Raw genomic sequence first — 113,893 nt, forward strand, 5'->3', positions numbered from 1 at the left:
CTCACCCTTAGATCCTCTCCTGGGGTCTCATTGCCCGAACCTCCAGCTTCAGGATTGGGGGTGGTGGGTGCCGCATGCCACATTTCCCTGGAGGCAGGTACTAGATCATCTTCCTTGACCACTCCTCCCCCTCCTGGAGACCTGCGTTGAACCTGTGGGCCCGACGGGCATGAGCAGCCAGGGGCTTAGACAGAGCACAGTGCCCCTGTGGGTGGCGGGAGGAGGGTCCCCCGCCCAGGCCCTTTGATTAAGCTGGTTTGCCTGCCTCAGGGAGGAACAGAGAAGAACATGGCCTGCCCAGGAGGGACCACAGGTGGTTGGGGCTCCAGGGGGCCTTCAGGCAGTTCTGGGGAAGTGGTTTCAGGTGCCGAGGAGTCCAAGCCTAGGGAGTTGACAGGTGTGCAGAGGTGGGGGTTGCCAGCCCAGTGGTCCTCCCTTCTTCCCTCCGTTGACAAGCTGGGCAAGAAGCCCAGAGTAGTCGGAGGGTGGGCTTTCCCACCGAGTCACTGTAGAGAAGTGGGGGGAGGCTGAGGCCCAGAGAGATGGGGTCCTGGATGCCTCAGGACCTTAGCCCAGGGAAGCCTGGGAGCACTGATAACCTCCAGGCTGGCCTCGGGCGCCCCCTGCTGGCAGCCGGGAGAGCAGCATCCCGGCTCCTAGGGTCTGACCAGGGAGTTGCAACCCTGGCTGCTGGAGAGCTGCCCAGGGAGGCCCGCTTTGCTGGGCGGGGTGGGGGGTGGGCAGTAAAGGGGGGAGATTCCCTTTCTTCACAGACTGGTGGTTAAAACTGCAGGCGCCAGGCCTTGAGCCCCAGCTCTGGCACTCACTGGTTATGTGACCTTAGGGAAGGCACTTTCCCTCTCTGAGTCTCAGTTTCGGTGTCAGTGAAATGGGATGGTGAGAGCACCTGCCTCACACTGTCTGGGCCCGAGTGAGGTGCCGCAAGGCAAGCTCCAGGCACAGCCTGGGTTGGTGCCCGTTGGTGCTGGGCGCTCGGGCTGTTTCCACCGGTTCTGGTTCTCACCCCAGGCGAGGAAGGGCGGAGGGAGGGGCTGACCGAGGGCTGAAGCGCAGTTCCCCGTCTCCTTGTGATTGGCCGGCTGGGTTAACCCTCTGCTTGCGGCGCCCGTCTTGCTGGGCGCTGTCCAGGGCTGATCTTCTGGGCGCTGTCCCTGAGTACCAGGCTGAGTCTGCCAGTCGCTCTCGCTCTCGCAGCATTTGCGTGGGGACTCTGGGAGGTAGGGAAAGAGAGAAGGAGAATAGAGAGAACATAGCAAAAGACAGAGCTTTTTGCTGCTGCAGCCATAGATTTGCTATTCCTCTCCACTCCCCCCCATTTTCCTTTGAGGCCTTCCTCACCTATAGGCTGACCTTACAGTCTGCACACACCCCGTCCCCTCAGCCTTCAAATGCACTCCCAGGCTTGCAACTTACAAAAGGCTCCGTCTCAGCCAGGTTCATCCAGGGCAGCTTCTCGCCTCTTGTCCTGACTCAAGAGCCTGGGGGTGGCCCGGCCCTTTTCTCCCCACCCCTGCTTGCCTTCTTGCTCCACCCCCGCCGTGCAACCCCAGGCCTCCCCCTGCATCCCAATGTAAACTGGCCCTTGCCCCTTTTAGAGCTGGGGTCATCCTCGACTCCCCTGTTCACCAGGAGGGGCTACCAGGTCCCTGGACTCCAGCAACAGCCCCCGCTCTGGGCAGCATCCTGGCTTGAGCCCTGGCCTGTTGACGACTGGCTCTGCCTCTTGGGCCAGTGGCTTTCAACGCTCTTGCATGTTTCCTCACCTGTCAGGAGGGAGGGGAGGAGAGCCCCGCATCTCGAGGTCACAGCGCAGATGAGAAATGGGGTGCGTGTGCTCGCTGCAGCGTTACTTACAGTAGCCAGGGTTTGGAAGCAGCCCGCGTGGCCCTCAGTCGCTGAGTGGAGGAAAAAGCTGTGGTGCGTGTACACTACTTGCCTGTAAAAAAAAAAAAAAGGAAATCTCACCTTTTGCAACAGCATGGGTGGACCTGGAGAGCATTATGCGAAGTGACATAAGCCAGTCAGGGAAAGACAAGCACCATGTGATTCACTTATATGTGGAATCTAATGAGTAAAATTAACAAACAAAATAGAAACAGACTCATGGATACAGAGAACAGACTGACCGCTGTCAGAGGGGTGGGGAGTTGGGGGGCTGTGTGACACAGGTGAAGGGATTAAGCAAAAAAACAAAAACAAAAAAAAAAAAAAAACCCAAAATGCAGACAGACACAGACAATAGTATGGTGATTACCAGAGGGAAAGAGGGTGGGACCACTTGGGGTGGTGAAAACAATATAGCATACAGATGATGATTTTTAAAATAAAGTGAGAAAAGAAATGAGATTCAGCCTCACACTGGCCCCTACTAAGTGGCCCATACATCATGAGACTAGATGAAAAGAGTATTTAAGGAAAAATAAAGACATACCTCCTATTTATGTACCCTTAGTACTGTTAACCCCCCCGGGTCACATGTCACCTTCTCCGCAGGCTTCTCTGCCACAGTTGAGGACAGCAGGCTGACCCGCAGGTTGAGAACCGCTAGCAGGGTCGCCTAAGACCATCGGAAAACACAGATATTTACATTACGATTCATAACAGTAGCAAAATTACAGTTATGAAGTAGCAACGAAAATAATTGTATGGTTGGGGGTCACCACAACATGAGGAACTGTATTAAAGGGTCGCGGCGTTAGAAAGGTTGAGAACCACTGCTCTAGAAGTCCAGCTCTGGGGGAGCAAGGATTTTGTCTGTCTTGTTCACCGCTGTGTTGCCAGCACCTAGGACAATGCTGAGGAACTGTTTGTAAAATGACTGAGTCCTCATGATAGGCCCATGAGGCAGGTACTATGATGCCCATTATGCAGATGGGGACACTGAGGCTTAGAGAGCTGAAGTGCGTTGCTAAGGCCACATGGCTGGAGGCCTCTCCTCCAACTTGCCGGTGTTCGGAGGGGGCTCCGGGGGCTGGTTGGCCTTCCAGGCTGACTCACTGCTGTCTCCCTTTTCTCCGCAGGGCCAGCAGTCCTCGGGTGAGGACATGGAGATATCAGATGACGAGATGCCCTCAGCCCCTATCACCAGTGCCGACTGTCCCAAGCCCATGGTGGTGACCCCAGGGTCGGCGGCTGTGGGAGGCCCCTCTGTGCTGGCCCCGAACTTGCCGCTGCCCCCACCCCCTGGCTTCCCACCACTGCCCCCTCCCCCACCACCACCTCCACCACAGCCTGGCTTCCCCATGCCTCCACCTCTGCCGCCACCGCCGCCCCCACCACCCCCGGCCCACCCAGCTGTGTCGGTGCCCCCGCCACCTCTGCCAGCGCCACCCGGTGTCCCACCCCCACCCATCCTGCCACCTCTGCCACCCTTCCCGCCCGGGCTGTTCCCCGTGATGCAGGTGGACATGAGCCATGTGCTGGGCAGCCAGTGGGGCGGCATGCCCATGTCCTTCCAGATGCAAACACAGATGCTGAGCCGTCTGATGACTGGCCATGGCGCTTGCCCTTACCCCCCCTTCATGGCTGCTGCGGCCGGGCTGCAGTTTGTCAACCTGCCCCCCTACCGGAGCCCCTTCTCCCTGGGCAACACGGGCCCAGGGCGTGGGCAGCCCTGGCCACCCCTGCCCAAGTTCGACCCGTCAGTGCCGCCACCAGGCTACATGCCACGCCAGGAGGACCCCCACAAGGCCACCGTGGATGGCGTCCTGCTGGTGGTGCTCAAGGAGCTGAAGGCCATCATGAAGCGCGACCTGAACCGCAAGATGGTGGAGGTGGTCGCCTTCCGGGCCTTCGACGAGTGGTGGGACAAGAAGGAGCGGATGGCGAAGGTGGGTGGGCAGTTCAGGGCCCCAGGGTCGTGAGCGGGCAGGCCTAGCCAGCACCCTCTCTTCTCCCAAGACACACGACTGGGAACACTGCTGTACCCTCAAAATAGGCCAGCACGGATGTCGTTTGTGAAACGTGTGTGTCAGTAACACCGATGTTTTCGGTGAATTGAAATCTCCGGGGTGTCCCCAGTGGTGGCACGGAGGCAGGGAGCGGCCGATTACCCTGCGGCTGTCAACACTGGAAGAAGGCAGGCTGCTTGGAGGGCCACCCAGGGGAGTCGCCAGCAGCACCCTAATCACGGTGACTGTCCCCTCTCTCGCACCGCAGGCCTCGCTGACCCCGGTGAAGTCGGGCGAGCACAAGGACGAGGACCGGCCAAAGCCCAAGGACCGCATCACCTCGGGCCTGCTGGAGTCGTGGAGCAAGGGCGAGGGCCTGGGCTACGAGGGCCTGGGCCTGGGCATCGGGCTGCGCGGGGCCATCCGCCTGCCCTCCTTCAAGGTCAAGAGGAAGGAGCCGCCGGACACGGCCACATCCGGAGACCAGAAGCGGCTGCGGCCCTCGACCTCTGTGGACGAGGAAGACGAAGGTCTGTGTCCCCCCGTCTCCCAGCAGGTCCTGGGGTCTCCTCCGTCCCGGTCCTCCTCGCCCACCGACACCCTCCCTCCCCACAGAGTCGGAGCGCGAGCGGGACCGGGACATGGTAGACGCCCCCTGCGAGCTCGCCAAGCGGGACCCCAAGGGCGTGGGGGTGCGGCGACGGCCCGCCCGGCCCCTGGAGCTGGACAGCGGCGGGGAGGAGGACGAGAAGGAGTCGCTGTCCGTGTCCTCATCCTCATCGGCGTCCTCCTCCTCGGGGTCCTCGACGACCTCACCCTCATCCTCGGCCTCCGACAAGGAGGAGCAGGACAGCACGGAGGAGGAGGAGGAGGAGGGGGAGGAGGAGGAGGAAGCCCCTGGAAGTCAGATCTCCTCCTCCTCCACCTCCTCCACGTCAGATAAGGTGCCATTCAGGGTGGGGAGGCCTGGGGTGCCAGGCTGGGCGAGGGGGCCCTGCGCTCACCCCTCCACCTCTCTCCCCCAGGATGACGACAATGACGACAGCGACGGCCAGGAAGACTCTAAGAACGATGACGGAGACTTGGCCCTGTCGGAGGCGAGTGACAAGGAGGAAGGCGACTCGGACGGAGGTGAGCGGGGCAGGCTGTGGCCCCAGGCCCGGCCCAGGGTCCCTCTGCAGGGGCAGAGCCTGAGCATGAGTCACCAACCCTTTCTGGGCACAGTGTCTCGCCTTTGCAATGTGATCTCATTCAAGCGCACTCTTCACCTGTGGTCCTGTTTCTATGAAATGTCCTGAAAGGGCAGTCCCTGGGGCTGGGATGTAGACCAGTGGTTGCTGGGGCAACAGGTGGGGGACAGGGTAAGAGCTAAAGGAGGAGGAGGTAACTGCTCCGGCCCCTGGGTTTCTCCTCGAGCTCATGACAAGGTTTTGGAACTAAGGCGGTGGTTGCACACATTGTAAATGTGCCCGGTACCACGGAAGCCACTGCTTTGAAATGGTCACTCTTCTGTTATGTGGCTCTTACCTCAGTTTAAACAAATGATGACTAGTTCACACCCATTGCCCCCATGTTTCTGAGGGTCCCCCATTGGAGCCCTCTGCTGACGCCTGGCTGGGGCGCAGCAGGAATGACAGGCTCCCTGCCCGTGTCCCCTGCCCAGAGGAGACGGCGAGCATCGCCACCCGCAAGGCTGGAGCTGGATCCTCCAGCGAGAGTTCTGAGTCTTCGGAGTTTGAATCGAGTTCTGAGTCTTCGTCGTCATCCTCGGAGGATGAAGAAGAACTGGAGGCCGGGGAGGAGGAGGAGGAGGAGGAAGAGGAGGAGGAAGAGGAAGAGGAGGCAACCACAGATGAGAGCATGGCTCCCGCCATTCCCGATGAGAACTTTGAGGAGGATGTGGCCACGAGGGCCCTCGTGGTGGAGCCCCTGACGGAAGAGGAAGTGGACATCGAGGCTGAGGACGAAGTCCCTGAGGAGCGGACCCCCACGTTGGAAGAGCCGCCCCTGCCTGTGGGTGTGAAAGAGCCCCCCAAGGAGCCAGGTCTGAACCAGGAAGTGGCCAGGCCACTGTCTCCGGAACCTCCTGCAAAAGACATGGAGGTCCACCTCCCACCATCCCCGGAGCCCCCCCGAGGTAACTGTTCCGGCCCCAGGGGGGACTGTGGAGACGGAGGCAGGATGAGCCCAGACTCCTCTGGGTAAATCACAGAACTTTCCCCAGCCTCAGGTTCCTCATCTGCAAAATGGGATCGATGGATGATGCCCCCGCCAGGGGGTGGTGTGGGAGGGGAGAATGGGAGGGTGTGTAAGGTGCCGGCATAGAGTCTGGCACCTGCTAGCTCCTCAGAGGGGACAGTTGCTGTCACCATGCCTCAGTGCCAGTGTTTCCCACAGGTTAGCCCTTGGTCCGGTAGTCCCATGAGATGCTCCCCCAAAGAGGGCCAGGCGTGCATGGTTGCTTAGTGACAGGCAGGTCGGGGAGGCTTTGGGGCGCTGGGCCGGGTGAGAGTGCAGGGACACTGTGCTGACAGAGCTGCGCAGAGTGTGTTAACGCTGGCAGTGTGCTCCACCAGAACTTCCCACAGCAACAGAAATGTTTGCTCTCTGCCCTGTGCAATCCGGTAGCCACTCGACACAGTGTTATAAGAGCACTTAAAGTGTGGTGAGTAGCGCAGTGGAACTGAGTTTGTGCTGTTACTTAGTTTTAATTGATTTAAACTTAGCCGGTGGTTGGTGGTTAGTTCGTACCTCTAGTAAGTCCTTAGAGAAGAAGCCCGTTATATTGTGTTTGATTCTCTTATTTGGCTACAGAACCACAGGTCTTTATTGTCACAAGTATTTTATTAAGACTTTGTTGCGTCCCCAGTACTGTTCTAGGTGTTAACAGTGCAACAGTGGACCAGACAGACAAAAATACTTGCCCTCGTAGAGCTTTGATGCTAGGGCAAGGTGAAAGATATCAGCTGATACGTTAGAAAAGACTGTATATGAGAATGGAGATAAATGCTTGGAGAAAAGCTTAAAGGCTCTGACAGGTCCTGCACAAGAGAAACTTGACTTTTATTCGCTAGCAGAGCCCATTTTCTTGGTTCACAGGACATTCCCTGTTCACAGAACACTGTTCTAAAGACAGTGTCAAAGGCTTCCAACCATGTCTCCGCCTTTGATTTACTTTTAACACTTATCAAGCACCTACTGTGTACCTGACACTGGGCTGCAGGCTGAGAGTCCTTCAGGGTTTAGCTGGGGGCACAGTCTTTATCCTCAGGAGAGTCTTGGGGGACTCGGAGCTATGCGTTGGTCAGGTATCAAGTGCATAGTAGGGCAGAAGAAGCAGGGCACTCAGAGGTGTTTGAATCAACTAACAATGGCCTGGTTTTCACCCATCTCTGCAGGGGAGGACCTGGAAGCGAAGCCCGAGCCCCCTATGCTGCTCTCCTTACCTCTGCAGCCACCATTGCCACCCCCTCGACCGCCCCGGCCACCTAGCCCACCGCCTGAGCCCGAGACCCCAGAACCCCCACACCCACCCGTCCCTCTGGAGCCTCCCCCTGAAGACCAGCCCCCACGTACGCCAGGCATTTGTGGCGGCCTGGCCAAGTCGCAGAGCACAGAGACAGTGCCGGCCACCCCAAGCGGGGAGCCCCCGCTGTCAGGGGGCAGCAGCAACCTGTCCCTGAGCTCCCCGCAGGTGCCCGGCAGCCCCTTTTCCTACCCATCCCAGTCCCCCAGCTTGGGCAGCGGTGGCCTCCCGAGGACACCTGGCCGGGACTTTAGCTTCACGCCCACCTTCCCCGAGCCCGGTGGGCCCCTGCTCCTGCCCATCTGCCCCCTCCCCACCGGCCGACGCGATGACCGGCCTGGCCCTCTGCCGTCCCAGGTGCTCCTGGAGACGGGCCTGCCGCTCCCTCTGCCCCTGCCCCTGCCCCTGCCCTTGGCTTTGCCTGTACCTGTCCTGCGGCCCCAAACTCGGGCCCCTCCCCAACTGCCACCCCTGCTACCCACCCCTCTGGCCTCCTGCCCGCCCCCCATCAAGAGGAAGCCAGGCCGGCCCCGACGATCCCCACCGGCCTTGCTCTCCTTGGATGGGTCCTTGGTCCGGCCACCAGGGGCAGCTGCCCTGGGCAGGGACCTTCTGCTCTTGCCAGGCCAGCCACAGACCCCGGTCTTCCCCAGCACCCACGACCCCCGGGCTGTGACCCTGGACTTCCGGAACACGGGGATCCCAGCCCCCCCACCACCCCTACCTCCCCAGCCTCCCCCACCCCCACCCCCACCCCCGGTTGAGCCCACCAAGCTGCCCTTTAAGGAGCTAGAGAACCAGTGGCTCTCTGAGGCCATCCCTCCGGGGCCCCGCGGGCGTGACGATGTCACCGAGGAGTTCATGGACCTGGCCAAGGTGCGAGGCTCCTGGCGCCGGCCGCCCAAGAAGCGCCACGAGGACCTGGTGCCCTCGGCCTCGCCCGAGCTCTCCCCGCCGCAGCCCCTCTTCCGGCCCCGGACGGAGTTTGAGGAGATGACCATCCTGTATGACATCTGGAACGGTGGCATCGACGAGGAGGACATCCGCTTCTTGTGTGTCACCTACGAGCGGCTGCTGCAGCAGGACAACGGCATGGACTGGCTCAACGACACCCTCTGGGTCTACCATCCTTATATCCTGCCAGACGGGGCGGGGGGCCGGCCGCCCAGCGCCCGGGGTCCTCACCCACCTCCGAGGCGTCTCCCACGATACCCGTGAGGGCGGGAGCACAGCCACCGTCACCCGTGAGGCAGTGTCTGTGCCCATATGGAGTCGGCACTGGCGCCTTTAAACGCCCTCAGGCCAGGCCCAGCTCACCCCAGAGACGGCAGGTCTCACAGCCAACCAAATGGAGCAACGTGGCTGTACCACGTGACAGTGGCAGAAACGCACTGGGGCTCCCACCACCTAGTTTAATCGGGCAGCCCAGTGAGGTGGGGCTGTCAATCCCGTTATGTCTGTGTGGGAGCCGAGGCTCAGGAAGGTTACGCGACCTGCCCAAAGTCACGCAGCTACAAAGCGGCAGAGCTGGCTCCGGAACGTGGGCCGTCAGCCACACCGCTCCCCTGATAGTCGATGGTTACAACCGGGTCTTGAGGTTGGAACTCATCCCCCCAGTTCTAAACTGACTTACTGAGCATTTTCTTTGTGTCAGGAACTCTGCTAGGCACCTAAACCTCAGTCGTTCCCCAGAGAGGCACCGTTATGAACCCAATTTACAGATGGGGAAACTGAGGCAGAAAGTGGATAATTATAAAACACACCCAGGGCTATGCAACTAGGTACCCCTGGCAAGAGCTCTGGCCATCCGTGGCGTTGGCCGGCGGGCCGGGTGGTGTGGTGGGCAGTGAGGCTGGCTTCTGTAGCCTCCTGGAGGTTGGTCTGAGGGTGGAGCGGCTGGGCTGGTGGGGTAAGTTGCAGGAGGGGTTTGCCATCGGTGTCCACGTGGCCCTTGACCCACACCCACCCACCAGCCTCTCTTCAGCCAAGAAAAAGAAACGGGACGACGACATCCCCGAGCACGTGACAGGCTGTGCCCGCAGCGAGGGCTTCTACACCATCGACAAGAAGGACAAGATCAGATACCTCAACAACACCCGCGCCAGCACAGACGAGCCCCCCACAGACACCCAGGTACTGCCATCAGGTGCCCAGACACTCGAGCCTTCTGGCCTGGGCAGGGGTCCTCCTGGATGGGGTGCAGGCAGGTTGAGGGGTTGTGGCGCACGGAGGGTGTCACCTGGTGGCTCAGGTGTGAGTGGTGAGGTGAGGGTGGGCAGTGGAGAGCCTCTGAGAGCTTTAGTTAGGGATGTGAGCAGAGTTCAGTTGCATTTCCAGAAGGCTCACTCATTCCTTTTTTATTTTTTTTATTTTACTTTTTTATTTTTTAAATATATTTTTATTAATTTTCAGAAAGGAAGGGAGAGGGGGAGAGATAGAAACATCATTGATGAGAGAGAATCATCGATGGGCTGCCTCTTGCACGCCCCACAATGGGGACTGAGTCCGCAATCTGGGCATGTGCCCTGACCGGGAATCGAACCATGACCTCCTGGTTCATAGGTCGACGCTCAACCACTGAGCCACACCGGCCAGGCCATTCCTTTTTTAAATGAAGCAAATACCTGTGGAGCACTTGCTGTGTTCCAGGCACTGTCCTGGGCTACAGAACAGTGAACAAAACAAAATGCTCTTCCTCGTGGACCTTACATCCTAAGGGGGGATAGGAAATAAGTGACAGATGGGATGCCAGGTGGAGACCACAGGAGAGGAGGTTGGGGATTGGTGAGTCGGGGCTGGAGAAGGTGCCATTTGAGCCAGACCTGAATGAAGTAAAGAAACAAGCCGTGTGGGGAACTGGGAGACCACCGAGAGGCAGAGAAAAGCTTCCGTAAGGAGTTGAGCAGAGAGGTCCCCTGGGCCCGGCAGTGCCCCGTGGAGAGAACTGGCTGCGGCAGGGAGGAACTCGGCGGGAAGGAAAGGCCAGGCCAGGTGTCGCCAAAGAGACAGGGCCGCGGAGGCTGCGGGGACGAGGTTGGATTTGCATTCCGTATACGACAAGGCACAGGATGGGTTTGAGAGAGCGGGTCGGAGGAGACGGTTCAGCCTGTGATTTCCAAGCTCACACTGGCTGCTGGGGAGAGACTGATGCAGGTGCTGCCGTCTCCATTCCAGATGTGCGGGTAGTCGGGCTCGGGTGGCTGTGAGGGAACAAGTGGCTACCTGTTAAGGAATAGCAGGAATATTAGGATATTGGAAGTTGAATGGACAGGACGGGGCTGGATTGGGCATAAGAGACAAGGACATGGGGTGGGTCTGGCCTGCAGGCCTGGGGAGCTGGATGCCAAGCACTGAGGTGGGGAGGGAGGTGGCACCTGCACTTTGGGCATCACCACCGTGGAGATGCTAATCGCAGGGACCAGCGCACGCGTGTGGGGAGGGGTGCGGCTCCACGCGCTAAAAGGAGAAGGAAGGGATTCGAGGGTGTGGCGGCAGGAGCTATGATTTCCAGTTTTGGGGGAGCTGTGAGGGGCCGTGGTGAGGGCCACGGGGGTTGGAGGAAACGCACCCACCATCTTCCAGCGGAGAAGCGGGCATGTTCCCGGTCTCCCCGCTAAGCCAGGAAGGACAGAGGAGTGAAGGGAAAGCATGTCGTCATCTTGACTGGAGGGGCTTGAGCGTGCTCAGATTCTGTCAGGAAGGAGAGGGTCAGGACAGGCACAGAGAAGCCAGAGCAAGGAAGTTGGAGTGACAGGGACCCAGAATTAGGGTGGGGTCGTCAAGGACGTGATGGGGACACGGGTACCATGGTCAGTGGGGCCATGTTCCTGGGGTGTCGGCGCCCCTTTCCTGACCTGCCGCCCGCCTCTGACTCCTCGCAGGGCATGAGCATCCCGGCGCAGCCGCACGCCTCCACCCGGGCCGGCTCCGAGCGGCGTTCGGAGCAGCGCCGCCTGCTGTCCTCCTTCACTGGCAGCTGTGACAGCGACCTGCTCAAGTTTAACCAGCTCAAGGTGAGGCCCGGCGATCAGGGCAGCTGGGGTGGCACGGGACCTGAGACCAGAACTCTCACCCTCTCCTTCCCTCCCTCAGTTCCGGAAGAAAAAGCTCAAATTCTGCAAGAGCCACATTCACGACTGGGGCCTGTTCGCCATGGAGCCCATCGCGGCCGACGAGATGGTCATCGAGTACGTGGGCCAGAACATCCGCCAGGTAGGCGCTGCCCTGTGGCCTGGTGTCGGGGTGGGGACGGGAGCAGCCCAGCCCTACTGAGGCCATTTCCCTGCCAGGTGATCGCAGACATGCGGGAGAAACGCTACGAAGACGAGGGCATCGGGAGCAGCTACATGTTCCGGGTGGACCACGACACCATCATCGATGCCACCAAGTGCGGCAACTTTGCTCGCTTCATTAACCACAGCTGCAACGTGAGTGCCGCCAGGGCGGGGGCGGAGGGAGGCCTCAAGCAGGGAGCCTTTCTCCTCTGAGCTTCAGTCTTCCCATCTGTGCAATGGGTACAGGGTGCTGTGGGGCACGGTCTGGGCGGTGCTGGGAAAGCTCTGGGTCCATGCTGTCCACAGACACGGGCCCGCCCTGTGTCGTGTGGAGCACTGAACCGTGGTTGGAGTGACTGAGGAGCTGAGTTTTTAACTTCATTTTTACAAGTTCAGACTGAAACACCTCACCTGTGGCTGGTGACAACCCGGGTGGATCTCGCAGGTCTGGAGTGGGCAGGTGTCCTTGATAGCAAAGTGTTTCTCATTCTGAAAACAGGCACAGGCAGCCTGACTGGTGTGGGTCAGTGGTTGAGCGCCGACCTCTGAACCAGGAGGTCACTGTTTGATTCCCAGTCAGGGCACATGGCCTAGTTGCGGGCTCGATCCCCAGTGAGGGGTGTGCAGGAGGCAGCTGATCCATGATTCTCTCTCTCCCTCCCTCCCTCCCCCTTCCGCTCTGAAATCAATAAAAATAAGCGAATAAATAAATAAAAGCAAGCACAGGGAGCTTGGGACGGGAGGCAGGCCTGTTCCCGGAGAACACCCCTGACTCTGGTTTCAAGTCTTGATGTCACTGCTTAGCCAGTGACCATAAGCTACGTACTGAATGTCTCAGGGCCTTAGCTTCCTAACCTGTGAAACGGGAATGGGGCAGTTCCTCCGGTAGGTTGTTGGGAGGACCAAGTGTGTCCTGCTTGCAGGCCTTCTGAGTGTGCTGACACAGCGACTTCTCAGCCCTGCTGCCCTCAGGTTGTGACTTGAGCATTATCTGGGCTGGTAGGGACTTTCCTGTGATTCTCCTGTGAGGGCTGAGGGACAGGAGGGAATCACCCAGGTGAGGTAGTGCCTGGGGCAAGCGTTCCGTTCAAAGGCCCTGGGGCAGGGAGGGCGAACACCTGTGTGAGCGTCAGCTGCGGGGCAGGGGGGGTTGAGTAGGGTGAGAGCTAGGCTGGCGAGAGGGCAGGGTGAGAGCTGAGGTTGGCAGGTTGGGGTGGCTGTCACAGCCTCACAGGCAGAGCTGACGGGTGTCTCTCAAAGCTGAGGCAGGCCGCTGGAAGGTTTGGAGACACAGGGTGGAAGTATGTGCTGCCCTTTGGGAAGGTGTCCCTGGCTGCTGGCTCAGAGTAGACTTTCTCAGAGCCGAGAGGCAGTGGCAGTCCAGGGAGTGGTGATGGGCCCTGGACGGGGCTCCTGGCAGTGGGTGGAAAGCAGTCAACAGGAAGAGGCGGGCTTTTGGAGACAGAACCCAGCCAGGTGTGGGCCAGATCTGGCCTTGGTGGGGGGAATGCAGGAGGTGGAGGCTTGGGGGACCTGCGTGCATGGTGCAGCGCTCCCCAGAGATGTCTCCTGGAGCTGCCACAGGCAGACACCGGGCACTATTAGGGCTCTGGGTCTGGTGCAGGGGCCAGCAAACTTTTGCTGTCATTGGTAAATATATATATATATTTTAATATATTTTTTATTGATTTCAGAGAGGAAGGGAGAGGGAGAGATCAAAACATCAGTGATGAGAGAGAATCATTGATCAGCTGCCTCCTGCACGCCCCATGCTGGCGATTGAGCCCACAACCCGGGCATGTGCCCAGACTGGGAATTGAACTGTGACCTCCTGGTTCATAGGTTGACACTCAACCACTGAGCCAGGCCGGCCTGGCCGTAAATATTTTTGGCTTGGTGGCTCAGACCATTTCTTAGCAACTGCTTAACTGCCATTGTAACAAAAGGAGCTCAGACAGTATGTAAACGATGGGTGTGACTGTGTGCCAATAAAACTTTATTTGCTGAAATAGGCAGCTGGGGGCCGGAGTTTGCTGACCCCTTCTCTGGAGCACAGAAGTGAGGCCTGGGCTACAAATGCAAATTGGGAGTCACCTGCGTTGCAAATAGAAATGGAAGCCCTGGGGAATAACTGATGATTATTGCCATTGTTGTCATTATTTAGTAACAGAGGCAAGGGGGAGAGCTGAGGCCCAGAACAGGTGGCAGTGGGCATGGGGGCATAGGGCAAGCACGGGGCTCCGAGTGGGCCCCTGGTGGTAGAGGGCTACCCTGGGGGTCCTCTGCTCACTGTCCCCTCCCACCCGGCCCACAGCCCAACTGCTACGCCAAGGTGATCACGGTGGAGTCGCAGAAGAAGATCGTCATCTACTCCAAGCAGCACATCAACGTCAACGAGGAGATCACCTACGACTACAAGTTCCCCATCGAGGACGTCAAGATCCCCTGCCTCTGCAACTCCGAGAACTGCCGGGGGACCCTCAACTAGGCCCGGCGCCCAGCGAGGACCCGGGGCCCCGGGCCCGGCCCCACCTCCCCCCCATTTCAGGTGCTGTCCTCTACCCAGCGGCCACATCAGGGCCTGGCGCCCCAACACTACCCCCAGGACCCCGGCTCCAGCCCTCAGTGGGAAAGGGCTTCTCTGTCCGTCAGCCTGTGTCTTGTCCCTCGAGGATTTGTGTTCGACTCCACGTGAACTCCTCTGTTCCTGTGTCGCTTTCCCTGGCTCTCCATCTCTCTCTCTCTCCTGTCCCCTTCCCGTTTTTGTCATCAGCCTCTTTCCGTGAATGCTGCTACGTTGTTTTGTCTTCCCTTTATTTTCTTTCTTGTCAAAAGAAAAGACATTTTAACCATTGAAATGTGAAGGCAGAATCGGAGAGCGGGGACCCGGCAGGGGCTGCAGAGGCCTCTGTTGACGGTGTGTTGACCCACGTGCTGGAGACCCCGGTCCAGGGTGCTGCGCCAGGTGCTGCACAGAGGAGGGGGTCTACCGCGTGGCTTTGACCTCAGAACACTATGGAAGGCCCGCCCTCTCTACTAGTGGACTCATTGAGAAGAACCTTACAGGCCCCCACCCCCCGTCTGTCCTTCCCCCAGCAGCCTGGGGGGCCACGTCCCCTTGAAGACCCTGGTGGAGCCAAGCTGGTCCCAGGCAGGAATTTCCCCCCTAGGCTCTCTGCCACCCCCCAAATCTGGGTTCAATGTTTACTTTCTCATTCGAATGCCAGCAACAAGGGACCCTGCAGGAGACCCCGGTGTGGGCAGGTGGGGCACTGGGAAGGGTCTTGTCGACTCTCCCCTGTCCTCCCCTTCATGTGCGAGCGGAGGGCCTCCCAGGGCAGGCGGGGCCCCGGTCTCGCCACGACGGGTGTCTGACGGAGGATGCATGTGGACTTTTTCGTTTATAAGCGTCACCTGCTCGCTCCCAGCCCAACTCACCCTAAGACATCAAGCGCATATTTATTTTCAGAGTGAGACGATTTCTCCCAGAGAAAGGAAAATCTTGGAAAAGATTTCAAAATTCAGATCTAAACCTGACAAGGTTTTTTTTTTTTTTTAGCCCCTCCTTCCCCCCACCCCCATCATCCTCTTCAGGGTTCACGTCCATGGACTTTGTTCTCGTGCGTGTGTAAAATCCAGCAAAAGGGGAAGGAGGTGTTCGAAGTTCAGATCCCACTTCTGTATATAGGCTGCCGTAAAGGACTTTTTCTCGGGAACATTGTTTCTTGTAGAAACACGTGGGAAGACTTTTTTGCTCATTTCTTTGTACTTCCAAAAAAAAAAAAAAAAACCAACAAAAAAATCACACAAGTCCCCCCCGCACCCCAGGACGCAGAGCGTGTACATAATTTATGGAAAGTGACCAGGACTCAGCCTCACCGCGCCGGTGAGGCCGCCCACCTGCGAGGGGCCTCTGGTATCTCAGCTTGTGTCAAGCTTGTTATCATGTAAATTCTGTACAAAGAATTGTTATTTTTCTCTCTTTTTTTTTTGTCGTTGGTGATTTTGTTGTGTTCCTTTTTTCTTTCTTTCAATTTCTTCACCCCAAGCCCTCTCTGTTTGAGACTGTGCCCACCACTTCATCGAGGCCGATGAAATCGGGGGCGCTAAGACACAGAGGGGGAACCTGGGCATAGCGGCGACCTTCTCTCCCATTTGCGGTTTTCTGCCTAATTGTGCAACCGAGGAAATATTTATTTTTCACATGAGGAAATGTGTAGTTTGTAGAGACGGCTGATTTCAGTTACTTGTGCAGCCCCCAAGGGGCTGTCTTTGTTCTCCCCGCCCCCCCCCCCCATAAAGGAAGTGGAGGGGAATGTGGGGAGACTTGGCCTCACCGTGCCGTCCCCATGTCCCCAGGAACCCCTGCCCCAACCCTGGAGTGGTTTGTCATTTCCAGAAATGGATTGGCTCATTTTTTTTTCAATGCCTTCCTTCTCATTGAACAAATCTTTGCTTTGGAAGCGTTGGGGGTTTCTGATTTTCCCGCCCTCGCCCCTTCCAACCTACTTCCCTCCTCCTCCCCTTCCCCCTCCCGCAGAGAAAAGAACCCTCACCTTTTAGGGGTGTTTGTGCTTCTAGGCTCTATCATCCGTATGGAACTTGTTTTGAAGAGAAGTGTTTCCGTTGTGGGTGTGTCTTGCTGTAAATATTTGTTCATATTTTTGTGAATTCAATACTATGTACCATTGTATTATAGTAACTTTTATAAAGCAAACCATAAATATACTGACTTTTCTTACAGATACGCCATCTCTCTTGCTCTCCTCTCCCTCCTTTCTCTCCTTTCTGTTGGGGGCACACCCCGCTCCCATGGAGGGTGGGCTGGCTGTGCTGGGGGCAGAAGGAGGTCGGTGTGGTGTGGTCCACCCAGGCCAGCGGGTTTTAAACTGAGTCACAGCTTTTTAAAATTATATATGTGTGTGTATATATATATATATATATATATATATATATATATATGTTTATTGATTTCAGAGAGAAAAGAAGAGGGAAAGAGAGGAACATCAATGATGAGAATCATTGATCAGCTGCCTTCTGCATGCCCCATGCTGGAGATCGAGCCCACAACCCAGGCATGTGCCCCGACCAGGAATCGAACTGTGACCTGGTTCATAGGTCAACACTCAACCACTGAGTTATGCTAGCCGGGCAAGTCACAGCTTTTTATAGTTTTCCATCCAGAACCTTAAAACTTTGGGAATCTAACACTGCTGATAGTCTGCAATTAAGGAAACTAGATCCAATATCCTACTGCCATCACTAGAACTCAAAAATGTTGGACATTGAAGGAGTCAGTGCTCTTGTCTGCATTTGAGGAGGGAGGGCACTGATAAAACAGGTGGAGAAGAGTGAAATATATGTAGTGTTTGTGGTATTCCAGATAGGTCTCAACTCTGCCCGATCCAGTGGTGTGGTGACAGAGGGACCCACGGGATTTTTTTTTTTCTCCATTTAAATTATTGTTGAGCCCTGGCCAATTTGGCTCAGTGGATAGAGTGTCGGCCTGCGGACTGGAGGGTCCCGGGTTCGATTCCGGCCAAGGGCACATGCCTAGGTTGCAGGCTCGATCCCCAGTAGGGGTTGTGCAGGAGGCAGCCAATCAGTGATTCTCATCATTGATGTTTCTGTCTATTTCCCTTCCTCTCTAAAATCAATAAAAATATATTTTAAAAAATTATTGTTGAAAGTATTATATATATCTTCTTTCCCCCCCCCCCATTGACCTCTCCCTGGCTACTCACCTCCCACCCATTTTTTAAAAATTTACTTTAGAGCCTGGTCATTGTGGCTCAACGGGTTGAGTGTCTGATTTTGAAGAAAAATGTCCTTCCAAGAGTTTTAGGACTAGTAGCTCCTCTTCCAACTGCGTCATTCTTTTGCAAGGGTCCTTCACACTTGAGTGTGAACTAGCGAGGCTGTGGGTCTGGAGCTGCACTGAGTGAAGGGGCTCAAATCCCTCCCTGCCCGTTCTACCTCTCAGACCAGAAATCCCTCCCTGCCCGTTCTACCTCTCAGACCAGAAATCCCTCCCTGCCCATTCTACCTCCCAGACCAGAACCATGTCCCATGGTTGCAGAGCAAGAATGCTCCCCCAGCCCTGACCGGTTTGGCTCAGTGGATAGAGCGTCGGCCTGCGGACTCAAGGGTCCCAGGTTCGATTCCAGTCAAGGGCATGTACCTTGGTTGCGGGCACATCCCCAGTAGGGAATGTGCAGGAGGCAGCTGATCGATGTTTCTCTCTCATCGATGTTTCCATCTCTCTATCCCTCTCCCTTCCTCTCTGTAAAAAATCAATAAAATATATTTAAAAAAAAAAAAGGATGCTCCCCCCAAAGTCCCTTTGCTAACACCCTCCCCTCTCTGTGCCCAGAAGTTTGGGCTCATCTTTAGAGATCAGAAGCTGCCAGACAGGAGAAGGCTGCCAAGTGCGGTCCACCTTCAGACCTTTACTCTTCCTGGGATGCTGTTTTTCCAAATTTTCCCACGCTGGCCCCCAAATGTCACCCTTGATAGAAATTCATCCCCCCCTCCAGCTTCACCTCCTCACCTCCACACAGTCGCACCACCTGCTTTCTTTTTCTTTTTTAATATATTTTTATTGATTTCAGAGAGGAAGGGAGAGGGAGAGTTAGAAGCATCAATGATGATAATTATTGATCGGCTGCCTCCTGCACACCCCACACAGGGAATAGAACCCTCACCTCCTGGTTCATAAGTCAACATTCAACTACTGAGCCACGCCGGCCGGGCCCTGCTTTATTTATTTTTAAATATATTTTATTGATTTTCTACAGAGAGGAAGGGAGAGGGATAGAGAGAAACATCGATGAGAGAGAAACATTGATCAGCTGCCTCCTGCACACCTCCCACTGGGGACGTGTCCGCAACTAAGGTACATGCCCTTGACGGGAATCGAACCTGGGACCCTTCAGTCTGCAGGCCGACGCTCTATCCACTGAGCCAAACCGGTTAGGGCCTGCTTTATTTTCTTGATAGCATTTACCACTTCACAAAACGATACTGTCTTCCCTTCTAGAGTGTAAGCCCTCTGCTCCCCCGGGTTCCAGAATTACCCACGACTGCGCGGTCCTGTTAGCAAAGCGCTAGCACCTGGCGCCTCCGCTCCCGCGGGGCACCCTACCCCTAACACGGACGCCTCCTGCAGCGCTGCTGCCCCCTGGCGGCCAAACGGCGTCACTGCTCTAGCCTCCCACACAGACACCAAGACACCGCATTGGATCCCTGTCCGCTTTATTACCCTGGGCCGCAGACGAGGGCGTGGTCAGGAGGTGGGCGGAACGTTGGGGGGGGGTCCCAACGAGCTGGTGGGCGGGATCTAGAGGGAATGGCCAGTAAGAGAAGGGCTTGCTGTTCAGAGACTGGGGTGGGCGCGTTCCAGAGCTAGGGGGCGTGGCCCCCCGTGCGCTGGCCGGTGGGCGGGGCCTCGGCGGGTCAGGCGGCACTCGCGGGGTCTACATGCCCCGGACCACTCCGTTGGTCTCCAGGTCTGTGAGGTTGCCCCGCAAGTTCTGCTCCTCCTCGAAAGCCTTGAACAGTGCATTGAAGTTGCCGGCTCCAAAACCCTGCAGCAGGAGAGAGGAGGTGAGTTGCGAGTCCAGAAAGCCAACCAGGCTAACCTGCATGCCCCTCGGGCTTGCTGGGAACAGGCGCCACCTACCTGGTGGTTGTGGCGCTGAATGACTTCCAGGAAGAGTGTGGGCCGGTCCTGCATGGGCTTGGTGAAGATCTGTAAGAGGTAGCCGTTCTCGTCGTAGTCCACCAGGATTTTCAGCTCCTAAATTGGAGATAGAGGGCGGGATTACGGGGAGGCCCACCTGCTCCTCTAGCCTGGCATCCTGGAAATTCCTTAGAAAGTCCATATAGGAAGGGGCTCCTGCACCCCCTAAGCCAAGAAAAGACCTGTGTCTCCAACAGTTCCAGACAGCTCAAAATAGATCCTCTCAAAATAAATAAATAAGTAAAAGCTAAAGAGATCCCCAATTGCATCCTGGCTGGCCTGGACCACCTAGTAGCCTCCACAGAGTTCTCCCTGCTTCTGCTTTTGCCTCTGTACAATCCATCTTCCACACAGACAGGGAGTTAGACGTGCACTGACCACCAGGGGGCGGGGCAGAACATGGCCAGCGTCGGAGAGTGGCACTGGCAATGGGCGTTGCCGGCCGGGTGGGCCCCAACCAGAGAGGACCAACCAGAGCGGGACCGTGGCGGGATGGTGGAGCAGGTGAGCTGGCGGTACCAGGCCAAGGCGGGTGCGAAGGGAGGCCCCGGCCAGCAGCTGGCAGCTGCTAGGGATCCTACCCGTGCATGAATTTTGTGCACTGGGCCTCTAGTATATTACTAAAATGATTAGAAACCCCCCCAAAAAGCTACTATGATTTTAGGCCACAGAAGGACAAAATCCAAAGTCCTAAATAGCCTGCCCCTCTGACCTAGGCCGTTCGTCCTTTCATCACTCTAGTCTGTCTGTTCCTCAGGCACTCGGAGCTAGCTCCTGCCTCAGGACCTTTGCACTGCTGTTCCCTCTGCCAGGATGGCTCTCGCCCCGCCTTTCACATGGCCAACCCCTTCTCAGCACCTAGATTTCACGGAGATGGCACGTCCTCAGAGAAGCTTTCCCTGACTACCTCCTGACGTGGCCCCAGGTCACGCTCTGTCATAGGCTATTCTAACTTTCTGTACAGTCCCGACTCTCTCGCTCTCTGATGGTGTTCGTGCTATGTACTTGTCACCTGTTTCCCCACCAGAATGCGAGTCCCATGACAGCAGGGGCCTGGTCTGGCTTCCCCCTGTGTCTGGGTGCCTGGGGCAGGGGAGGGCTTTGGACAATATTTGTGAGGTGGGATGGAACTCGACGCGCTCTCCCAGCTGACGACTCCAGCCTCACCTCCAGGGCATCCAGGCTCTCCTTCACCCGGATCTTGGCCGACTTGAGCTTCTCCCGCAGTTGTTTGTAATACGTGGACGGAACATCCAGGAACTCCATGCCTCTCTCTCTCAAGTGGCGAATCTGTTTCGGAACAGGGTCAAGGTCAGCCTCCTCTGCCATGCTCAACATCCCTAGCCAGGTGGAGGTGCTGGCCAGGAGGAGGCAGGGTCCCTGTCCTAGCTCCCCCAAACGGCCCGGATGTGCTGTGACCCCGTCCCCTTCCTCCTCGGGGGCGTGTGGCTCCCCTTCGAAGAGCAGCAATCACGGTGTGCCAGCTCCAGCACTTCCTAAGCACTGCCTCGTTACGTCCTTACATGGTCTCCTGAGGCACTTGGAGGATATTGTCCCCATTTCATAGCTGGGGAAACCAAGGCATTGAGAGACTAAGTATCTATTCTCAACATCATCACCAGAGTGCCTTTATTAAAATGCCGGCCATGTCACTGCTCTGCGTACCCCACGGGGGTGTCCCATCTCAGAGTGGAAGTCCTCACCATCCGCCCCCCCTCCAGCGTGCTAACCTTGGCTCCTGCCCCTCTCTCCTTTGCTCATTCTGTTCCATCCACAGGATCTTGCTGTTCCTCCAGCCTTCCTCTGCCCTGGCTGTCCCTTCTGCCCGGGGTGCTTTCCCCCAGATAGTCACGTGCTTCTTCCCAATCTGGCCCTTCCAACTCTGCATTCTCAAATGTCTCCTTCTCAGGGAGGCCTTTCGTGACCACCCTGTTTAAATGGTGGTGCCCTACACCCTCCCTCTCCCACTGCCTTGCTGTATTTTCCTCCAGAGCGCTCACTGCCTTCTAACGCGTGCATTTGACTTGTTTTGTTTTCTGCCTCCATAGATGGGTCCCAAGTACCTAAAACAGCACCCGGCACATAGTCAGCCCTCAATAAACATTGAGTAAGTGAATGAATGAATGAATGAAGTTGCCAGGGTCACGCAGTGAATTCTTGGTTGGGCTGGGATTGAATGGGATGGGCCAGGCTCTTGACCACTCTGCCACATACAGCCATAGAAGGAATAGGGATAGAGACCAACCAAAGGACTTGTCTGCATGCATATAAGCCTAACCAGTGGACACAGACAACAGGTGGGTGAGGGCATGAGTGGGGAGGTGGGGGGGCAATGGGGGGATAAGGACACATATGTAACACCTTAATCAATAAAGAAATTTTTAAAAATAAAATAAAATAAAAAGAAGGAATAGGGAGGGCCCAGTCTCCCCAGCGGCTGGAGCCATAGACTCAGGACATTTAATTTGGCTCAAAGGACCTAATCCATCTGGACCTGATATCCTCATTTCCAAGGTGAGACAACGAAAGCTCAGAGAGGGAGGTTGAATCCCGCAGAGAAACACAGCAAGTCCCTGGCAGAACTGGGAAGAGAACGCAGGCTTCCTGTTAACTCCGGCACCTGCTGTTCCTGAAGCCCAGAATGTGGTTCTGAAGAGAGATGAACTCTGCGGATTGAGAATGTGCCTGCACACGAGGGGCAGGGACCAGCAGGGGCCCCGTCAGCCCTCGTGGCCGGTGAATTGGGGGCTGCACTGCCCGCCCCCCCACCCCGCTTTTCCTTTTTGCAGGGATTGGCCCTGGAGCTGAGTCGGAGGTGGATCAGGGCCAGGGATGGGCCTCTCACCGCTGTGATGATGTCTTGGGTCTTGAGAGCGATGTGCTGGACCCCCGCGCCCCCGTTGTAGTCCACGTATTCCTGCGGGAGGGCAACAAGGACACCCCTGTCATTGGCCCCGTCACCACCAGGGCCCTCACACCTCTCCCCTGCGTTCTTCTCCCCCAGTCTGGCCCCACCTGGATCTGGGACTTCTTCCTGCCCGGCGCTGGCTCGTTAATGGGCATCTTGATGGATTCCTCGTAATTGGCCACCACGATGGAGCGCAGAGAGCTGTACTCCGTGTGCACCTGCGTGTCGTCCACAGACCAGAAGCGGTGGAACTGCAGGTTATTCAGGTACCTGCGGGTGGCCGGGAGGGCACGTCGGCTCTGGGACGGGCCCCGGGCCCCTATCCCCGCTTCCAGAATCTGTTCCCTGAGCACACTCTGAGAAGGAGCGCCGTTCCCGTCACACACATCACAGATTTGCACCTTTATCCTGACCGTTTCCCGTCGGGCGGGAGTACAGTCTTGTAACCAGATCCTTATGGTAAAGCAGTGCCTCCACAGCAAGTGCTTTGAGCAGGGGCCCTTGCTCCTAATTTGCACAAGGGTGCTGCTTGGGTGGAGGCAGGCTTCCTCCCAGCCTCCACTTTGGGCCTTAAATCCTCTGGTCTCCATGGGACGGTTTTACAGGGAACAAGCCTCAAGCGAACTTCCTACCCCCTGGTGCTCTGGGGCCCACGCTGGTGTCCTGGGACAAGGACATGGGGGCATGGGTCTTTGTGGGGAGGGCCTGGGCCAGGGACTCACCAATCTGAGGCGGACAGCATCTCCTGATCGGGCTGGTTCCCTACGATGTGGTCGATGACCTGGAGGTTGCTCTGGGGCCTGGGAGAGGGACTTGGTTAAGGGCTGAAAGTCACTCCCTAAATCTGCTCTCTTTCCCTCTGGCTCCTCAGCGACTATAACAGCTCCCTGTTGCATGGCACCTACTACAGGCATCTTATTTGTGTCGGTTCACACGCCCTTACTAGCCCCATTTTACAGGTGAAGAAACTGAGGTGCAGAGAAGTAAAGTGACTTGCCAAAGTTAAGTAGCTGTGAAGTGACAGAGCTGGGATTTGAACCCAGGCAGGCTGGTTCCAGAGCCTGTGTTCTTAGGCTCTGTGCTGCCTCTCCAAGCCACACATGGGGGCCCTCAGGAGCTCCCCAGCGGGCTCGCAACGCTCCACCTCTGCAGAGAAGCCCAGAGGAGGGGAGCATTGTCTCTCTCCCCACCCCCTACCCCCCCCCCCCGCGCTGCGCCCCGCCCCACCCCAGGAGCACTCACAGCTTGGAGAGTGTGGGGTCCCTGTTTGTCGTGGGCTCGAACCCAGGCAGGAAGAAGCCGGTGTAGTTCATCTTCTCCACCAGGGTGTGTGTCGTGTCCCCATACTACGGGCGGAAAACAGGCTGGCTGGGCCCCTGCGCTCCCTTCCCCGCTGGGGCCAGGCCGAGTTTCATGGCGCCAACACAGCCCTGGGTCCCAGCCGGGACGGATCCTAACCTGCTGTGTGATCTTGGGCAAGTCAGGTCCCCTTTCTGAAATGACTTGCCATCTGTCATTTGGGAATTTCTTTGACTCTGTGTGTCCCACAGACCAGAGGTTCTGCGAGGGCAGGGACCCTTGCTCAACGCCGTGTCGTCAGCACCTAGGTCAGTGCCTGGTGCCATAAAAAGATGTGACTAAGTGAAGAATGACGAGGGCGTTGGATCAGACCACACCTAAGGCGCTGTCGATCGGAACCATCTTTAAGGTGTATTTAATCTTGAGAAGGTAGGGCTGTGGTTGTCTGTGTGACGATAACACAGGTGCGAAACACACTTGGTGATCTTTGCTTGAGTGTCTGTGCGAGCCACCGTTGTGCTAAGTGCTGTACACGTGTGACCTCATTTGACCTTGACCCTAGGAGGCTTACAGGTGAAGAAACTGAGGCACACACAGGTTAAGTAGTGCGTCTCAGATCACACAGAGTCCAACTCCAGTCCTTGCTCGTTTAAATGTGGTCACAGAGAGGTGAAGTGATTTGCCCAAAGTCACACAGCTAGCGCAGGGGTGTGGCTTCCCAGACCCTACCTGAAGCTCCCATCCCCATGATGTCACCCCCTGGAGAGGAAGGGAAGTGTGTGGGGGGATGGGGGAGGCAGGTAGCGCTCATCGGCCTCTGCACCTGGGCAGGCATTACAGGTGATCAGACTCCGGGGAGAAGGCTGTGCTTTGAAACGCTGGGGGCATGAGGAGTCTGGGCGGGGGCGGGGCATCCCGGCATCTTAGTGGGTGCGGATGGCCGGAGGGGGGCACCGAAGTTTACTCACCGTCTGCAGCACAGCAAACTTCACCTTCCCAAACTTGTCTTGCTCCACCCAGGGCTCCCGGATGATTTTGGCGCCCCGTTGCCGGGCTTTCTGCAGGGGAGATGGGCCGGGGGAGGTGGTGAGGGCTGGACCCTCCGGGAGCCCTTGCAGGCTGCTCCTGCTGGATTACCTCTGCGGGGTCCAGCCCCGGGCAAGAACCCTGGCCAGCTTCTGCACTTGGCCCTGGTACCCATGCCTCATGCCCATTTGGCAGATTGGGAAACAGAGGCCCAGGCCCAGAGTTGATTCTATGGGAGACAAACCCATTTGGGGGTGGGGGTCTGTCTGCCTCTCCTAACTCACTCGGTGGCCCTTTCCCCTCTCCAGTCCTCCCTTTCCCCATCTGTAAAAAGGGGGGTTCCATAAGAAGAATTTGAGCTGGCATTAACTGAGCACCGATGATGTGTCAGACCTCTGCCTTACACACATAATTCATATATGTATGTAGCAAAACCTACCTTACTACGTGTCTATGCTTGTCACATGTGAGGCACTGCTGTAGGTATTAACCCAGGGGTGGGCAAACTTTTTGACTCGAGGGCCACAATGGGTTCTTAAACTGGACCGGAGGGCCGAAACAAAAGCATGGATGGAGTGTTTGTGTGAACTAATAGAAATTCAAAGTAAAGGAGCGGAGGGGAGAGCAAGAGAACCCTCTGCTCTTTTGGCTCCGCGGGCCGGATAGAACAGCCGAACGGGCCGGATCCGGCCTGCGGGCCGTAGTTTGCCCACGGCTGTACTAACCTCTTTCATCCTCACAGTGACATTATATGAAAGATACTCTTATTGTCTCCATTTTATAGGTGAGGAAATTGAGGCACAGAGAAGTTAAGCCACTTGCCCGAGCTCACACAGCAAGTAAGATTCAGGCCCAGGCAGTCTGCCTCTGCGATCTGGGATCTGAACCTCTAAACTGTCTCTCGAGTGAAGGGTTTGGTCTAGAGTCGTACTCAAGAAATGGCCACTGTGCCTGGCCGGTGTGGCTCGACCTATGAACCAGAGGTCACGGTTCGATTCCCGGTCAGGCCACATGCCCAGGTTGCAGGCTCAGTCCTCAGTGTGGGGCGTGCAGGAGGCAGCCAATCAATGATTCTCTCTCATCATTGATGTTTCTATCTCTCTCCCTCTCCCTTCCTCTCTGGAATCGATTAAAAAAAAAGAAAGAAGGAAATGGTCACTGTGATCTCATTGCCCCTTTGAGAGCTCAGTGAGGTAGGGGTGCTGTGGTTACCCTCATTTTATGGTTGTGGAAACTGAGGCTCAGAGAGAGGACACGCGGTTGGGTCAGAGCGTCACTGGAAGTCAAGCGTGTGTCCCTCAACACAGCAGTGTCCTTCAGCCCTGACTGACCCTGACGGACGGGGTCCCTGTGGGGACAGCGGGCAGGCGAGCCTGATTGCTCCGTCTCCACACCAGCGGCCTGGCCTCACCTGCACTATGTAGTCACAGTCTTCCACCTCGAATGCGATGTCCTTCACTCCGTCCCCGTGTTTCACCAGGTGATCGCCCATCTCTGTGGCCGGCAGGGGTGGAGGTGGTGTTGGAGTCACGGCCCCCTCACCGGTACTCCCAGCCTGCTGGGCTCCATCTCCTTCTAGGCTGAGGCCCCCTCCCTGAACCCTGACCCCACCCATGATACCAGGTCTCCAGCCCCTGGCACCTCGAACCCCGGGGGTCCCCTCACCTTTGTTCCAGGGGTTGAGAGCGGAGGAGAAAACAAACACAATCTAGGACACAGAGGAGCAGGCGGGTGAGCTGTGGCCCTGGGGACCCCCACCCCTCCTCCCTGCTCGCCACTGACACCCTGGTGGGGGCAAAAGGAACCAGAGTGAGTAGCCCCCCAGCCAGGGCCCGGCCCTGGTTGCAGTCCCTGCTGCCTTAGTGTGTCCCTTGGTCCTGAAGGACTGGGGGCTTCCCGTGTGCCAGCCACCCCTGGGACAGCTGCTGAGGCCTCGTGGGCTCAGTCTTCTCGCTCTGATGCCTGAGGCCTCTGCCAGTTTTTCCTGAACATCCGTGAGGCCCGCATCGGAGAAGGAGGTGAAACTAAGAAGGTCCCTGTTGCGTGTGGTACCGAGGTGCCTGGTGGAGGGGTCAGGGCGGGGTGGGGGTGGGAGGCTGCACGCAGCTCATGCTCCCCTCGCCATGCCAGGCACCCAGGAAGAGGCCTGGGTCTGCTTGGAGAAAGGGCCTCGGTCTACCTCACCCAAAGGCGCGCGAGTCTCGGGGAGCTCAGAGAGCAGCAGGAAGAGGGGGTGGGTCTCCTGGTGAGTGGTGGTCCTGCGGGGGGACTCACCTGCCCTTGTTTGACCACGTGGCTGACCACCTCCCTGGACCCGGTCTCCAGGCCCTTGTAGGCGAGCGGCTTAAAGCCCATCTTGCTGCAGTAGAAGGACGCAGCCTGCATCACAGAGCAACTGTGAGGGCCCAGGGGCCACCTTGGGGGCCCACGAGAGCTCCATTCCCCTCCGCTGCTCGGCCCCCTGGCCCCAGGGCAGAGGCCCTCCTGGGGAGAAAGGCTGCCCTCTGACCCCTCCTGACCTCAGATAAGATTCCTGCTGGGGTCCGGCCCTGAACCCTGACTGTGTAAATAGGACCCAGAGTATCTGTCCTTCCAGCCAGTCCCAGCACTGGCCCTGATCCTCCCCTCCCGGGGCCAATCACAGGCTCAGCTGGAGTCCCCCCGGGTCCCCGAGGCCCTCCCGCCCGCCCTCTGCCCACTCCGGTACCTCGCCCAGGCCTCTACCTGCTTGGCATTGCCAACCCAGAAGGTCACAGAGTGGAAGTGGAGGAATCGGCCTCTCTCGGGCTGAGAAGGAGAGAGGGGGTGAGACTGAATGCCTGGAGGTGGGTCACCTCCCTGGTCCGACCCCTTGACCCCCACCCTTGCCAAGATGCAAAGCAGGTTTCTCATGCAGAACTTGGGCTCCTGGGGGGCCAGGATTGGGAAGCCCCTCAGGAGGCCTGCCCAGCTTTCACAGAGGGAAACAGCTGGATGCTACAGCAGCACAGATTTCAGTTGGACCTTAGGAAGAACTTCCAGGCAGGATTAAGAGATTGACAGGAACTTAAGAAGAGGCAGACATTTTTCTTAGGAAGAGTCTGTGGTTGAGTCCAGCACAGTCTGAGGGCCAGAGGTGACCTTGAGTGTGCATCCTGGGCATCACAAACCCGTCTACTTATTCCTCTTCTTTTTTTCAACCCTCACCCGAGGATATTTTTTCCATTGATTTTTATTTTTGTTATTTTTTTAAATATATTTTTTATTGATTTCAGAGAGAAAGGGAGAGGAATAGAGAGATAGAAACATCAGTGATAAGAGAGAATCATTGATTGGCTGCCTCCTGCACACCCCACACTGGGGATCGAGCCCGCAACCTGGGCATGTGCCCTGACCAGGAATCAAATCGTGACCCCCTGGTTCATAGGTCGATGCTCAATCACTGAGCCACGCCGGCCCTGGGCTCCATTGAGTTTTAGAGAAAGGGAGGGAAGAAGGTTGGTGGGGGAGAGAGAAAGAGAGAGAGAGAGAGAGAAGAACATCAATGTGTGAGAAACACATTGATTGGTTGCCTCCGCAAGCACCCTGACGGGGGCTGGGGATCTAACCTGCAACCCTTAGGTGCCTGGGCGGGTGCTCTAACCACTGAGCAACTAGCCAGGGCCTTATTCCTCTTCTGAGGTTTGCTGACACCCCAGTCTCCCCGGGCCCCGGTCCACATTTCCCCTTCTGCTTACCTTCTCTCCTTTGTTGGTGTAAGATGTCTAAGGAGAAAGAAAAGGACAGTAAGGCTCGGAAATTCAGCCACACAGTGTTTCTGGAAGTCTCCCTGCTGGTCGCGCCACCTGGGGAGGCTGCCATGGCCCTGGGCAGGCACTTACCATGATGGATCTTGGTCACGGCTTCCTGCTGGGAAGACTGGGACGAGAGGCCGGGAGGAGTGCTGGGCAGAGGTATTTAACACCCAGCAGGTCCCGCCTCTGGCCTCTTGGTCTTCCTGGGGGGCGAAGGGGAGGAGCTGATCCCAACCCTGGAAGCTCGTAGGCCTGGGAGCCTGCGATCCAGTGGCCTCCCTGGACAGGGCAGTGCAGTCAGGTCTGGAGAGGGGGAGTGACTGGCCCAGGGCCACTAGGCAGTGGCCAGGCAAGAAGCCAAGGGCACATTCTTTCTAGGACCACGGGCTTGGACTGTGATCTCTGCCCTCCAGAACCTAACGCTCAGAAGCCAAGGCCAGCTGGAGTGCAGTGCTGGCCCCAGAATTCTTGTTCAGGGAGAGTGGGAGGGGGGACCAGGAACTAGTCTTGAAGCCCCATTTGCATGACAAACGTGGGGTTCATATTCGGGTAAAAGGGTTACATCTATTGGATTCCATAGTGGTTAGAGGCCCGGGTGTGGGGTTCAAACCCTGGAGCTGCTGCATCCTGTGTGACTGACGGAAGACACCAAGCCCCCCTGAGCCTCAGTCTCCCCATCTGTAAAAGGAGAGCATTAACGGTGTGGTGGGGATGAAGTGCGATAGAGCCCACGTCTTTGGCAGGAGAACCTGGTGCACAGTAGGGGCTTTGTTAATGGTGGTTATGATTAGTTATGTTTCTTTGGAGTTTGGGGGCTGATGGAGAATGGGGTGGGGCCTTGGTGTGGCCACAGCCTGAGTCTGCGGATAGAGGTTATGGCTCTGCCCCTGGCGCAGGTTCTCAGTATCTCCAGGTGGTGGGGAGGCCTCGCTTTCCCGGAGGATGGAGTGTGAGTGGCTGAGCCCTCTCTGCAGGGAACCGACTTTATGAACTCTCTGGGGGACGTTTCCAAGGCGTTGCCTGGAAACGCTTTTTCCAGCCCTGACACCGACCGACTTTGTCCATGACTGGGCTACGACTCTTGCCTTTTGGCTTCCAAAAGGTCCTACATCAGTCTTCACAAAAACACTCAGAGAAACAGATCATCCTGGCTGGTAATGACCTCAAGGATCACCTGGCACAACGTTCCGATGTTCCAGATGAGAAAAACCGACAAATAGCGAGCAAGTGCTGGGCTCCTCCCCCGAGCTCCGGGCCTGGTGAGAACAGAGGTCCAAGGTCCAGCCTGTGTGCTCCTGATGTGGGAGCCCATCCCACCGCCAGACACCTCCTCCCTTCCTTTCTCGGTTTTCTTCTGTTGTTGTTATTTTTAAAATCTTCAGCCAAGGATATTTTTTTCCCCATCGATTTCTTTTTAGGGAGAGTGAAAGGGAAGGGGAGAGACAGAGAGAGAAACCTCAATGTGAGAGAGACACATCCATGGGTTGCCTCCCGCACGTTCCCAACTGATCAGCCCAATCGACCAGGGCCAGGGATTGAGCCTGCAACTGAGGAACGTGCCCTTGACCGGAATCGAACCCAAGACCCTTCAGTCCGTAGGCAGAAGCTCCAACCACTGAGCCAAATCGGCTAAGGCCCTTTCTCTGTTTGCTGGGCAGAGCTGGAAGCAGGCAAGGTGGTCCCTCCTCCTTACTCTGCCCCTCCTGGGGGACCTCACCAGCCTGCCCTCGGTCCATCTCACCCCCCTGCCCCGGGTCTAGGTTTGCAGCTGAGAAACCCAGAGAGAAAGGAGCCAGAGTGGAGCTCACAGGCCAGCAGTCTCCACCGAGGCGGCGGGCATCCCTGGGCCCAGGCCACTTGGACAAGCGGTGCGCTTTATGCTGAGCACCTGCGCCCCGCTGGGAGTCTGGGACTTGAGTACATGCTGTGCAGCGGGTGCCATGAGACCTGCATCCAGTGAGAACCCTGAGCTCTGGGGCTCAGGCACGGGTCCCTGGCAGAGGGCGTTTCACAAGCCCTTGCTGGAGGAATGCCGTGCATCCCGTGTGACCGCCTGGGAGGAGACCCTCGGCACTGGCCCCCGGTTTCCTCTGGACGTGCCCCCCTGCGCCTGTTGCCTGGGCCAGCTTTACTGGTTTTTATTTGTGTGTGTGTGTGTTTAAAATACATTTTTATTGATTTCAGAGAGGACGGGAGAGGGAGAAAGAGAGAGAAACATCAGTGATGAGAGAGAATCATTGATCGGCTGCCTCCTGCACGCCCCACACTGGGGATTAAGCCCTCAACCCAGGCATGTGCCCTGACCGGGAATCGAACCCTGACCTCCTGGTTCATAGGTCGAGGCTCAGGCGCTGAGCAATGCCGGCCAGGCGCTGTGGTGGTTTTTGTGTTTTGTCCTGTTCTGTTGTTGCTGTAATACACCTTAGCTAGAGGAGGACTGATGCTGGCTCCCTAGCACACCATCAAACCCGGGCCGTGCTCGGGAAGCCCGCGTGGTGGTAGCAGCAGTGGAATTGGGCCCTGGGCCCTGGGCCCTGGCTCCCTGAAAGATGGCAGGAGCACTGTTTGGGGAAGGAAAGGATGAAGGGGCAAGAGATGTCCTCCCGGAGGCATGGAGGCGCTATTCCCAGCTCTGTAAACACTGGCCTCTCTTCCTCAGACCTTGGCCCGGGTGGCCGGGGCCCTGAGCTCCGTTCTGAAGACCTTGCTGCGTGCTCGGCACCTGCCCAGGGGCCTTGGGGCGGCGTGCAGAGCCTCCTCGAATGGATGACACACCGCTGATGCCTGCGTGGCTGCAGAGTGACCGTGGGGAGACGGCAGCCTGAGCTGCGGCTAAATCTGTTGTGAGAGGTGAAAACTGCCTCTGGGTGTGACGATAGAGGGGGCCTCAGCCGAGTCCGCTAGCCAGGTCCCCTGGCCTATTCTGGCTAAGACCGGGGGAGCCAGTGTCCTGGTGCCTTTGCGTGTGGTTCTCTCCCCTGGGTGGGACGAGAAAGGGCCCAAACGTTCCCAAAGGTGGGCTTTGGGGGACCCAAATGTCAAAAGTTTGCATTATTCTCTCCTTCCAGTGCGAGGGGAAAAGGTTAAAGCCGTTTTCAGAGCTGGAGCAAGGCTTAGGAGAAATCAGAGGGGGCAAGAGGCAGCGGGGAAGGGTGGGTCCAGTTGTTGCGGCCCCCTCCCCCCATAAATGCTGAATTCACGGCTAGGGGTTCAAGTACATTTGCAATGAAAATAAAGGGGGTGCCCTGACCGGTTTGGCTCAGTGGATAGAGCGTCGGCCTGCGGACTGAGGGGTTCCGGGTTCGATTCCGGTCAAGGGCATGTACCTGGGTTGCGGGCACATCCCCAGTGGGAGGTGTGCAGGAGGCAGCTGATCGATGTTTCTCTCTCATCCATGTTTCTAACTCTCTATCCCTCTCCCTTCCTCTCTGTAAAAAAATCAATAAAAAAAAGGGGGGGGGGAGGGATTTGTTACAAAATGGCTTTGTGTTTTATAGCTACCACATCTGGGCACATGGTTAGAATTGACGTCAAATGTCATGGGCTTGTTATCTCATAAGTGCTAGAGGGCTCCTCACAGTCGGGAGCGCTGGAGGGAAAAATGTCACAGACACAACCCCCTGCATTTCGCCACGTGGGCATCTCGGAATTGACGCGTTCATGTCCTTCCAGGCTTTATCTTTGCAGCGATGGGGAGCTGTTGAGGCGTTTATAACAGAGTTGCAATATCATCAGGACTTTAAAAGCTTCTCCGATTAAGGTCAGTGTAGGGAGGAGAGCTGAGCAGGAAACCCAGCTGTGGGTGGTGCTGTGCTTGGACGGAGTGGCCCCGTGGCCTGCTTGTGATTCATATTCTGTTCGGGGGCCATAAATAAACCAAGAGGCTTCACTTCATCTGAAAATTGGACCTAAAAACAGTCCAACAGCCCTGGGCTCTGCTTCCCAGAATCTGTAACTACAGAACCTCCCCTCTCCCCCTTCCCCCACCCCCGCCCCCGCCCCCGAGACAGAACTAAGGAGGGTTCAGAGGCACAAGCCTATGACTAGAATGTCCCTGTCCCCTGCCAGGCCCCACAGCCCTCACACCCAGGACTGAGAAATTAGTTGGGGACCTGGAGGGGTGAGGGCTGGTCCGGGTGCCCAGCTGTTATCAGGGCTCATGCAGCGGGGCAGGGCCAGCTGGGTGAAGCTGAACTTTATCTCCCGGGGCACAGTGCCCAGGTGCCCGAGCTGGGGGGTGACAGGCAGCTGTATCAACAGACACAAGGGTCCAGAGAGTCGATGGCTCTTTCTCTCCCATCTGGCTTCCTCCTTCCTTTCATCGATGTGAATCCCTAAAAACATCTTGCACCCCAAGCTCTGTCCCAGCCTCTGCTTCCGGAGAACCCATTCCGTGACAACCCCTCATTACCTGGGGTGGACAGCCTCTCTCCCGCCCTGGCATGCCATTGCCCACTAGTAACTTTTATACTCTCAACTTACTGTCATTTCTCCAGTTTATAGATGAGGAAACTGAGACTGTGGTTAGAAAACGCTGAGCCAGCCCTGACCGGTTTGGCTCAGTGGATAGAGCCTCGGCCTGCGGACTGAAGGGTCCCAGGTTCGATTCCGGTCAAGGGCATGTACCTTGGTTATGGGCACATCCCCAGTGGGGGGTGTGCAGGAGGCAGCCGATCGATGTTTCTCTCTCATTGATGTTTCTAACTCTCTATCCCTCTCTCTTCCTCTCTGTAAAAAATCAATAAAATATATTTAAAAAAAAGAAAAGCAAATGCTGAGCCAGAACCTGGATCCAGACCATCTGTGTCACTGTTGGCGGCTGTCCCAACAGACCCGGCCCCATGGGGGAACATGTATATGAAGGTGTGATCCGAACTTTATCACCTTTTAAAGTCTAAAACAGGTAGTCATGGAGACGTCAAGTACAGCACAGGAAATATAGTCAGCAATATTGTAAAAACTACGTACGGTGCCAGGTGGGTGCTAGGATTATCACTTTGTAAAGTATATAAGTGTCTAACCACTGCTGTACACCTGAAACTAATCTATAACATAAAACCCTAATAGGCAAATAGACTGAACGGTGGAACAACTGAACAACCGGTCGCTATGACGTGCGCTGACCACCAGGGGGTGCGTGCAGAACATGGCAGGCAGCAGCAGGTGGTAGAGCACAGAACATGGCAGGCAGCAGCAGGTGGTAGAGTGCAGAACATGGCAGGCGTTGGCCGTGACGGGATGGTGGAGCAGGTGAGCGGGGGTGCCAGACCAAGGAGGGGTGCAGTCACTGTCATCGGGGTGAGCCTCTGGTGGTTACTCCCATGTGCCTGGTCCCGCCCAGCGCTTGCACCTGCTGCCAGCGCAGGCCCCGCTCACACCCGCTGCCAGCGCCGGCCCCAGTCACTCCACGCCATTAGTGGGTGTGAGCGGGGCTGGCACCACCAGCGTGTGGGAGCAGCAGCGGCGGGAGCAAGGCTGCCATCAGACAGGGGACGGGGGTCCGCGTCAGGAGGGGCCAGGTGGGGGTGCGGAGGATGGGCTGAGACCCACCCCTGTGCCCACCGTAATCTCGCGGCCCACAGTTCCTTTCAAGGTGCACGAATTCGTGCACTGGGCCCCTAGTATCAACTAATATTGAATGTCAATTGTAATTGAAAAATAAAAAGGATGGAGCAATTGGCTGTGGAAGTTGGTTTACCTGCCTGCTTTAAAAATAAAAAGTCTAGCCCTAGCCATTTTGGCTCAGTGGATAGCGTGTTGGCCTGCGGACCAAAGGGCCCTGGGTTCGAATCTAGTCAAGGGCACGGACCTCAATTGCAGGCTTGATCTCTGGCCCCAGTCAGGATGCATGTGGGAGGCAACCAATCCATGTGTCTCTTTCATGTCGATGTTTCTCTCTCTCTCTCCCCCTCCCTTACACTCTCTAAAAAAAAAAAAAAAAAAAAAATCAATGGAAAAAAGGTCCTTGGGTGAGGACTAACAAAAATAAAGTAAAAATAAAAAGTCTAGGACAGGTCCTGGCAAGCATTTTCTATAGCACAAAATAGCAAATACTTCAGGCTTTGAGGTCCATTCAGCCTCTACTGCTACTAACTATTCAACCCTGCTGTTGTTGTATGAAAATGAATTGGCATGTCTGTGAGCCAGTAAAACTTTATTTACCAAAACAGGGGGTGAAAAAAAGAGACAGTAGTCCACATTTGAACCAAAGGCCAATAGTCTGCCCACCCCTGCATAGACAAACAGTAAAACAAATGAACAAATGAAGCCTTGATTTGTAGCATTTGAATTCTGTGGTGTAAATACTCCCTATAGCCAAGTTCAGGCTACCAAGGTGAGGTCACTGAACTTGGGTTTGAGAATGGCATGTGCAGTAACATGGAACACCGATGGAAGACACAAGAGCACAGGTAATAGTAAACTGTAGTAAAACAACGAGGAAGGGAGGTGATTTGAGCACTTATTCCTTTGTTTTCAATACAGTTTAATTGTAAGCTTATATTATTTAATTTTTGTTTCTTTTTCATTTAATCTTTACTATTATTTAATTTTAAGTAATGCTAGTGTTTTTAAAAATATGGTTCTCCGACTTCCCGGGGAGGGAATTAATAATGGGCTCTTCTGAGCCAGTAGGAGGGGCTCCACTCTCTGGTTGCCTGAGGTTTAGGGGGTGGGAAGCCTCCATGATTGCTGTGGAGGCTGAGCAACTGCTATGACATCAAGGTCCAGAGCACATCAAAGGGTTTTTTTTCTGTCCTCCCGGCCCAACTACCATCACGTCAGTACCGTTATCACTTGCATAAGCCAGAGATGGAATTACTCAAGGTCAAGCATTGATCCCTTCCAGAAAGAACTTGTGTCCTCCCCACCCAAAGTCCCCAAGCTTTCAAACGTCTCCCACCCTTCACTGCGGAGCACTGACTTCCACTCGTCACAGGGTAACAGGGCAATTAGCTTTGGCCTCCGGTTTGCTGAGTTGCCTTCAATATATTGCTAACCTCTCTGAGCCTCCCTTCCCCACTTCTGAATATTAGGAGAGCTGTGGTAGCAGCGTCTGTCGTCTACAGGGATAGGAATGACTGTATCCAATGCTTTGCATTTAACATAACCCCAGGAGGTAGGTATTATTATGACGCCCATTTTACAGTTCAGAAAACTGAGGCTCAGAGAAGCGAGGTGGTTCATACCGGTAAGTGGTGGAATTGAGATTCATTCCCTCTTATTCCCCGTCCAAGTTTCTCTTATTTTTTCCTGGTGTGTCTCATGCCTCTGGAGACCCTCAGGATTTTAACAAATGAAAAGGGTCTGAGAGGCCCTTATCCAGGGACTTGAATCCCAAATGCTCCAGGAGCCCGGAGAGTGACATAGAAGAGCTAGAGCCAGGTGGGGTTGTGGAGTTTAGACTCACGCTTTGTCAATTAGGCCAGCGATGACTCAGCTTCAGCCAGTTGTTGTCTGTGGGGATATGGGCCAAGTTTGGTCAGATATTGATCAAAAGAAGCTGGAGCTTTGAATTTTTATATGAAATCCATTGACTGAAAAATTGTATTGTTTTAAATTCTGTTTATATGAAATATCCAGGATAGTCAAATCCATAGAGACAAAAATGTCGATTGGTGGTGGCCAGGGGCTGGGGGTGGGGGTGGGGATGGGGGAGGAATGGGGAGTGACTGCTCACTGGGCACAGGGTTCCTTTTTGGGGTGACGAAAATGTTTTGGAACTAGATAAAGGTGGTGGTTGCACAACATTGTAAATAAATTAAATGCCACTGAATTGTTCACTTTAAATAAATGGTTAATTTTATGTTGCCTGAATCTCATCTCCGTTTTAAAAGCTGGACTGGCTTTAAAATATTCTTGATGATTTTGTGTGTATTTTGAAGTTGGGTAGCAGTATTTCTACTCAAGATTAATATACACGAAAAAGTGCAGAAAGTACACAACTATGAGTTTTTCACAAAATGAACAAACCTTGTTTAACTAGCTCAGATTGGTGTTTTATTTTATTCTTTTTAAAAACATATTTTATTGATTTTTTTACAGAGAGGAAGGGAGAGGGATAGAGAGTTAGAAACATCGATGAGAGAGAAACATCAATCAGCTGCCTCCTGCACACCTCCTACTGGGGATGTGCCCGCAACCAAGGTACATGCTCTTGACTGGAATCGAACCTGGGACCTTTCAGTCCACAGGCCAAGGCTCTATCCATTGAGCTAAACTGGTCAGGGCTTATTTTATTCTTTATAACAGAATTAATACAAGTTAAGTTAGGGAGAAAAGAGAAAATACACATAATTTTAAAAAAATAGAGAGAGAGAAAGGGAAAAAGAAAATGCAGAAAACAAATCCACCCATAATCCTTCATTTGTCGGCAACCACCATGGACAGTTTGGCCATATCCACCCAGACTACCTTCTTTTTTAAAAGTTATTTATTCAATTTATTGGAGAGACATTGGTTAATAAAATTATATAGGTTTCAGGTGTACAATTCTGCAGACCACCTTCTAAAAACATATAAACATGTACAGATATGATACTTTTCGGCAACATGTTGTCATCACATATACTTGTAAGCACTTTCCACGGTGAGAAATACTACGTCCATCGTGTTTGCGCGTGTGTATCTCCTTGAAAGTACCGGCCACTGTGCTGGGTGTCCTGTTTGTCCCTCCATGTCCCTCCCCCCTGCCCCACTCTGTGCCCAAGCCCCTTTGCCCTCAGCCAGCCGGAGGCTCAGGCAGGAGTGAGAGGAGGTGAGAGGAGGGAGAAGAGGGCTATTCCCTGCCCAGCTCCCTCTCTGCCAGATGTTTGGGCCACAGTGTCCCTCTACTGAAGGCCACACTCCTGCTGGGTGGCTATACCCTCTCTAGGTTCTGACACTACTCCTGCCCCGGGGGTGGGGTCTGACCCCTAGGGTTGCCAGTCCCAGGTGGTTTTATATCCCTTATTTGCTCCCTTAAGCTTGCCCGTGACTGTGTAAATAGCCCTTACATTACCTGGCTGGTTTGATTCCAGGGCTCCATCCCCTGGTGGAGGCCATGCAGGAGGCAGCCGATCAATGTTTTGCGCTCACGTAGATGTTTCTCTCTCTCTCCCCGACCTTCCTTTCTCTCTTAAAAAAAAAATTAATAAAAAACATTTTTAAATAGCCTTCTGAGTGTGTCAGCTATTTTGTGATGGGCCCTTGAACTGATTCAGTAACTAATTTAAAATTCTAAAACAATTCTTAGTGAACCAACTGCCACAAACCTACCATCAATTTGGACCTTGAAGTCCAGCCCATTGAGTTATAGATGCAGGAACAGAGGATAATTGCCTTGCCAGTCTGCTGGCTCTGAGGCCAGGGTGGAGAGGGAATATGGAAAGTGTGCTGAGTCCTGAAGGCAGGCAGTATGAATTATGACTGACCAGGTCTCCCTGGGGTGGCTCTAGCTTCCTGACTCTATTTCCCAATTCTGGGTCTCTTAGCCTCTGTCTAGCTCTGAAATGGAAATGAGCAAGATATGGGTGTTTGGAAGAGGCAAACATCAGTTCTTTGAGATCTTGGCAGCTTAATGAAACAAAGGCTTGGTGGGTGGTCTGTACCCCACCCCCACGTCCCCACCCCCACAGGTAAGATGAACCCCAGAACACCTGGATTGTGGAAAGAGCAAGGATTGTTCTCTTAGCTTGTCCCTTAGAATCCTGTTAAACGCGGGCTCAGTCCAACATTTAAAAATAAGCCTCAGGGAGAAACCAAGATGGCGGCATAGGTAAGCACCTAAACTGCTGCCTTGCACAACAATTTCAAAACTACAACTAAAAGACAGAACGGACACCATCCAGAACCACAGGAAAGCTGGCTGAGTGAAAATTCTACAACTAGAAGGAAAGAGAAAAGCTCACAGAGAATTGGAGGTACGGCAAAGGGTCTTTGTGCGCGCAGAGAGGAAGGGCGGCTGAGAGCCTGGCTGACTTTCTCTGGCGGAAGGGGGAAGGAAGCCCCCGACCGCACTGAACCCCAGTTCTGACTGCACTGAACCCCAGTTCCGGGCGAGCCCCTGGGGACCCACGCTCTTACGGGGGGAGTCTGGACTCTCGGGCGGAGACTCGGGAGCCGGGGAAGGTGGAGGACTGAAAGCACGCATGTGTGCGCAAGGGTAAGGCTGACGGGAAGCCAAGACTGAGACTCCACCCCATCCAAGCTGAGCACAGAGGCTATTGCAATTTGGCAAGTCTAATCCTATAAGGCTGTCTCCAGCACCGAACTTCTCCCAGCATAGACACAGCTGATCCTTACAGCCAACTGGCCTGGAGGTAAATTCTTCCCAGTGATACCAACAACAATCAAGACTTAATTACAACAAGGCTGTACACACAGTCCACAAAGGGGTGCACCAAGAGTGTCCACCTCAGGTTAACTGGGGAGGCAGACCCACTGGGCCATATTGGAAACCTAGCACACAAATCTACCCTACCAACTCAGGGAAGCAGTGAAAATGCGGCGTCAAAGAATCAGATCACAAACAAAAGAAATGGAGGAAAACAAACGACTGGATATAGAATTCAAAACCACGGTTATAAGGCTTTTTAAGAATATCCTAGAAAAGGCCGATAAATATAACGAGACCCTCGAAGATATGAAAAAGGACCAACTAGAAATTAAACATACACTGACTGAAATAAAAAATATTATACAGAGACCCAAAAACAGACAAGAGGAACACAAAAATCAAGTCAAAGAATTGAAATACAAAGAAGCAAAAAACACTCAACCGAAAAAGCAAAAAGCAAAAAAAAAAAAAAAAAAATCCAAAAAGTTGAAGATAGTGTAAGAAGACTCTGGGACAACTTCAAGCGTACCAACATCAGAATTATGGGGGTGCCAGAAGAAGAGAGAGAGCAAGATACTGAAAACCTATTTGAAGAAATAATGACCGAAAACTTCCCCCAGCTGGTGAAAGAAATAGACTTACAAGTCCAGGAAGCGCACAGAACCCCAAACAAAAGGAATCCAAAGAGGACCACACCAAGACACATCATAATTAAAATGCCAAGAGCAAAAGACAAAGAGAGAATATTAAAAGCAGCAAGAGAAAAACAGTTAATTACCTACAAGGGAGCACCCATACGACTGTCAGCTGATTTCTCAACAGAAACTATGCAGGCCAGACGGGAGTGGCAAGAAATTTTCAATGTGATGAATAGCAAGAACCTACAACCAAGGTTACTCTACCCAGCAAAGCTATCATTCAGAATTGAAGGTCAGATAAAGAGCTTCACAGATAAGAAAAAGCTGAAGGAGTTCATCACCACCAAACCAGTATTATATGAAATGCTGAAAGGTATTCTTAAAGAAGAGGAAGAAGAAAAAAGTAAAGAGAAAAATTATGAACAACAAATATATATCTATCAACAAGTGAACCTAAAAATCAAGTGAATTAAAAACCTGAGGAACAGAATAATCTGGTGAATATAATAGAATCAGGGGCTTAGAAAGGGAGTGGACTGATAATTCTCAGGGGGAAAGGGGTGTGGGGGGTTCATGAAGTGACTGGACAAAAATCATACACCTATGGATGAGGACAGTGGGGGGAGGTAAGGGCAGAAGGTGGGGTGGGAACTGGGTGGAGGGGAGCTATGGGGGGAAAAGGAGAAATAATTGTAATAATCTGAATAAAGATTTATTAAAAAATAAAAAAAAAATAAGCCTCAGCCCTAACTGGTTTGGCTCAGTGGATAGAGCATCGGCCTGGAGACTCAAGGGTCCCAGGTTCGATTCCGGTCAAGGGCATGTATCTTGGTTGCGGGCACATCCTCAGTAGGGGGTGTGCAGGAGCAGCTGATTGATGTTTCTCTCTCATCGATGTTTCTGACTCTCTTTCCCTCTCCCTTCCTCTCTGTAAAAAAATCAATAAAATATATTAAAAATAAATAAATAAAGATAAGTGTCAGCCAGCATCCTTTGAGTCCTCCATGGGTAGACACACAGATAAACACATGCATTTACAATACCAGGTGGAAAGTGCAGCAGACAGCCCAGCTTTGGGCGGGTTGGGGAACGATTCCCAGGGAAGGTCATGTTCGTGCTGGATCTTGAAGGAGGAGCTGACATCAGCCCGGCCTGAGATGAGGCCCTAGAGAAGGGAGGAACAGGTGCTAAGACCCGGTGCTGAAAGAGACGAAGCAATAAATGTGCCTTCTAGTTGCTTCTAGAAACTTCTAGAAGCTCAGTGTGACTGGAACCTAAGTTGTGTGTATGTTGAAGGTGGTGTGTGGGTGGGTCCAAAAGGCAAGCAGGCATCAGGAAGGTCTTGGAAGACAGAAGGAGGGCGCTGGAAAGGCCTGGGAAGCGTTCACCCAGCAGAGTGACCATGTCTCTGTTTGGGTGGGTTATTCTGGCTGCTGTGTGGAGAATGGGTGAAAGGGGCTACCTAGAAGCTGAGCTCGCTGCAATCTGGGAGGTATTGGGGTGGTGGGATGAGAGGAGGGCTGGAGGCGATGGGTGGCTTTGAGAGCTGTAAAGGCAGGAGAAGGGACAGGATTAGGCTTATTATAATCTATACATATAAAAGGCTAATATGCAAAGTGTCCCCTCGGAAGTTCGATTGCACGCTATGACATGCACTGACCACCAGGGGGCGACATGGAATGAAGGAAGGCCCCCGACCAGCAGCCAGAACGCCCCGATCGGCCCTGATCGCCTGCCAGGCCTAGGGACCCTACCCATGCACAAATTTCATGCACCGGGCCTCTAGTCTAATACAAAGTCCATATTCAAATTTCCCCAATTGTCCCAAGAACATCCTTTATAGCTTCCATTATTGAGAAGAACAGGATCCAATCAAGTAATACAGGTTGCATTTCACTGTTGCATCTCTTTCATCTAGCAGATTGCCCAGCACACTGGTGTATTTCACAAGGCTGACCTTTTGGGAGAGTTCAGGCCGGTTGTTCTGAAGAATGTCCCTCGGTTAGGATTTGAGTGTTTGTTTGCCGTGACTGAATTTGGAGTAAACATGCTTGAATACTACATACGTGATGGTGTGTCCTTTTCAGTGTGGATGGGCTGTCCGGGGCTATGCTCCACCTTTCAGGACGAGGCTGGGCTCTTCACGACTGGCTTTGGCTATCGGGAAGTAGGTTGGGGTCTTAGGGGCCAGTCTCCGGTTTTAGGGACTAGTCTTGGCTCTTCATAACTACTGTCAACCCTAAGGGATTAGATTTAGCTCTTAGTTCTTGGCTGGGCTATTTGGGGTTAGGCTACACCTTTCAGGGCAAAACATTAGGGGGCACATGTTACGAAACTGAGTTCCGTCAGTTTGCTTGAGGCTGGGTTGAAATTTGGCCCAGCAAGTTGGTAATTGAGATGGTGTTGTCGGCTGTCAAGTGAGGGTGATAACAATCCTGGTTTCAAGAGGTTGTTTATATGTAAGGCACTTAAAACAGTGTCTGGCACATTGTAACTATTTGATAAATTATTAGTATTAATTTATTATCATCAATACTATAAAAATAGTAAAGCCCAAAATTTATAGAGATCTACTATCTGACAGGCACTGAGCCCAGCACTCAATTCTTTACCCACCCAGCACCCAGGACAAAGTATGACACAAAGGAGGCATTCAATAAATATTTGTTGGCAAAATGTCAGCTCTATGAGATGGATTTCTATTGATTCACAGATGAGAAAACTGAGGCTCAGAGAAGTGAAGTAATTTATTCAAGATCACTACCTTGCAGTAAGTAGCAAGAGCCCTGTGAACACAACCTTGTAGGCTTTGTAAAAAAAAATGAGGGATAGGAATAAGAATATGTTTTGTAAACCCTCCAGCACGCGTAGATGTGAAGAGCTGGATTTGAGCACCACGCACAGTGCTCTCACAATGCACACAGTAGGCGCTCAATAAATGTTAGTTGAATGAATGAGGACAGAAAATGAGTCAGCTAGCCCGGCAGGTGTGGCTCCTGGTTGAGTGTGGACCCAGGAACTAAGAGATCACGGTTGGATTCCTGGTCAGGGCACAAACCTGGGTGTGGGCTCGAACCCCAGTAGGGGGCGTCCAGGAGGCAACAGATTGATGATGTTTCTCTCTTATTGATGTTTCTATCTCTCTATTTGTCTCCCTTCCTCTCTCTCAAAAAATCAATTTTTAAAAAAGTCAGCTAGAGAGAGAGAGATAAACTAACTGGCCTTGTCCCTAGCTGTGGGGTACAGGGAACCATTCCTCCGCACAGTGCGCCAGGTGCAGGCACCACAAAACCGCTGGTTCCAGCAGGGTGTGGCTTCAGGTGACCTCGCCCACCGACGAAACCACGTCCCTTGCTCCTCCCATCGCTCGCGGACGGACCGACTGCGGTGTTTTGGCCCGCGGGCGGAGCCGTAGCCAAAGTCTTCTCGGGGGTCCGCAACCGGAAACCGGGTTTCCAGAATCCTGGCTGGAGGTCCAAGATGTCGGAGAAGGAAGGCGGGTCGAGCGGGGGCTCCACGCAGACCAGGGCGGTGACGGCCAGCGATGTCCAGGAGCTGATACGGCGCAAGGAGGAGATTGAAGCGCAGATCAAGGCCAATTATGGCGTACTGGAGAGCGTGAGTGTGGGCTCGGGGCTCCCGGGCGGCGTGGGGGCGCCCCGACGCCTCCGGACTCGGCCCCACCACCCGACCCGGGGGACTGGGAGGCCCTAGGCGCCGCAACTGCGGCCTCTGTCGGTGGCAGAGAGGCTCCTAACGTTGAGAACTAAACAGTGTGGGTATCCTAGCAAGCGTTTATGGAGCCCTTACTCTGTGCTGGGCGTGGTTTTACGTGCTTTCTTTCCACCGGTGAGCTCATTTCATCCTCGCAGCAACCCTTTGAGATGAGCTCTGTTATTTCGCCCATTTTAGGGATGAGGAAACTGAGGCGTTGCTTAACTTAGACCTGCCTCCCGTCACAGAGCTAATAAGTTTGCAGAGGCCGGGTGATTGACAGTCACCAGCATCACCAGGCTGTGTTGAACGTTTACCAGATGTTCCGGGTTTTGCTAACTCATCCTGATGGGGGGCAGAGCGCGCCGGAGCAGATGCTGCATTTCTGGCAAGTTATTAGCGATGCTGATGCTACTGGTCAAAGGACTGAACTTGGAGTGACAGTTAAGGCTCATTGTCCTTATTGCATAAAGAGGAAACTGAGGCCCAGAGTGGGGTGCACCCTTGCCTAGGATCTTGTAACTAAAAAGTGGCAGTGGTAGAGCTCGATCCTAGGTCTCTCTGGCTCCAAAACTGATAGTTTCCCTTAAGCCATCTGATAGTTTTTCTTTTTTTTTTAAAATATATTTTATTGATTTTTTACAGAGAGGAAGAGAGAGGGATAGAGAGTTAGAAACATCCATGAGAGAGAAACATCGATCAGCTGCCTCCTGCACACCCCCCACTGGGGATGTGCCCGCAACCAAGGTACATGCCCTTCACCGGAATGGAACCTGGGACCCTTCAGTCCGCAGGCCAACGCTCTATCCACTGAGCCAAACCGATTTCGGCTGATAGTTTTTCTTAAAACCACAAAGCAATTTATAGAGAAAGTAAGTTAATTACATCCTGCATAGGGCGGATGGGATGCATTTTAGGTAATGGGAGTAAGATGAAGTACTGGATGGAGGCCAGGGTACCATTTTACTGGGTGCTGACTGTATATGCCCGAAGGGTGGTGGATTATGAAGGGGAAGTCACTTGCTCAAAGTCACAAAGTGGGGTTTGGGCCTCAGGCCTGTTGAATCCAGAACCTGTGCTTTCAGGTGTTATGCCAGCAATTTCTTAAACTTAAATTACTGTCTACCATAAGCACGATCTGTATCCACATACTTCTTGTAGTGTTATCCCCTTGATGTTCTTTATTTTCATCCTCACCCGAGGACATGTTTTCACTGGTTTTTAGAGGGAGGAAGGGAGAGAAAAAGAGAAACATTGATGTGAGAGAGAACATTGATCGGCTGCCTCCCGCATTACCACGTGTGTCTGGACAAGGGTTGGAACCTGAAACCCAGGCATGTGCCCCGAATGGGAACTGAACTAGCAGCCTTTTGGTGTATGGGATGATGCTCCAACCAACTGAGCCACCCAGCCAGGGGCTCCTTGTATGTTTTACTTTAAGTTGACCCACTTTTTTTACTTAAATAAATTTATTTTAAAAGGAAATTTTACTATAGTTCTATAGCGTGTGAAAAAAATGAGAATCTCTTCCCTTAAATATAAGGTAAAAATGTACACATCAAGATGATCCATACAAATCTCCATTAACTGATGAGTGGATAATAAAATGTGGTCTCCATACAACAGATGTTATTTAATAAAAAGGGACAAAGCACTAACACACACCACAATGTGCATGAGCCTTGAAAGCAGGATGCTAAGTGAAAGAAGTTCATCAAAAAGGCCACATATCTTATAATTCTGTTTATACGAAATGTCTAGAATAGGCAACTCCGTAGAGACAGGAAGTAGCTTCGTGGTTGCTAGAGGCTGAGGGGAGGAGAGAATGGGAATGACTACTATTCGGTCCGGGATTTCTTTTTGGAGGGCGATGAAAATGTCCTAAAATTGATTGTGGCGATGATTGCACAACCCTGCAAATATTCTAAAAACCATTGAATTATACACTTTAAATGGATGGATTGTATGGTTTGTGAATTCTATCTCAGTAAAGCAGCTGTTAAAAACAAACTTGAGGCCCAGAGATAGCAGGTGATCTGTGGGTGATGTCACCAAATGGAGACTTTTTTCTTGACTATTGGAGGATCGGAGATCATTGGAAAGGGAGTTATTGAATGCCCTGTGTGTGAGGCGCCAGTGGTGTGGGTCCCCACTTTGGAAATCAGTATCTTATGTGGTATTGCTTCGGGAATGCCAGTCAACTCAGTCATTGTGGAAAGGCAGGCGGCTGATACAGGTGTGTAGCCGTGGGACATTCATGCAGCATCTGTAGAGAGTCCTGTCTTAAGGGACTATAGGGAACCCCCACCCCCCCGACTCCCTTGCCAACAGGAAACAGTCTGTGTAACCCAGTGGCTCCCAGAGAGAAAGGGAGAGAAGCAAATGCAATCCCTCCACCCGGTACCTGTGTGCGCTGGGCGCTGTCTCTGTGCTCTCTAGTAATTACCAGTACAGCCATTATTTACTACTGTGTGTATTCATTTCCTAGGGCCGCCACAACAAATGACCACAAACTGGGTGGCTTAAAACAAGATAAATTTACTCTCTCACAGTTGTGGAGGTTAGAAATGAAGTCCGAAGTCAAGGTGAAGGCAGGGTCTGAAGGGCAGTCCATTCGATGCCTCTCTCCTAGTTCCTGGTGGCTATCAGCCATCCTTGGATTGTAGCTGTTTTACTCCCATCTCTGCCCTCTACCTTCACATGGCCTTCTCTCTGTGTCCCAGATGTCTCTTTCCTTTCTCTTATACGGATACCCAGTACTGGATTTAGGGCCCACCCCAAATCTAGGGTGACCTCAGAGACCCTGAACTTAATTACATCTGCAAAGATCTTTTTTTCCAAATAAGGTCACATCCCCAGGTTCTGGGGTTAGGATTTGGACATATCTTTTGGGGGCCGCTGTTCAACCCACTTTGCATGTTCCTGACACTGTGCTAAGCACTCTACATAGGTCAACTCATCAATTCTTATCGTAAGTGGGCGGGGTGAGTACCTTTGTTCCCCTTTAATAACCGAGGAAGCTGAGGCTGAGGAGGGAAAGGTCTTAGCCAAGGCACCCAGATTGTTTGAGGCAGAATTGAGATCACATCAAAGGCTGTCCGACTGCAGAATCCCTCCCCTACGTCATCATCGGTGTATAACATGTTTCACTGCTTTTGTACATCATGCTCTGACTTACGTAGGAGAACACTAAAATGTTGAAAGAGATGTGTTGTTTCAAATAGGGAATACAGTCCCATGGTCAAAATTCAAAGGCTACTAAAGGAGGTAAAATGAAAAGTCTCTCTCCCTCGCCTGTCCCCCAGCCTCCCAGTTCCTGTTCCTCATGGGCCCTTGGTGATATCAGTGTGTCCTTCCAGGGGCGGGAGCCTCTTTGAAGGCCCCCTTAGGCCATCTTTTTTACATTCAGCAGAACCCAAGTTCGGCCACAGCTGGATGCGTTTGGGGCTTTCACTCCCTTCCAGCTTCCAAGGCTGTTGGCCAGATGTCAGCTGCCTGGAGGAGGAGGGTTTGGAGGAGCCAGAGGAGGCTGGCCTTGGGGCTCATGCTCAAAGGAGTCATTAGTTTTATCTGCACAGTTCTAACTTCAAAAAGGGAGAATGATTCACACAGTACTTGTATTTTTCAAAAAGTAATTAAAAAAACAGGGCCCACCGTAGAGGGTACTTGTGAGAGGATGTGGGTAACATACCGAGTCTGTGACACGTGGTCCACAGGTGGTCGCCTTCATTATGACTGCGAAGGAAAAGAGTCTGGGAAAGAGGACTTGAGGACTTCAGACCTGTGCGACTTTAAATTTTTTTTTTAATGTTTTTGTTGATTTTTCAGAGAGAGGAAGGGAGAGGGAGAGAGAGAGATACAAACATTAATGATGAGAGAGAATCACTGGTCAGCTGCCTTCTGCACATCCCCCACTGGGGATTGAGCTCCAAACCTGGGCATGTGCCCTGACCGGGAATGGAACCATGATCTTCCTGGTTCATGGGTCAGTGTTCAATCACTGAGCCACACCGGGCGGGCCTGTGCGATTTTTAAAAATCCACATTTCTTTCCTCCAGCTAAAAGGCGTTGGGATGAATGAGCCGCTGGTGGACTGCGAGGGCTACCCCCGCTCAGACGTGGACCTGTACCAAGTTCGAACTGCCAGGCACAACATCGTCTGTGAGTGACCCGTGGGGCCCCACCTTGCAGAGGGGGACATTAAAGGCACACAAATGAAATCACCAGTATCCCATGTTATCTGCTTCCCTCTCTTTTGCCGCGACAGGGTTATCTCATTGTCTCCACGGAGGAATGAGAGCTCAGGGAATGGGTTAAACTCAGGGTTCGGTATTTATAGCTTCCTTTTGTTTTTAAGAGCTTTACTTCATTCTGGAAACTTTATTGAAATAACAATAGAAACCCAGGTCAGATATTGCTGACGATCCTAATCACATCAATTATGTGTTAGGAATTATGTTTCGCTGTTGATGATAGTGACCCAGGAACAGGGAGAACAGAGGTGGGGCAGTGCATTAGTTTTCTGTTTCTCATATAACACATCACCTCATACTTAGTGGCCTAAAACATCACTGACTTGTTATCTCACAGCTCTGGAGGTGAGACCTTCAATGGGTCTCACTGGGCTAAGATCAAGGTGTTGGGCAGGGCGTGTTCCTTCCAGAGGGTCCGGGGCGAGCCCGGTTCCTTGTCTTTTCCAGCTCCTGGAGGCCGCCCCATCCCTTGTTTCGTGGCTCCTTCCATCTTCAAAGCTGACAGTTAAATCCCTCCAACTCCGAATCTGTCACATTGCTTTCTTTCATTTTGCCTCCCTCCTTCACTTAAAAAGACCCACGATGGCATCGGGCCAGTGATTCCCAGCCTTTTTTTGGCCATGCCCCACCTAAGTATCTCTAAAATCCTGATGCCCCCCTATGACATATAATTCTTCTTATTAAAAAAGTGAACTCCTATTCACATGAAGGAAGCCTAAAAGGCCATTAACTTGGTCTAAACAAGTTTCCAAAGAACATGGCATCCATGAAAGAGAAAAATGAAAGAAGAAAAGGACAGTTGAAGTACTGAGGAAGAAATTACTAAGAAATTGTTAAAAAATAATAATATGAAGTGGTATGAAAAAATAGCAAATAAAGTTTGAAAACATATAATAGAGAACTGAAATGCATAAATGTCACCATCATATGCATACATACTGTATCTGAAGCTCCTAGAACCATAATAAATGCAAAAATTCACTGTTAATAACTCATTCTCGAATTGCCCCCCTTAAAAATCAAATTGCCCCCCTGTGGGACGTGTGCCCCACATTGGGAACTACTGCATTGGGCCCACCCCCTCGATAATCCAGGATAACCTCATTCTCGGGGTCATAAACTTAATCACATCGACAAAGTCCCTGTTGCCATGTTTGTTTTTTGTTGTTTTTGGGGTTTTTTTGGATGCCCCCTGTTGCCATGTAAAGCAGCACAGTCACAGGTCCCGGGGGTTAGGACGTGGACATCTTTGCGGGGCCCTGTTCACACTGCCACAGGTGGGCAGCCAGTGGTCTACCACCAAGTCATATTAGAAGGGAATTATCTCCCTGACTGGTGTGGCTCGGTTGGCTGGGCATCATCCCTTGAACCGAGAGGTCGCCAGTTCGATTCCCGGTCAGGATGCATTTCCAGGTTGTGGGTTTGGTCCCTGGTTTTAGTGTGTACCTGAGGCACCTGATCGATGTTTCTCTCTCACATCAATGTTTCTCTCTCTCTCTCAAATTAATAAACAGCATTTTTTAAAAAGGAAGGGAATTATCGTCTACATTTTCTGCTTCCTGACTTCTGTTAACCTGTTTGAATCATGACTCCATTGAGTGTGTTTCAGTATAAGGCCGAGCATGTAGGAAGTGCTCATTGAATATTCAGTGAATGAATGAGGGAGTCTTGTGTCCTCGGCTGTCGTCCTTGGCCCCTGATCCGGTTTCCTCCTCCCAGGCTTGCAGAACGATCACAAGGCGGTGATGAAGCAGGTGGAGGAGGCCCTGCACCAGCTGCATGCTCGGGACAAGGAGAAGCAGGCCCGGGACATGGCCGAGGCCCAGGAAGAGGCCATGAGCCAAAGCCTGGGCCAGAGCGAGGGCCTCAGCCCCCCTCAGGCCTTTGCCAAAGTGAACAGCATCAGCCCCGGCTCCCCCGCGAGCATCGCGGTAAGCCAGGGTCTGTTACACAGCGGCTCTGTTCTGTTCACCACTGTATCCACGCATTCAGCTCAGGGCTGTCGTTGGCCCGTAGCAAACATATATTTTTAGAATATATTTTTATTCATTTCAGAGAGGAAGGGAGAGGGAGAGAGAGATAGAAACAATGATGAGAGAGAATCATTGATCGGCTGCCTCCTGCATGCCCCCCACTGGGGACCAGGCCTGCATCCCAGGCATATGCCCTTGACCGGACTTGAACCCAGGACCCTTCAGTCTGCAGGCCAGCACTCTAGCCACTGAGCCAAACTGGCTAGGACAACACAGCAAATACTTGTTGAAGGGATGAGTGCATCATCATCTGTATTCTTAGAATGAAAAGGTCACACTAGTGCCTGTGGTCAGCCTTGTGCCTATGGCTGCTCATTGGAGGGCAAACTTATTTAAGTTCTGACCCCTGAACAAAAGAGGTCCAGCCTGTCCTGTGTCTGTCTGCCCCTGAACCTGGGTCAGGACCCCAGAGAGCAGCAGTTGGCTTTCCCCCACATATCTCAAGGCCTCCACAACCACAGCTTTTATCAGACATTGGGCAGACCTGGCCACCTTCTACTAGATCTGCCCTAGAAGCAGCCCCCCCCCCCCCCCGGAGGAGGTGCCCAATTATCTGCCTTCTGCTTGACCTCTTCGCTTTGGGCCTGTCCTTATCCCTGTAGAAAACATGCTCTTGGCCTTGACATTCAGTTAGGTATGGAAGGGTAAAGAACACCAGAAGCACATCTAACCTCTAGCCTGGTTTTCCATCTCTTCTTTCTTTAGGGTCTGCAAGTGGATGATGAGATTGTGGAGTTCGGCTCCGTAAACACCCAAAACTTCCAGTCACTGCAAAACATTGGCACCGTGGTGCAGCACAGTGAGGGGGTGAGTTGGGGGTTACGTGGCATTTGGTCAGTAACCCTAGAATTGCCGGAATCATATAATATTTGTGCTTTTGTGACTGGTGTATTGCACTTAGCATAATGTCTTCGTGGTCCTTCAATGTTGTTATATATGTCAGAATTTTCTTCCTTTTTAAGAGTTGCTTTTTTCACTCTTTATTGATAGTATCCTTTGATGCACAAAAATTTTAAATTTTGATGCATCTTGTTTTAATTTTTATTAAAGTAGTACATACAGCCTGGCTGGTGTGTTTTATTAAAGTAGTACATACAGCCTGGCTGGTGTGTTTTATTAAAGTAGTACATACAGCCTGGCTGGTGTGGCTCAGTTGGTTGAGTGTTGTCACATGCACCAAGGGGCCGCCGGTTCAATTCCTGGTCAGGGCACATTCCTGGGTTATGGGCTCCATCCCTGATCAGGGGCATGTGGGAGGCAGCTGGTTGATGTTTCTCTCTCACATTGATGTTTCTCCCTCACATTGGTGTTTCTCTCTCCTCCTTTCCTCTCTTTCTAAAATTAATAAAAGCATATTTTAAAAAATACTAATACATACACATCGTTAAAAAGTGAATGGTATAGAAAGATATGGAAGTAAAGGTTGTTTTCTCTGACTCCTTTCTCCCTGGGAAGTAACCACTGTTCACAGTGTTTTGGTATACCTTCCAGACAACTCTGTGCACCAAGCAGTACATATGCTCTTTAGAAAATATATTCAAATGGGTTCATACTTAGTTGGTTTTGTTTTGTGTTCTAAAACTGCCTCATTCACTGTACTATATTTGAATCATACATGACTAAGGGATAGTTTGGGTGTTTCCAGTTTTTGAATTTATAAACAGTCCTGGGATGAACACTTGGTTCATATATCTTTCTGTATTTTTGCAAAATGTATTTTGTATGCACATTTTAATTTTAATATTTGTTAATCCTCACCTGATGCTCTTATCCACTGAGCCAAACCGGCTAGGGCTGTATGCACTTCTTAAAGAGTTTTTTTGGGGGGAGGGCGGGGAGATGTGTTTCTGCAAGAGGATGGTACCGATTTGCAGCCCCACTGACTGCTCTGAGAGTGCCACGTCACCCACCCACCAACTGCAGGCTAATGCTTAAAGTAAGCATCCTTGCTAACCTGATGGGCGAAAAGCCCGAATCGAACCTGGGACCCTTCAGTCTGCAGGCAGACACTCTGTTCACTGATGGAGCATCTCAGCATTTTAACCTGGATTTCTTTGAGTGCTAAGGAGGTTGAACATAAAACGAGCTCATTTTCCTTGCAGAAGCCCCTGAATGTGACAGTGATCCGCAGAGGGGAGAAACACCGGCTTAGACTTGTCCCAACACGCTGGGCGGGGAAAGGACTGCTGGGGTAAAGTACCTGTTTTGGTTCATTCACACGGCAGTGTCCATTGCATGTTTGTTAGACATAAAGCTGGGGGCGGGGTGGGGTTGGGAAATGATGGGAATCCCCAGGTGACCTGTAGAACTGATGATGAATACTTGTGGCAGGAATGAGACTATAGGTGCAGAGGTGGAGGGAGCCCTGGTCTCTTCGGGCATTTGCTCTACGGGACTAAAGAATGTAATTGAAAAGCTCAGGAGGGCTCACCTCCTGATCTCTCTGAATGGAGCCGTCTAACTTACGCTGTTTCTTTTCTTTTTTTCTTCCAGCTGCAACATTATTCCTTTGCAAAGTTGATTGTTCCTGAGAAACAGTATCAGGAAAGCATCTTCTGTGGCCCTAGACTTGTGTCTAGGGGGGATTTCTCCCTTCTCTTCTCTCCCTGGAGTTCTAGGATCTGGAAGCCTGAACTTCCTGGTGGTAGAAACGCCATGGCCTCCGAGTGCAATCTCTTGGGATTAAGGCATTGTTCAGAACTTGACATGTGCTTAGCATCTTTTCTGAATTAGACCATGGCCCCAAATGGGAATCTCTGATGGCAAGAGGGTGGGAGTTATTCCAACAGGTGCTGTCATGATTTATTCTTTTAGGAATTATTTTCTCCAAATAAACAGTTTTATAGTACTGATATGAGCATGTTGTCACCCCAGCTAAACTCCTTGTGGCCCTCTCAGACCAAAGCTTAGAACATCCTCACAGAAAGTTGGGCCCTGGCCGGTGGCTCAGTTGATTGGAGCGTTGAACTGATGTGCCAGCGTTGTGGGCTCGGTCCCCAGTCAGGGCCCATGCAGGGGTCATCCGATGAGTGCATGAATAAGTGGAACAACGGAACGATATTTCTCTCTCTCCTCTCTCTAAAATAATAAAAAAGAAAGAAAGAAAGAAAGTGGGATAGAATAGTAATTGTACCAAAGTCAAATTTGACCACAGTATTTCAGGAACATCCTTCTTTATGGCATGGGGTTTCCAGACACAGGCTGCCCTAGATACAGAAATCTTGTCTTCAGCACTTGGACCTCCAGAGCCACAGCTGCTCCCTTTAAGAATGTGACATGCAAATTCGTGAAGCATTTTATATTTTTATAACTTAAAAAAAAAAAAAGGGAAAAGAATAGATAAGCCAGGAGGCTCCCCAGGCAGCCCCGCAGGTGTCAGCTTTCTCATCCATAATCCACCAGAGGGCAGCAAGCTCCCTTCATTTCTAGAATAAAAATGTCTGCAGATTAGCTTCTAATTTGGCTTTTTATCGTTGAACCTCCTTGTCACGCCCTCAGCTCAGCACTATTTTATAAACTGCTAAAGTGGGCTTGACGCTGATGGGAACAGCAGTGTGTACGGATCTGACCGCTTGAAAATGCCGAGTCCTCCTTTTGTGTTCTCTCTAACACGGAAAAATGGATTTCAGGGATTCCTAGGGACTCTAGTCTTTCTCTCTTCACTGTATTCATTCCCACAGTTTGTGTAGACCCCTCTCTTTCAGAGATCTGGCACATTCTGCCAGGGCATCTGTGTCTCGAGACTGGATTTGCTTGGGTTGGATAAAGGTACCAGCTTGCCCTGATGGGAGTCAGTATTGGCCTGTGCTTCCTGCCATGGGTTCTCATGCTCAACTGGAAAGCCTTCCTGTGGAGGGTCTTCCCCAAACTGTTAACTCCAGCCCTACCTCCACGTGTATTCCCCTCCCATAGCCACAGTGTTGACCGAGCTTTGCTGTTTCAATTGGGTGTTCTAGTTCCAAGTGTTTTTCAATCTTTTTTTTTTATAAGCCCTAGACCAGTGGTCAGCAAACTCATTAGTCAACAGAGCCGCAGTTTGCCGACCACTGTCCTAAAATGGTAGCAGCAGTCTTCTGCATCGTGCCTTTGGCTGGTTTCCTGCAGGTCTTTGGGAACCTCGGGATGGCCAGGTGTGCCCTCTTCCATGAGATTCTAGGGGAGGGTCACTGGGAGGTAGAATGATCCTAATTTTTTAAAAATATATTTTTTATTAATTTGAGAGAGGGAGAGAGAGAGAAACATCAATGATGAGAGATAATCATTGCCTGCCTCCTGCATGCCCCACACTGGGGATCAAGCCTGCAACCCAGGCATGTGCCCTGACCCAGAATCCAACCGTGACCTGGTTCATAGGTCCAGGTTCAACCACTGAGCCACATTGGCCAGGCTATCCTAATAGATTTAACCAAACTGGATTTGCAGAAACGTTTTGTGATAAGAACAGCAAGATAATGTAACCTCTACTAAAATCTCCCGGCTAGCTAAAACGCGCTGAACACTTTGCTCCGGTGAGAAGGTGTGGAAGACATCTAGGTGCAGCATCCGCGAGACCGGGAAATTTAGTCTGCTTTTGGAAAAGAGAATTTTCTCAAAACATTTCATACTTCACTTAATCTTGTTAAACCTTCAGGAAGTCAAAACTGCTAGTGTTTGCCGCTGCAGTTTCTCAGGGGATGGCGCCATGGGAAAAGTGGATGGAAAGAAAGACCAGAAAAGCCAATTTCGCCGCCCCACTCGCGGTGGCGCCTCTCCGGGGAGACCGGCAGGGGGCGCGCGGGCCGGCTCGCGGCTGCTTTCTGGGCACGTGACCACCGTACAGCCCTTTCGCTTTACGGCACGTCGCCTGCCGCTGCGGCGATTACCATGGGGATGGGGCTTGGGTGGCAACCGTAACTAGGGAGCCGGTGTTGGAGAAAGTGGCTGCTGGGAAGTGGCTGAGGAGTCCAAGCGGCAGGACGACCCTGGCCTTTTGAGCACCTGGCTGGGCGCGCTCTGTGAGTCAGGGTCGCAGGCCACGCGGTCCGCGCAGGGGGTGCCCAGCAAAGCAGGACTTGGTGCCTCGCGGGGTGCTCACCCGAGTCGGGCAGGGCCGGGCCGGGGCGGCCCACAGATCACACACCTGCGCTTCACACTCCCCTCCTTTCTCTCCCCCTCGCCCTGGCATCCAGATTCACCCGCCAAGTTTGGCATTCGGAAGAGGCTCTGTGCCAAGGGCCCGAGACTTGACATCAGTAATTTTTCAGGTGGAGGAGCAGAGCGGGAGGAGGGTCTGCTGCTTACCAGCTGTGTGATCTTGAGTAAGTCACTTCAACTCCCAGAGCCGCAAATTCTCAAGTTTGTTGTAAGGAATAAATGAGAGGAAAAAAGGCTTTTAAACAGCTGCTACCATTTCTCAAGCACTGTGGGCCACAACTGTGTTGAGCATTTTATCTATATCATATAATCTTCACAATAACCCCAGAATCAGGAGTTATTATTATTATTTCTTTTAAATATATTTTATTGATTTTTTACAGAGAGGAAGGGAGAGGGATAGAGAGTTAGAAACATCGATGAGAGAGAAACATTGATCAGCTGCCTCCTGCACACCTCCCACTGGGGATGTGCCCGCAACCAAGGTACATGCCCTTGACCGTAATCGAACCTGGGACCTCTCAGTCCACAGGCTGACGCTCTATCCACTGAGCCAAACCGGTTTCGGCAGGAGTTATTATTTTTTTAAAATATATTTTTTTATTTATTTCAGAGAGGCGGGGAGAGGGAGAGACAAATATCAATGATCAGAAAGAATCATTGATCAGCTGCCTCCTGCACTCCCCCTACTGGGGATCGAGCCCACAACCTGGATATGTGTCCTTGACTGGAATTGAACCAGGGACCCTTCAGTCCGCATGCCGAGGCTCTATCCACTGAGCCAAACCGGCTAGGGCAGGAGTTATTTTTATTTTGCCTGTGAGCAAATGTAGGCCCTGAGGCATAAATTGACTTGCCCCAGGTCACAGAGCAAGTGAGCGGGCCTGGAGGAGGGAAGGGAACTGGGGTGCCAAGAGAGGCTGGCTGCAGAGCCTGTGCTATACATACATATTTCAGAGAGGAAGGAAGAAGGAGAGAGAGAAACATCAATGACGAGGGAGCATCATTGATTAGCTGCCTCTTGCACGCCCCACACTGGGGATAAAGCCCGCCACCCAGGCATGTGCCCTGACTGAAATTAAATCGTGACCTCCTGGTTCATAGGTCAACACTCAACCACTGAGCCATACAGGCTGGGCACAGAGCCTGTGCTTGCTTGCTTATTTATTTATTTATTTATTTATTTATTTATTTTTGAGCGAAAATGAAGGTTTATTACAGAAAAGCTCCCTGCTAAAGGGAGGAGGCCCAAGCGGGTTGCCCGAGCCTGTGCTTTTAACCACAAAGCTACACTGCTTCTTAGTCATTATTGGAATTGACAGCAATGCCTGGGTTACGCATGTTGCTGCCTGTTGGAATACGAATATCTTTAACATGAGTTAGAGAGCTCTGAAGTTATGCCTAGAAAGATGAGAGGCCCTGGAATCAATATTGTCAAGATTTGGGACAGGCTTTCCCAGGAATCTGACATTCTTTTTATTCCCGTGGGAAAGAGCCAGAGCTGGCATTGCACATTTTAACGGTAGATGAGGTCACCAAGGAATGAAAATGGGAAACAGGGGTCTTGCTGATTATTATGGTCAAATTTCTCTAGAGGAAACGCCAGAGAGAAGAATGTCCGATGCAGAGAGAAACCCACTACAAGAAGCGGAAGATGGAGAAGAAGAAATGAAAGAAGAAGAACATCCAGATTATTCTGAAGAGGAAGAAAATGTGCCACAGGAATCAGAAGATGACCTATTACCATGGAGAGACTCTCAGGAGGAGAAAGAGGCGGAGGATGAGGAAGGGGAAGGACAGCTGAAGGAGGAGGAAGGGGAAGGACAGCTGAAGGAAGAGGAAGGGGAAGGACAGCTGGAGGAAGAGGAAGGGGAAGGACAGCTGGAGGAGGAGGAAGAGAAAGGACAGCTGGAGGAAGAGGAAGGGGAAGGACAGCTGGAGGAGCAGGAAGAGGAAGGACAGCTGGAGGAGGAGGAAGAGAAAGGACAGCTGGAGGAAGAGGAAGGGGAAGGACAGCTGGAGGAGCAGGAAGAGGAAGGACAGCTGGAGGAGGAGGAAGGAGAAGAAACAGAGGAAAAGGCTGAAGCAGCACTGGACGAGGTGGTTGCACGATTCCAGGAAGAACTCACAGAGGAGCCCCAAGAAACGTCCATGATCAGTTTGGAGGGACGCCCATTGACTGATTCCCATTCAGTCATGTCAGAAAATTCTCCAGTAAGTAGTAATCGTCATCCATCCATCCATCCATCCATTCATTCATTCATTCATAACCATTCATTGAATGCTTACGATATACCAGGCTATGGGGATACAAAAACAAGTAAGACACAGTCCATTTCCCATTCTCTTGAGTTGTAGGGTGTGTAGGGAGGCAGACCCACAACCAAACATTATAAAACAGTATGCTAAGTGCCAAGATTGCGAGGTGTATAGGAGATATTTTTCAAACAAGGACAAATTAACACAGTTTGGAGGGTGGTCTGGGAGAGCTTCCTGGACAGGAGCTGACTTTAAAGGGCTGGTCGGGGTTAGCCGGTCGGTGTGCTGTCAGTGTGATAATAGTAACATAAACTTCCCAGAGACCCTCCCTGTAGGAGAAACTCGGCTCTGGTCCAGGGAGAACCGACTCTCTGACTAGTTGGCCATTTGGAGACCACCAGGAGAATGACTGTGCTGTTGTGGTCTGCTGGAAGGCCAGGGATAAACCAGTCGCACCCACGATCCATGTTATTTGAATACCAAGATGTCCAGGCTCCTTTTAAAAACACTTCCTAGTTCCAGTGCGAGGCTAACACTGAGCCTGGCTGACTTAGGAAAAGAAAGGGAAATAAGTGAGGATGTATCGTATTTGGAATCACAATCTCCTTTTATTTCTTTTTAAAGACAACGCGCAGGGAGTCAGAGCATTCATTGCAAGTGGGGAGTTCGAGCACCCTGAGCTCATCATACGACTATGACTTGGAGCTCACCAGTTCTGAGGAAAAACTGGTAACTTCCCTTCAAAAGAAAACGGTCCAAATGCCCCCGGAGGAACCGGGTCAAGGGAGAGTTTCAGAACCCGTAAAGGGGGCAAGGAAACAAGAAAAAAGAGTATCCTACTTCGACATGAGAAAAGAGAAAGAGGCGCAGCCCAAAGGCCACACCCCCACGGACTCACTGGTGTCCACCAGCAGTAAGGACATTTTGTTTCAAAAGGATGACAGGGCCAAGGTGTATCCCTTGGTAAGTGTAACGCGCTTCTGTGTCCCGGTACTTTGAGAGTATTGTGAAAGGGGCGGGGGGGGGGGACATATGCATGTGGAAAGAAATACCACCAGAAAGATCCTTTTAAAACTAATCACAGACTGTATTTTAAAGTCCAGTTCAGAGCTCTGGCTGGAGATGGGTGACAGCATGCGGACAGGAAGGAGCGCTGCATCTGGGGAACTGCCCGTGTCGCCTGTCTTTGCACAGGATGCTGTTTGTTTGTTTTTTGTGTGTGGGGAGGGAATTCAAAATCCATCTCTCCCTCTCCCCTCTCCTCCCCACTCCTTTCCTCCCTTTCTTCTTCCCCTCCCTCTCCCTCTCCCCTCCCTCTTCTCTTTATCTTTCTTCCTCCCTCCCTCCATCCCTCCCTCATGACACAACTCCTCCATTCCATCGATTCCTTCTTGTAAAATTTTTATTGATTTTCAGAGAGAGAGGAAGGGAGAGGGAGAGAGAAACATTGAATGTGAGAGTGAGATATTTATTGGCTGCCTCCTGCACACCCCTACTGAGGATCGAGCCTGAAACGCTGGCATGTGCCCTGGCCAGCAGTCTAACCAGCAACCTTCCGGTGTATGGGATGACGCCCAACCAGCCCAGCCACACCAGCCAGGGCATCGGTGCCTTCTTTTCCCTCCTCTCCTCGCCCCTCCTGCCTTCATTGGTTCCTGAAACGATCCGTTTGCAGACAGATCATCAAGTAAAAGGTATGGGGAACTAAAAGCCAGTGGGAAGGCACCAGGCAGCCCAGAGCGACCTGCCTTCGCGGCCGCTGACAGTGTTCCAGGAGGCGCCATCTGCCAGGAGTAAAAATGTTATCATTTACCAAGGGAAGGAAGAGAAGGGCTTTTTCCCCTTCTTTCTCCATCTGCTGTTTTCTGAAAATTGTTTCCTAGGATTCATCCCCCACCCCCCTTTCTCCTTTTCCCCTGTAGATTCATGGCTGTGGAAGATTTGTAAGTGATTGAGTGTATATGAAGTACTTAATGTCGTTCCTAACACACAGCAAGCACTTGACAGGTGTTAACAAGGAGAGGAGGAGGAGGGGGGGGGAGGAGGAGGAGGAGGGGGAAGGGGAGGGGAAGGAGGAGGAGGGGGAGGAGGGGGAGGAGGAGGAGGAGGAGATGCCTAGTGGGAAATGCAGACAACAGACAGCCTCCTTTCTGTTGGTTTGGCTACTCTGAGCAGTGGAGTTCAAGGTTAAACTTGCAGTTGCTCAGCCTGGAAGAAAGAATCCTTGGGTTTTAGAGCCAGTGAAGACTTTTGCCCTGATCAGCCAGCTACCAGGAAATCAGGGACCGTCACTCATGAGAGCAAGTGGTCTCTGCGTCGGGGCCTGTTCTCCGGACCTGACCAAAGCCGCTGCCCAGGTGTGGGTCCCCTGTCAGCCTCGGGCTCACTGCAGAACCAGAACTTTCCTGGACCCTTTTGCTTTGCAGATTTGCTTAGCGCTTTTTCCTTTTATCTTTCCCCTTTCCTTTTGCCTTTGTTGTTTCTTCTTTCTGTTAAATGAATAGATGCTCTTTATTGATTTATTTTTTTAAAGGCAGGATTCCACTTCTTGCACCCTCCCTGCCCCAGTCCCTTCTGCCTAAGGTGACTACTGTTACAGTTTGGTATAACTGTAACCATCTCCTGTCCCCTCTGTGCTGGTGGCATCCAGACCAGCTGTGGCTTTCCCCAGCTGCACCTCCTATGCATCACTTGATGCATTTCAACATTTATTTGGTTCCTACTGTTTACCTAGTGCTGGTCATGCTAGGAATAAAGGAGAAAGCCTTGCCCTAACCGGTTTGGCTCAGTGGATAGAGCGTCAGCCTGCGGACTGAAAGGTCGCAGGTTCGATTCCAGTCAAGGGCATGTACCTTGGTTGTGGGCACATCCCCAGTAGGGGGTGTGCAGGAGGCAGCTGATCGATGTTTCAAACTCTCTATCCCTCTCCCTTCCTCTCTGTAAAAAAAAATCAATAAAATATATTAAAAAAAAAAAAAAAAAGGAGAAAGCCTTGTTCCTCACGATAACCCTCGAGGGATCGACAGGCCATTGTCTGGATACCTGACTTACGTCCAGAACTATGATGAGGCTGCAAGGAGAAGAAGGGATGAGGGAAGTGCCTGGAGTCAAGGCCCGGGGCTGGGCACATCTAGCGTCTTGCCTTTGTCTTCCAGACCATGACCTGGAAGTTCGGATGGAACAGTTCTCTGCCCGTGTACTACATCCGAGACGAGAAGCAGAGGGTGCTCCTGTACGCCAGCGCCCACACCGCGGTCATCTTCAACGTTCTCAAGAACGATCAGCATCACCTTATGGTAGGCGGCTGTTCTGACTGCAGGCCCCAGAGGCCATCTTCAGCTGGGACGCCGCAGCTTTCGTTTTTTATCCCGAGGGCGGACTTCACTCTCTATCACCCTCATGCTTCCCCACCTCTCTTCTGAACTGTAGCAAACCGTGTTTAGGAACACAGTTTATGGTTCGTTGTCTCTCTGATTCTAATCAGAATCAGTTTACAAACAGCAACGGATTTTAATTTTAGAGTAACACGAATTTAAGATGTCTGCGTGTTTCACGTTTCTGTAAAAACATGGCCAGAATAGATTGTGTTGTCTCCGCCGAACTACGCGCAAAGGGCTTAACCGTATTCACACTTGGCTTCCCGTCCAGCTTTCAGAGGGCGCTGGGCCGCTTGCTCATGCTGAGAGGTGGGCATTAATCTCCCCATTTCAGGAGAAACCGAGGCTCAGAGTGATTTAACTAACTTGCTCAGGACGGCACTGGTACCTGGGGAAGCGGGTTGGAAACCGAGGTCTTCTGACTTGACAGTGTTCCGTAGATCAGTTTGTCCTGTCCCTCCCTCCCTCCACATCTTTCTTCATGTTCACCCTGCTCCATGCCTTCCCGAGTAACCTCCCTGCCTGCCCTCCCCCACCACTCTGATTCCTCTGCTCTGACATTTGTGGCCCGTTTCATAGCCATCATTTACCTGTCCAAGTGCCACGTTTCCTTGGTGTCTAACTTCCTAATAGTTAACCTGATAGACAGTTCTCTGTTCCCCTTTCTATGAACATGTATTTTAAATTTTTTATTTTGATTTTTAAGTATTTTTTATTGATTTCAGAGAGGAAGGGGGAGGGGGGAGAGAAAGAGAGAGAGAAAGAGAGAGAGAGAGAAACAGAAACATCAATGATGAGTGAGAATCATTGATCGGCAGCTTCCTGCACGCCCCCGACTGGGGATGGAGCCTCTAACCTGAGCTCGTGCCCTGGACTAGGAATCGAATTGTGATCTCTCGGTGCATGGCACAAAGCTCAACCAATTGAGCCACACCAGCCAGAGCAATTAGCATATATTTAAATAAGGACTTCCTTAGTCAATGCCTAGAACAAAACACCACGAAGTATTTTCCAAGAGGTCAGTTAATACTCGGCATTGTGCCAGGGGTCCCAGACATGTGGCTGCAACTTAAGGCATCTGCCTCCTAGAAGTAGAATTTCCAGCCCCATGCGCCCGGGAAGGGGCTCAGTTCTCTGTGGGGCCCCAGTCTTTCCTGATACCAGGGCTGGGCTGCATCCTCGATGTTTCAAAGCTTCTTCTCTCCGTTTCCGTTTCCGTAGGGTCACCCTAATGTGATCTCCTGCATGTGCGTCAGCGAGGACAGGCGGTGGATCGCCACGGCCGACAAAGGGCCCAACTGCCTGTTAATTATATGGGACTCCTTCACAGGGTAGGCTTGGCACAGTCTCTACCCCCCCGCCCACCGCCCCCCAATTTTCGTAGAATATCTGCCACTGTGACCAGCAAGCAATGAACAGAGCTGGTGTGGGGAGGCTGAAGCCAGGGATGGGGCACAGGTGAGTGAGAGGTTGCCAGGGAAGCCTGGCTGTCTTGTCGCCTCGAGGCCTGATGGACATCACCTTGGCGAATTTCCCATTTACGATTCTTGGTTCTTTCAGCCTGAAACTCAGTTTGTTTGTGCCCCAGAGTGGACTAGGCTGAGGGGAGCCAGGTCACACTAACCGGCTTGGAGGCCCAGAGAAGCGAGGACTGCACCCATCGAGTTATACCTGTCTTTTTCCTTTCCTGTGGCTGCTGCGAGAAAGGACCACCAACCGGGTGGCTTAAAATAACAGAGATTTCTCCGTTCATGAGTCCAGCAGTCGGAAGCCGGGTTGGTTCCGACTCTCCTGAGAGCACCTGTCCCATGTCCTCTCCCGGCTGCTGCTGGCGGCCGGCGAGCCCTAGTGCTCCCGGCTAGTAGACCAGTCCTCCAGGCTGTTTCCGTCTTCACACAGCATTTCCCCTACGCATCTCTCTGCCTTCTCTTCTGTGGGGACACCAGTCATTGGATTCAGGGCCCACCCTGTCCAGTGTCACCTCATCTTAACCGAATTAATTACATCTGCAAAGACCCTGTTTCTAAAGGAGATCACATTCCGAGGTTCTGGGTGGACAGGAGTTCCACTATCCAGACCACTGCACAACCTGCCAGGCTTGTTGGGGAGAGCGGCAGGCACCGTACCTGGCACCTCTTCTCGGAAGCTCCTCCTCCCCAGGCCTCGCGGCCCCTTGCAGTGGGTTATCCTTTGATTTTTTTCTTGTTTATAAAGCTGTCTCCTCCCCCACTAGATTGGGAGCAACGAGAGACAGTGATTTTTTTTTTAAATTACAAAGTAAAGCATATCTACCCCAGCCGGGTGGCTCAGTTGGAGCATCATCCTGAACACCAAAAAGTTTGCAGGTTTGATTCCTGGTCAGGGCACATACCTAGGTTGCAGTTCAATCCCCAGTCAGGCGCTTGTGGGAGCAACCGATGTTTCTCTCTCACATCAATGTCTCTCTCTCTCTCTCTCTCTCTCTCTCTCTCTCTCTCTCTCTCTTTCTCTCTCAAAAACATTACAATGTAAAGCTTATCTGTGGCTAACAATTCAAGCAATAGGTCGCTATGAGTTTTATGATTTGCAAATGACTTGGGGACGCAGAAAAGATTATTTGGTTTTGGAATTAATATTCATTTATTAAAGTGACAAATTGAAAACTATAGTTCTTCTTTAAGCTTTTTCTTCAACTTATAAATCTTATTTTATTTATGAACTTAGCATATTTTTGCAACCTCCTTTAAGGGGACTTTGATTAATGTTTGGCTCCACTTACAAATTTGATTATTTACTCCTTTTAAACATTTTAAACTGCATTTAAAAATTGAATATACTTGGTTTCATCTTTAGGTTCTGTAGTAGTCTCATTAACAACTAAATCCTTCACCCATGCTTAAGTGATTCTTGTAAATCTAACAAATTAGACATAAATATGGCAAATCGTAATTCTCTTAAGTGTCCTAATATTGTTTATAAACCTAATACGATTTGAATTTAAAATTATAAGTCAAAGTCAACTATGTACTTTGAATTAGAATCACAAATATAATGTTAGAGACTCTGATATGTTAAATTCTCTTAAACATCACCCATTCCTAATAAGAAGCAACTGATTCTCTGATCACAGATATGTTAAGAGTGTAGGTCTGGCCCTAGCTGGTTGGGCTCAGCGGATAGAGTGTCAACCTGCAGACCAAAGGGTCCTGGGTTCAATTCTGGTCAAGGGCATGTACCTTGGGTGCAGGCTCCTCCCTGGCCTGAGCCCTGGTCAGGGTGTGTACAGGAGGCAACCAATTGATGTGTTTCTCTTACATCGATGTTTCTCTCTAGCTCTCCCTCTCTTTTCCACTTTCTCTAAAATCAATGGAAAAATATCCTTGGGTGAGGATAAAAAAAAAAAGTGTAGGTCTCACTGATTTCATCTTCTCTATATTGAATTCTAAATCTCCCCGGGGGTAAGATATATCCTCCAACTAAGGACATCATTGTGCTATTCCCAACAATGTGAGGACCACCTTTCCACGTGAATGTTTGGGGCGGCTACACAGTGGGATGGAGTTTCCCAGAAGACAGAGAACCAGGCTGGCCCTCAGCCAGCACACAGACCTGGTTCTGGCCAAGCGGGACTCTGATCATATTCTCTGTACCAATGGCTCCATAATGAAAAAATAAATAAAAATGGGGGAGCCACTAGCCAGGTTCCTGGATCGAATCTTCTTACCACCACCCGCTCTTCATTTCTGACGGAAGTTGGGGACCCCAACGTGACAGCTTACTTCCATCATGGCTTCTGTTGTCCTTTGCATTCCTTTGGTTCTCGTAGATGTTTAAATGTCCTGATTAATCTCTGCATGTGTCGAGGCTCTGTCTGTATCTTACAGTTCTAAAATCTTGCCAGGTGACAGTACAGAAGTTTATAAAAAAGAAAGAAAGAAAGAAAGTCCTTCACACTCAAACCCCTTCCCCAAGTCACCATTGTTTAGTTGGGAATCTATTCTCATAAACACACACACACGCACACACGCACATATGATCAGGACATGCTGTGTATGCTGCTTTGCAATTTTTTTTTCCACAAAATTGTGGTGACTCCCCAATCTATCTTACTCTTTTTTAAAAATATCTTTTTATTAGCTGTGGTACATTTATGCCATGGAATACTATGCAGTGGTAAAAAAGAAGAATCTCTTACCCTTTGAGACAGCATGGAGGGACCTGGAGAGCATCATGCTAAGTGAAATAAGTCATTCAGAGAAAGACAAGAATCACCTGATCTCACTCATATGTGGAATCTAAGTAACAAAATAAACTGATGAATGGAGTGGATCCAGAGACAGGGAAGCATGGAACAGAGTGCAGAATATCAGAGGGAAGGTGGGGGAGGGGGGTAGGTGGGAGGTAATCAACTAAAGACCTTGTGTACATATATGCATGGCCCATGGACTCAGACAATGGGGTGGTGAGGGCCTGAGGCAGGGCGCGGGGGCGGGCTGAAGGGGGTCAATGGGGGGAAAAGAAGACATATGTAGTGCTTTCAACAATAAAGAATTATTTTAAAAATATCTTTTTATTGATTTCATAGAGAGGAAGGGAGAGGGATAGAAAGAAACATCAATGAGAGAGAATCATCGATTGGCTGCCCCTTACACGCCCCCTACTGGGGATTAAGCCTTCAAGCCAGGCATGTGCCCTGACCAGGAATCGAGCTGGTCAACACTCAACCATTGAGCCATGCCGGCCAGGCTCTGCATGACGTTTTCAAGGTTCATCCACGTTGCCGTGTGTGTCGGCGCTTCATTCCTTTCCATGGCTGAGTAATATTCCGCTGTGTGGAAATACCACATTTGTTTATCCACAGTGGTTATGCTTTTGAAGTGGGTCCCTGTGGGAACCAGGGCAGGCCCAGCAAATGCTTGTTCCCCCGTCCTGTCTTGCAGGATTCCCGTGCACACTGTATTCGACAGCTGCCCGGAAGGTGACGGCATCAGGGCCATAGCCATCACCCGCGATGCCAAGTATCTGGCAACCATCTCAGATGCTGAAATCCAGGTACAGGGACCTTCAGGGTGGCCTCCGTGGGCTGGCCGACGCATCCAGAGCGTCCCCAGGAGCCGCTCTGTTCAGGCCGCGTGGCATCTGCGATGCTCTTGCGAAGACTGAACTCCACGTTGTCAGGAGCTCTGTGCCTCGTGGCTTAGCTCGAGGGGCTGTGCTTAGTTAACAAGTTACAGGGTTAACCAGCGGTGTGGTGACTCCAGAGGCCCCCGGAAACCCCGTCCTGTCTGCTCTCACTTACAGAGAGTTTGCATCTGGAGGTGGACTTTAGCGGCTGAAACACCGGCATGCACGCTGGACCTTCCCAAAGAGTACGGTTTTCAGGTGAGTCCAGTCTGAGCCTGGAAGGATCTACCTAAAGTCACACTCAGGCCAGGCCAAAGCGACTTCTTGTTTTAGTGGAGTTTTGGTGCAGGAGATTTTAAAAACGTTTTCATAACCGAGATCTCATTTGATTTCTGGTAAGAAGTAACTTTTTTGAGTACTTCTTATGTGCCAGATTCTGCTATATTCTTTTTTTTAAAAAAATATATTGTTATTGATTTCAGAGAGGAAGGGAGAGGGAGAGAGCGATAGATTGATGGGCTGTATCCTGCTCACCCTTCACTGGGGGTTGAGCCTGAAACTCCAGGCATGTGCCCTGCCCGGGAATCAAGCTGTAACTTCCTGGTTCATAGGTTGACACTCAATTACTGAGCCATACCAGCCGGACTCCAACCTGCTGCTGCTGCCTTTTTTTTTTTTTTTTTAATAATGCTTTATTATTGAAAGTATTACATATGTCCCCTTTTTTCCTCCATTGACCCCCTCCAGCCCGCCCCCACCCTCCCTCCCCTCCCTAGGCCTCCCGCACCCTATTGTCGGTGCCCATGGGCTGTGTGTATGTGCATTCACCGTCTTCGTCCACCTTGCTTCTTGATGCCACATCTGTAACCCTGCACCTGGGGCTGTACCCATGCCGTCTTATGACGTACGTGGAAAGTCTCCCGGGATTTCTCGCTTTTTGTTGTGGGATTGTTTAATTTCTGCATTGCACGTTTCCCTCACTTCTGTAGTATCTGCGGGGTTGATTTTGGGGAAGGGAGCCAAGTACCCCTGCTATTCAGCATTTTTGGCAGGAAGCAGAATCCCCTTCCAATATTTTGTATTCATTCCAAGCTACCTGTGGCCCTGTCAGGTTCAGAAATGTGTACGCAGCGGCCTTTCTCCTAAAGAACACAGGATAAAGGTTGTTGGTGAATACTGGCTTACTTTTGCTTGTTCTAATTCCTAGATGATGAGTTATAATAAATAAGACTAAGAAAGGGAATACACTGAGACCATTAACTTTAATGACCGGTATTTAAATTATATTCCTAGTGCTTATAAAATGCCATGTCTGCTCTGTTTTATATTCCTATTCAGTTATGTATTTTAATAAAAATCTCACTTAATTTTAACATTTAGCTTAACCAGAGAGAAACAGAAAATTTATTGTTTATTGTAATACGTCTCCATACTTTATATTTCAGAACTATGTTATTTTTAATCCAACAAATAATAAAGAATTGGTGAGCAATAGTAAAATACAGGCCATATATTATTTGTGGGTAAGTACAAATATTTCGATTTGTTTTAAATGTATTAACAAACACATGTTCATCCTTTGAGGACAGATGTTTTGGTAATGTAACAATATTGTATCTACTTAGGAAGCAATAAATATATTGAAATGTTTTGATTTAATTACAGTATTTTAGTCACATTGGAAATTAGCATATCAATCTGAAGTAGATCATTTAAATTTTATTTAATTTTTAAGTAAAAAGGCAAATATATATATATGAATATATTTAACAGGTCTAAAGTATAGGGTGGTGTTTATTGTTTTGTTTTTGTTTTAGATCTTGGGCCTTTTAGAAAGGATTAGAAAACAGATCAGCAATATATATACTGACACAGGGCAAAATTATGACATTAAAACAAGATCAAAAGTCAAACATAGCCCAGCCGGTGTGGCTCAGTGGATTGAGCATCATCCCATGTACCAAGAGGTTGCTGGTTCGATTTCCCATCAGGGCATATGTTGGGGTTTCAGGCTCGATTCCCAGTAGGGGGTGTGCAGGAGGCAGCTCATCAATGTTTCTCTATCATGGATGTTTCTATCTTTTATCCCTCTCCCTCCCTCTCTCTCTCTCTCAAAAACCAGTAACAACGTATTTTTTTAAGAAGTTAAATGTAAAATTACCATATGAGTCAGCAATTCCTAGGTATAGCCTCAAAAGAATTGAAAACAGACAAAAAAATACACAGGTGTTCCAGCAGCAGCGGCATTTGCAATAACCAAACCGAATGTCCATCAACACATGAATGGATAAACAAAAGATGGTCCATCTATACGATGGAATATTAGTTAGCCATTAAAAGGAATGGAGAGCTGATTTCATCCTACAACATGGATGAACCTTGAAAATGTGACGCTGAGGGAGAGAAGCCAGACACAAAAAGTCACGTAGTGTAAATGGAATAATACTCCATTTATGTGAAATGTCCAGAATAGGTAAACCCACCTAGACAGGATCCAGAATAGTGGCTGTCGGGGGCGGGAGGAGGGGCTGGGGCAGGACCACTTAATGGGTAGGGGCTTCCCTTTGGGGAGAGGAATGATGGTTACACAGCATTGTTAACATACTAAGTATCTCTGAATTGTACACTTTAAAATGGCCGATGGCTAGTTTTATGTTTTGTCCCTTTCACCCCAATAAAATATGCCAGTGCATAACAAAAACATTGCTTGGCTGCTTTTCGGTGATAACCCTTACTTCCGGTGTTTGTGAGAGCTTGGAAGCCTCATACATGCAGAATCCACTCGCACCGGCCACCATTTCAGGCCACAGTCACTTGTGGTGACTGTTCACGTATTTGCTCTCCTGGCTGAATGTTTCTGGCCGTCCCTGGAGGCAGCAGGTCCTCTTACCTGGAGAAGCTGCGAAGCTCTGAGCCTGTTTAGACGAGCGTGTTTCGATTTTGTTGTTACGTGGTTAGTTCTTCTTTGGGAAACCAGGTCTTTGTTTTAGTAGTGATGGTTTGTTTTTTTCTGTGCTTACCAGAATGAAGAGAGAGAGATACTTATTCACAGTGCCCCACTTTTAACAGACAAGGTGAGTATGTCCGTCGCTTTTTTATTTATTTATATATTTTTTTTCCCATCGCTTTTTTATACATCTGACTTTGTGTAGAATAAACATGTATGTGTGAGCTTAGTCTTTTGGGGCTGCTCTTTGCATGTCTTAATATAGGGAAATAGGATATAAAAATACTTTTAGTTGGGTCCTTTACCATATTGAATTTGTCAGTTGAAAATAACAGATGTGCTGTTAAAAATAAAATGTTAGCCAAAACCGGTTTGGCTCAGTGGATAGAGCGTCAGCCTGCGGACTGAAAGGTCCCGGGTTCGATTCCGGTCAAGGGCATGTAACTTGGTTGCGGGCACATCCCCAGTAGGAGGTGTGCAAGAGGCAGCTGATCGATGTTTCTCTCTCATAGATGTTTCTGACTATCTATCCCTCTTCCTTCCTCTCTGTAAAAAATCAATAAAATATATTTAAAAAAATAAAAAATAAATAAAGCATTATAGAAAAGGAAGTTTACTTCCATGAGAAAATATCCCCCCCCCCCAGAAAGTGATGGCTTCAGTAGGCTATGTGTGCATATATGACAAAGGAGGGACGTTAATATGGAATCACATAAGTAGAGTGGTTGAACGTAGAGTAGCTAGCTGCTCAGTGTTCAGAGTAATAAAGATACTGAGCCTGGCTGGTGTGGCTCAGTGGTCGAGCATGGACCTATGAACCAGGAGGTCACAGTTCTATTCCTGGTCAGGTCACATGCCCATGTTGTGGGCTTGATCCCCAGTGTGGGGCATGCAGGAAGCAGCCGATCGATCATTCTCTCTCATCACTGATGTTTCTGTCTCTCCCTCTCCCTTCCTCTCTCTGAAATCTATAAAAGCACATTTTAAAAAAGATAGTGGGCATTTAGATTTTTAAGAGCCAGTAGAAGAGCGGTGAGCCAGGCCTTGGAGGAAGCACTGTCCTTGCCCGGTCACCCGAAGCGATCGCCTGTGCGCGGACTGAGTCCGGTCTCCTGCGCGTTTCCTGACCTGAGGCCCACGTAGTCTGTGCTCAGCGGGAACCACAGGATCGTTTTTCTGCTTTCCGTCTTCACTCCTGGTGTGACTCACAGAAATTCCATTTTGAAGAGGGCATGCCAAGAGGAAAGAAGAAGATGAGACGGATGGACATGGGAGAGATGATTCTGTCTGCAAACTCTTGTTTTTTGTAGATCAAATTATCAACAAATAAATACAGCCAGTTCCAGTTATTCGTGGCAGTTATGTTCCACGGAGTCTCTGCAGTTTGAAATAATAAAAATGCTTTGTATTAAAACGGGGCTGCTCTTAGAAAAAGCCCGGTGCCCTTGCTTGCTTAACCAGTTTTGTTTTGTTTTGACTGATTCTGTTGTGTTCCGGCCAGACGAGGTAAACCGTAGGATCTTAGACAATTGGGCAGCACACGTACTGCGTTGTATGCCAGACAGACTGCGAGTTTCTTTCATTTATTTCATTTGCTGATCCCTCACGGAGGGGCTTCACTCACTGCTTGGGTTCTCTCTACACTTCCCCTCTAAGACGTTGTCTAAGGCCACCTCGTGCCTTATTTTACGCAGCACAAACTTCACAGGGAGTCTGAGGGACACTTCCATGGACAGTGCTTCACTTCCCCTGAAGAGAAAATAATTGATGATCACAGGGAGCCTGGGAGGATTGTGCAGGGTGTCTCACGGCTGGGGCGTGCCTTTGCCCACCACAGACCTTGGTTTCTTTATCCGTCTCTGAAACCTCAGTGGGAAAAGTGGAACAGGTGGAAGCAGAGGTTGGCCACTCTGGCATTTGCTCTAAGCAAACAGTTTAATGGACAGAGTACACAACCCTTCACTCAGTCTTAGCACGTGAACTTCAGAGCTGCCTGGAGCAGGGCAATCCACAGGGGAGCCTTTTTTTTAAGGGATTGATTTGTGCTTTTTTAACTTTTGTATCTCTTTCTACTATATTTCAGGGCAGTATTATAAAACGCCGTGTGTTGGTAAACAGTTTGTTTTATACGTATCACCAACGATAACTCATAATCTGCCTTTTGAAATGCAGACATTCAACAAGCACGTGGGGAAGTTCAGCCAGTCCATCTTTCATCTGAATCTAACACAAGTCCTCTCGGCGACCCTGGAAGGGAAGCTGGTGGTCTGGGATGTGTACCGTCCGCCGCTATCTGCCTCCGCCTCTCCGGCCCTTCCCTACATCAAGCCTTGTAAACTGGTTCATTTGCAGAAAGAGGGTATCACTGTGCTTACTACAGTTGACAGGTAATTAACGGAACTAAAAAGTAGCTGTAGATGATTATAGAAATACTAGAGGCCCAGTGCATGGATTCGTGCACATTGAAAGGAAATTAATCAGAAGGTGGCCAGCGGGTGAGACTGGGCGAGGTGGGCTGGCCACACCCTGGAGCCAACCTCCCGAGTCCCTCCCCTACTGGCCATACCTGGGGTGGCGCCGGGGCTCAAAGGGCATCTGCGGAGTGAGCGGGGTCCCTCCGGCAGGTGGGGTCCCTCAGCTTGGCCTGCAGGGATTGGGCTGAAACTGGCAGTCCAACATCCCCCGAGGGGTCCCAGAGTGCGAGAGGGCACTCTGCAGAGTTGCTGTCACTTGGCAGCTTCTGCGTTGAGCGTCTGCCCCTTGGTGGTCAGTGTACATCGTACCTACTGGCCGGTTGGCCGGTTGGCTGGTTGGCCGGTCACTTAGCCTTTTATATATATAGATTTCATTTCTTAAAAAGACCATCGAAGTCTTTTATAAAATTTTATTTTATAGATTTTTAGAGAGAGAGGAAGGGAGGGAGAGAGAGAAACGTTGATTTGTTATCCCACTTATTCATGCATTCATTGGTTGATTCTTTTTTTTTTTTTAAATATATTTTATTGATTTTTTACAGAGAGGAAGGAAGAGGGATAGAGAGTTAGAAACATCGATGAGAGAGAAACATCGATCAGCTGCCTCTTGCACACCTCCTACTGGGGATGTGCCCGCAACCAAGTTACGTGCCCTTGACCGGAATCGAACCTGGGACCTTTCAGTCCGCAGGCTGACACTCTATCCACTGAGCCAAACCGGTTTTGGCCATTGGTTGATTCTTGTATGTGCCCTGACTGGGGATTGAACCCACAATCTTGGCATATTGGATTGATGCTCTAACCAACAGAGCTACCTGGCTAGGGCCTATAAAGGTATTAAAAACCCCTTTGAATGTATACCTGTATTTTGAATATGCATAGAATATATCCAGGGAAATTAGTTGGGCTCAGTGGATAGAGTGTTGGCCTGGGGACTGAAGGGTCCCAGGTTCGATTCCGGTCAAGGGCACATGCCTGGGTTGCAGGCTCGATCCGCAGTAGGAGGCGTGCAGGAGGCAGCCAATCAATGATTCTATCATTGATGTTTCTATCTATCTCTCCCTCTCCCTTCCTCTCTGAAATCACTAAAAATATATATTTTTTAAAAAGCCTTCACCTCATAGAGAGAGGGGTTCCCATTCCAGACACATCCCTATCTTGCTGAGTGGGCAAAGAACTGAACTTTGTCAAGCTTCCATTTTTCCATCTGTAAGATGGACACAACAACAGTATCCAACTCCGAGTGATTTCATGAGGATTTAGGGAGACAAGGCATGGAAACCTCTTAGCTCACTGTCTGGCACAGGGGAGCTCTAAGCCAAATAGTCCTCATTAGTGTGATAGAGAAGTTCCCAAAAGGATGGAGAAAATTCCCTAAAGACCAGAACCCTGCCCGTATGGTCGGAGTCCCCGTGCCACCGGCTTTCTGAAAGCTGCTTTGCCTTCCCTTTCCTTTCCTTTTTTTAAAAATCCTCATCGGAGGATATTCTTTCCATTGATTTTTAGAGAGTGGAAGGGAGGGGGAGAGACAGAGAGAGAGAGAAACACCGATGTGAGAGACACATCGATTGCTTGCCTCCTGCACACGCCCCAACCAGCGCTGGGGATCGACCCTGCAACCCAGTGACGGGCCCTTGAGCAGAGATTCACTGAGCCAAACCGGCCAGGGCCCTTTCCTTTCTTTTGTACAGCAGACACTGAGGTGCAGGTTTACAGAGAAATGCAAATTGTCATCCTCACTCAGCGGTGCGAAGAGATCAGTAGTGGAAATGCAGTTCACGATGCCATCAACCTTGAATTAGTCGGGGGTTAGGGCCCAGGAAAGACCAGGCCTTGCTTCCCCCCATGTTAAATGAAACCCAGCCAGGAAAGCTCTCTGAAAACGCGTGGCCTGTTTTGCCGTTTCTGTCCAGCAGAGGGCAGAGAAAGACGTTTTCGCCAATTACACAGCCCACCTGCCTTGCTTATTAATCAGAAACCTCACTTAATCACTTTGGGTATGTAAGAGGAAACAACCCCCACACACACACTTCCCCCGTGATTAGAATTATGTCAGAGGCTTAACAAAAGCAAGTCCTTGCCCTTGCTGGTTTGGCTCAGTGGATGGAGCGTCGGCCTGCAGACTGAAGGGTCCCAGGTTTGATTCCAGTCAAGGACACATACCTGGGTTGCAGGCTCGATCCCCAGTAGGAGGCGTGCAGGAGAATCAATGATTCTCTTGCATCATTGATGTTTCTATCTCTCCCTTTCCCTTCTTCTCTGAAATGAATTAAAAATATAGAGAGAGCAAGCCCATTTGGGATGGATCTGAGGACTGGAAATAAAAGCATCTTTGCCTTTGGCTGTGGTGATTGGACAGGGTTTTACAATTCCTCTAAGAGCAGTGCCTTCTCGTTTTTAAAAAATATGTTTTAATTGTATTTTAGATAGAGAAAAGGAGAGGGATATAGAGAGAGAAACATCGACGAGAGAAACATCATTGATCGGCTGCCTCCTGCATGCCCCCTACTGGGAATGGAGCCCGAAACTCAGCCATGTGCCCTGACCGGGAATCGAACCGTGATCTCTTGGTACCTGGGTCGACGATGCACCACTGAGCCACACTGGCCGGGCAGCAGTGCCTTCTTATAAAGTGGCTGGTATCCCATTTGCAGCTTGTGAGATTTTGCAAGGCCGGTAGATAGACTCTGTTGTCATCTGCAGTTGCAAGGCGGAGAATGTAAGTCACTGTGGCAGGTCTTGGAGAGCAGGGGATCATAGAGCAGAGAGCAGCGACTTTGTGTTGGACACACCTGGACCCCTGCATGGTCTTACCCCATGAGCCTGAAAGGGTTGCCAGGCATAAGTATGTCCCATACAATATTGGGGACGAACTTACACTCAAAAATTACTCATTGTTTGTCTGAAATTCACATTTAACTGGGCTTCCTGCATTTTTATTTGCTAAATCTGGCAACCCAGGCCTTGAGCAGGTTTTTTTCTTTTTTTTTTTAAGGAGCAAATTTTTTCTTTTTCTTTTTTTAAATATAGAGAGGAAGGGAGAGTGATAGAGAGCTAGAAACATCGATGAGAGAGAAACATCGATCAGCTGCCTCCTGCACACCTCTCACTGGGGATGTGCCCGCAACCAAGGTACATGCCCTTGACCGGAATCGAACCCGGGACCCTTCAGTCCGCAGGCCGACGCTCTATCCACTGAGCCAAACTGGTTTCGGCATTGAGCAGGTTTCTTAACTTCTCTGAGCCTTAGTGCCATAGATGTAAAGGCAATAAGAGCAAAACCAGCCTCACAGGGAAGAGCATTAAGGGAAGTTTTTACAATGCCCAGAAGGAATCCAGAGCCTGACATACAATTAAGTGCTCAATACATGGTACTGAGGCCCTGGCTGGGTAGCTCAGTCGGCTGGAGCATCATTCCGATATGCCAAGGTTGCAGGTTCAATCCCTAGTCAGGGGACATGCAGGAAGCAACCAGTAAATGCATAAATAAGTGAAACAAATCAACATCTCTCTCTCCAACCAACAACAAAATTTTTTTTTTAATTTGAAAAAATGTTTAAAAATATAGACGATACTTATTCTTTAACAAACTGATGTTATTCTCCATTTCAGCTATATTGTCACAGGTGACGTTAAGGGTAACATTAAGTTCTACGATTGCACCCTGTCCATCATTAACTGGTTCAGCAACTTCAAACTGAGCTCCATAAGAACGCTGTCCTTTTCAAAGACCCCGGCAACGCCTCCCACCGAGAAATCAAACTACCCTTCAGACTGCACTTTAAAAGGTGACCTTTTTGTCGTAAGGTACGTTGTTTATGAATCTAGTCATTTGAATGGTCAGAAAGGATTGGCCTGGAGTGTCCACCTCGTTCCTGGGATGGGAAGTGAGGGAACCAGCCATCCTGGTCAGTCCTGGACCTGGCTGGTAGATGGGTCTCTCTGGCTGATTATAATCCCTACTCATTTTTTTAAAAAAATGTATTTTATTGATTTTTTACAGAGAGGAGGGAGAGGGATAGAGTGTTAGAAACATGGATGAGAGAGAAACATTGATCAGCTGCCTCCTGCACACCCCCTACTGGGGATGTGCCGCAACCAAAGTACATGCCCTTAACTGGAATCGAACCTGGGACCCTTCAGTCCACAGGCCGACGTTCTATCCACTGAGCCAAACCGGTTAGGGCCCTACTCATTTTTAGAAATGAAACATGAATTTCATTTGAAGAATTTTTCGTGACTGGAAGCTGAAAGGGCTTATCCCTGAGCTCTGGTCTCTGCTCCGCCTGGAGTCCTTTGCTTGCAGGCTGGTCTCTTCTGGAAGCCGAGTTTGTCCTCGCGGCGCAGTTAAAGGCCTTTGATAATTAATAGCCATAACATTTCAAGACGGAATTATCTGTGAGCCTGCTCAATTACCCTGGCGGTATCTGCAGGCGCGGCTGTATGTGTGCGCCCAGCTCCATATTTGCATACACAAATGAATATTTGCATGTGCAGATTAGCTAATTGTACAACCGACTGTCCATCTGCATGCCTAATGACTCAATTTCCATGGAGAAATGTGGGCTTTTTTACTTGCAAATGGAGGCTGTTGGGGGTGCGTGGTATATTTTTGGAGGCGTTGGGTTAATAATGTCACTAAATTACAGACGACAGAGGCGTTTCATGGGCAATTAGAAGCAGCGTGGCTGGCGCACCCGCTCCCTGCAAACGCTGATGCTGTTCGGTCTCTGCTTGGCGAACAGGAATTTTATTATCGGAACATCTGATGCGATCGTGTACCACTTAAAGGCAGATGAGACCAAGCTGGAGAAGTTACTCATAGAGCCCAAGGAAGCCATTTGTGCTATCGCCTGCCACCCCTATCAGCCTCTCATCGCCATCGGGAGTTTCTGTGGGATGATCAAAGTGTGGGATTACAGGAAGAAAAAATACCTTTTCAGCAGAGTCTTCGAGAAGGGGCTTGGAATCCAGAGTCTGACCTACAACCCCGAAGGTATTTTCATTTTATCAGTCTCTTGGGTTCCAGAGCGAAGCAGACACAAATGGCTGCGGCCTTGGCCGTCACGGCTGCTGGAAGTTCGCCTTGACCCGACTCCCTCCGCCTGGCCGGACAAGACACCTTCCCCTCTGTGCTTGGGGGTCTCTGAGCGTTCATCCCAGGCTGTCATGCTTTTCAGGGTTTTTTTCTCCTACAAGGGACCTTGTCTGTCACAGACAAGAACTGGCACAGAGTCTGTGTTTCTTAAAAAATTTAAAAATTTTTATTGATTTCAGAGAGGAAGGGAGAGGGAGAGAGAGATAAACATCAATGATGAGAGAGAATCATTGACCGGTTGCCTCCTGCACGCCCCACACTGGGGATCAAGCCTGCAATATCTGGGCATGTACCCTGTACTGGAATTGAACTGTGACCTCCTGGTTCATAGGTTGACGCTCAACATTGAGCCACACCAGCCAGGCAAAAATCCCTTTTCGACCACTGTTCTCTGGCTTGTGATTTCAGGAGACCTTCTTGGAGCTGGCTTCACAGAGGGGACAGTTTACATTCTTGATGCAATGTCCTTGGAAAATGGAATTCCAGAGCCTTTCAAATATTCCAGGACCAGTGTGACTCACATAAGCTTCTCCCATAACTCCCAGTACATGGCAACCGCGGTGAGTGTTTTCGCTGAGAACTGTCCTGTGTGGTTCAGCAACCTTATTTAAAACCAAAGGAGGCACTGGACCCAGTAGCTCAGTTGGTTAGACCAGTGGTCGGCAAACTCATTAGTCAACAGAGCCAAGTATCAACAGTACAACAATTGAAATTTCTTTTGAGAGCCCATTTTTTTAAACTTAAACTTCTTCTAACGCCACTTCTTCAAAATAGACTCGCCCAGGCCGTGGTATTTTGTGGAAGAGCCACACTCAAGGGGTCAAAGAGCCGCATGTGGCTCGCGAGCCGCGGTTTGCCGACCACTGGGTTAGAGTGTCATCCTGATTCACAGAGATTGTGGGTTTGATCTCTGGTCACTCTGGTCAGGGCACATACAAGAATCAACCCATAAATGCATAAATAAGTGGGACAACAAATCAGTCGCTCTCTCTCTCTCTTCCCCCCTTCTTCCCCCCTTCCTCTCTCTCTAAAAAAAATTTTTTTAAAAGAGAGGGGGGCCTGGCTAGTGTAGCTCAGTGGTTGAGCATTGACCCATGAACCAGGAGGTCAGGGTTTGATTCCTGGTCAGGGTTCATGCCTGGGTTTAGGGCTCAGTCCCCAGTAGGGGGCATGCGGGAGGCAGCCATTTGAAAATTCTCATCATTGATGTTTCTCTCTCTCTCTCTCCCCCCCTTCTTCTCTGAAATAAATTAAAAAACATTAAAAAATTGGGGGATTGGGAGGGATGGAGAATAGCTGCTAAAGGATACAGGGGTTCTTTTGGGGGTGCTGAAAATGCTCTAAAATTTTGATGATGGATGTACAGCTCGGAATATACTAAAACCCATTGAACCATACACTTTAAATGAAGTGTAACTGTATGTAAACTATAGCTCAATAAAGCTGTTATCAAAAGAGAAAGGGGTGGGGTGAGGAGACTTTTGCCTGAAAATAAGCCAGGGCCTCAGAACTTCCAAGCTTGGACCCTGACACCCTGACAACTCACTGTGGTTTGTTAGTTTTGGGGGCCCTTCTCTGCATCCATCCTCTCATCTGTCCCTTTCATTTTTGTGACAAGATGACATTCTCCTTTATCTCAAAGCCAAGTCTTCCACCCGTGCTTTGGATTCTGTCCTCCCCTCTATGAATAGGGTTCCTAAATCCAGTGAAGACTTCCTCCGACCTCCGCCCTCTCCCTTCCTGCCAGTTCACTTAGTCGGCACTGTTCTCATCCCGCCTGGATGTTTGTGGGAAGAGACAAAGCAACAGTCTTCACTCGACAAAACTGCTGTCCATCCCTTCCGGTGCTTCCCCATCGCCTCCGGCCTCGGCCTGACCTGCCTTCCGGTCCGATCACAGCACTGCCGAAGGCCAGAAGCCACCCCTCTCGCCTCCCGCCACACACCCACTGAGTGTCCCTTCAGGCCACTCTCACCCACTCTCTGACTGTGTCACTCTCAGCCATGATACTTTAAAAAAAATATTTTTTTGTAGTGAGCATGTGTCATTTTAGGAGAACAATAAAGTCATTTTTTTGTTTTGTTAATCCTCACACAAGGATATTTTTTCAATTTATTTTTTAGAGAGAGTAGAAGGGAGGGAAGGAGAGGGAGAGAAAGAGAGAAACATCAATGTGAAAGAGACACATCGATTGGTTGCCTCCCAAATGCACCCCTGACCGGGGCTAGGGATTGAGCCTGCAACCCAGGTACATGCCCTTGACTAGGAATCGAACCCACCACCCTTTGGTTCAAGGGATGAAACTCTACCCACTTAACCACACTGGCCAGGGCTCAGCCATCATACTTTTTAGAAAAAAAGTCTACCTTTTCATTTGTGTAGCTGGATATAGAGATGGGAGACAAAGGCAAAATGAGTCCAGGCTTCCACAGAGAATGAGGTGGGGACGAGGTGGTGTCATAGACACACCTGCTCCCCCACTACCTTTGTGAGTTACCTACTTTCAACCTCAATTTTCTCATCTGTAAAATGGGCATCATTTTACCACTTGCTCCGATAGACAAAGATTTATTTTCAGACAAAATATCCTAACAGCAAAATTGGTACGAAAAACATAATGATGACTTTTTAAATTGCTTTTTAGAGAGAGAGAGAGAGATTGATTTGTTGTTCCACTTGTTTATGCATTCATTGGTTGCTTCCTGTATGTGCCCTCACCGAGATCGAACCCATAACCGTGGCATATTAGGACAACGCTCTAACCAACTGAGCTATCCAGCCAGGGCAATAAGGATGATTTTTAAGTTAAAAACTGTAAAATGGAATAACTTCTGTTCTTTTGCTCTTAGGATGCAAATTTTACTGTGGCCGTTTACATGGTCAAGGTGAGAAATAGTCAGAGGGTCTGGGAATACCTGGCAAGACTGCGTTCCCATCGCCAGAGCATCCGAAGTCTCCTGTTCGGCGTTCACCTGGATAGCAATGAGCCTAGACTGCTGAGCCTCGGGAGAGACAGGCTCCTGGTGAGCTGGGTCGTTTCTTTCACCGGGCCACCAGTGTGTCTCATTGGTGTTCCATCCCTGGTGTCCGGCTCAGACCCGGGCCCACATGTCTGTGTCTCTTGGAGACAATGAATGTACCAAGAAGTAGTGTAAACCTCTTCGAGTTGGTACTTGGTCTTAACACGGTTCCGACTCGTGTCCGGAGTGAGGAGGCTTCTGGGAAGCAGCGCGGCGGGCGGCAGGGAGATGGTATTCCCACAGCGTAGAAAACCTAGCCGCCCTCACCTCTCAGTGTAATTTGGAAAGCCGACACTCACTGACACTTCTTCGTATCCAGGGGTTGGGGGCAGGCTGTTACCTAAATGTGACAACTAACAGAGAATGTGAGATAAGAGGGAAAGGCAGGGGTAGCGTCAAATGTAATGTTACATGATCAAGCCAAAAGCATTTGAAATCAATCAGTCTATCTGTCCATCATCTTAATTTCCCTCCCCTCCCTTCTTTTATTCTCCCTTCACCCATCCACCCATCCATTCATCCACCCATCCATCCATCCATCCATCCTTCCATCCTGGTTTGGCCACCAAAACCTACCTGTGGGTGAAATTCAGCAGGCCGCTAATTTATGACTATCAAGTGCTGAGACTTAGGTATGAATGAGTTCCTACCCCCAAAATAATGGGAAAGGAAGCAGTATAACATAACTGTAAGAGTTCAGGTTTTAGAGTCAGTTGGACCTAAATTTGAATCCTCACCCTACCACTTCTTAACCGTGTGACCTTGGACAAGCCCCTGAACCTCTCTGAACATCGGTTTTCTCATCTGTAAAATGGGCACAGCAGTACTACTCGGCCGGGGAGTGGTGAGCATTAAATGGCATCATGCTTCAGAGCGCTTACTCCTCATTTTGCTCGTAATGAATACTCCCTCATGGTAGCTTTTTAGGTTAAGGGTCTAGTCCAGTCTTCTCTTAGAATAGGACTTTGGGCTGACTTCATCCAGCTCAGTCTTCATGTTTGTCCGTCTGGGCTCCTCTGCAGATCGAGTATAATCTTCTCCAGAGCTACAAAAACCACCTGGAAGTGCTGGACATTCACCAAACTGACCAGGGCAACTACCCCACCTGTATGATCTGGTACCCACCACTCACCAAGGAACTCTTCCTGCTCATCTCCAACAGCGGCTACAAAGTGAAACTTTTCAATTCTACCACCAAAATGTGCAGGTACGCCCGGGGGTTCCCACTGACATGGCACGTATTCAATTTCTCAGCCCGGGCCCATTTCAAGTCCCAGCTTAAGGACCTGTGAGCAGCATGGCTATCACTGGTTTTGCAGAGGAGGAAACTGAGGCACACATAAGATCACAGGGCTGGGAAGTGCCAGAGGCAAGATTCCAGCCCAGAGCCCTTGCTTCTGAGCCCCGCCCTGCACAGAGATAAGGCACCCAGAACTCAGTGCCTGAGGCGCAATGAAGGAGCCAGAAAAGTCACCGAAGCTCAAAAAAACCTTCCATTCTGCTCTGGCCAGTGTTACTCAGTCCTTAGAGTGTTGGCCCACAAACCAAATGGTCACAGGTTCAATTCCTGGTCAAGGGCACATACCTCGGTTGCAGGATTGATCCCCGGCCCAGGGTGCATGTGGGAGGCAACTAATGGATGTCTCTCTCATATCAATGCTTCTCTCTCCCTCTGTCTCTCTCTCTCTATCTCTCTCTCCTTCTACTCCTTCCTCCCTCCCTTCCACTTTCTCTAAAAAAATCAATGGAAAAAATATCCTGGAGTCAGGATTTAAAAAAAAAACTCCCACTATTCCCTAGTGGAGGAAAACAGATATAGCCAACCCAATACCACCAGATGTTTGATTGTTCTTACTCTTGGTTTGCAAGGAGTTTTTCAGGTCATGGGAGTGCCTTGCTGTGTTTACCCAGTACTTCCTGAGCCCCTACCTGAGCCAGGTGCTGTTCTAGGTGCTGAAGGTGAGGACGCAAACAAAACCGTCTTTCATCGTGGAGTTTGCATTTTAATGGGAGGAGTGGAGTTCATGGGCAAGGCTGGGTTGGAGATCCGAGGGCAAGAGCACATGGTGCTTTAAAGCCATGAGCCAAGAGAAGGTTCCAGAAGGGAAGGGTGGCTGGAGAAGAGGTCCACGGACCAAGCCCAGTGCACCTGAAGCTTGGCATCTGAGAGCAGCAGCTCCTCTGCCCCGAAGCAGCTCTGCGTTTGTGGCCGGCCTCTGGTGCTGCCTCCGGTGCTGCCTCTGGTGCTGCTTGCCCTGGGCGTCCGGGGTCAGCTCCTCGTGAAAATACTGACTGCTGTGCACCATCCCTGCGGGGGCCCTGGCTCTGGCCTTGTCATCTCATTTCATCCAAACCGCCCTGCAGAGTATGATCCCACCCAGGACCAGAGAGGCGACCAAGCAAGGCCAAGCAGCAGGGCTGGGCCCTTGAGCCTGGCTCTGGCTCTGTTGTCCGCTTGGCACAAGTGGGCCCCGATGCAGGCCTGGCTTTGGGATCCTACCTACTCAGCCCTGCGGGGCAGCCTCTTTCTGCCTGCGGCCTGGCTGCTGCGTGGGCGTGGCTGGGGAGAGCAGGGGCACTGAGGCAGGAGAGACAGAGTGAGAATGCTCTCATGACCCTGCCCAGAGAAGGGGGTCAGGAAAGTGGTCAACAGCAGCTGACCCCAGGCTTGAGAAGGTCATTTAAAAAAATGTATCTCAATGAGATGGGTCCCCCAAAGGCCACAATCACCCGAACGGCACAAGGAGAAATGACTGAGAAGTGCCCTGTCGTGTGGCGGAACCAGAGAGAAATCCAGCACAATTAAAAGAAAAAAACCAACAACTATGAAAACACGGGGAGGAGGCATTTGAAGGAAATGTGTAAAAAGGAGTTTTAGGAAGATTGCAGAGTCTTCGTACGTCACCGTTAATGGACACAAACTTATTGGACAGAGAATATCCTGTAGACGTGCCCAGTCCTGAGAAGATGGAGCTTGCTGAGCACGTGGACAGGGGAAGGCTCCAGGCCTGAAGCTCCGCCGGCAGTCACCGACCAGGACTTGGAGCCACACACTCAGGAGTTTCTTCCTTCCTCCCTCCCTCCCTTCCCTCCCTCCCTCTCTCCTCCCTCTCCCCTCCCTCCCTCTCCCCTCCCTCCCTCCCTCCCTCCCTCTCTCCTCCCTCTCCCCTCCCTCCCTCCCTCCCTCCCTCCCTCCTTTCTTTCTTCTTTCTTTCTTTCTTTTTTTCTTTCTTTCTTTCATTCTCACCAGACGATATTTTTTCCCATCGACTTTTTAGAGAGAGTGGAAGCGGCGGGGGGGGGGGGGGGAGAGAGAGAGAGAGAACATTGATGTGAGAGAGACACATTGACTGGTTGCCTCCCACAGGTGCCCTTGACCAGGAATCGAACCTGCAACCCTTAGATGCACAGGTCGACACTGTAACCACTGAGCACACTGGCCAGGGCAGTATCTTTCTTTCTTTTTTTTTTTTTTTAAATATATTTTATTGATATTTTTACAGAGAGGAAGGGAGAGGGATAGAGAGCTAGAAACATCGATGAGAGAGAAACATCGATCAGCTGCCTCCTGCACACCTCCCACTGGGGATGTGCCCGCAACCAAGGTACATGCCCTTGACCGGAATCGAACCCGGGACCCTTCAGTCTGCAGGCCGACGCTCTATCCACTGAGCCAAACCGGTTTCGGCAGGGCAGTATCTTTCTTAAGAAATAAATGTATTGAGATAAAACTAACCATTTTATAGGACAGGTCTGGGGCACTGAGTGTATTTATTCACAATGTTCAACCACCACCTCTGGTTCAAACATTTCATCCTTCCAAGTAAAACCCCTCACGAAAAGCCTGGAAGTGGCAGGAATAATAAAGCCTTGTAACCACACCTTAGTTGGGAAGGAACTGTCTTTTCATGATAAATCTGAAAACAGGTTTCAAATGCATTTAAAAATATTTGAAAGGACACGGAAAGGCAGTTCACAGGGAAAGGCCAATAAACCTGAGCAGATGCTCACTGGAATCGCAAAAATGCAAATGAGAGCAAGACACCGTTTCCACAAATCAGATTAGCAAAGATAAAAATGATCGATGGCGCCTGGTGTCGGCGAGGGGCCAAGGGGAAGGGCACTTCTCCCCAGCCGCTGCTGCGGGGCTGGAATCGGGCGACCTTTGGGAGCGCAATCCGTTACCCTCGATTAAATTTGATGGTATCTCTGACTTCCAGGAACTCGGCCCCAGAAGGGCTCACAGTATGCCAAGACATAAGTCAAAGGGTGTCTTGTTTGAAAATATTTTTAAAAATGGAAACAATCCAAATGTCTATTAATAGGGGATTAGTTAGATGGTTGCTTGTCAGTGCACTGAAACATGATGCTTTTATTTTTCAAGTTTTATTTTTTTAATTGAGAGAGAGAGAGAGAGAGAGAGAGAGAGAGAGAGAGAGAGAGAGAGAGAGAGATCTGTTTGTTGTTTCACTTATTTATGCATTCTGGGTATTTCTTATAAATGCCCTCACTGGGATTGAACCTGCAACCTTGGCGTATCCGGATGGTGCTCCAACCAATTGAGCTCCCTTGGCCTGGGCCAACATGATGCTGTTTTTAGAAAAGAAAAAAGAAGCCCCAAGTGGTTTGGCTCAGTGGATAAGCCTGCAGTCCCGGGTTCGACTCCTGGTCAAGGGCACATGCCCAGGTTTTGGGCTCTATCCCCAGTAGTGGGCGTGCAGGAGGCAGCCAATCCATGATTCTCTCTTATTATAGATGTTTCTCTCTCTCCCTTCTCCCTTCCTCCCTGAAAACAATAAAAATATATTTTAAAAAAAGAAAAGAAAAAGATAAGCTGTCTGCAGAGAATCATGGAAAAATCTCCCAAGATATAACATGAGATGAAGCAAATTGCCAAATAAGCATGAATATATTTTCATACAAAATCGTACTTATTTAATTTATAGATTTTCATATAAAATTATAATTATGTAGGTTAGAATATATATAAAACAACTACCGAGTTATACATACCAAACTATTCCCATGATTCTCTTGGGATAAAGGTTACAGCAATGTACTTATGGCTAGATTTTCTGCTTTACGCCAACATGTTTGAAAATTTTCACAATCAATATGTGATACTTTTTTTAATCAGAAGAAAAATGTTAATTTTATGAACTTGTTAGATTTTTTAAAAAATTTAATTGATTTTTAGAGAAAGAGGAAGGGAGAAAGAGAAACATTGATGTGAGAGTGAAACATGGATCAGCTATCTCCTGCATGCCTCCTACTAGGGGTTGAGCTCACAACCCAGGCATGTGCTCTGACCAAAAATCAAACTGGCAACCTTTCATTGCACGGGACAACGCCCAACCAGCTGAGCCACACTGGCCAGGGCTAGGTATTTTAACAATACCAGGTAATAGTTATACAGCTCCTACTATGTGCTTTATATATATTAACTTATTTAATGCTCACCACAGTCTCAGGGTGTAAATACTATCATTTTCTCTATCTGATATAATAAAAGGCTAATATGCAAATCGACCGAACGGAGGAACTACCAGTTGCTATGATGCGCACTGACCACCAGGGTGGCAGACACTCAATGCAGGAGCTGCCCCCTGGTGGTCAGTGCATTCCCACAGGGGGAGCGCTGCTCTGTCAGAAGCCCTGAGCCGGGCTCATGGCTGGTGAGCACAGCGGTGGTGGCGGGAGCCTTTTCCACCTCCTGGCGGCAGCACTAAGGATGTCTGGGGAGTGGGCCTAAGCGGTCAGTCAGACATCCCCTGAGGGCTCCTGGACTGCGAGAGGGCGCAGGCTGGGCTTAGGAATGCCTCCAAGTGCACAAATGTCATGCACCGGGCCTGTAGTTTTACCAGAAGAGCATGAGGCACAGGTTGAATCTCTTGGCCTTAATGTTCATTTGTTTATAATTTAAATTTACATATAATTCACATGCCATAAAATTTACTTTTTCCCCCAGTAGTTTTTACTGTATTCACCAAGTTGTGCAACCATCACCACCATGTAATTCAACCAACTCTCACTCATTTCTGTGTCCTAAGCACCTAACATGGTGCTAAAATGGTTGTCGAATGGATTTGCTCTTCATTCATTCAGCACATATACCTGGAGAGTGTCTGCTGTGCCCGCCAGACACAGGAACAAAACACCTGAACAGTGAGGGGCTCGTAGTACAATAAGATGAGATAGCCACCAGCCTTACACAGCACACATCCCGGTGTAGTGGGGTGTGAAGTGTATTAGATTTTGTGGAGCCTCTTTTTTTAAAAAGGTACATAATTAAGAATAAAATATGGCTAGATCCCTGGCCAGTATGGCTCAGTTGATTGAAGCATCATCCCGTGCAGTGAAGGGTCGCAGGTTCGGTTCTGGTCAGGGCACATACCTGGGTGGTGGGTGCAGTCCACGGGCAGGACACATACAGGAGGCAACTGATCCATGTTTCTCTCTCTCTCTCTCTCTCCCTTCCTCTCTCTCTAAAATCACTGAGGGCATGTCCTCAGGTGAGGATCTATAATAATAAAAGTGTAATATGCTAATTAGACCAAACATCCTTCCAGATGACCTTCTGGATGAAGCTGGGGCTGCCCGGGTCCCGGGTGCCTGCTGGTGGCCAGAGGGAAGCCCAGGTCACAGATGCCGGAGGGAAGCCCGGGTCCTGGGTGCCAGAGGGAAGCCAGTGACGGCTGCTGGGGGAAGGAAGACCTACATTTGCACGAATTTCATGCATCAGGACTCTAATTAAAACATCTTACCTAATAATAGACAAACGTGTAAATTGACCATACCTCCGCTACACCCACAGCCAATCAGGAATGATTATGCAAATTAACCTGACAAAGATGGCAGATCGGCTGGGAGGGGCGGGATGCCTGCTATGAGGTGGGGGGCAGTGGAGGGAGCTACAGGAGCGGTGTTCCAGCTGGGAGCAAGGACTTGCAGGCTCCTGGGAGGCCGGGAGTGAGGACTTGCAGGCCCCTGGGCGGCCAGAAGCGAAGCCAGGGGAAGGAAGGCCTATTCTTGCATGAATATTGTGCAACAGGCCTCTAGTAAATAAATAAAGGCTAGGGCCTTCCAGAGCCTCAGAAGGCGTGAGCAAGGGGTCCCGAGTCTCAGGTTTTGCTAGCTCAGGGGAAATCCAGCGCTGGGCTTAAGGTCCTGTCTGGGAACCTCACCTCAGATCCAGTTAGTGTAAGAATCTGAATTAAAGAAGCCTGCCCGCTGTGGGGGACGATTCATTATCACTTGATTCGCAGCTAGGTGTTTTGGAAATCTGTGTGATGTGCCGAGGCCGGGTGTCAGGTGCCTGGAACAACCGGCACATCTCCCTCTAATCTCCTGGCCTGCCACCGGGAAGGGGCGCTGCACGCCTCCTGCCAGCGTGTGTCACTTCCTCGCCGCGGCCTTTTTCCCATCCCTTGTCCCTCGTTCATGTACACGTTCTCAAGGCATAATGTTCCCTTCACTCAGCTGTCAGGAGGCCAGTCAGAGGCTCCCCGCTAAAAGCGCCTTCACAGTCAGCTCCCCCGGAGCCCTCGCTGTTTGGAGCTGTTGCCCTTATTTACAGCAGCTGGAGCAGCAGGGAGAGCGTGTCTTATGGACGGGCTCTGCTGAGTGACAAGGCAGGAAACACACAGGGGGAAATGTGCAGGGGATCACGAAAGGCAGCTAGTCATAAAGCCCGTGTTCCGATTTGTGTGATTGGAAACGGCTCTCTTCCTCCTGCAGAAAGACACTTCTGGGGCCGGTCTACGGGTCTCCCATGGAGCAGATTCAGGTCCTCCCCGTGAAAACCGCCATCGAGCTGCAGAGGCGCTACTTGGTGTTCATCAACAGAGACAAGGTACGCTCTGCTCTGCCTGCCTCTGGGAGGCAACTGTGTGTTTTGAGTGGCGGTCGGTCCCAAGGATTCTATCAAGGATGCTTGGTTTCCTAGCCAAGTCCAACTCCCTCCACCAGGGTCCACGGTGATACTGACAACTGCCACGGACAAGTGAGGGTGACTCTGAGAAGGCATTTCCAAGCAAACACATGGTCCCCCAAAGGATTTTATTCTTCCCAACTTATTTACATGGGGAAAAAAATCTTGCTCACCCAGTGTGACTCATGGTTGAGCATCAACCTGTGAACCAGGAGGTCACAGTTTGATTCCCTGATAGGGCACATGCCTGGGTTGCAGGCTAGGGGGTGTGCAGGAGGCGGCCGGTCAGTGATTCTCTCTCATCATTGATGTTTCTATCTCTCTCTCCCTCTCCCTTCCTCTCTCTGAAATCAATCTATCTATATACATAAAGTCTAAGTGACCGAACGACTGGTCCACTGGTCACTATGATGCGCACTGACCACCAGGGGGCAGACGCTCCTAACACCAACCTTCCACAGCCAGCCGGCCCCGATTGGCCCCACCAACCTCCTGTGCCCCCTCACCCCAGCCAGCCAGCCCTGATTGGCCCTGAGCCCCAATCAGGGCAGGAGACAGCCCCAATCAGCTGTGGGACAGCCCGAATCCGTGCACTGGGCCTCTAGTGTATATATAAAAGGCTAATATGCTAAGTGTCCGACCATCTGATCAGTCACTATGATGCACACTGACCACCAGGGGGCAGACGCTCAATGCAGGAGCTGCTGTGATGCACACTGGCCATTTACAGAGAAATAGCACTGTGGACCTGGTGCCCACAAAGCAACACTCGGCTTCCCCCAAGTGGGACACAGGCCCCGCCACCAGCCTGGAGCGACAGCCCACCAAATTGCAGCTGATGCTGCTGGGACCCCATGGTGCAAAATGCGGACCACAGCCCAGCCCAGCCCAGAAACAGTGGCTGTGGGCACCGGGTAATGACGTCAGGTAGCAATGTCAGGCTTCCTCCCCCTAGCAACTAGCCTCCTTAGAGTTTCTTCAGCCCAGGAACATGACTTGCTTTATAGCCAGGTGGAAACATTTTACACTTTAACCAAATGTCTGAAAAGCGTTTTCCCGTGCCTCATCTCATTTGATCCTCACAGAAGTCCTAGAGTAGGAGACTCGGTGGAATCCTATTTTCTTTTCATTAGCCAGGAAACGGAGATTTAAAAAGCTTAGAAACTTGACCTGACTGAAAAGTAAGAAATGGTGGACCTAGAAAATGACTTCAGGTTTTCTCACTGCGCAGAATATAGTCAAAACTCTGCTGCAGTTAAATATTTTACCCTTTGCTCTCCCTGCGTGATCTACAATAATAATCTGCTTCATGTTGATATTTACTGCTGTGTTGCTGACAATTACCTGAAAGAGAAGGTGGGGTGCTTCCCTCGGCTGTTAAAAGTTTAGCTAAATCAGAAAGCAGGTCTAATTAAGCAAGTTTATTTTATATATAGAAAAGGCTAAGTTGATTTGCACATGTGTGATACATATAAAACTCTCGCTGGTGCCAATTGCACGTGTGTGTTTTGATCTGTCATTGTCGATCGTGAATTTGGTTGACACTTTATTATAGAGAAAGGGCGAATAGCGATATTAAAATATTTCTTCTAATTAATTTTCTTTCAATGTGCACAAATTTGTGCACCGGGCCACTAGTAAACATATTTTTAAAAATCTTATAAAAGCATACAAATTAGTTACACTTAGTTGTGCATTTAATGAATGACCTATACGGGAAAGCATAACATCGTAGAACGTTTATTCTGGAAAACTTGGACATCCGCCTATGAAGATGGGAGGAAAGCTCCCCTCTGTGTCCTTGCTAGAACCTGGCGTCTCTCTCCTAAGGGGCCACCCTGCAGGGGTCCATGCATGCGAACCCTCTGCCACCTGAAACGCGGCTCACACACCCTGAGCCGGTTCCTGACACAGGGGTCTTCCCAGGACAGACCTGAAGGTCACTGTGAAGGTGCCGGGCCCAGCCTGAGACCTGCTCATCCGAGCCTGAGTATCCGATTGCCTATTCCTTTCCAGGTCGGACTCCAGATCTTACCGATAGATGGCAATCCCCATAAGACCTGTGCTATCGTCTGCCACCCAAACGGGACGGCCGGGATGGCCCTCTCCCATAATGGCCACTACATCTTCACGGCCGGAGGACAGGACCTATCTGTGGTGCAGTGGGAGGTCAACCTCAGGTACGTGTTGGGTGAGCAGCTTGTCCCTGAGAGGAAGGGGTCCAGTGCAGAACCCCTTCTTAATACTCAGCAACAGCAGACAGGTGTTACACCCGACCAATGCCGGGCACTGTGCCAGGGCCGTGGTTACAAAGGTGACCAAGGACTCAGGCATTGCCAGGCCGGTGTGGCTCAGCGGTTGAGCGTGGAACTATGAACCAGGAGGTCACGGTTCTATTCCCGGTCAGGGTATGTGCTCAGGTTGTGGGCTCGGTCCCCGATGGGGGTATGTGCAGGAGTCAGCCAATTGGTGATTCTCTCTCATCATTGATGATTCTGTCTCTCCTTCTCCCTTCCTCTCTGAAATCAATAAAACTATTTTTTTTAAGAATGTAAAAACAAAAGGACTCAGGCCTTGCCCTAGGTCGCCCCTGTGGTGACGAAAGCTTGCTACTCTGCCTGCTGGGGACATGGTATAATTGGGACCACCCGAGGCTGCTCACAGAGGACGAGGCTCCTGTGAGCCTGTCCCCTTGGGCATTCCTGGTGTTGGCAGGCTCCTCTGTGTTACTTCTGGCCTTTACCCGGCGCTCCTCCAGAGCCACATGGCCAAAGTGGCCTCCCTGCCCACAGAGCCTGTTGGGACTGGGCTTGGGCCCAGCCTGGAGGCCACAGCGACGGAGCCCTCCCAGCTGGGCACCTGCCTCGATGGCTAACATCAGAGCCAAGAGCTGCGTGAAGACTGGCTAGGAACCCAGGTCCACCTGGCGAACACGCCGGCTCCACAGACCTTGTGCAGGGCCCGTGCAGAGCCCCAGCGAGAGGTCTGGGGACAGTTTTGTGGGAGGTGGAGGTGCATGTCCGTTCCCAGTCAACGGCAGTAGTAATTTTAACTACTCGTACCAAGTCTGTTCCGGGCCAGGCCCTGTCCAGGTGCTTTCCATATACTGTCCGATTCCATCTTCACAGCTGCCCGGGAGGGAGGCGCTGTTGCTGTCCCCACTGTACAGGCCTGGAAACTAGCTCCCAGGGGTTACGTGACCTGCATAGCGGTGATGGAGTAGTGGTGGGGTGGGGGTTCTCACCGTCTTTCTGATTCAAGCCCACACCTCATCATAGCACAAAAATTTCTTGCCCTGGCCAGTTTGGCTCACTGGATAGAGCGTCAGCTTGTGGACTGAAGGGTCCCAGGTTCGATTCCTGGTTGAGGGCACATGCCCAGGTTGCGGACTCATCCCCACTGGGGGGGCGTGCGGGAGGTGGCCAATCAGTGATTCTCATCATTGATGTTTCTATCTCTCTCTCCCCCTCCCTTCCTCTCTGAAATCAATAAAAATATATTAAAAAAATAAAGGACTTCTTGTCACATCCTTTATTGCATCCATTTAATTCTCACAACAACCTGTGAGGCAGACCCTGCACTTATCCCCACTTTACAGAAGAGGAAACTGAGGCCCAGGAAGGTGAAGTTACCTGCAAGGGCAGAACCGGGAGCCCAGAGTCTCTAGATACTAAACCACTTCCCTGCTGTGGTCTACACAGCAGTGTGTTGTGGTTTTTTAAAAAATATATTTTTATTGATTTCAGAGAGGAAGGAAGAGGGAGAGAGAGAGAAACATCAATGATGAGAGAGAATCATGGATTGGCTCCTGCACACCCCACACTGGTGATCAAGCCCGCAACCTGGGCATGTGCCCCGACCGGGAATGGAACCCTGACCTCCTGGTTCATAGGTCGATGCTCAACCACCGAGCCACACTGGCCGGCTGCAGTGTGTTTTAATAACCCACAAGGAGGCTAATGGCCTGGTTAGCAGAGATCCAGTTAGTGGGTTATTATAATGATTTCATATTATTATTAGCATTCTATGTGAGGCAAAGGCGGTCTCATACAAAAGTAGGTTTTCTTACGTTACGGGCCTATTTTTGGAAAACCTGACCCGGTGTTAGAGAGCAGAGGGTTATTTTTATCCGACTGGCACGGGTCCCCTGTGGCCTCCCGAGTTTTCATGGAAGCAATTAGCGTTGGCAATTCACCTCTTCCACCCGGTGCTGCCACCCGGTGCCCTCGGCCCTGGCCGCGAGCAGGTCCCCAGTCACGGGCAGAGGTGCCGTGCAGGGAGGACGGCGGCTTCCACACGCAGGAGCCCTCCCTCTGGAGAGGCGTGGTCCCCGAAGATCGCAGACACCTTGCCAAGCGCCTGCTCTGCCATCTGCGAGCGGGGATCACCATCATTGAGGCGTTTGACCTGTACCACTGGGTGCTGCGCTTGGAATTGTATTTTTCATTTTTGGCTTCATCATGGAGGGCGTTTTCTTAACAGGTTTACAGAGACCCTAACTGTAGCTGCGCCCCGAAATAGCCTTCGGAGGCCCGCAGTGCCCGGCGGCCCCGGCCCAGGCTGCTGGCGCTCCAGAGCTTCCTAACAGTCCGTTTCTGCTCCCGTTCTAGCGCCCTGGAGGCAGCAGTTTCTCTTGGGGGCGAAGACTTGATCCCGTTCTATGGCCTGGTGTCTGGTGGCAGGGAAGGAAAATTCTACAGGGTAATCGTCCTCCGAGTAAACACTGCCTGGTAACATCTAGTTAGGAGTTTGCAAACACACGTGTCCGGGGGTTAGCCCTCTTGCTTTCCCACCCCCCCAAAGCTCTTTTTCTCTCCCCCCTCCGCCCCCCCCCCCACTGAGCTCAAAATGTACTTTCTAGAAAATGTCCTTGAAGTCTTAATGGATGCTTCCCACTTAAGCCACAATGCACGCTGTGTTTCCATTTTATCTCCACGCAGGAGCTGGAAGACTATTTTTACTACTCTCAGCTCCGTAGTCAAGGTATCGACACAATGGAGGCCAGGAAGGTGTCGGAACACATTTGTCTGTCGGAGGTGCCTTTTGTCATGAGAGCGATCGGCTTTTACCCATCGGAAGAGAAGGTAGGCAGAAGGAGAGCAAGGACAGCGGTGGGATGTGCTCTTAGGAAGATGGTCCCGGAGAACAGCGAGCTCGGGTCAGCGTGAAGCACTGAATACTGTTCTTGCGTAAGTGGCTCAGGAGGAAGGTTCTGGGACGAGCAGACGAGCTCCTTGGGAACAGACTCCCTGCGGATATTCCTAAGAGACAGGTTCCTCACCAAGGGCGGACGTTGGTCAGAGCGTGGTCTGGGAGCTAGCGGGACAGGCCCGGGCTGGGGGGACCCAGGGAGGCGATGCCTGAGAAGCACTCGGCGCAGCAAGAGCTTAGTGACCGTTATTCCCTTTCTGGTTGCTGCTAACCTGGCCCGTGGGGATGGGGTGCCTCTGGGGGATGGGGCTCAGACAATGTCATCTCTGCATGACCTCACTGAGCACCCCCAGCTGTGGGGTGGCGGTGGGGTCCACAGGGGCACCAGCGACACTCCCAGGAGAATGTTCCACAGAGAAACTGTGGTTTCAAATGCAATTGAGCCCAGCCGGTGTGGCTCAGTGGTTGAGCATTGACCTGTGAACCAGGAGGTCACTGTTTGATTCCCGGTCAGGGCCAGGCCCGGGTTGCCGTCCCAATCCCCAGTGGGGGGCGTGCAGGAGGCAGAACATCGATGATTCTCTCTCATCATGGATGTTTCTCTCCCTCTCTCCCTTTCCCTTCCTCTCTGAAATCAATAAGAACATGTTTTTTAAAAATGCAATTGATGGGGTTTCTTCCTGACTTTAAATGCTAACACATCGGAAAAGATTTATAAGTGGAATAAAGAAAACAATTATAGTCCCTCTGCACAGGCTTAATGGTTATTAGTATTTTAAATCACACACACACATATTTATTTTAATTTTTTAAATCCTTACCCCAAGATATGTTTTTATTGATTTTTAGAGAGAGGAAGGGGGGAGGGGAGAGAGAGAGAGAGAGAGAGAGAGAGAGAGAGAAACATTGATTGTTTGCCTTTCATATGCTCACTGCGGATCAAACCTTCAATCTAGGTGTGTGCCCTGACTGGGAATCGAACCCACAACCTTTTGGTATACAGAATGACGTTCCAACCAACTGAACCGCCCGGCCAGGGCTTCTCACTGTGTTTTCAAGGTGCCCCCACTTGTAGCGTGAATCAGTCCTGCATTCCTTTTTGTGGCTGAATCTTATTCTACTCATTCACATGGGCAGGGCACATCTTACTTCTTTCCCTTCATCAACTGGTGGACACCTGGGTGTTCCCACCTTTTGGCTGTTAGGAGTAATACTGTCTTGAGTATTTGCCTACACATCTTTGTGTACTAGTAGAGGCGCGTTTTGACTTCTCTTGCATGCCTACCTGGGAGGGATTTGGCTGTGTCAATGGTGACTCCATGGTGAACTGTTTGAGGAACTGCCAGTGTTTGTTTATCTATCTATCTATCTATCTATCTATCTATCTATCTATCATCTATCTATCACCTATCTCTCTATTTATTTAAATTGATTGGGATGACCTTGGTTAATAGGATCATACAGGTTTCAGGTGTGGATTTCTGTGTTATAAGATCTGAATGCCAGTGTCCTTTTTCCACACTATTTCTGGGTGCAGCTGGAAGGCAGGATCGAGTTTTCAGAGCTGTGGGCCGTTCGCTGACCCTTGATTGTGGGTTTGGAACAAGATGAAGGACTCGTCATTCTGATTTGGAAACCTTAAAAACCTTCATGTGAGGCAGGGAAGCGTCCCGGAGGTGTTTGAGACCCTGGCTCTGATGAGCAGCTGGGAGAAGGTCACCAGGAAGGGTCCTGTGATTGGGTGGTGGCCTCATTTCTGAGTCACCCACCACAGATGACAGGGAGACACCACTCTGGCCGGGCACTAAAGGTGACTGCGTCCAGTGGGCAGGACTTGGCGCTCCATGGCCTGTCCCTGGACAGAGAGGCAGCTGTCATCCAGATGTGGTTACTGGCGGAAGCAGAGGGCAGCTGTGAGTCACACAATGATGCAGAAATGGCAGAGGTGTCTCCAGATGTGACTGTGTCATGCCCCTGCCCAGCCCTGACACCTGCCCCTCAGCCCCTCCTCGCCTGCCCCAGGTCAGCGCAGAAGCGCTGGGGCGGCAACACGAAGGTGATACTGTGACAAAAGACTGTCTCCTTGTTGCGGAGCACGTCCCAGAGAGCTCTGTGCGCCGGAAGTGGGCGGAAGGAGGAGGAGAGCCCTCCCAGAGTCTATGGAACTGTCACAGAAGAACCCGGCTCACACCAGGCGCCATTACAAAGGCGAGAGATGGCCTCCATTCAGATGCATGGTGTTCCCCTCCTGTTAACAGGGAGGCTATAAAGCTTAATTGGGAAACATAATTCTGAGGACGTCAATGGCTTCCTGCGGTCGATGGCAGGATCACCAGCCCGAAGGCCTGTGGGGTGGATGTCAGAGGCGGCCGTGAATCATCCTGGGCCTGGGGCTCCGGCCACCAGGCTCAGGCTGCCCTCGTGTCCCGGGCCAAGCAGCAGTGCCCCGGAGGGCCAGGTGCTGTGTGTCTAAAGGTTTAAAAGCTGTTGAATAAAATGCCTGCCCTGACTGTTCTCCCCTTTAGCACGGGCTGGTTCTAATGGAGGGTTCTGAACTTCTCAGAGTTTCCCACTTGGGTAGGCAGCATGGGGGGAGCCAGCCAGCAACCTGCTTGCCTTTTCACCCCTGGCACCTTCCTTGGCCACCCTTCAAGCCCTTCCCTGCCCTCCCTTGCTTCCACTCTCTAAAAATCAAGGAGTCTGGCCCCTGTGGCTCAGTGGTTGAGTGTCGACCTATGAACCAGGAGGTCACAGTTCAATTCCCAGTCAGGACACATGCCCTGGTTTCGGGCTCAATCCCCAGTAGGGAGTGTGCAGGAGGAAGGCAGTCAATGATTCTCTTTCATCATTGATGTTTCTTTCTCTCTTTCTCTCTCTCTCTCTCTCTCTCTTCCTCTCTGAAATTAATAAAATCAATGGAAAATCTCTCTATATAAAAGGCTAATATGCTATGTGTCTGTCCGGGTAATGATGTCACATAGTAACACCCGGCTTCCTCTCCCTAGCAACTAGCCTCTTTGGAGTTTCTTCAGCCCAGGAACACGATTTGCTTTATAGCCAGGTGGAAACATTTTGTACTTTAACCAAATGTCTGTGAAGCATTTTCCCATGCCTCATCTCATTTGATCCTCACAGAAGTCCTGGAGTAGGTAGATAGGAGACTCAGTGGAATCCTATTTTCTTTTCATTAGCCAGGAAACGGAGATTTAGAAAGCTTAGAAACTTGACCCAACTGAAAAGTAAGAAATGGTGGACCTTGAAAATGACTTCAGGTTTTCTCACTGTGCAGAATATAATCAAACACTGCTGCAGTGAAATATTTTACCCTTTGCTCTCCCTGCATGATCTACAATAATCTGGTTTGTGTTAAATTTACTGCTGTGTTGCTGACAGTTACCTGAAAGAGAAGTTGGGGTGCTTCCCTGGGCTGGAAAAAGTTTAGCTAAATCAGAAAGCAGGTCTAATTAAGCAAGTTTATTCTATATATAGAAAAGGCTAAGTTGACTCGCATGTGTGATACATATAAAAGCTCTCACTGGTGCCAATTGCATGCATGTTTTTTGATCTGTCATTGTCGATTGTGAATTTGGTTGATGCTTCTATTATAGAGAAAGGGCGAATAGCGATATTAAAATATTTCTTCTAATTAATTTCCTTTCAATGTGCATGAATTTGTGCACCGGGCCACTGGTAAATAAATAAAAATGAATGGAAAGAATATCCTCGGTGAGGATTAACAACAACAACAAAATACAAATTAAAAATAAAATAAAACCATAACACCACCCCATGCCCATTAAATCAGCATCTCTGGGGATGGGACTTGGGCATCAGGACGTTTTAGCTTTCTGGGTGAATCAGAGGAACCACTGCCTTAGCAGAGGGTGGCCTGTGAGAGAATGCCAGCACAACCAGCCGAGTGCCCGGGCCAGGCAGCGTCACGCTGGGGCATCGGGAAGGCACTCGGTTTCGTCTCTGAGGTTCCTCTCCAAGCATGAACTCTGTTTCGACACACAGCAGAACCTGCCTTCTCACCTACCACTTGCAGAGTAGGCTCGGGAAAGAGATGTCAGTGGCGCCAAAACTGCCAGCTCTGCCCACTGAGCAGTGGTTCTTGATCAGTCACACAGGGAGGAGTAAGAGGTGAATCCCCATGCAGTGGATCGCTGAGGACACACGCCGGGATCTATGCACTGCTCTGGGCACGAGTGACTTCAGGCACCTTTAGGTTCCTTTGGGTTATCTTTGGGTTAGACTCCTACTTCTGAATTGAGTCAGATCATATATCACATTTATACTTTACATGTATCACTTATATTATTTATGTACTTACAAAGTGTAATTTATATTATACGTATTCATGCACCAGTGGAGTCCCTTGGCGTGGTCTGCACCCTCTCGCAATCCAGGACCCCTCGGGGGATGTCAGACTGCTGGTTTCGGCCTGGTCCACACAGGCCAGGCCGAGGGACCCCACCAGTGCACGGGCCTCTAGTATGCATATAAGATCTTTGGTTAATCTCTTCCCACCCTCCCTCCTCCCCATTCCCTCTGAGATTCATCAGTCTGTTCCATGTTTCCATGCCTGTGCATTGAGCATCTGCCCCCCTGGTGGTCAGTACGTGTCATAGCTACCTGTTGAACGGTCAAATGGTTGAACGGTCACTTAGGCTTTTATATATATAGATTATAATTACATATAAGTGGCAAGGACATACAAAGCATAACCACAGGCCCTAGCTGGTTCGACTCAGTGGAAAGAGCATCGGCCTACAGACCTAAGGATCCCAGATTCGATTCCAGTCAAGGGCACATACCTCTGTTGCAGACTCCTCCCCGTCCTGGGCCCTGGTCGGGCTTATGCAGGAGGCAACTAATCGATGTGTTTCTCTCACATCGATATTTCTCTCTGTCTTTCCTTCTCTCTTCCACTCTCTCTAAAAATCAGTGGAGCCCTAACTGGTTTGGCTCAGTGGATAGAGCATTGGCCTGCGGACTGAAAGGTCCCAGGATCGATTCCGGTCAAGGGCATGTACCTTGGTTGTGGGCACATCCCCAGTAGGAGGTGTGCAAGAGGCAGCTGATTGATGTTTCTCTCCCATCAATGTTTCTAACTCTCTATCCCTCTCCCTTCCTCTCTGTAAAAAAAATCAATAAAAAATATATATATATTTTTAAATATATTTTATTGATATTTTACAGAGAGGAAGGGAGAGGGATAGAGAGTTAGAAACATCGATGAGAGAGAAACATCGATCAGCTGCCTCCTGCACACCTCCCAAGGGGGATGTGCCCGCAACCAAGGTACATGCCCTTGACCGGAATCGAACCCTGGACCCTTCAGTCCGCAGGCCGACACTCTATCCACTGAGCCAAACCGGTTTCGGCAATAAAATATATTTAAAAAAAATAAAAATAAAAATCAGTGGAAAAATATCCTTGGGTGATGATTAACAACAAAAACAAAGCATAACCACAGGAGTAGTTACTGCTTGCTGAGTACTTGTTATGTGCTAGGCATTACGTTTAGCACTTTACACACATGGTCGCAGTTAGGTTTAAAACAGTCCAAAGCAAGTGTTTTACCATATTACACCCTTTTTCAAGATGAGAAAACCAAGGATGAGGAATGTTAAGTTACTCCCCCAGGTCACGTAGAAAGTGGCAGACCCAAGGTTTGAACCTAGGTCTGTCATCAAAGATCATACTTACAGCCCCAGTCTCCACTGCCTCAGTGAGTATAAGCATCTACACTAATAAAAGAGAAGCATGCAAATTGACCATACCTCTGCAACGCCCACTAGCCAACCAGGAGTGAGTATGCAAATTAACCCAACAAAGATGGAAGGTTAATTTGCATACGCAGGCGCAGAGCAGCCGGGTGGGGCAGGAAGCCTGCTATAAGGGAGAGGGCGGGGGGCAGAGGGAGCTACAGGAGCGGCGCTCTGGCCGGAGCGGAGAAGACTAAAGGCTCAGGCTGGAGTGAAGATGGAAGGTGGCAGTCAGAGCAAAGGCCTGGGTCCTGGGTGCAGGAGGAAAACCGGTGCAGGCAGCCAGGGGAAGGAAGGCCTATTGCACAAATCTTCGTGCAATGGGCCTCTACTGTGTATATAATAACACTTAAAATTACATAGTACAATATGTAAAGAATGTGCTCCAGGATAGTGTTTTATTTATAGATAAAATTATACGTAATCTAACATGCAAATCTAACATGCAATTGTGTATAATATAAGCTCACTAAATGCTATATATAAAAGTGTTACCATTTAAAGCTACTTTTATACTATCAATTATAGTTCATTGGTATCCTAACCAATGATGTAACATTTTTAAAAGATCATTCACAAAATGTTGTATTGAGAATATGTGGTTTCTTTGAAAATATTGGGTACCAAGACAGTGTTAAAGGAAGAAAGGGTATATATATATATATATATATATATATAGTATCAAATTTGCAAAAAATCAACCCCATAACAGACATGTTCTAAACTAACTGTAAACATTTGTCTGTTGTCAACCAGTGTCACCTCAATAAATTGAATAAAAAATGAAAAGTAAAACCCCCCACAAAACACACATTTGTCTGTTACCCTCCGATTTTTAGAATATATCAAAAGTGCCAGCCCGGCCAGCATGGTTCAGTAGTTGAGCGTCGACCTATGAACCAGGAGGTCACGGTTCAGTTCCCAGTCAGGGCACATGTCAGGGTTGCAGGCTTGATTCCCAATGTGGGGTGTGCAAGAGGCAGCTGATCAATGATTCTCTTTCATCATTGATGTTTGTATCTCTCTCTCCCTCTCCCTTCCTCTCTGAAATCAATATATATATATATGTGTGTGTGTGTATATATATATATATATATTTTTTTTTTTTAAAGGTGCCTTTCTGCTTACCATAGTTTTTTTCTGTTTTGTTTACCTCTTCCCTAGATCGATGATATGTTTAATGAAATCAAATTTAGTGAGTATGTGGACACTGGAGAGGTAATTGACAAAATCACCTTACCGGATTTCCTGAAAGTTTACCTCAACCACCGGCCACCTTTTGGTAACACCATGAGTGCCATCCAGGAGAGCTTTGACATTCTGGGCTATACCAACTCGGAAGGAAAGAAAGCTATTCGAAGAGAGGATTTCCTGAAACTGCTTCTAACTAAAGGTGAACACACAAATCGGGTTATCTCACTAGGTCCTTGGGCCGTTCCTCCTGGAGAGAGGTGAGCTGGGGAGACAGGACTCCCCGCCCCCCCCCCCCGCCCCTCCAGCTTCTTTAATTTGACAGGATGTGCTTAGTGACCCACATGGCCAGCAAACGTGAGGTAGCGGGAAGGATGCTGACCTGGAGGCCAGAAGAATGCCAGTCATGCCCCCACTTCCTGGCACCTCGAGGCTCCCTGTCCCCACTTGTCAAGTGGGAATAAAAGTGCCAGCCATCAATCCCACGGGACGATGATGAGGCGCAGTTGTGAAATAAATGTTTTTCCTTTTCCCCTGCTATTTTCCTCGTTATTTTATGTGAGGAAGTCAAGTGAGCTCTCTCTGTGGGTGGTCCTTTTATCTTAGTCAAACCTGGGGATCGAGGGTTGTGAGGGAGTTTGAAGTAAAGCCGAGGTCAGTCTTGATCAGAAAGTTGTCTAATGTCTCCATATCAGCCCCAAAGAATGTCCCCTGTGGGAGTCCCATTTTTAACCCCATATAAGGACTTATATGTGACAACAACATGGGACTCTCTAGATATATTTTTAAAAGATTTTAAAATTGATTTTTAGAGACAGAGGGAGAGAGAAACATCAGTGTGAGAGTGTAACATTGATCGGTTGCCTCCTGCACGCCCCCTACTAGGGACAGAGCCCAAAACCTGGGCATGTGCCTTGACTGGGAATGGAACTAGCAACTTTCAATGCACGGGACGATGCCCAGCCAACTGAGCCAGGGCTCTAGAAAAGGAAATCATGCCTGGCCGTTGTGGCTCAGTGGTTGAGCATCGACCTATGAACCAGGAGGTCATGGTTTGATTCCGGGTCAAGGCACATTCCCAGATTGTGGGCTCAGTCCCCAGTGGGGGTGGGGGGTTGCAGGAAGCAGCCAATCAATGATTTTCTCTCATCATTGATGTTTCTATCTCTCCCTTCCTCTCTGAAATCAATATATATATATATATATATATATATATATATATATATATATATTTTTTTTTTTTTTTTCTTTTCTTTTTTAAAAGAGAAGGAAATCATGGAGTAATTCTCTTTCAGACCTCACGGTGTTGATGCTAAGCTCTGACAGCTGGCTTAGTCCCGGGAGCTGACCAGCCACCTTTTTCCTTCCCGATGCCCAGGGGAGCACATGACAGAGGAGGAGCTGTCCGACTGCTTTGCCACGCTGCTGGGCCTGAATCCCGAGGGCTGGAAATCCGAGCCGGCCGCCTCCTCCCTCAAAGGTACTGGGCCGCTCTGTGCTGTTCTGTCCGGGCAGGCCGCTGCGCTCACTCTTCCCTGTACCTGTGCGAGCCGCCCTCCTTCATACCCTGCCCACGACACAGCAAGTCTACGGGAACCCACCGTGAACACTTCTGTGGGTGTTCCTGCGAGGGCCAGGGAGCGGCGGCCATGTCTGGGCCCTGGTCCCGGTGTCTGTCCCTCCTCTGTGCCGCTGGCCGGGCGGCTTCCTTTACACCACCGCCCCCTCTTCACCTTCCCGGCTCGGGTGGGTGATGATGGGCCGCAGGGGGAGAATACAGTTGGGAAGCTGTTTGAGAAGAGGAGGAATTGTCCAGAGGGACTTGATTAGAAGGACAAGGACTTGGTAGGCGGCCCAAGCCCAACTTCAAGCTGCCAGACTTGAAAGGTTTCTTTGTTGTTGATCCTCACTGAGGCTTTCTCCATTGGTTTTTGGAGAGAGTGGAAGGGAGAGGCAGAGTCAGAGAGAAACATCGATGTGTGAGAGAATCATCCATTGGTCGCCTCCCGCATGCACCCCCCACCCACACCCCAACTGGGCCGGGGATCAAGCCTGCAACCTAGGTATGTGCCCTTGACCTGAATCAAACCGGGACCCTTCAGTCCGAGGACCAATGCTCTATCCACTGAGCCAAGCTGGCTAGGGCGACTTCAAAGTTTTTAATGATCATCCCTCTCTCCTTTCCTGAGGATTTCCTGCCTCCCTCTACTCCACCGGAGGGAGGAAAATGGCCCTGAAGTTTGGGTTGCAAAGTTAAGCTCAGGAGGAACCCATCCAGACCCCTCTCCTGGGCCTGCCTGTGTGCACATGACTCCCGTGAAGCCCCGGACGCTGGGCCGGTGACCCCGCCATGGTCAGAGCCACCCCTGTTACTGCGACTGGAGTCAGGAGCAAGGATTTCTCACCAGCCTGCCTTCTCCCTCTTGTATTGTCTGTACCCAATATCATTTTATTTTATTTTATTAAGTTTCTATTGATTTCAGAGAGGAAGGGAGAGGGAGAGAGAGAGAAACATCCATGATGAGAGAATCATTGATGGGCTGCCTCCTGCACGCCCCCTACTGGGGATCAAGCCTGCAACCCAGGCATGTGCCCTGACCAGGAATCAAACTGTGACCTCCTGGTTGGTCGACACTCAACCACTGAGCCACACAATTTCAAGTGAGACAGCGCTCCTGAACTTAGTTTTAGACCCCAGGATCTGATGGGTCACCACCAACCTGCACCCCGTCCCACCCCGTTCCTTGTGATCTTGGCAGCGGGGGGAGGTTTCAGAATGTAACTTTCCCAATTGTTATGTATTTAGTGTTCCTAAGAGTCTCGAAACAGTGAAATCGGCAATGCCACGTGGTTAAGGCTTTCCAGTGAGGTTTGCAGAGATTCAGGACACCAGTGGCCCAAACCATAAAGGAAGGCTGTAACCAGTTCCCACCCACCCCCACCCCCACCCTCCGGGGGTTTTCAAGGAATCAAAGCCAAACCACAGCACAAAGCACCTCTCCCTTATGAGTATCGCTTCCTTGTGTTTCTGGGAAAACGTGTGTGTATTAGAAACCCAATCATTAGGAAGACATTTGCGTTCTCTTGTCTGTCAGGGTCCGAAGTGCGCTGGGAAGAGGAACTCCCAGACGAGATCACCGCGGAAATATTCGTCACAGACATTCTGGGCCTGACCATCTCACCCGGTTTCGGACAAGATGCTGAGGTCAGCGAGGGGGCAAGGGATGTCTAAAGGACAAAGGACTGTGTGTGTGTGTGTGGGGGGGGGGGGTTTCCCTCCAAGAGGCAGTACTTGCCCCGTGTTTCCCTACCCCCATGACAGCCTTTAAAACATGTAGGCATTAAAAGCAAATTGCTCTTAAGCAGTGGGATTCACCAAGTTGGACGTTCCACTGTTTCTGACACAGACAAGCAAGGCAAGGCTGCCGGAGAGGGTTCTGAGGGGGAGCGGGCGGTGGTGTGGTCCCCAGGAGCCTCAGCCCGCAGCAGGCCTTCCTAGGGACACGGGTGACCTATTCCCTTCCCTGAGAATGCCCCTGGGCCCTGGCCTACAGTGGCCCAGTGTGGATGGGACCGCCCCTGCCTGCTCTCAGGCTGGGGTGGGGGTGCTCCGGGCCCCTGGGAGCCTCTTGCTCATGGCTTCTCATCAGCAAAACACCCAAGCAGCTGTGCGTGGCGGTTATGAAGAGCACCACTGGCCATGCTTAACGCCGGTGACAACTGTCAGAGACAATGTAAAAGGCACCCTGTGTGCGCTGCACCTGGGCCCGCAACCACAGGCCACCCTGCCCCCCACACAGCAGACACCGGCCTGGTGGGTCCGCTGCCTCACCCTCCGTGGGCTTCAAAACATGCAGAAGGCAAGAAATGGGCCAGCCCCCCCAGCTCAGGGGATGTTTAGGGAACACACTATGGTGTTTCGACCTTAAAAAGGAGGTGCCATTGTTGCGTAAACAGGTGGAAGTTATGGTCTGATTTTAGTTCCGTCCTCAGTTACCAGGTCTCCTTTTTCAGGCAGATGTGCGCGACGTTATCCCCCACACATGCTCAGTCCAGCACGCCCCCCGCCCAAACCAGGTCCTTCCAGAGGAGCTAGCCTTCGGGCAGCGTTTCTGAGCCCTGCCACGGTGCTCTGTACGGAGGCGCCGGGCCTGTGAAGCAGCAGCCGGGTCCGGGCACAGAGCCTTCCCCGCTGCCTGGCGCCCACCTGGACCGCAGACTGGAACCGTTCGCCCCGGACCAGCTGGTGTCACTGCGACCTTGGGACAGACAGCGTCTCGTTGTGTCACCAGGGCTAGCTTACATTTTGTTCTTAAAACAAAAAACAAGCTCTGTGAATCAGTTTTGCAGCTGCTAAGGGCTTCAGAGACATATTACCAAACAGCAAGCCAGTTAGAACGTTCTCAGGGACATTTTAGGCAACAGGAAACCCCAAATGACTTGTTCTCTTAAAACAACAACTCAGAGTTGGATGCAGTCTAGACACCAGAGGCTTCTTTCTCTTTCTTTTTTTTTTTAATTTATTTCAGAGAGGAAGGGAGAGGGGGATAGAGAGGGAGAGAGAAACATCAATGATGAGAGAGAATCATGGATCGGCTGCCTCCTGCACACCCCCCACTGGGGATGGAGCCCGCAACCTGGCATGTGCCCTGACCGGGAACCGAACTGTGACCTCCTGACGCTCAACCACTGAGCCACATCAGACACGCCAGAGGCCTCTTTCATCGAGCCCGCACACTTTGATTTTGTTCTTATCGACTGCACATATTGGGGCAATTGTCTTCAGCAGAACTGACCAAAACCACTTGGACCCACTGTGGCTGGACCACTATCACACCCAGGCTGAGCCACGCCCCCTGCGCTGAGCCAGCTTCCTGTGTCTCAAAGTCAGCGTGCGGTCCTTGCCAAAATATCAAGGACAGCAAGATCCCTGCCGATGACTTCCCACTCCGCTCCCAGCCCAGCCCGGCCTGTGGGGCCCTTTCTCACCTTGGGACTCCTTTCTGCAGGCCCTTTGGTTCTGCTGTCTCTCAACTCATCTGACCAGCGCGGAGAGCAGCCCAGGAGGGCCTCTCCCCGTCCCGTGCCGGGCCGGGCCGCACAGGTAGTGGGGAGGAAGGACATCCATCCAAGGGCATCCTCCCTCCAAGTGAGCAGAGAGCTCAGACTCGCCAACGGTGTGGGTGGCAGAGCAGCGATGCCAGAAAGGGAGGAGGAGATTGGAGACAGGACTGTTGGGCTCGTACATCAAGCCTTAGGGACAAAACACTGAGCACCAGAAAGCACGTGGTGATGTCCCTTTGAAAACAGAATACTATTCAGATGGGGCCCCTGGCCACTGACCGACCATCCCGGTTAATCGCTGCAGAGTTCAGGGGCATGTAGAATAGCAGTGGTCTTCCCAGCACCACCATGAGCCGCCCCCACAGATCCCACCGCAGACGCCCAGCCCCCTCCCACGCAGGCTTCAGTGCTGGGGGTGGGTTTTCTGCTTCTCCTACGTCCTCGTTCCTGGGTACCCTTGGGTGCAGCTCATCTCTTAAACCTCAGTTTCCTCCCGGAACGCCGGACTCCCAGGGTGGTGGTGTGGATGAAAGGCGATAGTGCAATTGAAGAGCTGGCTACTGGCAGGAAGGAGGCAGAGCTTAAAATAGGACAGCAGCTATTATTATTACAGGCAGACACAGTGCCTGAGACTTGGGGGAGACTTGGAGAGAACGAACCTCTCCTAATCCCAGAGTTTTTGACGACAGGCCCTCAATAAACACTTGTGGGCTGACCAAATGAATGAACTTGAAGCTCCGGTGCCCTCCTAGGAGCAGACTTGGCTTTTCAACAGCAGCGCACGCCAGTCCTCACTGGCCCTCTCCATCGGGATCGGCAGACGGTCCTGCAAAGGGCGGGGAATACATGCTGCGGCTCTGTCAGCAGATGGGCTGCGTCTCAGCTCCTGAGCCGGGCCAGCGGCGAAGCAGCCACGGGCAATTCGGGAAAGAAGGACCGCGGCCTCGTTCCGATCAGATGGAGGTGTGGACCTGGACATGTGGATTTCATGAGAATTCCCACACAGCACAAAGCCATCTCCTTTTTATTATTTCAACCATTTAAAGGTGCAGAAACTGTATTTCTAGCTCATGGGCCACCCAGAAACAGCATCCCCCGATTGGCTCCACAGGCCGGGGCCTGCTGTGCCTCGCAGGCCAGGACCCACTCCTCCCACAGATGTTTGCAAACTCAGTGAATCTGCGTAGTCCTCGGCCGGTTCTCTTCAAAACGGTCTCGAGCAACAAGAAAAGACTGGGAAACGGTCACCGATGGGAGGAGACGGAGGGGACACAGCGGTGAAACGCCAAGTGGGAACAGGATTTGTGGAGAAACTGGTGACGTGACGTGAAGTCTGTAGTGTAGGGTGTAGTTCAGTTAATTTCTTAGTTTCCATCACTGTGTCCTGGTTACGTAAGACGTGCGCCCATGGGAAGCTAGGTGACAGGTCTGTAGGGACTCTCTCGGTTCTGCCTCTGCAGCTCTCCCGTAAATCTAAAATTATATCAAGATTTAAAAAAAGAAAGAAAAATCTGGCTCTGGCTAGGTAGCTCAGTTGGTTAGAGCATCATCTGGATACGCCAAGGTTGTGGATTCGATCCCCGGTCAGGGCACATACAAAAATCCACCAGTGAATGCATCAATACGTGGAAAAACAAATCAATGTTTCTCTCTCTGTCTCTCTAAAATCAATTTTAAAATATATATTTTTATTGATTTCAGAGAGGAAGGAAGAGGGAGAGAGAGATAGAAACATCAATGATGAGAAAGAATCTTTGATCAGCTGCCTCCTGCACACCCCCTACTGGGGATGGAGCCCGCAACCCAGGCTTGTGCCCTGACCAGGAATCAAACCCTGATGCTCAACGACTGAGCCACACTGGTCAGGCCAATAAATCAACTTTAAAAAGAACGAAATCTGTGCCCTAGCCGGTTTGGCTCAGTGGATAGAGTGTCGGCCTGCAGACCAAGGGGTTCCAGGGTCGATTCCAGTCAAGGGCATGTACCATGGTTGCAGGCTCCTCCCCAGCCTGGGCCCTGGTCGGGGCTCGTGCAGGAGGCAAAACCCATCGATGTGTTTCTCTCACATCGATCTTTCTCTCTCTCTTCCATGCTCCCTAAAAATCAATGGAAAAATATCCCCGGGTGAGGATTAACAACAACAACAGAAAGAACGCAACCTGTACCGCCTTTCTGACGCAGTGACCCCTGTATCATTTCCATGGTCTGCCCTACGTCAAGCAAATGCTCCTGGGGCCAGTCAGGCCACTGCTCCCAGGTCACCTCACTTGCTGTCTGTCCTCTGCAAACACCTCGAGGCAATGCAGGTGGGTCTTATTTTAAAGATCCGTGTCCTTAAGCCACGGCCACCCTAGACACTGGTGTTTTCAGCCTGAGCACGTTCTTCAGGGATTTGGCTGGCGTTTCCCTACAGGCAGCTGCTTCAAAACTGACAGTAATAAATAGATCCGGGCACTGGGGATCTGCAGCAAATTGCCACCCGACTCATAGGTATAACTACCCTCTGCTAGCTTAGCTTAAAGGAATATTACAAAAAAAAAAAGAAAAAAAGAAAAGAAAAAGAAAGAAAGAAAAGAAGAAAGGAAAAGAAAACAGCCCAGGGTGATGCAATGTTCTTTAACAGCAGTGCAATACGGAGTGTAGGGACCGACCTGAGGGGACAGTTACTAGAGGGGCCCCTGTACCCTTGAGCTTTGTTTTCCTGAGCTGCTGAAAGGCCTCCTGCCTTTCCAGGTCACAGCGGGTACTTATGCCCAGGTGAGAGGCATCAGGCCCAGGGAGATCGCTGCCCACCGGGGCTCCCCTGCCTCTCGAGAGCCTGAAGTCACTAATGCTGCAGTGGGGACCTTCAACACCCAAGTCGCCATGGAAAGGGCCTGGGCCAGCGTGTCCTGCCCGCGCCCTCCTGTTCTGTTGGACTGATTGGAAGTCACAGGCCACAGTGATAGTATTTACGTGTGGATCCCGTTCTCTTTAAAGCAAGCAGGGCTGCTTCCTTTGGGAGAGGGACGAGATTGGTTACAACTAGTACCTGCTCCTCACCAGCAGGTCAAACAATACAGAAGCGTGTGCTGTGGCGTGTCCCTGGGCCGGCGTGTCCCTGGGCCAGCGTGTCCGTCCTGGTGAAGGGAGCAGCGGGTGGGGTGGTGAACCTCGGGCCCCAAGTGCAGAGAAGCTGACAGCCACTTGTGGCAAGCGAGCGGGGAGAACATTGCAGACAGGGCACAGTGTGCATCAGAGCCAGAAGCCATACCCACGTCCCGTCAGATGTGGAGCCAGCCCTGAAGTGGCCACAGCACAAGGTGGAAACGCTCACTGCGGGTGTCAGCCCTGAGTCCACATGTCTTCTTAATTTTTAGGAATTCCAATGTTTTTTAAACATGTGAGCACAGTTTTCTCCATGATCTCGTAGTCCCTTCATGCACGATCACGTTTATGCATTTGCCCGTGTCCCCTGGTGATCACCAGAAGGCAGCCTTGCTGCAATAAAGCTCCAGCAAATGCTTGCCACCCACCCCTCCTCAGCACAGCCTACAGATCCTCTGATAGTGACCTCAGTGTCAACACAGTGTGCTAAGCTGAGACACAATGTGGCAGGAAGCATGGTTCTTGCACTTAAGGCTACATTGTAGCAAGGGAAGCGTCAATAATTATACATCTTGTGACATGATATAGGGGCATCCAGAGCAGATGGGTGGGAAGGAGGGGGAGATCAGAGAAGGCAGAGGAGAAATTACATAAGCGAGGCACTCTAAGCCAATCTGAGGGGTGCCTGGGGGCGATGGCCAGAGAAGGCAGTGGTCACATTATGGATGGCCTTGTGTGCTGAATCAAGGAGGTTAAACTTGACTATTTAAATGAAGGCGAAATGGAATAAATTTGTATCTTAGAGGCATAGAACTGGGTGATGGGCAGGAGGGTGTGTCTGGGGAAAGGGACAAGAGTGAGGAGACTTTTCTGGGAGAAGTGAAGGGTTACAGCAAGAGACAAGGCATTCAGGATGTATAATGACTAAGGGGCTTGAATATGATATCAGTCATGATCTCTGGTTTGTGGCCATAAGAATTGGTTCTGGTTAGCTTACGTGGAAAGGGACTTTATTTGAAGACTGTCGGGTAAGTCACAGAATCAATGAAGAGACCATGTATCCTCTGAGAATGAGCAGGGACCAAGGCAGCCGATGCCAGGGCACTGCCACCCATGGGAGCTCAGTGCTCCAGTCCTCTTAGGTGCTCCAAGGGCCACTCTGTTATGAGTCAGTTCTCTCCTGCCCCCCATCCTCTCCCCCGCCCCTCTCAAAATCAAAGCCACAATGAGATACCACTTCACTTCCACCAGGATGGCTGAAATAAAAAAGACAAATAATAACGTGTTGGCGAGGATGTGGAGAAGTTGGAAACTTCATTTGATGCTGGTGGAAATATACAATGGTGCAGCCACACTGGAAAACAGCCTGGCACTTCCTAAAAATATTAAACATAGTATTACCATGTGGCCCAGCAATTCCACTCCTAGGTATATAGGTAAGAGAAATGAAATACACATCTGAAATAAACAAATGGGACTACATCAAAATAAAAAGCTTTTGCACAGCAAAAGAAACTATCAACAAAACAAGAAAGCCCACTGTATGGGAGAACATATTTGCAAATGTTATCACTGATAAAGGTTTAATCTCCAACATCTACAGGCAGCTTATACAACTTAATAAAAGGAAGATAAATGATCCAATAAAAAAATGGGCAATGGACCTAAATAGAATCTTTTCGAAAGAAGACAGAAGGAAGGCCAAGAGACACATGAAAACATGCTCAAAGTCACTAATTATCCGAGAGATGCAAATCAAAACGACAATGTGATACCATCTCACTCCTGTCAGAATGGCTATCATCAACAAATCAACAAACAAGTGTTGGTGAGGAGCAGAGAAAAAGGAACCCTCGTGCACTGCTGGTGGGAATGCAGACTGGTGCAGCCACTATGGAGAACAGTATGGAGTTTCCTCAAAAAACTGAAAATGGAACTCCCATTTGACCCAGTAATCCCACTCCTAGGAATATATCCTAAGAAACTAGAAACGCCAATCAGAAAGGATATATGCACCCCTATGTTCATAGCAGCACAATTTACAATAGCTAAGATTTGGAAACAGCCTAGGTGCCCGTCAGCAGATGACTGGATCAGAAAACTATGGTACATCTACACAATGGAATACTATGCTGCCATACAAAAGAAGGAATTATTACCATTTGTAGGCACCTGGATGGAATTAGAGAACATTATGCTAAGTGAAATAAGCCAGTCAATGAAAGAAAAATACCACATGATCTCACTCATTTGTGGATAATAAAAAACATTATAAACTGATGAACAAAAAGATAGATACAGAGGCAGTAAAGCATCAAACAGACAGTCAAATTACAGTGGGAAGGTTAGGGAGAGGTGGGGGAAATAAGAGATCAACCGAAGGACTTATATGCATGCATATAAGAGTAACCAACGGATGCAAAACATTGGGGGGTGAGGGCATGTATGGGAGTGGGGTGGGGGGGGCAATGGTAAGATATGTACACATATAATACCTTAATAAAAATATACATAAAAGAAAAAAATAAATGAATAGGTCTCAAATAAATAAATAAAATACACATCTGCACGCACACCTGCATATTAATGTTCATAGCAACATTATTCATAATAGCCAAAAAGTGGAGACAACCCAATGTCCACCAATGGATGAATGGATAAACAAAATGTGAGAAATCCACACAGTGGAATCTCATTCAGTCATAAAAAGGAATGAAGTATTAATACATGCTACAACATGGATGAACCTTGTAAACACGCCAAGTAAAAAGAAGCCAGATGCAAAATGACACATATTATATAATTTCTTTTTTTTTTAATATATTTTATTGATATTTTACAGAGAGAGGAAGGGAGAGGGATAGAGAGCTAGAAACATCGATGAGAGAGAAACATCGATCAGCTGCCTCCTGCACACCTCCCACTGGGGATGTGCCCGCAACCAAGGTACATGCCCTTGACCGGAATCGAACCTGGGACCCTCCAGTCCGCAGGCCGACGCTCTATCCACTGAGCCAAACCGGTTTCGGCATATAATTTCTTTTATGTGAAATGTCCAGAACAGGCAAATCCATAGAGACAGAAAATAGATTCCTGGTGGCTAGGGCTGGGGGAGGGGAGAGGAAGACTGACTGCTAATGTAAGTGCTAGTAGAGGGTTTCTTTTTGGGGATGACAAAAATATTCTAAAATTGATTGTGGTGATGGTTTCACAACTCAATGAACATAGTAAAAACCACTTTAAAAGGGTGTGTTTTATGGTATGTTAATTATATTTCAACAATACTATTTATTATTTTAAATATATGTGTTTTTACTAATTTCAGAGAGGGTGGGAGAGGGAGAGAGGGAAACATCTATGATGAGAATCATTGATCAGCTGCCTCCTGCATGCCCCCTACTGGGGATTGAGTCCGAAATCCAGACATAAGCCCTGACTGGGAATTGAATGCTCAACCACTGAGCCGCACTGGCCAGGCAACAATGCTATTATTTTTTAAAAATCAGCTGGCTAGCCCTAGCTGGTTTGGCTCGGTGGATGGAGCGTCAGCCTGCAGACTGAAGGGTCCCAGGTTCGATTCCGGTCAAGGGCACATGCCTGGTTGCGGGCTCGATCCCCAGTGGGGTGCTTGCAGGAGGCAGCCGATCAATGATTCTCATCATTGAAGTTTCTCTCTCTCTTCTCCCTCTTCCTTCTTCTCTTGAAATCAATAAAAATATATTTTTTAAAATCAGCTGGCTAGACCATCCACCACCAACTGGCTAATCCCAGGACCTGATTCCCTGGGTGAAGAGAGAAACAGGCCCCCTTTAGCTTCTGTAGTGGGGTGGGGGGTGGGGGTGGGGGTGGAGTTCAGATGCCGGGCAGCCAAAACGACTGCACCCATGGGAGTGAAGCAGCTGACGCTCGGGCAGCCTTCTAGATGCCTGGCCTGAGAAGTCCCCAAGCCTGTTTGTGGACGGGTTCCCACTTTGCTCCGGGTCACTGGGTCATGACCCCACAGTCTGCGCTTAATCATTTATTGTTAGAGGAGTGTCGAGATTACCTTGTCTCACCTTTGAACACATCAGTCTTTCAAAACACTTCATGTGTACTGTCTTTTTATTTTCTTTTTATTTATTTTTGTTTTTGTTGTTAACCTTCACTCAAGGATATTTTTTCATTGATTTAAAAAATAGTTTATTGATTTTAGAGAGGAAGGGAGAGGGAGAGAGAGATAGAAACATCAGTGATGAGAGAGAATCATTGATCGACTGCCTCCTGCACGTCCCCTACCGGGGATTGAGCCCGCAACCCAAGCATGTGCCCTTGGCCGGAATCAAACCTGAGACCCTTCAGTCCACAGGCCAACGCTCTATCCATTGAGCCAAACCAGCTAGGGCTCCATTGATTTTTAGGGAGAGTGGAAGAGATAGGGAAAGACAGAGAGAAGCATTGATGTGAGAGAAACACAGATTGGTTGCCTCCCGCAGGAGCTCTGACCAGGGCCCGGGGTGGGGGAGGAGCCTGCAACCAAGGTACATGCCCTTGACCGGAATTGAACCCAGGATCTTTTGGTTGGCAAGCCGACACTCTGTCCACTGAGCCAAACTGGCCAGGGCTATCTTTTTATTTTCATATGACTTAAAGTGGCCCAACTTTCAGGCAAGCCAGTGGCTGTGTCAATGGATATGTGAGTTGCCAATCCACTAGTATCTGAGCTGTGAGTTTTTACAGTTGTGCTTATAGGCAAGAAAAAATACTGAGCGGCAGATTTCAGTGTTTGGTTTATCAAAAAAACATTCCCCCCCCCCCCCCCGCAAGGCTCCCCAGTCTTTTTGAAATTCATCATAAGATTCACTATTTGGGGGAGACCTTCCCCACAATATTTTTGGACCTCATTAAGCTCTACCACTGGTAAATGTTTACCAACCCGCTCTGGGTGGGGTTGGGGAAAGGGTCCTGATGTGTATGTAGCTTTTGCCAATTTCCATAATGCTCCGGCCATGCCCTTTTCAAATCATCAAGGGGAGGTCACTGAACACAGAATTGGGAAGTGTAGGCCTATCAGCCAGCTGCTCTGCATCAGGGACCTACCCCTCAGGGGCAAACTAGCCTCGCTCAATTGGGTAACCTATATTGGCATCACCTGGGTGGTCCAGGGACCCACAAGTCCTGAACTTGCATGTAGGCCATCCTGGACTAGCCATGTCCTTAGGAGCCTGGCAGAGCAAACGTAAAGCCTCTCTCAAGGAAGGTAACTTCACCCTGGGCCTCCAATGATCCCTATGAATACATTTTAAAATCCAGTGTTCAGCATGGTCAAGGAGAACCAGGCGGATCACAAGGAAATAGGACACCATGAGCAAGAACCAGACATTTCAAGTATTAGAATTATCAGACACAGACTATAAAACAACTGTGCTTTGATGAAAGAATGACGTCTTAAAGTCCCCTTGAAGAAGGGGCCAGGAAACTATAAAAAGGGACATACTGGATTTATAAAGAACGTTGTAGAAAGCTTTACAGTTTAATCAGAGATCAAAAACAAATTCCTTTAGGGGCCATCTGGTAATACAAATGAGTAAAGGGACGTGACACGCTGGTGACCGAGGGAGCTTTGAGGGCACAGGGCTCCTCAGCGGCAGCTGGTCATGGCCATGTGGACTGGGGCCCAGCTTGTACATCTTCTGCTATTTCTAGAAAAAGCTCCATATTAAAAAAATTATTTTTTCTTTTTTGTTAAATTTATTGGGATGACATTGGTTAATCAAATTATATCGGTTTTAGGTGGATATTTGGATTGCTTTTTGTTGTAATAAAATACAGACAACATAAAATTGACCGTCGCCGAAACTGGTTTGGCTCAGTGGATAGAGCGTCGGCCTGCGGACTGAAGGGTCCCAGGTTCGATTCCAGTCAAGGGCATGTACCTTGGTTGCGGGCACATCCCCAGTGGGAGGTGTGCAGGAGGCAGCTGATCGATGTTTCTTTCTCATCGATGTTTCTAGCTCTCTATCCCTCTCCCTTCCTCTCTGTAAAATATCAATAAAATATATTTTTTTAAAAAAATTGACCGTTGTAAGAGGTAAGCATTTTCAAGTGTACAGTTCAGTGGCGTTAGGTACATTCACAGTGTGTACAGCCACCACCGCTAGAACCTTTTCATCCAGAACTTTCTCATCACCCCCAAAGGAAACCCCGTATCCACTGGAAGTCACTCCCCATTCCCATGGCCCCTGGCAACCACCAATCTGTTTTCTGTCTCTGTGGCTTTGTCTAGTGGACATATCTCATGTGAATGGAAGCAGGCAATATTTGTCCTTTTGTGTCTGGCTTCTTTCACTTAGCATGTTCCCAAAGTTCATTCATGTTGGGGCATGTGCCAGTACTTCACTCCTCTTTCAACGGCTGAATAGATACATGCATCAATCAACTGGTACTTGGATTTCTGAGACGCTATCTTCCATATATATATGGCAGTTCTGTGTGGCCCTCAGCACATACCTGCTGACCTGACCTCTGCATGTGAGGGCAGGGCCGACAATATGAGACCTCTGCATGAGGACTTGCTGTTACGAATGTCCTCAGAACGAGTCTCTGAGGCTGGTGTTCTATTCATTTTTCACATTAGGAACTTGAGGTTCAGAATGGAAGAAAGACACGCCTAGAAAGAGGCCTGCACTGCAGCCCCCCGCTCCATCACCTGGTAGCTCATCTACCCCAAATCAAATCCTCAGGGCCAACTGATGGGTTCTACAGTGAGTGGGAGCCCGAGATCTAACGCATGGCTATGACCTTGAACTTCCCGGTGACTTAGTTTCCCCAGGTGTAAAATGGCTGGTGCTGGAATAGTTTATCTCCAAGACCCCGAGCTTGCTGACAGGGTCACTCCCAC

General features: G+C 50.6%; 4 protein-coding genes across 13 annotated transcripts in view; 3 read left to right on the forward strand and 1 right to left on the reverse strand.

The window, feature by feature from the left end:
* SETD1B (SET domain containing 1B, histone lysine methyltransferase) overlaps positions 1-16,479 on the forward strand; it is a 23,276-nt gene extending 6,797 nt beyond the window's left edge. For all 3 annotated transcript variants that reach the window (XM_080650217.1, XM_080650218.1, XM_080650216.1), the window contains exons 7-17: positions 3,042-3,851; positions 4,180-4,441; positions 4,527-4,855; positions 4,937-5,042; positions 5,575-6,048; positions 7,310-8,569; positions 9,404-9,570; positions 11,319-11,450; positions 11,530-11,649; positions 11,727-11,864; positions 14,026-16,479. In XM_080650217.1, coding sequence (XP_080506343.1) covers positions 3,042-3,851; positions 4,180-4,441; positions 4,527-4,855; positions 4,937-5,042; positions 5,575-6,048; positions 7,310-8,569; positions 9,404-9,570; positions 11,319-11,450; positions 11,530-11,649; positions 11,727-11,864; positions 14,026-14,199 — 3,972 coding nt within the window. In that variant the 3' untranslated portion in view covers positions 14,200-16,479. The remainder of the gene's footprint in view (positions 1-3,041; positions 3,852-4,179; positions 4,442-4,526; positions 4,856-4,936; positions 5,043-5,574; positions 6,049-7,309; positions 8,570-9,403; positions 9,571-11,318; positions 11,451-11,529; positions 11,650-11,726; positions 11,865-14,025) is intronic.
* A 1,822-nt stretch (positions 16,480-18,301) lies between these two features.
* On the reverse strand, positions 18,302-29,416 carry HPD (4-hydroxyphenylpyruvate dioxygenase). Of its 5 annotated transcripts, none has more exons than XM_080649521.1 (15): positions 28,546-29,416; positions 28,402-28,428; positions 27,410-27,472; positions 26,960-27,064; positions 26,351-26,393; positions 26,097-26,179; positions 24,628-24,717; positions 23,603-23,706; positions 23,083-23,160; positions 22,468-22,578; positions 22,298-22,369; positions 21,947-22,101; positions 20,620-20,742; positions 19,393-19,509; positions 18,302-19,297 (listed from the first exon to the last, which is right to left on the reverse strand). In XM_080649521.1, exons 1-15 carry the CDS (start codon positions 28,546-28,548, stop codon positions 19,167-19,169), a joined length of 1,305 nt encoding a protein of 434 aa, XP_080505647.1. In that variant the 5' UTR covers positions 28,549-29,416; the 3' UTR covers positions 18,302-19,166. The 5 variants fall into 5 exon arrangements, 4 of the variants coding, with proteins under 4 accessions (XP_080505647.1, XP_080505648.1, XP_080505646.1 ...); XM_080649522.1 differs by having other exon boundaries at positions 21,947-22,034; positions 22,468-22,630; XM_080649520.1 differs by having other exon boundaries at positions 21,947-22,118; positions 22,468-22,630.
* Positions 29,417-41,496: 12,080 nt separating this feature from the next.
* PSMD9 (proteasome 26S subunit, non-ATPase 9) lies at positions 41,497-52,268 on the forward strand. The gene is made up of 7 exons (XM_080649524.1): positions 41,497-41,578; positions 42,125-43,029; positions 47,184-47,286; positions 49,098-49,309; positions 50,117-50,218; positions 51,514-51,602; positions 51,905-52,268. The coding sequence occupies exons 2-7, from the start codon at positions 42,892-42,894 to the stop codon at positions 51,930-51,932; spliced, it is 672 nt and encodes a 223-aa protein (XP_080505650.1). The 5' UTR covers positions 41,497-41,578; positions 42,125-42,891; the 3' UTR covers positions 51,933-52,268.
* Positions 52,269-54,302: 2,034 nt separating this feature from the next.
* Positions 54,303-102,242, forward strand: CFAP251 (cilia and flagella associated protein 251). Of its 4 annotated transcripts, none has more exons than XM_080650128.1 (22): positions 54,303-54,405; positions 56,139-56,758; positions 57,428-57,766; positions 59,959-60,099; positions 61,402-61,511; positions 65,100-65,211; positions 65,461-65,541; positions 66,729-66,806; positions 68,307-68,357; positions 70,403-70,617; positions 74,317-74,511; positions 75,450-75,700; positions 76,211-76,362; positions 78,652-78,825; positions 79,845-80,029; positions 86,560-86,674; positions 88,769-88,932; positions 91,363-91,453; positions 91,693-91,836; positions 98,839-99,067; positions 100,244-100,345; positions 101,961-102,242. In XM_080650128.1, exons 2-22 carry the CDS (start codon positions 56,159-56,161, stop codon positions 102,095-102,097), a joined length of 3,666 nt encoding a protein of 1,221 aa, XP_080506254.1. In that variant the 5' UTR covers positions 54,303-54,405; positions 56,139-56,158; the 3' UTR covers positions 102,098-102,242. The 4 variants fall into 4 exon arrangements, 3 of the variants coding, with proteins under 3 accessions (XP_080506254.1, XP_080506255.1, XP_080506253.1); XM_080650129.1 differs by lacking the exon at positions 54,303-54,405 and adding an exon at positions 54,621-54,708; XM_080650127.1 differs by lacking the exon at positions 54,303-54,405 and having other exon boundaries at positions 55,969-56,758.
* The last annotated feature ends 11,651 nt before the right edge of the window (positions 102,243-113,893 follow it).

The sequence above is a fragment of the Plecotus auritus genome, assembly GCF_963455305.1.
Source record: "Plecotus auritus genome assembly, chromosome: 13".
NCBI lineage: Eukaryota > Metazoa > Chordata > Mammalia > Chiroptera > Vespertilionidae > Plecotus > Plecotus auritus.

Coding starts and splice junctions, on each gene's coding strand:
- HPD (XM_080649520.1), bottom strand. Junction 26,394..26,959: donor ACGTGGTCAAACAAGGGCAG/GTGAGTCCCCCC, acceptor TCTGTGTCCTAG/ATTGTGTTTGTTTTCTCCTC. Junction 23,161..23,602: donor GACCCCACACTCTCCAAGCT/GTGAGTGCTCCT, acceptor TCCCTCTCCCAG/GCCCCAGAGCAACCTCCAGG.
- PSMD9 (XM_080649524.1), top strand. CDS start 42,892: ATGTCGGAGAAGGAAGGCGGGTCGAGCGGGGGCTCCACGCAGACCAGG. Junction 43,030..47,183: donor ATTATGGCGTACTGGAGAGC/GTGAGTGTGGGC, acceptor TCTTTCCTCCAG/CTAAAAGGCGTTGGGATGAA. Junction 47,287..49,097: donor TGCCAGGCACAACATCGTCT/GTGAGTGACCCG, acceptor TCCTCCTCCCAG/GCTTGCAGAACGATCACAAG.
- CFAP251 (XM_080650127.1), top strand. CDS start 56,087: ATGAAAATGGGAAACAGGGGTCTTGCTGATTATTATGGTCAAATTTCT. Junction 80,030..86,559: donor TCTACCACCAAAATGTGCAG/GTACGCCCGGGG, acceptor TTCCTCCTGCAG/AAAGACACTTCTGGGGCCGG. Junction 86,675..88,768: donor TGTTCATCAACAGAGACAAG/GTACGCTCTGCT, acceptor ATTCCTTTCCAG/GTCGGACTCCAGATCTTACC.